Below are 144,179 nucleotides of genomic sequence, written 5' to 3'. Positions count from 1 at the left end.
TTGCTGAAAAATAGGAGACTGTTGGAACTGGAAGGACACGAATTGAGATTTGGATGGCATGGCTATTTGTGGTACGATAAAGCCAAGGTTAACGTAGAATTTAATAATAACGTAAGACGTGCAGTTTTAAGAATATGGAACAAATATTAACCAAGGTTCTGTCAGAAAATACCACTTTGGGTATTGGTCCAGGAGTCTATTTATAGAAGGGAATTGACAAGTATGCCTAAATGGTTGACATATAATGATGTATTACAAATGTCACCAGATGAATATAAGTTAAAATCAAGGGAGGAACTGCTGAAAGATGGTCATACGTGTTTTGGTATGTACAAATTAGGTTTCCTTGTGCACAAGTCATGGAAAGGTTTAAAATAGACAAAAGAATGGTGGGTTGGAGCAATCAAAATCTGAATTTGAAATGACGTTATATCCAAATGATGAACATGTTATCTCAAAGATGTATAAATTGTTATTAAAGTACGAGACGGAGGATGAGCAGGTGAAAGACTGTATGATAAAATGAGCTCAAAACTTTGGATACAACATTTCAATGGAACAGTAGGAGAATATGGGGGGGAAGGTTTGAAATTTACATTATGTTCAAGACTTTTAAAGAGAATTTTTATAAGATGATGTACAGATGGTATATGTCTCCTGTAAAGTTGGCTAAAATGTATAAGAGTCCCTCGGGAAACTGTTGCAAATAGGAAGAGGAGAAGCATTTTATCATCTTTGGTAGACTTGTAAAAAAGCCAAAGCATTCTGGATACAAATACACTCTTGAATTCAAAAAAATTCTCAAGACTAACATACAAATGAAACGGGAGCCTTCCTACTGGGACTAATGGATAAACAGCTGAAAGAGAAGGGGGCAACTTTATTTCTATATACGACAACCTACTACTTCAAGTGAAATATGATCTGATCTGGAATGGGGTGGCTTGAGTGAGGGTTTGGGGGAGATTCACAAGAAGACCCCCTAAAAAGACCCCAGACTCATATCTGAAATAGCCCCAGAAGTATATTCCAGACCCCTGAGCCATGGACATGAAGACCTTGATGTTTGATTCTATGCTCATCAATGTTATACCATTAACTAAGACTCTTGCTAAGTTGTGCAGGACTGTCTTTGAAGAAAGGGGGGAACCCTCAACAGTGGACATTTACATGCGGCTTCTTCGAGTACGCTCAAGGCCAAAGTGCTGGAAGAAAGCTGAGCATGCACCAACAGCCACTAAGAAGGGAAATTGTTTTGAAATCTTGTGGTGTGGCACCTGCTGATAAGAAATGTCCTAACTCCAAGTTGGGCCTGGGAAGTGACAATACTGAGCAACGGGACACCTGGGATATGACACAAGCTCAAAGAAGAGGTCTTCTATGCCAATCCAGATAAGTCACCCAGATGGCAGCCATGTTTTCTACTAGGACCCCAGAAATATAACACGTGAGGTATTGGGGAGGCGGAGACACCTAACTTCTGATTGGTGAATGGGTGGTCTAATCACGTATTCATCCCAATTGTGATTGGGAGATGGTGGTCTCATCACTCATTGACCCCCACCTTTGAGCCAGAACAAGTATATAAAAGCACAGGTAGCAGAGCTGTAAGACAGATTTTTTTTAAAAAAATTCTCTTTAACTTAATCTCAGACTGGGACTTGACGGAGCTGGGTAATTATGGATCTCTACAATTTTAGACTTTGAGAGTCTTTTCCTAAAAGTTGGGACTTAGAGTACCATTAGCCTCTAAGACTTGGGTTTATTTTCTGAAGCTGGAACTTGAAATTATTTCCAAGTCTTAGAAGTTCTCTGACTTCTGCTTTTATTCTTCACATGCCTAGAGGAACTTCAGCATGGAGTAGGGAGGGTTAACTACAATGTTTTAGTATAGCGCAAGGTATAGTTTAGTATAATTTAGCTTTAAACCACAAAGAGTAAACAGAAGCGGATAAGGAGGAGTCATAACAATGCTAGAAGCTCAAGCCATTATCTTATTAGCTAAATTTGGAATACCTGCTTTTGCAATTGCAATTCTTGTACTTGTTAGCCCTCAAACCTGAGGGCTGGACAGGCCGCTCCCTCAGTGTATACTTTGCCAATAAACACACCGGGTTGGAGAATGCAAGTTAAAGTTTATTAGTAAATGTTGCAACATTGGAGCTCCAGCGGGAAATGCAAATTAAGAGCTCCCTGAACAAAGGGATCCTCTGGAATATATAGGCTCTGGTTACATCACTTGTTAGTAACATAATTGGTCAGTGCTCTTATTTTTAATGGACTTTACTGGTCCGTGCTCTGTTAACAAACTAGGTTACATTGCCAATACAAGGTAAGGTGCATACAATTCATACATCACAGCTTACATTCGACACTGATTGGCTGAAAGTTTTTCCTTTGTCTAAGATGCACCTAGAATCCACCATGAAGGAATGCTGGGGGCAGTTCTTAACCTTTCACCTGGAGCATAGACTAATCTCACAGAATGAAATTCCCTTTTACACACATCAAATCCCCCCTTCAAGGTATATATGTTTTTTTTACAAAACAGACTTATATCCCTTGACCATATTTTGCATCTCTAGGAATTTCTTCGCGTCTTCTTTGTTCTTCTGAATTGGGTCCTGGGTAGCTGGTATTGCAAGCAATACACGGTTAGATGAGGTTTAAAGACACTACAACAGATAGGCACACATTGTACTCCACAACAGATCATAAGAAAGATACATATAAAAGCTATAAGGAAGACAAAAAGTTGCTTTAACCATGAGAAATTAGGAAGCCAAGAGGTGAGCCATGAGAAATCAAGTCCTTGATCTTGTGTAATGTGTGACACAATATTGTGTAATTTCCGCACCTTTGACTCTATCAACTGTGAATTGTCAGACAAATTAAAACAACACATCCCTTCGAATTCTTCACACCCATGGTTGTGTCTTAGCAACAAATAATCGATGGCTGCTCGATTTTGCAGGGTTGCAGCTCTTATCTTTTGTATGTCTGCACTTAGAGCTGCAATGGCTTGTGATGTGTAGTTCAGACTTTTTGCCAGGGCATAGGCTACTTTGTTTAACTGCATGCTGTCGGCTACAGCCAAGCCTGGGACGCCCACCAGTGACACGGCCAGAGATACTGTTTCTGCTTTACTCAGTAAATCTATGTTGCTGTCACATGACTCATCCAAAACCACATCCCGCTTTTGGCGATGGAATGGTGTGGTTGGTTGGGGGCGAAGCTGAGGCTTGTTTGGTAGCCATATAGTGAGTCTGCCTATTGTGCAAGGTCCCCCCTTTCAAACAGAAGTGAGATGTATTCACTATCTGCTGAGCAATGTGTACCCACACATTTTGGTGTGATTCAAATTTCTTCATCAGTCCACTTTGTCCAGTTACAGACCACTTTGACAACTATTCTCCTGCTCCCATTAGGCAGAGGAGAACAGTTACTTTCTACATCATTATTGCTTTTTGAACAAGAACTTTAGTCCCTCTATTGGTTCAACTGTCCAATGTTGTCCTGTTTTTGTGCCAGCTTCCGGAGTGGCACTCTTACCCTCTTTTCTTCTGGGCTGAGTGTCTGGAACTGCTTTTATTCTAGTATAATAAATCTATGCTTTTACTCCCTGGACCTTTTTGCTGCATGTGTGGTGAGGATCACTAAGTAAGGCCCTCTCTACTTAGGCTGTAGATGCTCGTCTCTCCATGTTTGGATCAGGACCTCATCTCTAATCTGGAACTTATGGACTGGAGTGTCCAACAGCAAGGGAAGTCACTTGTGGAGATATCTGTGGAGAGAAAACAACACAGCCGAGAGAGAGTGCAAATAACTTTTGACCCACACTACCCTCTTTACATTCATTTGACTCCCATGCACCACCACTGGACTCTGAGGATAGGGTTTTCTATACATTTAATTCAAATGGGCTAACTCCCAATTTAGCTCTAGGGGCAATGTGAACTCTAAATAAAGCAAGGGGTAAAGCTTCTGGCTATTTTAAGTAAGTCTCTTGACAGATTTTTTGCTAACTGTCTTTTCAAGGCTTCTGTCCATCTGGTTAAAGTATCTACAAATACCAACAGGTATTTCAAGTGTCTTTTCTTGGGGACTCCGGAGAAAGTCCACTTGCCACGATTTCATCAGCTAAGAGTCTAGGTCTCCCTGCCCTGGGAGGGGGCTTTGGAGAAACTTTGGGATTGTTAGTACAACAGACAGGCCATCTTCTGTACTATCTGATCGGCAATCTTCTGCATCTTGGGTCTCACTATGACTCTCAGGAGACCTTGGGCCATGGCATCTGCTCTCAGGTGGGTGCTCTGATGGTATTCTTGGATTCACAGGTCTGAGAATTAGCTTTGGCACCAACAGATGTTCTTCTTGGTTAGATCTACTATCTATTTTTCTTTTCCACGGCTCTCAGCTTCTCTGCAAGCTGATTTTCTTTGGTTGTATACTCTGGTGGTTCTTCTGGTAACTTCACTTGGGGCACAAGGGCCAACACTGGGACTTCTTTGGTTCTTCTTTGGGCTGCTTTCTTGCCGCTGCGTCAGCTCTCCGGTTCCCTTTGGTGACCTCACTGTCATCCTTCTGGTGGGCTTTACAATGCACCACTGCTACTTGAGTTGGTTTGGTGACAGCTTCAAGCAAGTTCAAGATTTCTGTCCCATGCTTCACAGGGCTTTTGCTGGCATCTGCTAACTGAAGAGCTCTGGTAAGAGCTATAGGTTCTGCTTTATGTGTAGAGGTGTTGGGAGGCAGAGATTTTGCTTCTATTGTGTCCCACAAAGTGACCACTGCATATCCCGATTTCTGGATTCCATTTTCCATGAAGCTGCTCCCATCAGTATAAAACTCTACATCTGCATTGGGCAGCGGGGCATCTTTGAGATCAGGCCTGCTGGCATAAACACTTTTAATGATCTGGATGCAATCATGTTGCAATCTTTCTTCTTGCTCCACGAGTAGCTGGATTCAGGGTGTTAAGTGGAGATTGGCATTCATGAAGCAGTCTATACAACAGAAACTGCTTTACAATAGCTTTCAGTTCTACTTTGACTGGGGTGGCCCAGCAATCTCTCGATGTAGGTCTTTGTCCCAGCCAGTTGGGTTTTAGAAGGGCCAGGGGCTTTGTTGTGTTCTCACTCGCTGTCTTGCAGCTTCTCTTTGAGTTCCTGCTGGGGCTCTTCGAAGGCTTCTTCTAAGCTGGTGATTTGGCACAGCTCTTCTGCTGGCTTTAACTGTAAATGCATCTGGGCTTTCTAAACTTCTTTTGCTGAAACTTTTTCTTAGCATCAACATAATGGCTTTTTCTGCCTGCAGATGGCGCACTCTCGTTCTCTTCTTTCTCTCTGGGTTTTTTTTTTTCTTACATTCACTCTATTCTTCTCTCTTTCTGCTACTTGGCTACTTCTTCACTCTCTCATCTTCTACCAAAGCGCTCAGCAAGGCTTGAACATCTGGCCTGGGGCTCATAGTTAAGGCTTGCTTCAAGGGCTTAGCACAGCATCCTTTTCTTTGTCTTTTCTTCTTCTCTCTGGCCACAGGGTGGGCTTTCTCTAACTTCTCTTCTCACAGGGTGGGGGGATGTCTTCTCCCCCTTCCTTTCTTCTACACGTTCTGCCATTCTCACATCCTCTTTCTCTTTCTACAATTGCTGCTGCTGGCAATGACTCCTGTCTCTGCACACGTTTATCTTCTTTTCTCTCTTTTGCTTACTCACGATTTGAAAACACTTTGTATGCAACTTCAATTGACTGGCTAACGTTCATCACTTGCGTGCCTTTTGTCTTCACTTCGCACTCTGGGCGCTGGGGGGGTGTAACTTTTCCTCTGCTTTCGGTGATTCCTTGCCTATTGTCTAATTGCTCTTCTAACCCATCCTCTTGGTTAGAGGCACCTGAAGAGGAATCCAGTAAGTGATTTGACCCCCTCTTCTCCCTGCCTCTGTGGTGCTGCATGGTTCACATCAAGCACCTGAGCTGCACATTGAGGGGTGTGTGTGTGTGTGTGTGTCTGCATCACAGGAGCCAAAGGGGGCACCTAGAATACCACATTTCCCCCCTCCTAAGCTGAGGCAAACCTCGTCACCAAAATACCATCACACACGCTATGTAAAACCATCACTTTCCCTCCCCCACACAAGCCACAAGGCATTTGAGCTGATTCATCACGAAACAAAGACATGAAAACACTTACATACACCATTTCATTCCAATTTTTCTTCAAATACAATTTTAACAGAGTGGACAGAGGGACCTTCGATTGGGCAGTTCCTATTATTTTTTCCGACAGGAGGGCAGTGTTGCTCAGCTTTCAGATTTCCTTCTCTGAATTCAGGTACTCTACCTTAGCGTCTACGCTATCTCCTGTTTAAACGCTTTGATTCTTCCTTAATCAACAAAAGGAGAACAGGGAGGCCTTTCCTCTACTTTTCCGTTCTACCTAAGCGTATGTTCTACAGTGAGATCTGTTTACCACTGCCCCTTCACTTTTCCCTTGGGCCCTTTTTAATCCAGAAATAAAAGGAACTTACCCGTTTCAGAAGATCTCTCTCTCTCTGTCTGTCTCTCTCCCATCAGATTTTAGCTTGCTTCTCCAAGCATACACCTTTGAACTCCTCCCCCCAGCTCCCAGAACGCTGGACAGGAGGAATGTGACCCCAGAAAAGTGTTCTGGTGCGCGCTCGTCATTTTTCCTCATCTCCAAGACAACAGGAGCCGTTGGGAGGAAAACCAAGGTTAGGCCTTCTGAGCAGCTTCTCCTGGCTGGCTTCGCCAATTTGTTAGCCCTCAAACCTGAGGGCTGGACAGGCCGCTCCCTCAGTGTATACTTTGCCAATAAACACACCGGGTTGGAGAATGCAAGTTAAAGTTTATTAGTAAATGTTGCAACATTGGAGCTCCAGTGGGAAATGCAAATTAAGAGCTCCCTGAACAAAGGGATCCTCTGGAATATATAGGCTCTGGTTACATCACTTGTTAGTAACATAATTGGTCAGTGCTCTTATCTTTAATGGACTTTACTGGTCCGTGCTCTGTTAACAAACTAGGTTACATTGCCAATACAAGGTAAGGTGCATACAATTCATACATCACAGCTTACATTCGACACTGATTGGCTGAAAGTTTTTCCTTTGTCTAAGATGCACCTAGAATCCACCATGAAGGAATGCTGGGGGCAGTTCTTAACCTTTCACCTGGAGCATAGACTAATCTCACAGAATGAAATTCCCTTTTACACACATCATACTCAGTCTTGTATTTACATTTCATTCTCTTTTCTTGTAACCACAGAAAGAGAGATTGTATACTTCTGTAACCACCATGCCAATTTGTTTAATTTTGCAATTTTTACAATAAACAGATTCTTATTTACAATCATGTCTGTGGTGATGCTTGTCGGCTGGGATTAAATGTTTGTCTGTTTGGCTTAGCACTGGTTACCCACTGGGGTTTTTGGGACCCATTTGGTGTAGGTTCTGAGGTTTAAAAGGACCCAATTTACACTCCCCTGTGTGAGTGCTTTGATGAAATCTAAGTTTGCAGCTCTGACTGAAGCGCTTTCCACTGTCTAGGCATTTATAGGGCTTCTCCCGTGTGTGAATTCTTTGCTGTCACTTAAGATGTGCGCTCTGAGCACAGTTCTTTCCATGCTCTGAGCTCTTATAGGGCTTCTCCCCAGTTTGAATTCTATGAGGCAACTTCAGATGTGTCCTGCAAGCAAAGTTCTTTCCGCATCCTAGGGCTTCTCGCCTATGTGGATGTTTTGATGTGCCCTCGCGGGGACGGGGTGAAGAGTTTCTGGGCCTGGCGGCTTTGCCGAGGATTCGGCTGCATCCTTGGCACCGCACACCTGTTAAGTATATGAAAAGAAATACTTGCTTAGTCATTAAAATTGTGTGTGTATGGCTATCTCAGGGTTAAACAGAGAAAGACTATCTGTGGGCAATTACCTTGAGATAGAGGCTGTTCTGGGAACCTTGCCAAGATTCTAAGTTAGCCTCATCACAGCTGTATGTAATGTAGATAAGAATTGTGTAAGATGTGTATATAGTTTCTCACTTTGTAAAATGGAACTGATCACTGCTTACTAATCACTGCTCTCTGTGTATGCCTCAGTGTGCTGATCTGAACTGATCTGAATTGAACTGCACAGAAGCCTGAAGGAAATAAACCAGCTCTGCTGTGTAAGACCTGCGTGATGTGTGTTTGTTTCTGAGCACAAACAGAGTTCCAGAGAGAGAAAAGTTCTGGCACAATAACCCAACAAAGGTTATGGGCCCAGTCCAGTCCAGGCAAGTCTACGCCAGCCTAACCCAGGCAGAAGAACCAGAACTTGGTGGGAACGGTGCAGTATCAGAACCAGAACCAGGAGTCTGCTAAAACAGAAAACTGTTGATGAAGGAAGACATCAAGCTAAAGCCAGTGCTGCAAAGTGAGGAAAAATCTGTCGGCTGACTCTGAGGAGGACTCTGAGCAGGAGGACGGTGAGATACCAATTCCTAAAGCAGAGGAAATGGCAGGAGCTAATATGTCTGGTTTGCATCAATTGTTAGAAAAGCTGAATGACTCTAACTATGCATTATGGTCTTACAAAATGCAAATGTATCTGATTCAGGCTGAACTGTGGTATGTAGTCACAGAGGATCCACCAGATAGAGCAGATCCACAGAATGCTAAATGGTTTAAGGACGATGCAAAAGCAATGGCAGTTATTGCATTAGCTGTGGAAGACTCTCAAATTTCCTTCATTCAGTTTTTGAATACATCAAAAGAGTGCTGGAATGCGCTACAAGCTGTATATCAAAGAGAAACAGCGGGCAGTAAAATAATTCTAACCCGGAAGCTGTATGGAATGAAGCTGAAACCAGGGGAGTCTATGTCAAACCATTTGAAAAGCATGAGAGAAATCTTCAATCAACTCAGGGCACGAGGGATGGAGTTTACAACTATACACCAAGTCTATGTGATTTTGTCAAGTCTTGATTCATCGTACGACGCGGTTGTCACCATGATGGAAAGTCAAGAGGAGAAAAAATTAACCCTTGAGTATGTAGCTGGAAAACTACTGGAAACCTATGAAAGAAGACAAGCTTCAAAACAACAGAGCTTTAAACATCCTGTGGCTGAATTTCAACAAAGCCATAAATCTTCTGATGTGGTGGCTGCATTAAAGGCAAGGAAATGCTTTAATTGTGGTTCCACAGAACATTTACGGCGGGATTGCAACAAGAAGAAGAAGAAAAAGCAGTCGACAGCAAAGTGGAGAGAAGAAAACAACATGAATGAAGCTGAATCAACAAAGAAGTGTCTTCTAGCAAGAGTCAAAGAGACAATGAATCCTTGGTTTTTGGACTCTGGGGCTTCAATAAGTATGGCAAAAGACAAACTTTCATTTGTAACCTTGGAAACTTCTACTTCAAAGCAAAAGTGTGTTACCCTTGCAAATGGAACAAAAATCCAGATTTGTGGTGTGGGTAATGTATATTTTGATTGTCTGGGAGTTGAACTACAAAGTGTTTTATATGTACCAGAATTAGAAACAAACCTTCTAAGTGTGTTTCAGTTAACAGAAATGGGGTATGAGGTTTGTTTTACTGAAGAAAATTGTACTATAAAACAGGGAAACAAGGTGTGTGTGCAGGGAATAATGAAAGAATCTTTGTATGTGATTAATACTTGTACAGAAAATGAAGTTGTAGCCAGCAAAGTCACAACAAAAACAATAGCCAATTGCAAACCACACCAAGAGTGTATCCATTTAATTCATAAAAGGTTTGGTCATGCTAACTATAAAATAATTTCTAAGATTCCAGAATTGTGTGAAGGGGTGAAAATCAAACCATGTTCTAACTATGTAGAATGTAATGTATGCAGTGAAACCAAGTGTCATAAGTCAAACATTCCAAAACATAGTGAGAGAACAACAAAAAGAATTTTTGAATTAATACATGCAGATCTTGCAGGTCCTTTTGAGACAAGTCAAGGAGGAAACAGATTTTTCTTGTCTATTGTTGATGATTACAGTAGATTTGGATTTGTGTATGTGTTAAAACAGAAGAGTGAAACTTTTGGAAAGTTTAAAGCCTTTGTTAAGTGGAGTAAAAATAGATTTAAAGAACCTATAGCTAATCTAAGAACGGACCGGGGAGGTGAATTTCTTAGCAACCAATTAAAAAAATTCCTCAGTGATGAGGGTATACAACATGACCTTACTGCTCCATATTCACCATTTCAAAATGGAGTTGCAGAAAGGAAAAACAGAACCTTGCAGAACATGTTAAGAGCTCTATTGAAAGAGTCAGGATTGTCTAATCTGTTCTGGGCAGAAGCTTTGTCCACCTCAAATTATTTGTTAAACAGGCTTTACCACTCTGTACATGAAAAAACCCCATATGAAATGTTTTACAAAAGAAAACCTAGAGTGTCACATATAAGGGTTTTTGGAAGTAAATGTTTTGCTCATATTCAGAAAGAAAACAGACCAGGAAAGCTAGCTCAAAGAGGTTTGGAATGTAAACTGTTGGGATATGATACACAAACAAAAGGCTATCGTTTGTGGTCTCCATATCACAAAAGTGTAATTGTGAGCAGAGATGTAGTTTTTCATGAACAAATGCAGGAAACAAAACAGTATGTAAGTTTGCCTGTAGAACAGAAAGCTGTAGAAACAGAAGAAATTCCTGAACAATCTCAGCAAGAGAGGGAGGGGGAAGAAACTGTAGAGGAGGAAACTATGCCTGTAACTATGCCAAGACGATCAGAAAGGGAACGCAAAGCTCCAATTCGTTACTCAGATGAATACCAAAGCAAACAGGTTTCTCATAGAGCTTTACTAATAGCCTATGAACCTACTTCATTTGAGGAAATTCAGGAAATGGAACCTACAGAAGCTCAGGGCTGGCATGAAGCAATGTCAGAGGAAATCAGAGCAATGGAAAAAAATGAAACGTGGGAGCTAGTACCTTTACCTGAAGGTCGTAAAGCCATTACCTGTAAATGGGTATTCAAAGTAAAACAAAATGAGAAAGGACAGGTGGAACGTTACAGAGCAAGATTGGTAGCAAGAGGATTTGCTCAAAAATATCTAATAGATTTTGAAGAAGTTTATGCACCTACAACAAAATACTCAAGTGTAAAACTTTTGTTAAAAATTGCAGCAGAAAAACAATTGAATGTATTTCATTTTGACATCAAAACAGCTTTCTTATATGGAGATTTAACTGAGGAAATTTACATGACTCAACCAAAAGGTTTTGTTAAAAATCCAGGGTTAGTTTGTAAATTGAAAAAATCCATATATGGTTTGAGGCAAGCAGCAAGGTGTTGGAATAAGAAACTGGACAATGTATTGATCAAAATGGGTTTTAAACAAAGCAAAGCTGATCATTGTTTGTACACAAAACAGGATGGTTCAAATGTAGTGTATTTGCTGATTTATGTAGATGATTTGTTACTGGTTTTTAATGAAGAAGAACAGAAAAACACATTTGTAAACCAGCTGCAAAGACATTTTGAGTTAAAAGACCTTGGTTCAGTGAAAAGTTATTTGGGAATGCAAATTTCAAAAGATTCTAACACAGGGTCATTTCTGATTGAACAAAGTGGCAAAATTAAAAAATTGCTGGAAGAACACAGCATGGAGAATTGTAAAATTGTTGCCACTCCTATGGTCACTGATTTTCAAAATCAGACAGACAGTACTGAAATGGAAGACATACAGAAATATCAGAGTGTGATTGGAAGTTTACTTTATCTAGCAAACCTAAGTAGACCAGATATTACATTTGCTGTAAATCTTTTAAGCAGAAAAATGACAAAACCTTCTGTAACTGATTGGACAGCTGTAAAACGTGTATTGAGATATCTAAAAGGTACAATCAATTACAAATTGGAAATATCTACACACAAAGATGGAAATTTCTGTGTTTATGCAGATGCTGACTGGGCTAACGCAATTGATAGAAAGTCTACCAGTGGAGCAGCATTCTTTTACAATCAATCCTTGATTGATTGGTATACAAGAAAACAAAATTGTGTAGCAACCTCTAGTGCAGAAGCAGAATATATCAGCTTATCTCTGGCTTGTAATGAGATTGAGTGGTATAAACAATTATTTGCTGATCTAAGGTTGGAAATTGAGACACCAGTAACCATATTTGAGGATAATCAGGCATGTATTAGTATGGCTACATCTGAAAAGTGTAAACCAAGAACTAAACATGTGGATGTTCGTTATTCTCATGTGAAAGATATAATTCAGAAGGGCTGGATTAAGCTTGAATATTGTCCATCTGAAATGATGTTGGCTGATTTATTCACAAAACCAGTATCAATGGTAAAACACAAAGAGATGCTTTTAAAGCTGGGTCTCAGATTGTAACACAATTTAAACAACATGCGCAAGAGGAGGACTGTTAAGTATATGAAAAGAAATACTTGCTTAGTCATTAAAATTGTGTGTGTATGGCTATCTCAGGGTTAAACAGAGAAAGACTATCTGTGGGCAATTACCTTGAGATAGAGGCTGTTCTGGGAACCTTGCCAAGATTCTAAGTTAGCCTCATCACAGCTGTATGTAATGTAGATAAGAATTGTGTAAGATGTGTATATAGTTTCTCACTTTGTAAAATGGAACTGATCACTGCTTACTGATCACTGCTCTCTGTGTATGCCTCAGTGTGCTGATCTGAACTGATCTGAATTGAACTGCACAGAAGCCTGAAGGAAATAAACCAGCTCTGCTGTGTAAGACCTGCGTGATGTGTGTTTGTTTCTGAGCACAAACAGAGTTCCAGAGAGAGAAAAGTTCTGGCACAATAACCCAACAACACCTGCCCGCTGGCCTCCTGTTGCCGGTGAAAGAGCCACCTCGGCCCACCCGGGTCGGAGAGCTCGGCGGAAGATTTCTAGCCAGCAAACATTTCTAGCCAGCAGATGATAATCCCCTTGTTCCAACATCAACACCATGAGATGAACGCAATGGAGGAATGGCAGAAAACACACCAGGGGTGGGGGGAAGGCACAGAACACAGCAGGTGACTAACCTGCCCTCCTTTGAAGAAACCCCAAATGGCACATAAACAAAGAACTTCCTGATACGTAATTAGTCATTAATATTGCTGTAAATCATATATTCCTGAGCATGTGCACAGAATGCAAGCCATGTTTTGTCCTATTTTTATTTTTAATTATTTGTATCTGCGTAGATACCCAAATACAGACTATAAAAAAAATTAAAAGTGGGGCAGGAATGACCGTGTTCCTCTCCCATCCCATATTTTATTTGTTTGTTTGTTTGTTTTACTTTTCCAGAGGCGCGGGGCTGGAAAATTCACACTTGCCTTCCTTCCCATCCAGATGTCGGGAAGGAGCGCAAATGAGGGTGCCTGGATTTCTGGCTTAACCACCATGGTTAAAGACATGGTTTAAGGTGTCTTCTGAAAGGGCCCAATTTGTATTTCATTTTTAAAAAGACCATAATAGCAGTAATAAGGTTGCATTGTTCTTTCCTTTTCTCCCAAAGGAAGTGATTTTCCATGGGATTACTTCTGGTGGAAACATTTCCCTTCTCCACTGCAAGAGAGATTCAGCCCCATTTTTTCCAGGGCTCCCCCTCTTTGGATTGATCTGGATCTAACTGCAATACCCGGGAAAGGAATAAGCCCATTATTTCATATCCACAGGGGATCAAGATCAAATCAAATACCAACTGTGCCCTTATCTGGACAGAGATAGCCTAGCTACAGTTATCCATGCTCTGAAAACCTCTTGTTGGATTATTGCAGTGCATTATATGTGAGGCTGCCTTTGAAAATGGTCCGGAAACTTCAACTGGTACAAAACAGGGTATCATGGTTACTAACAGGGACAGGCCGACGAGACCACATCATGCCAGTCCTTTTCCACCTTCATTGGCTGCCAGTCCAGGTTCGGGCCTGATTAAAAGTGCTTGTATTAACATTTAAAGCCCTAAACGGCTTGGGGCCAGGCTATCTGAAGGAACGCCTCCTCCAGTATGTACCTGCCCGGACCCTAAGGTCATCCTCAGGGGTCCTTCTCCGTGAGCCCCTGCCAAAGGAAGTGAGGCAGGTGGCTACCAGGAGCAGGGCCTTCTCTGCTATGGCACCCCGGCTGTGGAATGAGCTCCCTAAGGAGGTTCGCTTGGCACCTACATTATATGCTTTTACACGCAAGGTGAAGACCTTGTTATTCTCCCAGCATTTTAACAGTCTATAAATAAATTTTAACTTGGTGTTTTAAATTTGTAATTTTGCATTGCTGCTGTTTTTATGAGGTTGAGCTTTTATATTGTATTTTATATTATGGTTTTATACTGTTGTTTTATACTTGAATGGTTTTAATTTTTGTGAACCGCCCAGAGAGCCCTGGTGGTGTAGAAATGTAATAAATAAATTTTTGTTGTTTATTTGTTCAGTCGTTTCCGTCGACTCTTCGTGACTTCATGGACCAGCCCACGCCAGAGCTTTCTGTCGGCCTTCGCCACCCCCAGCTCCCCCAAGGTCAAGTCTGTCACCTCCAGAATATCATCCATCCGTCTTGCCCTTGGTCGGCCCCTCTTCCTTTTGCCTTCTCCTTTCCCTAGCATCAGCCTCTTCTCCAGGGTATCCTGTCTTCTCATGATGTGGCCAAAGTACTTCAGTTTTGCCTTTAATACCATTCCCTCAAGTGAGCAGTCTGGCTTTATTTCCTGGAGTATAAATATAATTTATTAAGCAAACAAGTATCTCTTCTACCTGAAGAGAGTCTAATCTCTTGGAAACTTCCCTCTAGGCAAAACTATGCAAACTAAGCAAGACAATTGTCCGACCAAGGAGAACAGGAAGCCTTTTCCCAAACGCCTATAACTTCTAAGAGCCTGGTGCGAAGGCAGGTTCTGGCGCAATCCTCATTGGACCGACTTTCTCACATCTCTTCTCGATCCTCCCAGAGTGCAGGACACGGAATAATGGTCTCAAGTTACAGGAATTGTTGTAGATCACAAGCTGAATATGAGCCAACAGTGCGATATTGCTGCAAGAAAGGCAAAAGCTATTTTGGGCTGGGAACAAAGCCCTATGAGGAGAAACTGAAAGAACTGGGCATTTTTAGCCTTTGGAAGTGAAGATTGAGGGGAAGACATGACAGCACTCTTCAAATACTTAAAAGGTTGTCACACAGGGGAAGGGCAGGATCTCTTCTCAATCCTCCCAGAGTGCAAGACATGGAATAACAGGTTCAAGTTACAGGAAGCCAGATTCCAGCTGGACATCAGGAAAAACGTCCTGACTGTTAGAGCAGTATGACAATGGAACCAGTTACCTAGGGAGGTTGTGGGCTCTCCCACACTAGAGACATTCAAGAGGTGACTGGACAACCATCTGTAAGGTATGCTTTAGGATTCCTGCATTGAGCGGGGGGTTGGACTCGATGGCCTTGTAGGCCCCTTCCAACTCTACAATTCTATGCTTCGATTATCCTCAAGGTCTCACCCCTTGGTTCCACCCACAAACCAAATAAACACAGATGTTTTTGGGTAAACAAGTTGTATCGTATTTCAAATAATTACAAGTTTTGTAAATCTGTAACATTAGGAATAAATATTTGATTTTTAAAACAAAGCAAAAAATAATTAAAATGTGTGAACACTAAACAACTGAGCTTCTGGGTGGGGGTGGCCCTTTCCTCTCCCCAACCTCTGGTCCATAGCAAACACGGTTGTGGGGAAGGCTGGGAAGAGAAAGCCGCGGTCAGCTCAGTTTGCCTTTGTGAACGAAACTCCTGTTCATGGCATACAGTTCAGGGGGTGCATTTCTTTTTATTTTATTTGCAATATTTATATACCACTCCCCATTAAAAAATTTGGAGTGGTGAACAAGATAAAAAGAAATAAAAACAAAACAAAAAACGCATTGAAATAGTTCCTTTTTAATAATAAAGAAAAGCAAAATGCGAAGTGGACCATGGCTGGTCATCAAGGGAAGGCGTCCTGGAATGACTGAAGGAATACAAAGTTGGCGCCTGCCTGACCTCCAGAGGCAGGGGATTCCCTAGGAGGGGGGCCACCACGCTGAAGGCTCTGCCCTTGGTGGGCTCCAATCGGAGGATGGGTCCATGTGGAACCACCAGGAGCATGGACAGCTCGACGAAAATGTCCACCCAGTGTGCGGCTGCTATAAAGAATGCAGATTCCATGTTAGGCATGATAAGAAAAGGAATTGTGAATAAAACGGCCAGTATCATACTGCCTTTATGCAAATCAATGGTGTGACCACACTTAGAATACTGTGTACAGTTCTGGTCACCACCCCTAAAAGAGGATATTATAGAGCTGGAAAAAGTGCAATAAAGGGCAACTAAAATGATCAAGGGGCTGGAGCATCTCCCCTATGAGAGAAGGTTACAACAGCTGGGATGGTTCAGCTTGGAAAAAAGGAGGCTAAGAGGAGACATGATAGAGGTGTACAAAATGATGCCTGGTGTGGAGAATGTGGATAGGGAGACTTTTTCTCCCTCTCCCATAATACTACAACCTGGAGTCATCCCATGAAGCTCATTGGTGGGAGATCAAGGACAAATAAAAGGAAGGACTTCTTCACACAGCACAGAAAAATTGTGGAACTCACTACCACAAGATGTATTGATGGCCACCAATTTAGATGGCTTTGGAAGGGGGTTGGATAAATCCCTGGAGGAGAAGACTATCTTACTGGAGGAGAAGGCTACTAGCCCTGATGATTGTGTGCTATCCCCAGTATTGGAGGCAGTAAGCCTGTGTGCACCAGTTGCTGGGGAACACGGAGTAACAGGGTCAAATTAAAGGAAGCCAGATTTCAGCTGGACACCAGGAAAAACGTCCTGACTGTTAGAGCAGTATGACAATGGAACCAGTTACCTAGGGAGGTTGTGGGCTCTCCCACACTAGAGACATTCAAGAGGTGACTGGACAACCATCTGTAAGGTATGCTTTAGGATTCCTGCATTGAGCGGGGGGTTGGACTCGATGGCCTTGTAGGCCCCTTCCAACTCTACAATTCTATGCTTCGATTATCCTCAAGGTCTCACCCCTTGGTTCCACCCACAAACCAAATAAACACAGATGTTTTTGGGTAAACAAGTTGTATCGTATTTCAAATAATTACAAGTTTTGTAAATCTGTAACATTAGGAATAAATATTTGATTTTTTAAAACAAAGCAAAAAATAATTAAAATGTGTGAACACTAAACAACTGAGCAGTACGACAATGGAATCAGTTCCCTAGGGAGGTTGTGGGCTCTCCCACACTAGAGGCCTTCAAGAGGCAGCTGGACAACCATTTGTCCGGGATGCTTTAAGGTGGATTCCTGCATGGAGCGGGGGGTTGGACTCGATCACCTTGCAGGACCCTTCCAACTCTGCTATTCTAAGATTCTATGGGTGCTGTTGCACCATGTCCTGCCTTGTTCATCCCTGGCCAATGGCTAGTTGGCCACTGAGCAAACAGAGTGCTCGACTAGATGGACCCTGGGTCTGATCCAACATGGCACTTCTTATGTTCTTATGCCCTCGGATGACCTCAGATGACTGGGCAGGTTTGTACGGGAGAAGGTGCTCTCTCTCAGGTATCCTGGTTCCAAGTTGTTCAGGGTTTGTACACAAGCACCATAGAATCATAGAATCATAGAATAGCAGAGTTGGAAGGGGCCTACAAGGCCATCGAGTCCAACCCCCTGCTCAATGCAGGAATCCACCCTAAAGCATCCCTGACAGATGCTTGTCCAGCTGCCTCTTGAAGGCCTCTAGTGTGGGAGAGCCCACAACCTCCCTAGGTAACTAGTTCCATTGTCGTACTGCTCTAACAGTCAGGAAGTTTTTCCTGATGTCCAGCTGGAATCTGACTTCCTTTTAAGTATTTGAAGAGTGCTATCATGTCTCCCCTCAATCTTCTCTTCTCCAGGCTAAACATGCCCAGTTCTTTCAGTCTCTCTTCATAGGGCTTTGTTTCTAGACCTCTGATCATCCTCGTTGCCCTCTTCTGAACACGCTCCAGCTTGTCTTCGTCCTTCTTGAATTGTGGAGCCCAGAACTGAACACAATATTCTAGATGAGGCCTAACCAGGGCCGAATAGAGAGGAACCAGTACCTCACGTGATTTGGAAGCTATACTTTTATTAATGCAGCCCAAAATAGCATTTGCCTTTCTTGCAGCCATATCACACTGTTGGCTCATATTCAGCTTGTGATCTACAACAATTCCAAGATCTTTCTCGTTGGTAGTATTGCTGAGCCAAGTGTCCCCCATCTTGTAACTGTGCATTTGGTTTCTATTCCCTAAATGTAGGACTTGGCATTTATCCCTATTAAATTTCATCCTGTTGTTTTCAGCCCAGCACTCCAGCCTATCAAGATCACTTTGAAGTTTGTTTCTGTCTTCCAGGGTATTAGCTATCCTACCCAATTTGGTGTCATCTGCAAATTTGATCAGCATTCCCTGCACCTCCTCATCCAAATCATTAATAAAAATGTTGAAGAGCACTGGGCCCAGGACTGAGCCCTGTGGCACCCCACTCGTTGCCTCTCCCCAGTTTGAGAAGGTTCCATTGATAAGTGCTCTTTGAGTCTGATTCTGTAGCCAACTGTGGATCCACCTAATAGTTGTTCCATCTGGCCCACTTCTAGCTGGTTTGTTAATCAGAATGTCATGTGGTACTGTGTCAAAAGCTTTGCTGAAGTCAAGATATATGACGTCCACAGCATTCCCACAGTCCACAAGGGAGGTTATCCTATCAAAAAATGAGATCAAATTAGTCTGACAGGATTTGTTCCTGACAAATCCATGTTGGCTTCTAGTAATCACTGCATTGATTTCAAGGTGTTTACAGATTGACTTCTTTATAAACCAGAACCTTCAACATTGCCCCGTAGCGAATAGGCAGCCAGTGGAGTTCCCTCAGCAGAGGAGTTACATGCTGGAAAGAGGCAGCTCCAGACAACATCCAAGCTGCAGCATTCTGCACTAGCTGCAGGTTCTGGAGCATCTTAAAGGGCAGCCCCATGTATAGCGCGTTGCAGTAATCCAATCTTGAGGTTACCAATGCCTGTACCACCATGGGTTGTGGGTGCATTTGGGAGTGGGAGTAGGGGGCACTAACAGCTCATGGAGATTGATATTGTGGACAGTAACGTACAGCTCAACCTCCCCTTTCCAAAAGTGGAGAAGCTGTGTAAACCGCCCAGAGACCTTCAATCCAGGACGATACTCTGGGTGATGTTATCAAAATATGAGAGATGGAGCAGAATTAGCAGGGTTGCACTCCCCCTTGTCCCTCTCTCGACAGAGGTCATCCATCAGGGTGACCAAAGCTGATTCAGTCCCGTAACTGGACCGTTTTCAAAGGCTGCCCAATGTATAACGCATTGCAGTAATCCAACTGAGAGGTTGTCAGTGTATGGATCACTGTAGCTGGGCTGCCTCTGTCCAGAAAAGGGTGCAGTTGGCAATTGGGCAGCTGGGGGCATCAGACACCTCGATTGGAGCTGCGCTAACAACAGCGTCAAGCCTGCTGTGGAGACAAGCGATTCAGTCCTCAAAGCGCGATGCAAAAAGGTCACAGTGCGTCTTTGACAGGCAATGAGCCCCATTGGCTAGGGAAGGTGTTAACAGCCCACGGACCACCCAGAAGAGTTCCCCTGGATGGCTAGCCAAGGACACAACAGAGACAGCAAAATAAGCCTTCTTTGCTGCCCACAATGCCACGGAATAGAGATGTTTACATGCTTCACTTCGGGTCTTTCACCATTTGCACGCTAGCTCATGCACAGCCTATTACATCACCCGCAACTCCCTAGAATACCAAGGAGCAGGGCGGGATCTACAGGGCTGGAGAGGGCACTTAAGGGCAATCACATCGATGGTCCTCTGCGTCTCACTGTTCCCCAGTGACTTGAGGGCCTCAGTTGGATCACCAGTTCTCTCCACTGGAGAATCCTCAAGAGCATTCAGAAATCTGTTGGATTCCATCAGTCCAGTGGGGTAGTAATGCCAAGGGTTAAAATCTCACCAGAAAATAATCTGACCATGACAATAGGGTTACTTGGACCCCACCAATCCTCAGGCTGCCCCTCTCACTACTTGGAGCAAAAACAAAATCAAGAGTAGGTCCTGGAGTCCACACTGAAGAGCACTGAAAGAGCTTTTCTCCTGTGTGAACTCTTTGAAGCGATAAAAAGCACTTTCCACATACAATGGATTCATATCGCTTCTCATCTGAATGGAGCATTTCACAAGAGGAAGGTGCAATGTGTGATTGAATTTTATTTATGTATTTATTAAATTGATATACCGCCCAATAGCCGAAGCTCCCAGGGTGGTTTACAAAAGTTAAAAACAGTAAATATTAAAAAGTATACATTTAAAAACAACAGTTGCTTTCCAACCTCTGAGCACTTCTATGGCTTCTGCTTTGTGTGAATTGTTTGATGTTTATTAAGGTGGCTGCTCTGACTAAAGCTCTTTCCGCACTCTAGGCATTTGTAGGGCTCCTCCCCTTTATGAATTCTTTGATGTTGCTTAAGCAGTGTGCTGCTTGCATAGCTTTTTCCTCACTCTAGGCATTTGTAGGGTTTCTCCCCTGTGTGAATTCTTCGATGTTGATTAAGGTGGCTCCTCTGACTGAAGCTCTTTCCGCACTCCAGGCATTCATACGGCTTCTCCCCTGTGTGAGTCCTTTGATGTCTTTTACAATCTGTGCTCTGAGGAAAGCTTTTTCCACACTCTACGCATTTATAGGGCTTCTCCCCTGTGTGATTTCTTTGATGTTGATTATGGGTGTTGCTCTGACTGAATCTCTTTCCACACTCTAGGCATTGATATGGCTTCTCCCCTGTGTGAATTCTTTGATGTTTCTTAAGGTTTGTGCTGTGAGCAAAGGTCTTTCCGCACTCCAGGCATTCATAGGGCTTCTCCCCTGTGTGAATTCTTTGATGTTGATTAAGGTTGCTGCTCTTACCGAAGCTTTTTCAGCACTCTAGGCATTGATAGGGCTTCTCCCCTGTGTGAGTTCTTTGATGCAACTTAAGGTGTGTGCTTTGAGCAAAGCTCTTTCCGCACTCTAGGCATTTGTAGGGCTTCTCCCCTGTGTGAATTCTTTGATGCAGCTTAAGGTGGCTGCTCTGACATAAGCTCTTTCCGCACTCCAGGCATTTGTAGTGCTTCTCCCCTGTGTGAGTTCTTTGATGCAGCTTATGGTGTGTGCTGCAAGCAAAACCTTTTCTGCACTCTAGGCATTCATAGGGCTTTTCGCCTGAGTGAATTCTTCGATGTCGGTTAAGTTCTGAGTTGGAACTGAATTGTTTTTCACACTCCAAGCATTGTAATCTTTTGTCTTCTTTGTGAAACCGCTGAGATTTGTTAAGGTGAATCTTCTGAGTCTTTATATATACTGAGAGCTTTTCCTCGGTGTCTTCCCACCGTGGGCATTCCTATTACTTTGTTCAAAAAGATCTTCACTTTTCTTTTGCTGGTGCCTGCCAGTTTTGTTGCTGATTGTGCAATGACCTGAAAGAATAAAAACAGAAGTCCTCTGCAAAACAGGGAACAAACAAAATAGTTTGCTGATTTGATTAACAGGATAAAAAGTGGAGAAGCAGATCCTTCAAGATAATGATTTATTTATTTATTGCATCTCTAGCCGAAGTTCTCTAGGTGATTCAATCGATGCTCAATCGAACTAACAACTAGATTGGCATACAGCGCTTTCTTTGGTATATAATACCTCTTTCAATGTAGCTCAAACAATAAACAAATAACATAAAATACTGTAAAAACAAAAGGCACTTAAAATCTGCCATTTTGTCCTAGCCGATTATTGAACTCAGGACTGGACAGTGGGAATTCAACCTTAATGGTTCTTTTCAATGTCTCAGGGGCTTTGGAAACCCTCCATCATGGCATCCTCCTAGACCATCTCACTTGGTTGTAATATTGTGTTTTACAGAACTATGTTTCAAAATGAAGTTTGTTTTGCTGTTTGTTGTATCACAAAATGGAAAGCAAACTGTCCAGAGCAGGGTTCATAGAATCATAGAATAATGGAGCCGGAAGGGGGCCTAAGACCATAAAGTCCAACCCCCTGCTCAATGCAGGAATCCACCCTAAAGCATACCCGACAGATACTTGTCCAGCTGCCTCTTGAATGCCCCTAGTGTGGGAGAGCCCACAACCTCCCTAGGTAACTGATTCCACCGTCGCACTGCTCTAACAGTCAGGAAGTTTTTCCTGATGTCCAGCCGGAATCTGGCTTCCTTTAACTTGAGCCCGTTATTCTGTGTCCTGCACTCTGGGAGGATCGAGAAGAGATCCTGGCCCTCCTCTGTGTGACAACCTTTTAAGTATTTGAAGAGTGCTATCATGTCTGTGGACGTAGTGGGGTCTCCCACTAGAGGCCTTCAAGTGGCAGCTGGACAACCATCTGTCAAGCATGCTTTAAGGTGAATTCCAGCATTGAGTGAGAAGTTGGACTTGATGGCCTTATAGGTCCCTTCCAAGTCAAATATGCCATGATTCTGTGACCACACCATGGGCACTACCATGCAAAACAATCACGAAGCAGACCTCAAAAGCATGTGGCACCACCTCACCAGGTGACCTCAAGAACTGAATAGGTCTATAGGGGAGAAGGAAAATTCTCAGTTTTCCAGTTCCCAAGTTCTTTTGGGCTTTAGATACTAGTAACAACCTTGAATTTGGCCAAGCAGCGAACAGGCAATCAGTGCAGTACCTTCAACACAAGGCTTCATGTACGTCACCTGGTGAGCTTTCTCTGCACTAGAGTATCCCAGGAACAAGGCCCAGGCACTGTTGTCCTCAATGACATCTTTACTATGCACTGACATAGAAGGCAAAGAGGGAGCCTTACCCAGAGGGGTCCCATTCCTTACTCAGAGAAGCCAGGATCCCACGTATATGCTCCATTACTTCCTTGTGCTGAGTCCTTTGGCCTGGGTCCAGCAGAGCCCACTCCTCCTCTGAGAAATGCACGGCCACCTCCTCAAAGGTCACCAGATCCTGAAAGAAGAAGAAGAAATGATGTTCTTGTTTCACATTATGTTGCAATCCACGAAGACAATAAAGGTGAGGTGGCTGGAGGTTTCTCCTGCAGGATCCAGAGCTTCATGAGTGACTTTCAAAGCCTTCCGAGCCACCATCTTGGAAAGGAGCAAAGGGAGAGGAGCAGGTTCTTCCGGGATGTGCAGGGAACAGAGGCCCCCAGGACTCCCCTACCTGCCCTGGCTGTGCCGAAACCGCTTCCACTCCACCACCAAGGGAAGGTGGCCTAGAAGGATCCCCCAGGATCAGTTCACTGTCTCTGTGAGTCATTCCACTCCCTGTGAGGAAAGCAAAGAAGGAGGGGAGATAAGTCAACGTTCTTAAGCATTTCCATTTTCATTGTTTTAGTGGAATAAGTGTTTGTCCACATTACTAAAGAACATCTTTTTTGAGCATCTAGAGAAAAAGAGTTTCTCTCCACCTGCAAAATCAAGCTCAAGAAAAACATGAAAGCAGCTCAGACATAATTATGGGAGGGAGACCATGGGGAACTATGTCCCACTAATCCTTACCCAGTGAGGAGGGTCCTCCGTCACCCTCCTGCAAGATCCACCCATCCAGCGGCCTCTGTGTGGTGCCTGACGGAGCCTTCTCCGCCTCGAGGAAATCTGTGGGTGCTTTGGTGAACTTCTCCTGCACCTGGAACAGAGGGAGGACCCAGACAGGGAAGAGGGATTAGGGAAGGAAAGAAATAGGTCAGGTCAAGGCCAAGGGCAGCATTTCCCAATCTCTTTGCATTTCCACTTCTAAAGTTATCTACAATCCAAGCCACACAACAAACTAAGTTGTGTCTTAGTCAGGGGAGCCCATAAGGATGTGTGATTTGGGACTAAGAGATCAACCCTGGCATAAGCAAAGTGCTTCAACACCATCCAAAAAAGAAACAGGAGGAAAGACAGAACTTCCCAGACATTCTCTGATATCCAACATCTTCCACTGTAAACACAGCAGTCTGGTGTCTACAAATGCTATTCATGTCCTGTGGGAAGGACTCTGCCACCGGTTGAAGAAGGATCCCCTCCTTCCCCAGAACTTCCCAATCCCATTCATTTCCCCTATGATCATAAGAACCTAAGAAGAGCCGTTCTGGATCAGAACAAGGGTCCATCTAGTCCAGCATTCTCTCTCCACAGTGGCCCATTAGCTGTTGACCATGAACTCCCAAGCAGGACATTAGTGCAACAGCACCCTCCTGCCCATGTTCCCCAGCAACTGATGCTCAATGTCATACTGCTTAGGATACTGGAAGTAGGATATAGCCATCACGATTAGTAGCCATTGATAGCCTTCTCCTCCAGGAATTTGTCTAACCTCCATGATAAACTATCCAAATGGGTGGCCATCACTACGTCGTGTGGTAAGGAATTGCATATTTTAACAAAACACTGTTAGTTTAACTCTCCTCCCAGGAGGGCCTGCTCTACAAATTCAGAACTAACCTTGTGGGGTGGGACCTTGGAAATGGGGGCATCCCTTCCTTTAAGGTTCTGCAAAACAAGTTGAGGGAAGTATAAAGGACACTGTCCCTTGGAGTTATGAGAATGAAATGCTCTCACCTGCTTTTTGTCTTCCGCCTGGCTCAGGAGGAAGCCTTCTGCCAGGGCCACCGCCTGGGAACTGGTCTCTGCTCCACATTCTCTGACCCATCTCTCCATCTCCGGGGGCAGGACAGTAAGGAACTTCTCTAGCACCACCAGGTCCAGTATCTGAGCTTTCGTTTTCCTTTCTGGCTTCAGCCACTGGCGGCAAAGGTGGTGGAGATGGCTGGAAACTGCTCGGGGCTCTTCAGCCTCCTGGTAGCAGAAGTCCCTGAAGCACTGGCACTCAGTGTCTGTGCCGGTATTGCTCCCAGGCTGGTTCTCCTGATCTCTTCTTTCCCAGTGCTCTGCACTGCTCCCTCCCTGGACGATACAGGAGATGTTTCCTTCCTCAGGGCCAGCAAACTTTTGCTCTTCCATCTTTCCTCTCTTCTCCATTTCTGCTCCCACCAGGCATCAAAAAAGACTCCTTCCTTTGCTCCCAATTTCTCTCTTGAGGCAAAGACTTTCCTTTAGGAATGAAAATGGAGGAGCTGCATGAATTAGATCCAGCTGTGGCCAACTTAATACCCAGGACCTGTCTCAGATTGGTCTCCACAACAGGAATGAGGCTCCTGGTTGAAAAAGAGGTTCTGACTCTGCCCCAATGGGAGAGAGGGAGACAGTATAACCACAGCTGAAGTTATGTGATTAAAAGTTCAATTTGTATGAAAGTTTATTTTAAAACCTAAGCAAGAAAACAGTGAATACTCCTTGAGCTCGTTAACGAAATCAAACATGCCATAAAGGGTGCCTTAAGATATGCATGATTCATAAAGGAAGTAAATGCAAAAGAACATCTCACACGGAAGCAAAATGTGAAACATGTAATGATTACAATGAAATACATGGGTATGCTGTGCAAAATACTCTACAGTTTAACTTTTGGTAGGGCTGTAAGTAAACAATATGAAAACACTACTTGGCCCAACTAGCGGCAGTTGAAGTGTTATTTAGCTCTACTTCAACTTCCACCAGTCCAAACTAGTTTGATGCAATGCTAAAAGTTTTCAATTACGTAACATTAGAGTTGAAACTTTTGCAGAAAAGGAAGGAAAGAGAGCAGGGATGGTGTGGGGTTCAAAGGAAGGTGTAGCTCTCTATCCCTAGGCAGAGATCTGACGAACAGGATGTTGCAGACCCAGAGCAAAGATGGAAGAGACTCCTCTTGTGAACTCAGTTTAGCAGGGTGTTGAAGAACCACATTTCTCAGACAAAAGGTGTTCTGGTGTCATGTTTGCATTGCGTTTTGTTTCCTCTCCCTGTTTTAAACTGTACCAGGATACCTATTCTTTACATTAGAATCATAGAATAGTAGAGTTGGAAGGGGCCTACAAGGCCATCCAGTCCAACCCCCTGTTCAATGCAGAAATCCACCTTAAAGCATCCCTGACAGATGGCTTCCCAACATTTCTAGCCAGCAGATGATAACCGCCTTGTTCCAACATCAACACCATGAGATGAACACAATGGAGGAATGGCAGAAAACACACCAGGGGTGGGGGAAGGCACAGAACACAGCAGGTTACCAACCTGTTCTCCTTTGTAGGGTGACCTTATTAAAAGGAGGACAGGGATCCTGTATCTTTAACAGTTGCATTGAAAAGGGAATTTCAGCAGGTGTCATTTGTATGCATGAAGCACCTGCTGACATTCCCTCTTCATCACAACATTTAAAGCTGCAGGAGCTATACTAGAGTGACCAGGTTTAAAAGAGGGCAGGGCACCTGCAGCTTTAACTGGTGTGATGAAGAGGAAATTTCCCCAGGTTCTCCATATATACGAATGACACCTGCAGAAATTCCCTTTTCTATACAACTGTTAAAGATACAGGATCCCTGTCCTCCTTTTTATATGGTCACCCTACTCCTTTGAAGAAACCCCAAATGGCACATAACGGAAAGGACTTCCTGATACGTAATTAGTCATTAGTATTGCTGTAAATCATATATTCCTGAGCATGTGCATAGAATGCAAGCCATGTTTTGTCCCATTCTTATTTTTTATTATTTGTGTCTGTGGAAATACCCAGATACAGATTATATAAAAAAAATTAAAAGTGGGGGAGGAACAGCCCTGTTCCTCTCCCCTCCCCCATTTTGTTAGTTAGTTTGTTTTACTTTTCCAGAGGTGCGGGGCTGGAAAATTCACACTTGCCTTCCTTCCGGTGCAGATGTCAGGAAGGAATTCAAGTGTGGGTGCCTGGATTTCTGGCTCAACCACCATGGTAAAAGCCATGGTTTAAGATGTCTTCTGAAAGGGCCCAATTGGTATTTAATTTTTAAAAAGAGCATAATAGCAGTAATAAGGTTGCATTGTTCTTTCCTTTTCTACCAAAGGAAGTGATTTTCCGTGGGATTACTTCTGGTGGGAACATTTCCCTTCTCCACTGCAGGAGAGATTTAGCCCCATTTTTTCCAGGGCTCCACCTCGTTGGATTGATCTGGATCTAACTGCAATCCCCAGGAAAGGAATAAGCCCATTAATTCATATCTACAGATGATCAAGATCAAATCATTTTATTGTATTTAACTAATAGCCATTACAAAGAGAACATCTTGATAGACCATGCAGTCACAGAATAACACCATACAATGACCGAAATCAAATTAGTGAATCGCCTGCACAGTCCACTGAAATAGCATTCAGAGTGATTGCGCGGATATGTCTGGCGGCTTTAGCAAACAAAGCTGTTTTCTGTGTAGCATAAGGGTCACAGTCTGAAAAAAAACAGCAATTTTTCACATAGGAACTTTCACCTGGAAGGATGCCAAAATCCACCCCAGGAACCTCTCCCTGGGATTTTCATATAGGTGAAAATACGGTAGAACTTCAAAGTGATCTTGATAGGCTGGAGTGCTGGGCTGAAAACAACAGAATGAAATTGAATAGGGATAAATGCCCAGTTCAACACCTAGGAAAAAGAAACCAAATGAACTGTTGCAAGATGGGGGGATACTTGGCTCAGCAATACTAAAAATGAGAAGGATCTTGGAATTGTTGTAGATCACAAGCTGAATATGAGCCAACAGTGTGATGTGGCTGCAAAAAGACCAAATGCTATTTGGGGCTGCATTACTAGAAGTATAGCATCCAAATCGCATTAGATACTGGTTCCTATCTATTCAGCCCTGGTTAGGCCTCATCTTGAGTATTGTATCCAGTTCTGGGCTCCACAGTTCAAGAAGGACGCAGACAAGCAGGAGCATGTTCAGAGGAGGGCAACCAGGATGATCAGGGGTCTGGAAACAAAGCCCTATGAAGAGAGTCTGAAAGAACTGGGCATGTTTAGCCTTTGGAAGTGAAGATTGAGGGGAAGACATGATAGCACTCTTCAAATATTTAAAAGGTTGTCACACAGAGGAGGGGCAGGATCTCTTCTCGATCTTCCCAGAGTGCAGGACATGGAATAACGGGCTCAAGTGAAAGGAAGCCAGATTCCAGCTGGACATCAGGAAAAACTTCCTTACTGTTAGAGCAGTCCGACAATGGAACCAGTGACCTAGGGAGGTTGTGGGCTCTCCCACACTAGAGGCCTTCAAGAGGCAGCTGGACAACCATCTGTCAGGAATGCTTTAGGATTCCTGCATTGAGTGGGGGGTTGGACTCAAGGGCCTTATAGGCCCTTTCCAGCACTACTATTCTATGATTCTAAATAGTGTGAGATACCCTCTACCTCTCCCATACCACAGATGCAGAACCGTAAGTTTCTTGGAATATGTCTTTATCTGCCATCCATGAGAGCTGTCAACATGGTTTGGAAGCGTAGTTCTGTAAACGAGGTTCTCAAAGAAGCAAAAGTCAGGGTTTGTAGGTATTGAGGTCTTTTCTGATCTGTTTTAAACAGGTAATACCACTGAGAAAAGTTTGAAGCTTTGATTAGATTTAAATCCTGACTGTTATCTATTCCATATACACAGTCTTCTCAATTTGTTTTGGGCTCCCGAAGGGTTAGTGGCCTGACTATGACTTAGTGTGTCATCTGAACACGCTCTACATAAATTTTCCTGTGGATTTAAAGACATAACTAGCACATTCAAGCTCATACAGGGAAGATCAGATTGATCAATGAACACTTTCGAAACTGGTATGTACCGGAAATTGATTGATCCGTCTACCTACCTGTAGGCTGGTTTCCGCTGTGCATAGGTGGGTGCTGAATACCTCTGGGAATAAGAGCAATAATTTTCCCCTTGACCTAGCTGGGGGACTTACGATGCAGCTTTAGAGGACTGTCTAGCTCCCGAAGTGGTGTAAATATCTGGCAGAAGGTTTTTAGAAGTTAGCTACTCTTGGCATGATTTAGCCCAGCCACCCTTCTTCATGTTGTCTCGAGGAAAGTTTGGGGAGGCGGTCTTCTGGCATATCCAGGACCCTCTTTTAGAGGGTCCTGGATATGCCTTCTGAGCCCTGGCTTCTGCAGACACTACACCTGTCTCTGCTCTGAGGAAGGGAGCCGGGGTCCCTGGAGATACTGCCAGCAGTGACCTCAGGAACTTATTTTGATAAACCTCAAACTTCTTCAAAGTCTTATGCCTTACCCCCTCACTCAGAATGTGGTGGGGATGGACTTCTTCTCATAGGCGTGCGTAGCACATTTCATTAGGTGGTTCGGCCAGGGATTTTTTTTTAAGGTAAACATTGATTGAATATAGAGTTATAAAGGACTTTATTTTATTCGTCAAACAAACGAAATAAACGAAAACTGAAGTAAACTGTATTTTTTTAATTAACAAATTATCTGTACTGCACTGTTGTAATTATTTGATTGGGACTGAAGTTAGAAGGGCACTAATTTTACTGTACTTATTGTCTTTAAATATGGTTAAATATCCCACAGTTACCTTGCTATTCTGTTTTTACAGTTCTTTTTCTCCTGTCTTTTCTTCATCCTCTCTTCGTTTTCAGGCTGCATCCTTTGCACATTTACCGCAGAGTAAGTTTGATTGATCTCAGTGGGGCTTACTTCTGAGTAGACGTACATAGGATTGTGCTGCAGCTCTGTTTTAAAGCGACACAAGATACACACATACCATGCTTACCAAAAGAACGGTTTGAAAAAAGGGCGTTGGACACCCTAAAATAAGCAAGGGCAGATAGGAATTGTTTTAGCAAGCATTCTGAAAAAGGTGCTGCTGAATGAACTCTCCTTAGCCAGGAGGTCCTGGGCGGGCATTGCAGTTCTCCCCCCCTTCCCCCTTTCGTTTCTCTTGCTGGAGTCCAGACTGGGGTGGGCGGTGGGGCAGCGATGAGGAGAGAAGGCAGGTAAACGTACACCTTCTCTCTCCCCCCACAAACATTAGAGGAGGGCAGCAGTTCCGAAGGGGGTAGGGCCCCAATCCGCAGCTCCAGGCAATCTTACTCCTTACAGAAACAGCCCCGCTCCTCACCCGGTGGGCCAGCCTGCCTGCCTGGGCGCTTTGCCATCCGCCACCCTCCTCCGCTCCTACACGTACTGCTTCCTGACCCCAGCATGGCTGCTGCTCCCACCTTGTTCAGCTACTGTCCCGAGAGGTCAGGCAGAGCAGCTGGGACTTGTTCATGCACTGGTTATTTCACGGTTGGACTACTGCAACCTTCTTCTCTCTGGCCTTCCTTCTTCTCACATCAGTCCGTTGGTTTCTGTTCACCACTCTGCCGCAAAGATCATCTTCTTGGCTCGCCGCTCCGACCATGTTACTCCGCTTCTGAAATCTCTTCATTGGCTTCCAATTCACTTCAGAATCCAATATAAACTTCTCCTGTTGACCTTCAAAGCTTTTCACGGCCTAGCTCCTTCCTATCTCTCCTCTCTCATCTCACACTATTGCCCCGCTCGTGCTCTTCGCTCCTCTGATGCCATGTTTCTCGCCTGCCCAAGGGCCTCTACTTCCCTTGCTCGGCTTCGTCCATTCTCTTCTGCTGCCCCTTATGCCTGGAACGCTCTTCCAGAACATTTGAGAACTACAAGTTCAACCGCAGCTTTTAAAGCTCAACTAAAAACTTTTCTTTTTCCTAAAGCTTTTAAAACTTGATGTTGTGCAGACTTCTACTGTTACTTTCTACTGTTAGTTTTACCCTACCCTGTGCCTGCTTACCCTACCCTGTACCTGTTTGCATTCTCTTCCCCTCCTTATTGTTTTACTATGATTTTATTAGATTGTAAGCCTATGCGGCAGGGTCTTGCTATTTACTGTTTTACTCTGTACAGCACCATGTACACTGATGGTGCTATATAAATAAATAAATAATAATAATAATAATAATAATAATAATAAAGAGCGAGCGAGTGAGCTAGCTGGGGAGGGGGGCAGCGGCTGAACCAGTGAAAAAAGCCTTCTGGAGGAGGACCGGGGTGCGGAATTTGTCGCTCTTTCCAACAGCTAGCACTGGCCCTGCTACTGCAACATGGCGGCGGCGGATTAGGGTGTTCAACTGAACCCTTTGAACCTGTTGTCCTCACACCAATGCTTCTTCTCCATCCCTGGTACTGATCAGATGCCATCTTTGGTTTTCATCATTAAATGCTCCTTTGTATTCAGGTCAGGCCTTAGTACAATAATGTAGCACTTGGGAAGAAAGATGCAGCCCAGTAATCCAGCACTGGAGGCCAAAGTAGAGAAGACCTGCACGGCTACCATGTGTTTCCCCTTGGTGCTCAGGTAAGTGGGCACAAAGGACACCAAGACACTGCAGAAGACCAGCATGCTGAAGGTGATCAGCTTGGCTTCATTGAAGGACCCAGGCAGCTTCCTGGCTAGGAAAGCCACCGTGAAGCAGATGGCAGCCAGGAAGCCCATGTAGCCCAGGGCAGCATAGAACATGGCGACAGACCCTTCGTTGCATTGCAGGATGATCTGTCCAGGCTGGGAATGCATATCTGAATCAGGGAAGGGAGGAGAGATGCCCAGCCAGATGGTGCAGATGAAAATTTGGACACTGGAACAAGAAATTGCAATGGAATTTGCAAGACTCTTCCCCAGCCATCTGCTCACCCTGTTCCCTGGCTTTGTGGCCAGGAAGGACAACACCACGGTGATCGTTTTGGCCAACAGAGAAGAGACGGCAATTGAGAAGATGATGCTGAAGGCCGTTTGTCGGATTGGGCAAGTGGCTTTGCTTGGATGGCCAATGAACAGGAAGGAGGACAAGAAGGAAAGCAGGAGGGAGACGAGGAGGATGTAGGAGAGGTCCCGGTTGTTGGCTTTGACTACTGGAGTGTCTAGGAATTTAATGAAGATTCCAAACACAAAGCCTGTCGTTAACGACAAGAACAGAGCAAAGAAAGCCAGGATGATCCCCAGAGGATCTTCATAGGAGAGGAAGGTTATAATCTTGGGGACACATTGATCTCGGGCCTCGTTCGGATGCTGATCTTCTGGGCACTTGGTGCAAAGGTCTGCATCTGGAAAGAAGAAGAACAACTTCAGCATCACTAACATTGAGAACCACCTGTCTTCTGTTCCATTTGGAATAATGAGGAGGATGTGGAAGAAGTCAGGAAGCAGCAATGCATCGTAGGGATGGGGACCAGCCAGTGTTTCCTGGTGAAGAGCTGCTTGGTGACCAGAAGGTTTGAACTTCAGCCTTCTTATCATAGAAGCATCTCAGCTAGCAGGGCAAGGAAAGCTGCCTCTGAGAGAAGGATGGAGCTGCTATCAGTTAGAGTAGGGGAGCCAATACTGGGCAGGAGGGATTTGGGGGTGGACTTGGTGTAAGGGCAGCTTCCTCTATTATTCGAATACACAGCGGTAACTGTGTAAAGCCAATACTGTCCCACGTAGTATAAAGCCATTATATGACACGATAAAGCCTTAGGGCCTTCCTAGACCTGCCGGCTTACGCCGGCAGGGAGGTGGGGCCGAGGCGCGCTAACGTTAGCACGCCTCCCCCACGCTTCCAGATGGCGGAGCCGCAGGGAGGACGCAAGCCCTGCGGCGTCCGCCATTTTTGTTTTGTTTAAAGGGGCCGCGGGTGGCCCGAACACTCCGTGAAGGTAAGGGTTTTTTTTTTGTTTTTTTTTAAAACGGGGGGGGGGAAGGATGGGAGGGTGGGTGGCACGGGGGGAGGGCGGGTGCGATCGCGCCGCTCACCGCCCGAGCAAGCAGCCGAGTGGCGCTTGCCCGGGCAATGCCCGGGATGGGGCGGTATTTTGCCCCGGCAAGCGCCGCTCGGCTGCTTGCTCGGGCGGTGAGCGGCGCGATCGCACCAACCCTCCCCCCGTGACACCCACCCTCCCATCCTTTGCCCTCCCCTCTCTTCCCCCCCCCGCCGATGGGCACAGCGCTCCTATGAGCGCTGTGCCAGGTCCGCGGCTTTTCGCGGCTCCTCGCGAGTAAGCGAGGAGCCGCGAAAAGCCGTGGAAGTCGCTAGACGTTCCCCAGCTCCAGCCTCAGGCCGGAGCTGGGGAAAAAGCGCGACATAAGCGACTTAGCTTATGGCGCATTGAAGGAGGCCTCAGCGCGGCCTGCCTCCGGATTCCCCTGTGCGTCATCTGGACGCACAGCAGGGAAACCGGGTCAGAAGGCGCGCTAAGGCCTCGTCTAGTAAGGCCCATAGAATCATAGAATTCTTCTTCAAATACTTCAAAGGTTGTCACACAGAGGAGGGCCAGGATCTCTTCTCGATCCCCCCAGAGTGCAGGACACGGAATAACGGGCTCAAGTTAAAGGAAGCCAGTTTCCAGCTGGACATCAGGAAAAACTTCCTGACTGTTCGAGCACTAAGACAATGGAACCAGTTCCCTAGGGAGGTTGTGGTCTCTCCCACACTAGAGGCCTTCAAGAGGCAGCTGGACAACCATCTGTCAGGGATGCTTTATATTTTTATTTTATTATTTATCATACTTATACCCCGCTCCTCAGCCAAAAAAGGCTCTCAGAGCGGCTTACACTTAAGAAAAAAGACAGTCTTTAGGGTGGATTCCTGCATTGAGCAGGGGGTTGGACTCAATGGACTTATAGGCCCCTTCCAACTCTGCTGTTCTATGATTGGGCATTCTCACTTGTTTGCTCTATTTCCCAAGGAGACACATTTGCCTCCGAGGTCACCCACCTTCCTGAGCGGAGATGGTCCCTTCTGCACATGGAGCACAGTCGTAGCAGCAAGGTGGCTCTCCTTCCTGGACCTCTTTCACATATCCAGGGTGACAGCTCTCAACGCACCGGGAACGAGGCACCGTCTAGCAACAAGGTGAAAGAGAATCAGGGGGAAATTATTAGGAGGCTTTGTGTCTGTGGAAATGAATCACAGAGTTTAGAAAGGGCCTGAGTAGACACAGACGGGTTTGCACAAATTGTAATCAATGGCCCAATTTCCCTGAAACCTCATGGGACTAATGTGATCAAGTGAGATCGGTTTAAAAGAAAAAAGAAAAAGAAAAAGGATGGGATTGAACAAATATGACAGACTTTTTAGTTTCATCAGCATCAATAGAATGGTTAAGCCCACGCTGAAATAGGCATACTGGGGACCATTGAGGTTGGGAAAATACCACCATAAATGGCATAATTTACTGGATTTGTGCCGACTTCTACTTAAATTGCAGCCCGAAAGGCTGTAAACATCTTCAACTTACATAGAAGGAAGTGCTCTATGTCAACAAATGGCGTAAAACACAGCAATTACGGCTGTGGTTCTCCCACAATAAGCTAATGGCAGCCGACTATAGCCTTCCCCGGTGTTTAGAAAGATGGAGGTCCACTGCGGGCTCTGAAAGTCAGAGGTCTTGAGAATCCAGCCCCATTGGAGTTCACAGCGTATTTCCGAAGTATCCCGAACTAGTCAAGAAGACCAACAGGTGTTGAGAGGCCGGAACACTAATCACAAAGCAGGGTGACTTAGTGGAGCTAAACACTCCCCATCCTGTATTGCTCTGGGACAGTGCCTTTGATTGATTTATTTTGATTTCTTTATTTACAATATTTATATACCGCTCCCCATTGGAAATTTCACGATAAAACAAAATAAAAACAGAATAAAACACTTTTAAAACTGTTTTCAAAAGAAGCAAAATGTACAGTGAACTATGGCTGGTCGTTAAGGAAAGGCTTCCTGGAATAGTGACGTTTTCTGAGAGGAATACAAAGTTGGCACCTGCCTGACCTCCAGAGGCAGGGAATTCCATAGGAGGGGGGCCACCACGCTGAAGGCTCTTCCCCTGGTGGACTCCAATTGGAGGATGGAATAAAGGTGTTTTCAGGAGATGCCGAAAGGAGTACAAGGTTGGCGCCTGCCTGACCTCCAGAGGCAGGGAATTCCATAGGAGGGGGGCCACCACGCTGAAGGCTCTTGCCCTGGTGGACTCCAATTGGAGGATGGAATAAAGGTGTTTTCAGGAGATGCCGAAAGGAGTACAAGGTTGGCGCCTGCCTGACCTCCAGAGGCAGGGAATTCTATAGGAGGGGGGCCACCACGCTGAAGGCTCTTCCCCTGGGGGCTCCAATCGGAGGATGGGTCTAAGTGGAACCACTAGGAGCATGCCCTCGGATGACCTCAGTGACCGGGCAGGTTGGTAGGGGAGAGGCTTTAACCAAGGTATCCTGGACCCAAGTTGTTTAGGGCTTTGTACACAAGTACAAGAACCTTCAACCTGGCCCGGTAGCAAATAGGCAGCCAGTGCAGTTCCCTCAGCAGAGGACTTACATGCTGGAAAGGGGCAGCTCCAGACAACAGCCGAGCTGCAGCATTCTGCGCTAGCTCCAGCATCTTACAATGCGATCCTGTTCATGTTTACTCAACAGCAATTCCTACTATGCTTGGAAAGGAAAGGAAAGGAAAGGAACCTCTCGTACAAGCACTGAGTCATTGCAGACTCCTAGAGGGACACCTGCTTTCACTGACATTTTCTTGGCAGGCCTTATAGCGGGGTGGTTTGCCGTTGCCTTCCCCGGCCGTGATTACCTTTCCCCCAGCTAACTGGGTACTCATTTTACTGACCTTGGGAGGATGGAAGGCTGAGTCGACCCGAGCCGGCTGCCTGAGAACCAGCTTCTGCTGGGATCGAACTCAGGCAGTGGGGAGAGTTTCAGCTGCAGAAACTGCTGCTTTACCGCTCTGCGCCACACGAGGCTCTCCTACTATGCTTAAGGGGACTTATTTCCAGGTAAGTGTGCAAAGAATTGCACTAGATGCTTCATGCTCCCATTGGAGGTCCGCCATGCACTATCCTTACAGGCTTTTAAGAAGGCCTTAAAAAGGTTTTATTTTACCATGGCCTTCCCATTAATGAGTCCTGTTTTGCTACTATTGCCTTATTGTCCTTGATGTTTTTATTGTTAGTTTTTACTGTTAGCTTTTATTCTTTTTAACTTATATTTCACTCTCTTTGCATTTATTTCTTTTCATGTTTATACTATTGTTATGCATTCCTGTAAGCCGCCTTGGGAGCACTTCGGCCCAGAAAGGTGGTCAAGAAATGTTTTAAATAAATAAATAAAAATAAATAATCAATATTCTACATATTGAGTTTAACAAATGTCGCAAGCCAATGATATAACACAAATAATTTCCCCAACCTCGTTAAAATGCCTCGGCCACACAATGGCCTAGGGGTGAATGGTAAACTTTACATCAGATGATGCCTGACTCTTTACACTCCCAATTTTCACTCGACCCTTAGAAATATTTGGAAACAGCACCCAATTGACTATATCAAAGTCAGCGTCCAGCTCTGCCTTTTCATCCAGATGCAGTCCGGCCGTGGAAATATTAGAAAGGTGAACTTTTCTCAAGAAAGAGTGAAGCTAGAATGACAGAGGAGAACCAGCATTTAGAAAACATGAAAACATGTTCAGTATCTCGGATGTCCTCACTTTGAGACTATGGCAAGATGTACACTACTGCTCTAGAATGGAATGGACACCTGTTGGGGCCCAGGACACATTCCATATTCCATTTTCAAATGGCTTTCGAAGTGTGCTATCCTGCTTGAAGTAGATCTGGTCTATGAGGTGAGAGAAGGAGTCTTGGAGCATCATCACACAGAGGCAAAATCGCGTTTCTGTACCGTCACTTCTCTGCTCACACTTTTGTCCCTCACTACTTCCTCTTTTGAAAGAGGAAGAAAACAACATGCACGCAGCCCATTCAGTGGGCTGTATTGATCCCGCTGATTTTCCTGCATGCAGCAGGAGATAGTGGAAAGTTGCATCTCAAAAATAATTTGGATTTACCGGGCGGGGGGAAGGGGGGTGTTGTCACACAGAGAAGCCTAGAGGGGCAGGAGACATGCAGGACACAGATGACGTTGAGAATAGGACCTATGAAAATCTGTGAGTGCCCAGTAATGAGAGTGCAATAAAATACTCATCTGATGATGCCCAGAGATGACAACGGCATGTTTTGAAGAAAATGTAAAGGGGGAGGAATAGAATAGAGATGGCCTGAGGTGGCTGAGAAGGACCCTGAAAGAGAGTGCCGGAAGCAAGGTTCTGCCTTTTGCCCAGGTACCAGTCAGTAGTGACGTGACCCCCAAGCTTAAAAGTACAGCTGCCTCTGAGTTCCGGACTGTAAAGCCTGAGGGAGGTCATAGATTATTATCTCCATTTATGGACTTCATCTTCCCTCCATATTATGGCTGAGGGGAGACATGATAGCACTCTTCAAATCCTTAAAAGGTTGTCACACAGAGGAGGGCCAGGATCTCTTCTCGATCCTCCCAGAGTGCAGGACACGGAATAACGGGCTCAAGTTAAAGGAAGACAGATTCCAGCTGGACATCAGGAAAAACTTCCTGACTGTTAGAGCAGTACAGCAACGGAACCAATGGAACCTAGGGAGGTTGTGAGCTCTCCCACACTAGAGGCCTTCAAGAGGCAGCTGGACAGCCATCTGTCAGGGATGCTTTAGGGTGGATTCCTGCATTGAGCAGGGGGTTAGACTTGATGGGGTAGTAGGCCCCTTCCAACTCTACTATTCTATGATTCTATGATTGAGCAGGGGGTTGGACTCGATGTGCTAGTAGGCCCCTTCCAACTCTACTATTCTATGATTCTATGAGAATCTTGCTTTAAATTGTTCATTCATTGGAATGTTTATTTTGCTTCCTCCCAATTTTTTGCCCCCACCCATCCACCCTCTCATATACACACATACTGCTTTTCGGGGAGGAGGGCTCCTGGTAGAATGGAAGCATTGTAACAAATTTGGGGGTAAATGCATTCTCCTTCACCTACTAATGTAGAAACACACCAAACCTTGGTTGAGCCATGCCTGGACATGCCAAGGACCTCTCAAGGGGACAGAGGAGGGTATAGAAGAGGTAGCCTGCGTGTGATTCCTAGCTAGGGATTGGTGAGCTCAGCCAGGGCCTGCCCCAGGAGCTTCCAACAATGCCCCCACCCCTGCTCGAACAGCCTGCTCCAATGACCCAGGCCATGCAAACTCTTGCTGCGTACCAGGCTTTTGTACAATAAACTTTTCTACAGCATCTTCAAGACATCTCTCCCTTTTTGTGTTCATATTGGATGCTCACCTGCCCTGCACTCTCATGCCATAGGAACAGCCATGTGCTCTCAAACATCTTTGGAGATCTTCTCCCTGAATCCTTTGCCCTTGTGGCGATCTTGCAAAAGGAAAAGGAAATACCTGCCAGGGCTGCAGCCTTTGATGGTCCAGCCGGTCTCCACCACTCGTCCTCAGCACTCGCTTGGATTGGGATAAATAGGCAGCGTTTAGGGCCTGAGCCATGGCTTGGACACTGTAGTAAGTACTGAAGCTGTCTTGAGAATGGACTCTTTCAAGTTCCACCTGGGACAGTGCCCTCAATCTCTTTTCCTCTGTGCATCTGGCCCAACTTCTCATGGACAACACATGTTTTGAAAAGTAACAATGAAAGGCTGTCTGCCAAAATAGTATCAGTACGAAGGAAACTGGCTTGTAATACTCATACGTTGTCCTTTTTTTGGTCTTCACTATGAAGGACAAAGAACCATGGAGGAAAAGGAACACATTATAATCAAGAGTTAAGTACACACTGATGTCCTGTAAAGTCGTTGCTATCCAGACTTTCCCTCTGTTATGTTTGTTTTCAAACATTTCTTGTATAGCAAGAATTGGGCCATAGCCATAGTGAGAGTCTGGGTGGTAAACAACTACATTGGCTTGTCTGAACGTAAGAGCCGTTTCCTTCTGGGTCATGATATTTCGTGGTAGTCTTTTTGAGAAGGCAACATAGATCCCACTGTTGCTCATCAGAGAAGTCATGGCATCCATGAATCTCTCTCCATTGTCAGTGTCTGGAGCAAAGAGACCAACCCAAGTCCATCTGAAAAACAGGAGCAATCGGATGATTCCTGAGTACTGGGTTTCTTCCTTTGGGGTTGTCCGGTAGACAAAAGGGAAGTGAGTTTTATCATTAAGACCTTGAGCAGCAAAGCCGTAACTGATCTAGTAAGGAAAAGAGGAGACTGGAATTTTGCATTATTTAATTTTCAGGATAAAGATCAAATGCCTGTTAACTGGAATGGTTCATGTATAACAAAATGCTTGTCACTACATTCAGTATTGGGCATATGTGGAGGAGGAAGCCAAAATATGTGATGGGGGCATTTTGGTGGAGGGTCAGGACACCCATCCAGCCCCACCTAGTCTCAAAATGACAGCATCCCATATGCAGTGTCTTCCTTTTCCCCATAGGAATGAATGCTAACCTTTCACTTTTCAAACTACGGTAGAGCAGTTCACTTAAGGACACCAGGTTGTGCAAAATGCAGTGGCCAGATTGATAACAGGGACCAGAATGTTTGAGCATATAAGACCCACTCTGGTCCACTTGCATTGGCTGCCTGTATGTTTCCGAGCCCGATTCAAGGTGCTGGTTTTGACCTATAAAGCCCTACATGGCTTGGGACCACAATACCTGTTGGCACGCCATTCCTGACATGAACCTACCCAAACACTACGTTCAACAACTAAGGTCCTCCTCCAGATGCCTACTCTGAGTGAAGCTTGGAGGAGGATGGCAACAAGAGAGAAGGCCTTCTCATTATTATTATTATTATTATTATTATTATTATTATTATTATTATTTTATATAGCACCATCTATGTACATGGTGCTGTACAGAGTAAAACAGTAAATAGCAAGACCCTGCCGCATAGGCTTACATTCTATACCATCTCCCTGATGAGGCCCGCCTGGAGCCAACATAGTTATCTTGTCTTGGCACCAGGTCAAGACTTTTCTCTTCTCCCAGACATTTAGCAATATGTGATGAGCCTGGGTCTGGTTTTTTTTTTAGGCTCATAGTTTTTTTAAAAAAGTAGTTATAGAGGTTTTAAATGTATGTGTATATTGTATGTTGTTGTGGTTTTAAGTTTTTGTGTATTGTCTCTTTAAATGACTTAAAGCGTAAACCACCCAGAGAGCTTTGGCTATGGGGTGATATACAAATGCAGTAAACAATGACAACAACAATAACAACAACAACAGAAGTAGTTTGGACGTGCTCCTTTTCTCAAATGAGCCCAGCATAAATGGTTGATTTAGCCCCCCTCTAAACTCTGTTCCAGATACCCTATTTCTTCGATTCTAAGACGTACTTTCCCCCCCATATAAACATCTCTAATAATGGGGTGCGTCTTAGAATCGCGGGTGTGTCTTCGGGTTTTTTTTTCTTCCTGTTGGTGTTACTGAAATTAGTGTGCGTCTTACAATCGATGGCGTCTTACAATCGAAGAAATACGGTACGTTTTTGGAGCCACACAAGAACCTCATTCAGAAACTGAAGCCTGAAGAGGCAACATGAGTTGAAAAAATGCTGTAGGGCCGTGACTTCTGCTCAGCAGTGGGCAACGTTGTGGGTCATGGGGTGCTGCACTGCTCCCACCTACAAACCCGGAGGGGGGGAGGGGCTACACGTCAGTGCTGATATGAACATTGACCATACAGTCAAAATCTCAGAGATCTACTGAGAACAAGGGGAGAAGGCAGCGCCCACCTATTTTTCCAGTAGAATCGGGATGTCCAGAACCCTGCAAACAGCTGTTTGGCACCCCTTGGGAAGCCAGATGGTGGTGATGGCAGCATGACTGGGCAGCAGTATCATGGCAGTGGTCAGCTGGGCTCTGCAAAACCACCCAATGGGGGTGTCATGCGACTCACAGGCAGAGTATTGCCCACCTCCAGCTCCAATTCAACCACAGCCACCTGGCAAGAAGCAGGGATTGCGAGGGTTGGGGAATGGGCCCGTCGGAGCCCATGGGCTCTCAGCAGCTGCCCAACCATGTCAACCCCTGCCCTCCCTCCTATTGTAAAGACCCACCACTGCCACTACTCACCCCAGATGACAAGTTTCCATTGACATAAATACAAAGGACCATTGACCTGAGAGCTGAGCCAAGTCACTGCTCAGTTTCTGTTTCTATGCGTCTGGCCTACTGTCCCCTCTCAATTCATACCTGTGGAATTTTGTAGTTGCTTGACATGGATGAAATAGTCATAGAGAGGTCGGATTCAGCCCCTTCAAGGATGGCCAGTGGGAGACCCTTTCTCCCACAGTTGAAATTTGGAAGACTGTTTGGTCCACCAGCAAGCAGCTGTAGCACGGCGTAGGAAGTCGTTCTTCCCTGGAAATAGGATTTATAGATGTCGTAGCCCAGAGTTATGTTGGGTAAGAGCCTGGGATCCTCATTGATCTCCTGAATGGCAAACATGAAGGACAAGATGTGCCAGAACCTTGGACCTAGCAAACTGGAAAACAAAGGACAAAATGATAACAGATCATAGAATCAGAATCATAGAATCATGACATTCATGACTAGACCATCTCTAAGGAATCATAGAATCATAGAATAGCAGAGTTGGAAGGGGCCTACAAGGCCTTCGAGTCCAACCCCCTGCTCAATGCAGGAATCCACCCTAAAGCATCCCTGACAGATGGCTGCCCAGCTGCCTCTTGAAGGCCTCCAGTGTGGGAGAGCCCACAACCTCCCTCGGTCACTGATTCCATTGTCGTACTGCAAATATCACTCTCTTTCTGAGGCCTTCATCTCCCTCCAACCCTTACATTGACTTTTATTAGACTATGTAAAGGGAAACCTATATCCAACAATCCTACACCGGAGTTCAGAGATCCTCTCATTGTCATCAGAGGCAGTTAGTGCAATGAGTCAAAGGTTCCAATAGTCTTCAATCAAGCCATAACAGTGGGAGAGAAAATGAAAACAAAGTGAAAAACATCCCAGAGAAGAAGGAAGAAGAGGTTATTTTATGTGCCCAAGAATGCCTTTATATATTTATTAGTGACAGGAGCAGATGCCATCAACCCCATGTCTTTTACGCGTCTTTCCTTACTAGCAGGGACCTACACAACACCAGGTGTATCTCCTGTTTTTCTGCAGCGTTTTGCACAAGTCAGTTTGACATGTGACCCCTCAGCCCACAGGCACCATATCTGAAACACCCCCAAAGTTCACCATTCTGCATTCTCTGCGAACTTCATTGTCACATTCTCGGTGAACTTAATGTTCACAGAGATTATGGATTTCCCCCAAATGAAAGCAGGTGCAGCATCACATGGGCTGCTGTTCTTCCTTTGAAATAGGATTTACAGATATTGTGGATCAAGGTGATGTTTGGAATGTATGAGCCTGAGATTCCTATTGATCCCCTGACTGGAAAAGAAGAAACCGCCCGGAGAGCTTTGGCTATGGGGTGGTATATAAATGTAATAAATCAAACATGTGCCAGTATTTCATAATAAGCAAACTGCAAAACAATAAATGAAAGTGAATGTGCCTGGGGGGAAATGTAAGTACCAACTTTGTACCTGAAAAAAAATATATAAGCATCATTACAGGTTGAAACTGTTACTTCAAACTATCGTTGTACCCAGTTGTAAACGAGTTACTGGCCTTTCCCAGCAGAAGGAAAGTTGCTTTGCCTTTCATTTTTCTCCCCGGTGAATGATTCTTCCCACAGTCTCATTGCAATGGTATTGTCAGACATCAATGGGACATAAATCCTGCTGATACCTTTGAGGTGGTCATGTCAGACTAGGACTGGGGAAATGAAAAATGGCAAGATCTCTAAAACATCACCCTTGACCCAAACGTTCATTTTCACAATGGATTTCCTTCTACTTAGTACAGAATGGCTGCAACTCAAATACACCCACCTGAATTTCCTACCTATCAATAGCCAGTTATGCTGGGGATGGAACCAGAAATTGTGTGGGTGACATTCATGACTAGACCATCTCCAAGGAATCATAGAATCATAGAATAGCAGAGTTGAAAGGGGCCTACAAGGCCATCGAGTCCAACCCCCTGCTCAATGCAGGAATCCACCCTAAAGCATCCCTGACAGATGGTTGTCCAGCTGCCTCTTGAATGACTCTAGTGTGGGAGGGACCAGAACCTCCCTGGGTAACTGGTTCCATTGTCATACTGCTCTAACAGTCAGGAAGTTTTTCCTGATATCCAGCTGGAATCTGGCTTCCTTTAACTTGAGCCCGTTATTCTGTGTCCTGCATTCTGGAAGGATCGAGAAGAAATCTTGGCCCTCCTCTGTGTGACAACCTTTTAAGTATTTGAAGAGTGCTATCCTGTCTCCCCTCAATCTTCTCTTCTCCAGGCTAAACATGCCCAGTTCTTTCAGTCTCTCTTCATAGGGCTTTGTTTCCAGACCCCTGATCACCCTGGTTGCCCTCCTCTGAACACGCTCCAGCTTGTCTGCGCCCTTCTTGAATTGTGGACCCCAGAACTGGACCACCCTGGCTCCAACCTGTGTCCAAACACATGGTTTAAAATAGTTCTCACCGGATGGGGACTGGGAAAGCTATGAGTCACGTCCCTCCAAAATATCAAGGGGGGTGGGAATACTGGGAACTGTACACCCAAATGTCTCCCAGGGAATACCACCTGATCAGCTCCTAATTCTCCTTCAAAAGGCACAATGGGGCAAAGGAGGCAGAGTCATTTATCAGGGATGATCATCAAGGGACCAGAAAACATGGGTGACCTCCAGTAAATGGGGACAGTGAGAATGCAAGTTGGGAAGCATGAAACCACCATTACTTACCAATCCATCCTGGTTAAAGGGGCCTCGGAGAACGCGTAAGGTTGGAGATACATGAAATATTGTGAAGACAGCACTCCACTAATGAGGTAGTCTCCTGGCCGGTAGTAATTGGGTGCTCCATCTGGTGTTGAAATCAGATTGAAGGAGCATTCTTCCTCCTGCATCTCACAGGACGCATGAGGCAGCAACAGCAACAGAAGCAGCAGTGTTGACTTCATTTTGGGTCTACCTGCTGCCTCTTCCTCCTCCCTGTTCCTCTCACCATCAAAGCCAGCTAGTCAGAAGAAGGCAAGACAACTCTTGGAAGGCTGCAATGTCTGAACAAAGACGAGGAGTTCTGAGCCAAAGGGGGAGTTCCGTTAAACTGCACAACATGCGCTCCGAGCATGCCCAGGAGCTGTTTTATGCCCTGAGGTCCTCAGGAACGTTGCAAGAGGTTGCCTCATGGTGGCCTTGATTCTGATGGATGAGTCTATTGGTCTCAAGGCAATTCCGAGAAAACAAAAATCTCTTGAGCTTTGGCAAGAATCAGAATTTATCACTATCTTTTGGATAATTATGAGGCAATTGTCACATCTGTAATGTTGGGGAGTCATTCAGTGGTTTGAAGACCAGGTGCAGAGCTGCAGAAAAAACACAAGAGGCCCCTGTTCAGACAACGCCCTAAATCATGCTGCTCAACCACAACATAGTTAAGGGAAGGCATTAAGGTCAATGCATTCCGTTAACCATTTTGTGGTTAAGCGTGTTGTCTGAATGGGGCCAGAGGTGGGTCAGTGAGGGGGAAAGGTGAACTTGGTCTGATGTTTATTCAGAAAACACCAACAAAAAAATTATAACATGTATATCAGGGATGGGGAAGATGATTCCTCCTTGGTATGGTAGGACACCAAGTCCCATCAGCCATTGCCAACACAGCTGGAATCAATAGATGGAATAACATAGGTTGTTGGCTCTCCCACACTAGAGGCCTTCAAGCATCCATCTGTCAGGGATGCTCTAAGGCAGATTTCTGCATTGAGCAGGGGGTTGGACTTGATGGCCTTGTAGGCCCCTTCCAACTCTACTATTCTATGATTCTATGATTCTAACACCTGGAATCCATTTGCAACTGCCAGTGCCCCAATCCTAGGGTAACCATATGAAAAGGAGGACAGGGCTCCTGTATCTTTAACAGTTGCATAGAAAAGAGAATTTCAGCAGGTGTCATTTATATATATGGAGAACCTGGTGAAATTCCCTCTTCATCACAGCAGTTAAAGCTGCAGGAGCTATACTAGAGTGACTAGATTTAAAAGAGGGCAGGGCTCCTGCAGCTTTAACTGTAGTGATGAAGAGGAAAGTTCACCAGGTTCCCCATATATACAAATGACACCTGCTGAAATTCCCTTTTCAATGCAACCGTTAAAGATACAGGAGCCCTGTCCTCCTTTTCATAGGGTCACCCTACCCAATCCCTTACAAGGGTCCACTGCTGATGCGTGTCCTGAACAGCCATATTTTTTGTTCTCATCCAGCGTTCTGAGTAATGTTAAGCAGCCGGATCTCACCACCTTCTAATTTCGCAAAAGGTCCCCCTCATAGCATCCCTGAACCTGACTGGATTGGATAATTTCCTGCCAGTGGTCTCCATTATTCCATTCACGAGCAAGGTGTTTGAACCTGTGTTGGTTTGTCACACCAGGCATTTCTGGATGAAGCAGGAAAACCGCTTATTTTACTTTTTTTATCTTATCTTACGCTATCTTATATCTATATAATCTATATAATGGCCCCAAAACCTTACATCTGACTCTAATGAAACCTTTTGCATTTATTGTTCCTCTAACTGGGATGATTTTCAGCATAGTGAACATTCCATCTGCCATCTTGAAACAAAATGGCAGCAATACAAATGTTCAGACATTCCTTCCCTTTGTGCCATTTGATCGTTTGTTATGAAACTTTTAGAATTTGTACCTCTCTCTGGGAGGATTATAGGCATACTGAAAATTGTGTAGGCCACCTTGAAACAAAATGGTGGCTAATCATTTTTTTTTAACAAATTTACTGCTTCTATTGATGTTGATAATTTCCAATCAAACTTCGGATCATGATTCTGCACTGCAGAAAACAGATTTTTAACATGGCAGAGGTCCAGCACATGGCACAGGAGGTCAGACAGAGGTCAGTTTGCCCATCCTTAAACTTAGGTTGACCATATGAAAAGAAGGACGGGGCTCCTGTATCTTTAACAGTTGTATTGGAAAGGGAATTTCAGCAGGTGTCATTTGTATATATGGAAAACCTGGTGAAATTCCCTCTTCATCACACCAATTAAAGCTGCAGGTGCCCTGCCCTCTTTTAAATCTGGTCACTCTAGTATAGCTCCTGCACCTTTACCTGTTGTGATGAAGAGGTAATTGCACCAGGTTCTCTCTCTATATAAATGACACCTGCTGAGATTACCTTCTCTATGCAACTGTTAAAGATACAGGAGCCCTGTCTTCTTTTTCATATGGTCACCATACCTAAACTTCTTAATTAAGCCTTAGGAAATTTCTCTTCCCAAGGATAATGCATTTGCACAGTTAAAGCTAGTGTGCCAACTGTGCCCATTCCTTCAGACATAGGACTTGGCTATGGTGACACATGCCTTAATTTAGGGTGACCATATGAAAAGGAGGACCGGGCTCCTGTATCTTTAACAGTTGCATAGAAAAGGAAATTTCAGCAGGTGTCATTTGTACATATAGAGAACCTGGTGAAATTTCCTCTTCATCACAACAGTTAAAGCTGCAGGAGCTATACTAGAGTGACCAGATTTAAAAGAGGGCAGGGCTCCTGCAGCTTTAATTGTTGTGATGAAGAGGGAATTTCCCCAGGTTTCCCATATATACAAATGACACCTGCTGAAATTTCCTTTTCAATGCAACTGTTAAAGCAACAGGAGCCCTGTCCTCCTTTTGATATGGTCACCCTACTTAATTAAATTCCATTTGAATTACAATAACGTACTCTAGGTGGGGCTGCCTTTGAAGACTGTTTGGAAACTTCAGCTGGTTCAAAGAGCTGCAGCCACATTGTTGCTGGTTCCAGGGAGCATACAACTCCCCTGTTTAAACAGCTTCACTGGATCCCGGTCTGTTTCCGGGCACAATTCAAGGTACTAGTTATCACCTATAAAGCCCTCTATGGTTTGGGTCCAGGTTACCTGAAAGACCGTATTCTCCCATATGAGCCTGCCCATGCTTTGAGATCTTCCTGGGAGGGATTTCTCTCAGTCCCACCAACATCCTACGCACGCCTGATGGTTACGTGGGAGAGGGCCTTCTTGGTGGCTGCTCCAAGGCTCTGGAACTCCCTTCCCAGCGAGGCTAGGATGGCTCCCTCTGTGCTACACTTTTGGAGGCAGGCAAAAACCTTTCTGATTCTACAGGCTTTTGGAACAATATTGGACCTGTGTTAATGTATTGGGGGAAAAAAAAACCTTTTTAACCTGTTACAGTTTTTAGCATTTTTAACATGTTTTTAATTTTACTGTAGGTTTAATTCTATTTTAACTTTTGTAAAACCACCTTGAGTCCCAGTACTGGGGAAGAGGTGGGAAATAATAATAATAATAACAATAATAACAATAATAATAATAATAATAATAATAATAATAATAGAGAGTCCAGTAGATAATAGCCCCTAGAGTTGTGGGTGCATCATTTGTGTTGTGTATGCCTTCATTCCTTAAACATTTTTCTCTATATTGCCCAATGATGGTCATGGAGGCATCTTCACACCACTTGTTGTGCCAAAAGATGTGGTCGCCTTCCACCGCATGCATCTCAAGTAATGGCGGGCAGCCAGGAAAGAGAAAGGGAGCGAGCCACCGTTTATGAAGAGCACCAGGGAAAGGGAGGTTGTGAATAAACCCATGTCAAGAGAATCACATCTCTCATCAGGAATAGCGCCAGAAGGCGGCAAAATGTGTTATTTGTACTTCTTTGCTACCTTTCCACTGCCGTAAGTTTCAGGGCCAGGGCTTTTTTGAGCCCTAGGCAAGGTGAGCTGCTTTCACCCCCCCCACCATACCCCCTCTCCCCAGGTAGGCGGAGACAGCCCCATTACCTACCTTTCCCTCGCCCAAAGTCCTCCCGGCTTGGCTTCGGCTGGGCAGGACGCTGCAGTGGGGCGGGCGGGCGGGCAGGTGGTGCCATCCGTTCGCCCCACCCCTCAGCATCCCAGCTTGGCTGGGCGAGCCCAGCCGAAGACAAGCCGAGAAGCTGGGGGGAGGGGTGGTCAGACGGCTCCACGTCCTGACGTCCGGCATAGGCCGGATGTCAGAACATAGTGCCGTCCCTTGGCTTTGCCTGGGAGGGCCCAGCTGAAGCCAAGCCGGGATGCTGTGGCAGGGGGCGAACGTGGATCCGTCCGTTTGCCCCGCCCCCAGCATCCCAGCTTATTTATTTATTTATTTATTTATTTATTACATTTTTATACCGCCCAATAGCCGAAGCTCTCTGGGCGGTTCACAAAAATTAAAACCATCATAAAACAATCAACAAGTTAAAAATACAAATACAAAATACAATATAAAAAGCACAACCAGGATAAAACCACGCAGCAAAATTGATATAAGGTTAAAATACAGAGTTAAAACAGTATAATTTAAATTTAAGTTAAAATTAAGTGTTAAAATACTGAGTGAATAAAAAGGTCTTCAGCTGGCGACGAAAGGAGTACAGTGTAGGCGCCAGGCGGACCTCTCTGGGGAGCTCATTCCACAACCGGGGTGCCACAGCGGAGAAAGCCCTTGGCTTTGGCTGGGTGCCGGACATCAGAACGTCACATGGTGGCGTCTGTTTCCCCCCCCCCCACCGCTCAGCGTCCCAGCTTGGCTTTGCCTGGGAGGGCCCAGCTGAAGCCAAGCCGTGATGCTAGGGGAGTGAACGTGGAGCCGTCCATTCACCCCGCCCCCCAGCGTCTCAGCTTGGCTTTGGCTGGGCGAGCTCAGCCGAAGACAAGCCGGGAGCTGGGGGGGGGGGCAGTCAGACGGCTCCACGTTCTAACGTCCGGCGCGCGCCAGAAGTCAGAACGTGGAGCCGTCCGCCCCCCCCCCCAGTGTCCCGGGTTGGCTTCAGCTGCTGGGCGGGCGCCCAGCTGAAGCCAAGCCAGGGACGCTGTGGTGGTGGGGGAGCGGAAGGGCGGTTTTGGAATGGCGTGCCCGGAGGCTGCCCTCACTTGGCCAGAGCGGCTCTGGGAGTGGGAGGGCCCCCTTACCTTGGCGCTCTAGGCGGCCGCCTGACTTGCCTCTATGGCCGCGCCGGCCCTGTTCAGGGCCTTCACTTACATCTATGGAGTCCAGCCATGGCTTCAGATCCCAATTACAGTAAAACTCTTTACAGCAGAATTCTGACACATGGAATTGTCTAAGGCTTATTTTGGGACTTAGAAGCGGATAGAGCTTAGATTCAAACTTTCATGGGAACAAGGAATAGGAGGCCAATAATCAACTTCAGCCTTTGCTTTGACACTGTCCTAAATGTCAGGGCCTTCATTCAACTCGATGGAGTCCAGCCATGTCTTCAGATCCCAAGGGAATTACAGCTGTCATTTTTGCACCAACTTTGCATCAGCTTCTCCTGGCTCCGTTCGAGTAATTATTATCATTGCATGCTGTGCTTGACTCTGATGTTTATGTCTTTGGAGAAATCTTTGGGGAAATCAACTTGAGCTTTCTCAAAGATGAGGATAAATCATTATGATTTTTTGATCATTCTAAGGGGAAGAAACATCAGTTCTGCAACTTTTTGAGCTCTGTGTGGCTCCAAGTGCAGGTGCATGGACATAGGAAAACATGTTTGTGCAAACTCACTGAAGCTGCTCCATATATTCTGTTTAGGGATCAGCAAGTGGACAAATGAGCTTAGCCAGATTTTTATTGTAGAAATACCCTCATGAGAAAAGGCCAAAATACTCTTTTAGGATGTAGTTGTGTACTGAACATTATGTGCATTAATGTGGATCCATTTTGCTAGGGTGACCATATTTTGGAAACCAAAAAGGAGGACAACATGGTCGCCTCCCAAGGGGGCGTGTCCAGTACCAAGGGGGCGTGCCCACCCGAACATAGCCTTGGTCACATGTCTGATTTTACAGCACACATTTAAGACAAATCTGTTCTACATAACATCTTAATGTTAAAATCACTGAAATAAAGAACAAGTGAGAGATTCAATGTATATGAAGTTAACTTCACTCACGCCTACTTTTGTAGGTTTTGCTGTACTTTGAAGCTTTTGCTGTACTCTGTGTGTTACATTCTCCCCTTCCCTCAAATATCTTTTCTGACTCATTGCAAGCTGCTGTTGTTGTTAACAGGGTTTACTACTGCCCCCAGATCTGTTTCAAATTTGGTATGGCTAAAGCTCTATCTAAAGCTATCATGGTGCCAACTTTCAGCTCTTCATCTTTAAAAACGACGATTTTAAAAATAATAATTTTAAAACCTCAATTTTAAAAAAAATTCTAAAAAATCAATGGATGAACGGATCTGTTTCAAATTTGGTGTGGCTAAAGCTCTACCTAAATCATATCATGGTACAAAGTTTCATCTCTTTATCTTTAAAAATGACGATTTTAAAAATAATAATTTTAAAACCTCAATTTTAAAAAAATTCCTAAAAAAATCAATGGATGAATGGATCTGTTTCAAATTTGGTGTGGCTAAAGCTCTACCTAAATACTATCATGGTACAAAGTTTCATCTCTTTAACTTTAAAAATGACAATTTAAAAAATAATAATGTTAAAACTTCAATTTTTAAAAAAATCCTAAAAAATCAATGGATGAACGGATTTGTTTCAAATTTGGTATGACTAAAGCCCTTCCTAATAGCTACCATTGTGCCAAGTTTTATGTCTGTATCTTAAAAAAATGACAGAGTTATAAGCATTTTTGTTAATTCCCATTAGACCTGCTCCCCTCCCCCTCCCGGATTTGTCATCAAAACCCCGGACAATTCCGGGCAAATCCGGTCATATGGTCACCCTACATTTTGCCTCAATAGTGTCTGTTATGACAGGCAGCATTTCCACAGAATCTCACACTCAGATATGACTCTGGACTTGGGTACTATTTCCCAGTTCCTCATTTCCCAGATTATGGAATGAACTGCCAGGAGAGAGGGAGGATCTAAACTACTGCTTTTAAACGGTTTATAACAGTAGTGACAACTGTTGGGGCCCAGGACTCACTCCAGATACAGTTTTCAAACCATTTTCAAAGTGTCATATCCTGCTTGGTGTAGAACTGGACAGATTCGTCAACTTTCCAAATTTTAAGAAAGCTATAAAGACTGATCTCTTCCGGCAGGCCTACCCAGTTGAATTTTATTATTATTATTATTATTATTATTATTATTATTATTATTATTATTATTTATATAGCACCATCAATGTACATGGTGCTGTACAGAGTAAAACAGTAAATAGCAAGACTCTGCCGCATAGGCTTACGATGCCTTTTAATAATTAGTTTTATTATTATTATTTATGCTGCTTTTAATGTATTAGTTTAAAATGTTTTAATCAATTATATGAATTTTATGGCATTTGGATTTGTGTTGTACCCTGCATCAATCCAGAGGGAGAGGCGGGTGTTGTTGTTGTTGTTGTTGTTGTTGTTGTTGTTGTTATTATTATTATTATTATTATTATTATTATTATTAAAAACTTGGAAAGCACACTGAATCAGTAGACCAAAGATGGGCCTCAACCTCACATGGCCTTGCGCCCCAAACCTTGGATTGGGCTATCCCATGTCATATATCTCCATGATCAGGAGACACTCCCTTTCCAAATGACTAGCAATTTCTCCCAATCAAGACAATCATGTTTGTTCAACACAGATGAACATGTTCCGATGATAAATAAAGTGATGGAGACATATACCCCACATATAGGGGACTCAAAGATAAGTGACTGAAAGAACTGGGCATGTTTAGCTTGGAGAAGAGAAGATTGAGGGGAGACATGATAGCACTCTTCAAAGACATAAAAGGTTGTCACACAGCCAGGATCTCTTCTCGATCCTCCCACAGTGCAGGACACGGAATAACGGGCTCAAGTTAAAGGAAGCCAGATTGCGGCTGGACATCAGGAAAAACTTCCTGACTGTTAGAGCAGTACAACAGCGGAACCAGTTACCTAGGGAGGTTGTGGGCTCTCCCACACTGGAGGCCTTCAAGAGGCAGCTGGACAACCATCTGTCAGGGATGCTTTAGGGTGGATTCCTGCATTGAGCAGGGGGTTGGACTCGATGGCCTTGTAGGCCCCTTCCAACTCTGCTATTTTATGATTCTATGATACACCCACAGATCCAGGAGAGCGTCTTGTACGAGATGGTATTGAATTATGTCCAGCCCAAGGTTTTCCCTCCATCCAGGACACTCTGAAGTGTGGCAAATCATGCTAACTATACCCAAAATGGGCATAAAAGAACAAGGAACTGGGGTTCTCCTCCACACAACAAGAGCTTGGCCACCCTAAATCACACACCAACACATCCAGGAGAGGAAACATGGTGCTTCTATAGTCCTAAGCTTGGTTTGGGGTGCAGGGCCATGTCAACTTTAGGTCCTTTTTTGGTTCACTTATTTGGTTTCATTTCAAAGTTTCATACAAATAAAGACTTTAGAACTAGGAAACAACTTCAGCATGGTGGCAGAGATGAGTCTTTCCTAAACCTTCTCCTTTTCTTGACCAACCCCTTGATCATCCGACATGCTAAGTCAATGTTCACATGATACGCTATGCCATAATGTTTAGCTCAAAATGTTTAACTACTGTGGCTTAGCATGTCGTCTGAACAAGGTAATGGATAGCCTTCTCCGCTGGGAATTTATCCAACCCTCTTTTAAAGCCATCCAAATTGTTGGCAATCACCACATCTTGTGGAAGTGAATTCCTCTGACTTTTCATTTTCTATCTTTATGAAGTGGATTGGTGGGAGATTCAGGAGCCTCGTGTGGCGCAGAGCGGTAAAGCAGCAGTTTCTGCATCCTCCCGAGGTCGGTAAAATGAGTACCCAGTTGGCTGGGGGAAAGGTAATAATGGCCGGGGAAGGCAACGGCAAACCACCCCGCTATAAGGCCTGCCAAGAAAACGTCAACAAAAGCTCCAAGAGTCAGTAATGACTCAGTGCTTGCACGAGAGGTTCCTTTCCTTTCCTTTCCTTTCCTTTCCTTCAGGACAGATCAAAGGAAGTCCTTCTTCACACAGCGCTTGGATAAACTATGGAATTCTACCAATTTGAATGACTACCCATAAACTATGGATGACCACCAATTTGGATGGCTTTAAAAGAACAAGAGAAAATCCAAGAGTTACAGTTTAATATATTTATCCAGGATGCACTAACTTTCCAGTCATCACTGAGAGCTTTCAGCCTGATATCCCTTGCCTTTCCTTGATCAAAGTGTTGGAATGTCTAGCATGACTCACAGCAGAGTTGCCTTATATAGAGGAAGTGTGGTTACACAGCATATAGTATTAGAGGCAATAAATCTAAAGCCAATTTAGAAGTTCAAATCAATGTACTTTGTAAGTGCTTTTATACATATCGTCAGAGAAGCCCATCTAACACTGTAAGCACCCCCTAAAGCTGGATGTGTAAGCAAGCAAAATGGCCCTGAAGTTAGAGGAAGCCAGATTCCGGCTGGACATCAGGAAAAACTTACTGACTGTTAGAGCAGTACGACAATGGAATCAGTTACCTAGGGAGGTTGTGGGCTCTCCCACACTAAAGTCATTCAAGAGGCAGCTTGACAACCATCTGTCAGGGATGCTTTAGGGTGGATTCCTGCATTGAGCAGGGGGTTGGACTCGATGGCCTTATAGGCCCCTTCCAACTCTACTATTCGATGATTCGATGATTCTGTGAAAAGCATGAGGTATTGTCATTTGCTTCCTTTCTGAAAAGAGCACATGGTCCTGGTTGCAGAAGCAAAAGAAAGGGAAGGTAGCAGGAAAAAGGAACTGATCAAGCTACAGGACAACAAGGGGGATGAACAAGAGGGGATCTACATAGCGTACTGAAGGCGCACACAAGTGCCTTCAGTGTGACCTGAAAGCGCGTGTGTAGATCCTGCTGGAAGAGGCGGAGGAAGAGGCGGAGGAGGATGCAGCTGGGGAATCTGGCCGCGTCCTTGCTGCCGCCGCCACTCACCTCCCCGCCGGCCTCGTCCCAGCCACAGGGGTGGGGGGCGAGACCCCCTCCCGCCATGGACCAGGCTCCTCCTTCCCTGCCCAGGCCAGCCCCAGCCCCAGCATGTCCTCCGGGCTGATCAGGAGGCCGGCGGAGAAGTGGGTGGCAGCGGCGGCGGCGGCAAGGACGCCTCCTCCTCCGCCTCTTCCAGGGCAGGATCTACACACACGCTTCCAGGTCGCACTGAAAGGCGCTTGCGTGCGCCTTCAGGACGCTGTGTAGATCCCCTCCAAGACAAGTGACTATTGGTGCAACACATTCTCTATCGCCCCCTAGAGTCTGGAAGTATTCGGAGTTGTTCCTATTATCCAACACAAAGCACACACCGTGGAAGTGTGGTCTGGTGTGATCCTAGGGTTGCCTATGCTTAAATATACTTTCAGCGAAGAACGGTTTTTTCCAGCAATGCGCTCGACCCCAAAACATGTATTTTCATATTGAACTCAATCCAATTTTCTGAGGGTGTGTGTTAAAGGGGTGGTATTGCTGACGAAAAGGAGGGGGCGTGCCTTTTCTCCAGCGCCCCATGATGATCACTGGGGAGGACGGGGTGTCCAACTGCGACCAACCAATAGACTGTAAGGAGATCTATTACAAAGGAGATCTGGAGGGGGGGGAACAGCGATTCACCAGTGCGCAGGACAGGAGAAGTGTTCATTTTTGCAAACCGCCCAGAGAGCTTTGGCTATTGGGCGGTATAGAAATGTAATAAATAAATAAATAAATAAATTAAAAAATAAAGATTGCCGAAACATAAGGCTTTAACATGCTCCGGCCGCCAAGGGGGATAAAACGAGGCAAACAAGGTGTGATGGAGCTCCAAGTCTGAGAGGCACAGGTGTCATTTCTGCACCAACTTTTTCAGACTCATTTCAAGATATTATTGTCTTGTGCTGCTCTTAGCGCTGGTGATTATTCTTGTTGGACTCAAGAACAACCTTTGCGGAAATTCCCTTGAGCTTTGGCAAGAACAAGAATAGCTCGCTCTGTTTTTGATAATTATAGAGGGGAAATGGCATCACCTCTGCAACGTCTGAGTCCCCAGGTGACACCAAGCTCAGGTGCGGGGATGATGCAAAACATCATCAATGTCAGAAGCAAAACATTTTATTTATTTATTTAATTTATTTATTTATTACATTTTTATACCGCCCAATAGCCGAAGCTCTCTGGGCGGTTCACAAAAATTAAAACCACAGTAAAACACCCAACAGGTTAAAACACAATTACGAAATACAATATAAAAAGCGCAACCAGGATAAAACCACACAGCAAAGTTGATATAAGATTAAAATACAGAGTTAAAACAGTAAAATTTAAATTTAAGTTAAAATTAAGTGTTAAAATACTGAGTGAATAAAACGGTCTTCAGCTGGCGACGAAAGCAGTACAGTGTAGGCGCCAGGCGGACCTCTCTGGGGAGCTCGTTCCACAACCGGGGTGCCACAGCGGAGAAAGCCCTCCTCCTAGTAGCCACCTGCCTCACTTCCTTTGGCAGGGGCTCACGGAGAAGGGCCCCTGTAGATGATCTTAAGGTCCGGGCAGGTACGTATGGGAGGAGGCGTTCCTTCAGATAACCTGGCCCCAAACCGTTTAGGGCTTTAAATGTCAATACCAGCACTTTGAATTGGGCCCGGACCTGGACTGGCAGCCAATGAAGTTGTAAAAGGACTGGCGTAATGTGATCTCGCCGGCCAGTCCCTGTTAATAACCTTGCTGCCCTGTTTTGCACCAGTTGAAGTTTCCGGACCGTTTTTAAAGGCAGCCCCACGTAGAAACATGTTTCTGCAAACTCACTGAACCCACTCGATATTCTCCTAAGGGATCTGCAAACGGACAATTGAACTTGACTGTGGAACTACCACTGTAAGAAACAAAAGCCAAAAACACTTCTTTAGCACGCAAACGAACATCCACACAACACAGAGTGGTTGTGTACTGTCCGTTATGAAATTTTCTCCTACTGAATCGCAACATTAAGCCAGCTCGCACCGATATTGTCGCTAGCTCCCTAACATCTCAGGCTGAGAATTTCGGGATCTAAAACTTAAATGGCCCTGTACCACAAGTTGAGCGTAGGACCATCCCCTATCAAATATATCTGTGCTTGGGAGTTTGTCCCCTTCAAGAGAAACAATTCCTTAAATCAAAGCCATCATTTCTGTGCAGTAAATAGGCGATGACCGTAGATGACAAACACAAATAAGGAAACGGGAGTATAAAAAACGAACTCCTGCATTCTCTTAGGATAAGTATTACTGGGCCCGTTCAGACATGCTAAGCCATGGTCAGGCCACTAAACCTTTCACAGCAAATGGCTAGTGAGTGGCCCTGTTCAGAAGACACCTTAAACCACGGCTTTAACCACAGTGGCTACGTCAGAAAGCCAGGCCGTTTCCAGAACACACTTTAAACCATGGCTTTAACCACGGTGACACAGAACACCAGTCTTAGGCCATAGCTAGACCTAAGGTTTATCCCTGGATCGTCCAGGGGTCAAACCTGTTCATCTAGGTGACACACGGGGGATCCAGTGCTCAGGCAGGGGCGAACCCTGGATGATCCCAGGATAAACTTTAGGTCTAGCTGTGGCCTTAAAGGAACTGCACTGGCTGCCTATACGCTTCCGATCGGAATTCAAGGTGTTGGTAATGACGTTTAAAGCCCTAAACGGCTTGGGACCTCGATACTTGAGTGAGCGCCTCTCCTTATATATTCCTGCCTGAGACCTTAGGTCTGCTGGAGGAGCCCTTCTCTGCATCCCACCAGTGCAACACATATGCTATGATGGGACAAAGGAGAGGGCTTTCTCTGTGTTGGCCCCCCGACTGTGGAATGCCCTCCCCCTTGGAGGCCTGACTGGCGCCAATGCTGATTTCATTTTGACGCCAAGTAAAATCATGGCTTTTAAACAAAGCCTTTAATGGTTAAATTCATTAAGATGGCACATTGTTTTAACTGTGTTAATTGTTTTAACTGCTTTTAAATGAGATATTGTTTGTTTAATTTGTTTTTAGCTGTGTATATTTATTGTTTTATATTGCATAATTTTATTTGTATCCCGCCCTGAGATCCTAGTGATATAGGGCGGGATACAAATGTTTTAAATATATAAATAAAGCTTTTTGCCTTAGTCACAGTGGGTTAAGGTGTCTTCTGAACACAGCCCAGCTTTCTGCTTAAGCTGTGGTTTAAGGCGTCTTCTGAACAGGGCCATTGTGTTTAAACCATGGTTATGTAGCTACCATGGCTAGAGATGGTTCACATGACACACTAAGCCATAACGTTTAGCTCAAAACGCTTATCCACTGTGGCTTAGCGTGCTGTCTGAACTGGATCAATGAGAGAAAGTAGAATCATAGAATAGCAGAGTCTGAAGGGGCCTACAAGTCCATCAAGTCCAACCCCCTGCTCAATGCAGGAATCCACCCTAAAGCATCCCTGACAGATGGTTTTCCAGCTGCCTCTTGAATGCCTCTATGTAACCCTTGGGTCGGTACCCAGGGCCGGGTTCTCTGTCTAGGGGTTGTTTGCTTTTCCCTTAAGGTTAGCTCAGGCTCAAGCCCCCACCCAGGAAACCTGGGACACCAATTTAGAGATGTCTGAGTAGTAACCTCACTCACACACCTGAGGTATAAGTACTGGTATTTATTCAGTTTGACAACAAGCAACAAAAATAGAACATGGGAGACAACCTTTTGATTAACACATTTCCCTCCCAAGGTCTAGGTAGGCCGATGGAAGCCTGTGTCCTTTAATCTTATTCACAAGCCCAGGAGACAGTGAATGAATAGGGATCCTCCAGGCATGCAATCAGGTGGATGGTAGGTGGCAGCAACCGGAACTGGGGTGCGCTACAAAGAGAGCTGATTCAGCAGCATCAGGAACTGGGGTGCACTGCAAAGAGAGCTGATTCAGCAGCATCAGGAACTGGGGTGCACTGCAAAGAGAACTGATTCAGCAGGCCCAAACCAGGAACCACCTCCAACATTAACCATGTCAAAGTTCAGCTCCTCCTTCTGCAGCCAGAGACTGTTGCATGCACAACACTATATGCAAATGAGCTCCTTCATGTTAGGGCATGTTTTCCCTGCTCCCCCCCCCCCCCCGGGTGGCGTGTACTCATTTCTCTACTGATTTACATCTAGTGTGGGAGAGACCACAACCTCCCTAGGTAACTGGGTCTACTCTTCATAGGGCTCACATAGGGCCTTTTTCTTTATACACCATGGTTAAAGCCATGGTTTAAGGTGTCTTCTGAATGGGGCCTTTCTCTCTCCCTTCCATTTCCATTCTTCGTTCTTAGAATCATAGAATAGTAGGGTTGGAAGGGGCCTATAAGGCCATCCAGTCCAACCCCCTGCTCAATGCAGGAATCCACCCTAAAGCATCCCTGACAGATGGCTGTCGAGCTGCCTCTTGAAGGCCTCCAGTGTGGGAGAGGCCACATTTTATTTATTTATTTATATGGCGCCATCAGTGTACATGGTGCTGTACAGAGTAAAACAATAAAATAGCAAAACCCTGCCACGTAGGCTTACATTCTAATAGAATCATAATAAAACAATAAGAAGGGGAAGAGAATGCACCAAACAGGCACAGGGTAGAGTAAAACGAACAGTATAAAAGTCAGATCAAAATCAAGTTTTAAAAGTTGTAGAAAAAAGAAGAGTTTTTGGCTCCACTGTCGTGCTGCTCTAACCATCAGGAGGTTTTTCCTGATGTCCAGCCGGAATCTGGCTTCCTGTGACTTGAGCCCATTATTCCGTGTCCTGCACTCTGGGAGATTCAAGCTTATCTAAGAAGAATTCACTAAAGGTGGCTACTAGCAGGAGGGCCTTCTCCACTGTGGCACCCCGGCTGTGGAATGAGCTCCCCAGAGAGGTCCACCTGGCGCCTACACTGTACTGCTTTCGTCACCAGCTGAAGACCTTTTAATTCTCTCAGTATTTTAACACTTAATTTTAACTTAAATTTAAATTTTACTATTCTAACTTTGTATTTTAATCTTACATCAATTTTGCTGCGTGGTTTTATCCTGGTTGTGCTTTTTATACTGTGTTTTTTGTATTTGTGCTTTTAACCTGTTGGGTGTTTTAATATGGTTTTAATTTTTGTGAACCGCCCAGAGAGCTTCAGCTATTGGGCGGTATAAAAATGTAATAAATAAATGAACAAATAAAGAAGGGGGAAAATACTTTTTATATGCACCAGAGCTGGTCTCTGTTTTTGCGCCTGGTTCTGGTTTATTTATTTATTTATTGCATTTCCATACCGCTCAATAGCCAGAGCTCTCTGGGTGGTTCACAAAAATTAAAAACATTCAAAGTATAAAACAACAGTATAAAACCATACTATAAAATAGTTAGTTTTACCCTACCCAGTGCCTGTTTACCCTACCCTGTGCCTGTTTGCTTTCTCTTCCCCTCCTTATTGTTTTATTATGGTTTTATTAGAATGTAAGCCTATGCGGCAGGGTCTTGCTATTTACTGTTTTACTCTGTACAGCACCATGTACATTGATGGTGCTATATAAATAAATAAATAAATAAATAAATAATAATAATAATAATAATAAAATACAATATATTTCTGTAAACCGCCCAGAGAGCCCTGGCTATGGGAGCGGTATATAAGTGTAATAAATAATAAATAATAATAATAATGAAAGCTCAACCAGATAAAAACAGCAGCAATGCAAAATTACAAATTTAAAACACTAAGTTAAAATTTATTGATAGACTGTTAAAATGCTGGGAGAATAAAAAGGTCTTCTAAAGGCATATAACGTAGGTGCCAAGCGAACCTCCTTAGGGAGCTCATTCAACAGCCGGGGTGCCACAGCAGAGAAGGCCCTGCTCCTGGTAGCCAACTGCCTCACTTCCTTTGGCAGGTCCTCCCGGAGAAGGACCCCTGAGGATGACCTTAGGGTCCGGGCAGGTACATATGGGAGGAGGCGTTCCTTCAAATAACCTGGCCCCAAGCTGTTTAGGGCTTTAAATGTTAATACCAGCACTTTGAATCGGGCACGGACCTGGACTGGCAGCCAATGAAGCTGGAAAAGGACTGGCGTAATGTGGTTGAAACCCAGAGCGGATTGACAACAACCCACCAGAGATCGGAGCCACTCCATCTGGACCGTCTCTGGCTGAGTTCGGACGACACGCTAATCTAGGGTGACCCTATGAAAAGGAGGACAGGGCTCCTGTATCTTTAACAGTTGTATTGAAAAGGGAATTTCAGCAGGTGTCATTTGTATATATGGGGAACCTGGTGAAATTCCTTCTTCATCACCAGTTAAAACTGCAGGTGCCCTGCCCTCTTTTAAATCTAGTCATTCTAGTATAGCTCCTGCAGCTTTAACTGTTGTGATGAAGAGGGAATTTCACCAGGTTCTCTATATATTCAAATGACACCTGCTGCAATTCCCTTTTCTATGCAACTGTTAAAGATACAGGAGCCCTGTCCTCCTTTTCATAAGGTCACCCTAGCTAATGAACGGTTGTTTCCCATTCTGCTCCTGTTTAAACAAGAGTCGTCCAAACTCAGCCTAAGAGTTAAGGCAAGCGAGAGACGCCGGATCCCAGACCAGAGAGGTGCGGAGGAAGCGGAATCCGAAGCAACAGGAGGCGAAGGAACAGCAAGACCAGAGCCGTCATTTCCTTCCCCGCCCCGACTCCACCCACTCCAAAAGGAGCAGGTGGGAGAGAGCAAGTGCAAAGGGCGTTTGGGAGGGATCCGGAGCGCGATCCGGAGCGGAGAGAGGGAGGACTCAGCCTTGCACCGAAGCAGGCTCTGCGCATCCGTCCCACCCCGCACACTTTGAATGATCTGGTGAGTGCAAAGGACATGTGAGGGTCCCAGGGGGTGGGGTGGGGTGGGGAGGTGGAGTAGACACAGGAAAGAGAGGGATGCAGCTGTGGGGTGTGTGTAAGTCCCCCCCAAGGGGGGCAGGGAGGTGGGGCTGACCCACCTGGGGACCCTCCAGGACACCCATGTCTTACAGCTGCTTTCTTTCCTTCCTCCACGGGAGTGGGTGGGTGGGAGCTTGAGATCCCTCCACCCACTAGAAAGATTCCCCCCTCCCCAAAGGGGGCTGGGAGGTGGGGCTGACCCACCTGGGGACCCTCCAAGACACGCATGTCTTACAGCTGCTTTCATTCCTTCCTCCGCTCTGCTAAACCGGGGGGGGGGGAGCTTGAGATCCCTCCACCCACTAGAAAGATTCCCCCCTCCCCAAAGGGGGCTGGGAGGTGGGGCTGACCCACCTGGGGACCCTCCAGGAGACACATGTCTTAGAACTGCTTTCTTTCCTTCCTCCCCCCCCCCTGCTAATTGGGGGAGGGGCACACCTGACAGCACCTTCCCGGCACAAAATAAAATATTGCAAATGGAATAAAAATAAAAGTCGGAACACTTCTCTTCTGATAGTGGACTTGGGTCCCCTTGCTTAGATTCTGGCTGCAAAGAGGGTGAGGTGTGGAGAGAATGAGGGAGCCCAAATGAGAAGTTACAAGTCCGAACAGAAGGGGGGAAACGAGGCAAAACTAGGGTGCCCATACGAAAAGGAGGACAGGGCTCCTGTATCTTTAACAGTTGTATTGAAAAGGGAATTTCAGCAGGTGTCATTGGTATGCATACAGCACCTGGTGGAATTCCCTCTTTATCACAACAGTTAAAGCTGCAGGAGCCCTGACCTCTTTTAAATCTGGTCACTCCTTGTAGGCCCCTTCCAACTCTTTATGATTCTAAGGCAAGTTGAAAAGTAAAATAAAAAACAAAAAAATTAAAATGGCAGGGAGGAGAGAAATGGGGCTGTTCCCCTCCCCCCTTTTAAAAAATTTATAATCTGTATCTGTAGAGCTCCGCAGATACAGATAATAAAAATAAAAAACGGAGGGTGGGTGGGAAAGAATGGGGCAGCAGAGGAGGACGCGAGAGGGACTGGGTGAACCACGTCTCCTTCGTCTGGCTGCCCATTTCTCCCCACCCACCCCTTTTTAATTTTTATTATCTGTATTTTTATTTATTTATTTATTACATTTTTATACCGCCCAATAGCCGAAGCTGTCTGGGCAGTTCACAAAAATTAAAACCATAATAAAACAACCAACAGGTTAAAAACACCAATACAAAATACAGTATAAAAAGCACAACCAGGATAAAACCACGCAGCAAAATTGATATAAGATTAAAATACAGAGTTAGAAGTGTAAAATTTAAATTTAAGTTAAAATTAAGTGTTAAAATACCGAGAGAATAAAAAGGTCTTCAGCTGGCAACGAAAAGAGTACAGTGTAGGTGCCAGGCGGACCTCTCTGGGGAGCTCGTTCCACAGCCGGCGTGCCACAGCGGAGAAGGCCCTCCTCCTAGTAGCCACCTGCCTCACTTCCTTTGACAGGGGCTCACGGAGTATCTGCGGAGATCTGCAGATATCGATAATAAATTTTTAAAAAAGAGGTTGGGGGGGATAGCCTGTTCCTCTCCTCCCCCACCCACCCGGTTTTTATTTCATTTTTTACTTTTCCAGAGGTGCAGGCTGCCCATGGTGACTAATCAGGGGCAAACATGGGCTTCACTGCTCAAAAAGTCAGGATAACTGCCTGATTTTTTTGGAGCGGAGTTTCCAGGGTTTGCTTCTGGATGGCATAGGATCATAGAATACTAGAGCTGGAAGGGGCCTATAAGGCCATTGAGTCCAACCCCCCGCTCAGTGCAGGAATCTTATCTTCGAACATACCAGACAGATGACTGTCCAGCTGTATCATCATAGAATAGCAGAGTTGGACGGGTCCTATAAGGCCATCGAGTCCAACCCCTCACTCAATGCAGGAATCCACCCTAAAGCATCCCTGGCAGATGGTTGTCCAGCTGCCTCTTGAAGGTCTCCAGTGTGGGAGACCCCACAACCTGCTAGGTAAATGGTTCCATTGTCGTACTGCTCTAATAGTTAGGAAGTTTTTCCTGATGTCCACCTGGAATCTGGCTTCACAATGGCAGCTGCATCATGCAGATGACGTGCTGTGAAGCCACACTGGTGCAAACCCTTTGTGTAGACATGCCCCAGCTGTCAGCCAGGGACCAACAAAGAAGGACACGGTGCAACAACAAATGTTCTCCAGCAACTGGTGTACATAGGCTTACTGCTTCGGATACTGGAGGTAACACATAACCATCAGGGCTAGTAGCCATGGATAGCCTTCTCCTCGGGGAATTTATCCACCCCACCCCTTTTAAAGCCATCCAAATTTTTGGCCATACATAGGGTGACCATATGAAAAGGAGGACAAGGCTCCCATATCTTTAACAGTTGCATCGAAAAGGGAATTTCAGCAGGTGTCATTTGTATATATGGGGAACCGGGTGAAATCCCCTCTTCATCACAACAGTTAAAGCTGCAGGAGCTATACTAGAGTGACCAGATTTAAAAGAGGGCAGGGCTCATGCAGCTTCAACCGTTGTGATGAAGAGGGAATTTCACCAGGTTCTCCATATATACAAATGACACCTGCTGAAATTCCCTTTTCAATACAACTGTTAAAGATACAGGAGCCCGGTCCTCCTTTCCATAGGGTCACTCTAGCCATACATCATAGAATAGCAGAGTTGGAAGGGGCCTACAAGGCCATCGAGAGGCCTACAAGGGGCCTACAAGGCCATCATCACTATATCTGCCCGAGCGCCTTCTCTGTTTTTAGTTCCCTCTGAGTTTTGGTGTTTGTCTGCCGTTCTTGTAGGGAGAAGGCCCGATCACTAATCCCGGAATCATCTTGCAAAGCATCTTTCTGCTTGGGGTATGTAGTACCTGCACACAGTAGCACTTGAGGCCTTTGCAAGACGTGGTCTCCTCCTTGCCCGTAATTCAGCCAGCCCTCGCTTCAAGAAAGAAATTGCCAGCAGAGGAAGATGATGCTTCAGGTCTTGTCGGAGTCCGAGTTGGAGCAGAACATAAAGCTGGGGGAACCAGTCTTTGCGGGGAAAGGCATCCGGACTGGGAGCAACGGGGAATCCTGGGAAGGGAGGGTGCAGAAGATCCTGGGCGAGGAAACCTTCGGTCTGTACGTGCAGCGCCAGCGTTTGAGGGAGTTCTGCTACCAGGAGGCCGAGGGTCTCCGAGAGGTTTGCCGCCGACTCCACCGCCTTTGCCACCAGTGGCTGAAGCCGGAAAAGCACACGAAAGCTCAGATGTTAGATCTGGTGATCTTGGAACATCTGCTGACAGTCATGCCCCCAGAGATGGAGAGCTGGGTCAGAGAATGTGGAGCGGAGACCAGTTCCCAGGCCGTGGCCCTGGCAGAAGGCTTCCTCCTGAGCCAGGCAGAGGACAAGGAGCAGGAAGAGGAGCAGGTGAGAGGTTTGGGGTTTCTTTTACCCTGGTGGTTGCAAGGAGCATATAATGTGACCAATAGTATGCAGAAATCATAGAATCATAGAATAGTAGAGTTGGAAGGTGGCCTACAAGGCCATCGAGTCCAACCCCCTGCTCAATGCAGGAATCCACCCTAAAGCATCCCTGATAGATGGTTGTCCAGTTGCCTCTTGAAGGCCTCTAGTGTGGGAGAGCCCACAACCTCTGTAGGTAACTGATTCCATTGTCGTACTGCTCTAACAGTCAGGAAGTTTTTCCTGATGTCCACAACGGTTGGCCGTTTGCCTGCCCCGTTCCTTTCCTAACGCCTCTCTCCATTCCCTGTCTGGGGTGTCTGCTGCTGTTTCAGGTGGAGAGGTGTCCCGAGGAGGCCGGCCGTTTCCCTGCGACAGAGAAGGGGCTGCTGGATCCCACACAGAGCCTGATCGTCAAACATGACAGAGATGCCACCCCATCACCAGGTAAGGATGATAGTTGCAATGGCTTTTATGCTCCCTTTGAGCTGGGGGTAGAGAAACGTTCATCTCTGGCTCAAGATGTGTTAAATCGTCTACAGCACGTAGAGATGTGAAGGCCCGGGGGAAAAACTGAAACATTCGGGGGGAAATTGTGTTTTTTCTGTTTTTTTCTGAAGCCTCTTTTGGTTTTTTTCCCCAAAAAATGAAGAAAAAATGGATTACGGGATGTTTTATTTTAGTGTGGTGAATAAAGTGTTTAAGACAAGGTGTTCAGACATTTACTTCTCCAAATGATTTCTAAAAACTGTACAGTATCAGATTATTACAATGACTGTGCAACCAAGGACAAGCAAGTCCTAGGTTGCAAACTGAGACTACAACTCTCCAATGCAAAAAGCAAGATGCATTTCTGCCTCTAGGGGGCAGCACTGCCACTGAAGCAGAGACTTAAACTGATAGTGGTTAGCTATAGTTCAGGAAATGGGCCTGATTGAATTTCATGCATATTCATTGAATCTTGGTTCCCCCCTTTTTTACTCAGTTCTTTTTATGGGAATGGGGGCTTCATGTCTTGACACTGTAGGACTAGTGGAGACATAAATAATTTTCTTTGTTACTAATGTTGGTTTCTTCAGTTGCTGTTTTTCAAAATTGTTTTTTGCCTGTTCCTCATAAACTGGCAGAACCAAAGAGGTTCCTAACAGTTCAGGACCTTGTACCTCCATTTGTTACCAAAAAAAGTAAAAAAAGTAAATTAAATTTGTAATAATTGTTTGAATATACTGTACTTTTAATATACCAAATGAAATAATTTTATGCCAAACCAACTTGGATATAATTACATTTTATGTTACTAAAGTAACAAAGTGACTTTCAATCTGTAAAAAGTGCTAATATTGCATTATTTCAACTTTTCCGAAAATTTCCATTCCCCCCCCCCACCAAAAAAATGGGGGGAAAACAGATTTTTTCCCCATGGCTTCAAAATTTCTGGAAATTTTACATCTCTACACTCAAGGGCTTCATACGTTCCATGGTTTATTCTGTTTGTAACATCCCGGTTTCGCTGGTTTGAATCTTACTTGGTGTCTCTTTGGAACTGCTCCTTAAATGGAGTAAAGTCACATCTATAAAACCTTACACAGCTCAGGACCCCAATTCCTTCTGACACGAACCTACCCATACACTACATTCAGAATCTAAGGCCCTCCTCCAGGTGCATCCTCCAAGAGAGGCGAGAAAGGTGGCAACATGGGACAGGGTCTTCTCAGTGGTGGCCCTCTCAATTATGGAATGAACTCCCCAATGAGGCGTCAACATTGCTTTTTGCGGCACCATATGCTGTCTGTGTATGTTCTGTCTGTTTATATGTTTTTATAGAATGTATATTAATGGTTTTTATGGAGTGGTATCATAGAATCATAGAATAGCAGAGTTGGAAGGGGCCTACAAGGCCATCGAGTCCAACCCCCTGCTCTATATAGAGATGATGATTAATAATGTACGACAAGCACAATAAATCTGACTCGGGAATACAGAAGAACACCTTAGCAAAGTGAAATATTTTTAGCTGACAATGGAAAATGAATAAGGAGGGGCCAGTCTAATCAACCTGGACGTGGAGCGTGTGTATTCCATTGACCAGAGGAGCCATCACTGAAAAGGCTCTTAAGAACATAAGAAGAGCCCCGCTGGATCAGACCAAGAGTCCATCTAGTTCAGCACTCCGTTCACACAGTGGCCAACTAGCTGTCGACCAGGGACCAACAAGGCAGGACGTGGTGCAACAGCACCCTCCCACCCATGTTCCCCAGCAACTGATGCACACAGGCTTACTGCCTTGAATACTGGAGATGGCACACAACCATCAGGGCTAGTAGCCATGGATAGCCTTCGCCTCCAGGAATTGATCCAACCCCCTTTTAAAGCCATCCAAATTGGTGTCCATCACTACATCTTGTGGCAGTGAGTTCCATAATTTAACCGTGCGCTGTGTGAAGAAGTCCTTCCTTTTATTTGTCCTGGATCTCCCACCAATCAGCTTCATAGGATAATGACCCCTTTGGGTTCTAGTATTCACTTTAGTTGCCCTTTTCTGTACTTTTTCAGCTCTATAATATCTCTCAGGTCTAAACTCAATAAGTACCCATCGAAAGACTCCACCGGTATTTTTCTTCTGCTGTTCTCTAGAAGGTTCTGGTTAAAAAGTATAAGGAAAACTGGGATAGAATCATAGAATAGCAGAGTTGGAAGGGGCCTACAAGGCCATCGAGTCCAACCCCCTGCTCAATGCAGGAATCCACCTTAAAGCATCCCTGACAGATGGTTTTCCAGCTGCCTCTTGAAGGCCTCTAGTGTGGGAGAGCCCACAACCTCCCTAAGTAACTGGTTCCATTGTCGTACTGCTCTAACAGTCAGGAAGTTTTTCCTGATGTCCAGCTGGAATCTGGCTTCCTTTAACTTGAGCCCGTTATTCCGTGTCCTGCACTCTGGGAGGATCGAGAAGAGATCCTGGCCCTCCTCTGTGTGACAACCTTTTAAGTATTTGAAGAGTAGAAGCGGTGTTTTAAATTAATACAAAATGTGGGAGGAAGCCCTCTCTGCAGCGTGCAGTTCCCAGTCCATTTAGGGCTTTCATACTAAGGACTAGCAACTTGAACAGGGCCAAGCAGTTATCAGGACTAAATATCCTTCCATCTCCTTACAGGTGGTGGAATGTCCCAGGTGCTTCATTCCAGGCCTTCTCCTCTTTGTGATGGAGTGGAAACTGTCGCTGCACAGTTGCCGGATCAGGTAAGAGAAGAATGATTGGGGATCAAAGCAAGAGGCAGCCTGGGGGCCTGTACCCCTCAGAAGAATCTGTCCATTTCCTTTTGACCCCACCCAAACTGCCCACTGGGAAAGCTTTGAACGTGACTTCAAGGGCTTGTCTAAACGGCTTGTTTATCCCAATTTAAATGCGTATATTCACATTTCAGGACACATGACACAGCCATCCATTTGCCGTAGCACCGTGTTTTTAACACAATCATGCGCATCTTCGCATTTGCGATTTACCGTGACTTTTGGATCACGTCCGAGTTTGCACCGCGTTATGGCTATGTATCTTTGGGGGAGCTGAACCGCATTTTGACATGTGGGCGGAGCTTTGAGGGTCGGGCAACGTGATTGGCCGATTTCCCACCTATCGGCTACCTTGTTCCTTCGCGCCGTTTTTAGTTTGAATTCTCTGATTCGGCTGCCTCGTTCCTTCCCCCCAATCCCGGTTTTGTGTTATATGAATCTGCGGAGCTCCGTATATAAAATTTATAGCTTCCATCATCTCTATTCCATAGCATCTAATCTGCATATATGTGCATGTGCACATTTATAACTGCACTATAAAAAAAATTCAGGAAATAAGACGCTGTTGCTGCTGCAGTGTGACGCTCTTTACTTAGATTCATAGAATCATAGAATAGTAGAATTGGAAGGGGTCTATGAGGCCATCGAGTCCAACCCCCTGCTCAATGCAGGAATCTACCCTAAAGCATTCCTGACAGATGGTTGTCCAACTGCCTCTTGAAGGCCTCTAGTGTGGGAGAGCCCACAACCTCACCAAGCAACTGATTCCATTGTCGTACTGCTCTAACAGTCAGGAAGTTTTTCCTGATGTCCAGCTGGAATCTGGCTTCCTGTCACTTGAGCCCGTTATTCCGTGTCCTGCACTCTGGGAGGATCGAGAAGAGATCCTGGCCCTCCTCTGTGTGACAACCCTTTAAGTATTTGAAGAGTGCTATCATGTCTCCCCTCAATCTTCTCTTCCCCAGGCTAAACATGCCCAGTTCTTTCAGTCTCTCCTCCTAGGGCTTTGTTTCCAGACCCCTGATCATCCTCTTTGCCCTCCTCTGAACATGCTCCAGCTTGTCTGTATCCTTCTTGAAGATTCGAATCAATGAAAATCCAGGTTTATATTTAATGAGGAGCAATCCCGTTGTCATATAGATGGGGGCCTTCCACTTCACCTTTACACTCTTTCTGTGATCTGCTAGGAGAAATGTTTCCTGTTCCTCTTCCAGGCTCCGGTGACCTTCGTGGAGGTGGCAGTGCGTTTTACAGAGGAGGAACGGGCGCTGCTGGATCTGGGCCAGAGGGCTCTGCACAGAGAAGTCATGGAGGAGAATTATCGGAATGTGACCTCTCTGGGTAAGGATCCCTGCTTACCTCGTCTGAGAGATATGAATTGCTACAATTTGGGGTTGTTTCAGTGCGTTGTGGCAATGTGAGTGTGGACAGTAGTGACTGATTCATTCAGAACATTTATTCAATTAGAATCACAACCAGGGCTGAATAGAGACTGAGCTCCCCAGGAGGATTTATCTAAGAGAACTTTGTAACACTCATAGGCCCTTTCTACACCTAAGGGTTATCCCAGGAAAATGGAGGGATTGTCCCTGCCTGCTCCTGGGATCCCCTGTGTGTCATTTGCATTCAAAGGGATGATCCCTGGCAAAAAGGCAGGTGTAGAAACGGCTGTAGAGTTGGTTTGGAAACATTAAAATACCACTGTAGCCTTATTTTCAACCCTTCATGTGTTCTAGTGCCTCACATATTTCTCCACCTGGCTTGCAGGGTTGGGGGTGACCCCTTACCTGGTTGCAGTTGCATTAGGTGTTAGCCGGTTTGGGTATTTATGACCCTGTTCAGATGACAGGCTAACCCACGGTGGTTAAGCATTTTGAGCCAAACTTTATGGCTTAGCATGACGTGTGAACCATGGTTAGCTCGTTCCTACCCGCGGTGGCTACATAACCATGGTTTAAGCATGCTTACTAACCACTTACTGCAAAAGGGTTAGCAGCCTAACCACAGCTTAGCATGTTGTCTGAACAGGCCCAGGGTCTTATCTCCTGGCTCCCTTTGAGAGGATGGTTTCAGATGGTTCTTCCCTCTGGGTCGCTACTTTCCTTTCCTGCACTGTGACCACGTTCCTGCAAGATATAGCTTGGCATTGGAAACCTCAAGATTGGATTACTGCAACATGCTCTATGTGGGGCTGCCCTTGAAGCTGCTCTGGAAGCTGGAGCTAGTGCAGAATGCTGCAGCTCGGCTGTTGTCTGGAGTGGCCTGTTTCCAGCATGTAACTCCTCTGCTGAGGGAACTGCACTGGCTGCCTATTCGCTACCGGGCCAGGTTGAAGGTTCTTGTACTTGTGTACAAAGCCCTAAACAACTTGGGACCAAGATACCTGAGAGAGCGCCTTCTCCCCTACCAACCTGCCCGGTCACTGAGGTCATCCGAGGGCCTGCTCCTGGTGGTTCCACCTAGATCCATCCTCCGATTGGAGTCCATCAGGGGCAGAGCCTTCAGCGTGGTGGCCCCCCTCCTGTGGAATTCCCCACCTCTGGAGGTCAGGCAGGCACCAACTTTGTATTCCTTTCGTTATTATTCCAGGAAGCCTTTCCTTAATGACTAGCCACGGTTTACTGTACATTTTGCTTCTTTTAAAACCTGTTTTAAAGTGTTTTATCCTGTTTTTATTGAATTTTATCTTGTACACCGCTCCGAAATTTTGAATGGGGACCGGTATATAAATATTGTAAATAAATACATAAAATAAATAATATTGGCTCTCCTGTTTCCAGGGGAAAACATTCATCCACACACCCTTCCCCTACAGCACACCTGTGAAGTGGGAAGGGGGTTATCCAAACTCCCAGCAGTGTAGGCAGGGACGAAAGCTTACTTTGGGCTGAACACCAACCCAGCAAGGTAGACTGCCACCACCCACCACCGCTCTGTACACTGGCTGAGTTCAAGCAACACGTTTCTCAGCAGTGGTTTTAGAACTCCACGGTGGAGTTTTTACACCACCGTCGAGAAATGTGCTGTCCGGCGGGACGACTCCACGCAACGGTGGAACTTTCTTGGGAAAACACTCCACGCAGAACATCCACACTCTGCAGAGGAGAGTTCCTGCACAACCGTTGTGTGGCATGTTTTGTGCAGGGCTCCATGGAGTTCTCTATTTATTTATTTGTTGCATTTCTATACTGCCCAATAGCCGAAGCTCTCTGGGCGGTTTACAAAATTAAGATAATTCAAAACAAAACAACAGTATAAAACCATAATATAAACTACAGTTTAAAAAGCACAACCAAGATAAAAACAACAGCAATGCAAAAATATAAATTTAAAATACAAATGTAAAACAGTAAAGTTAAAATTAATTTATAGACTGTTAAAATACTGGGTAAATAAAAAGGTCTTCAACTGGCATCTAAAGGCATATAATGTAGGTGCCAAACAAACCTCCTTAGGGAGCTCATTCCACAGCTGGGGTGCCACAGCAGAGAAGGCCCTCTTCCTGGTAGCCACCTGCCTCACTTCCTCATCTGGTGAGGTACTGGTTCCTCTCTATTCGGCCCTGGTTAGGCCTCATCTAGAGTATTTCGTCCAGTTCTGGGCTCCACAATTCAAGAAGGACGCAGACAAGCTGGAGTGTGTTCAGAGGAGGGCAACCAGGATGATCAGGGGTCTGGAAACAAAGCCCTATGAAGAGAAACTGAAAGGACTGGGCATGTTTAGCCTGGAGAAGAGAAGACTGAGGGGAGACATCATAGCACTCTTCAAATACTTAAAAGGTTGTCACACAGAGGAGGGCCAGGATCTCTTCTTTGTCCTACCAGAGTGCAGGACACGGAATAACGGGCTCAAGTTAAAGGAAGCCAGATTCCAGCTGGACATCATGAAAAACTTCCTGACTGTTAGAGCAGTACAACAATGGAACCAGCTACCTAGGGAGGTTGTGGGCTCTCCCACACTAGAGGCCTTCAAGAGGCAGCTGGACAACCATCTGTCAGGGATGCTTTAGGGTGGATTCCTGCACTGAGCAGGGGTTGGACTCAATGGCCTTGTAGGCCCCTTCCAACTCTGCTATTCTATGATCTCTCCCTGCTTACGGGATGCCCCGTACGTTGTGTGAACACACAGGGGCGATCCCAGGGCAATCACCGGGATATCGCCCTGTCTAGCTATAGCCAGAGTCTCTTCTACTCCATGGTTTCAAAGAACAATTAATTGGGTTCTATTCCCTGATCAGAGAATCTGTCCTTTCCTCATGGGTTTTCTCTCTTTATTTTTTCAGATGACTGGAAGAAGAACAAGAAAGAAGGTGAACAGCACAGATGGGAATGTGAAACAAAGCCAAACTGGACAAATACATCCATTGGTTCTGATGGGGCCGGCTCCCATGAAGGTCCAGTGCTACAAGAATGTCACGCAGGGAGCAAAAAGGATACAATCTCTTTCTGTGCAAACATCTCAACTACTAACTCAAGCCTGAGCCCGCATCAACGAGTCCACACCGTAGAGAAGTCCTGTAAATGCTCAGAGTGTGGGAAGAGCTTCCGGTGGAATTCGGAGCTTTGGTCCCATCAAAGAATCCACACCGGGGAAAAACCGTACCAGTGCCCAGATTGTGGCAAATGCTTCAGGGAGAAGAAAAACCTTCAAGGGCATTCTAGAATCCACACGGGGGAGAAACCGTATAAATGCGCTGAGTGCGGAAAGAGCTTTAGATGTAGTTCAGCGCTTTGGTCACACGAAGGAGTCCATAGCGGGGAAAAACCTTATCAGTGCCCAGAGTGTGGAAAGAGCTTCAGGGAGAACAAAAATTTTAGAATGCATTACAAAATCCACACCGAGGACAAACCTTATAAGTGTTCCATTTGTGGAAAGTGCTTCAGGGAGAAGAAAAACCTTACAATCCATTACAGAATCCACACCGGGGATAAGCCTTTTAAATGCTCTACCTGTGGAAAGAGCTTCAGTCACAGCACAAACCTGACCAGGCATCACAGAGTCCACACAGGGGAGAAACCGTACACGTGCTCAGAGTGTGGAAAGTGTTTCAGTGACAACAGAAGCTTGACAAGACACCACAGAGTCCACATGAGGGAAACGCCATATACGCGCTCTGAGTCTGGAAAGAGCTTTGAATACAGTTCAGAACTTTATTCACATGAAAGCATCCTCACAGCGGATAAACCTTATCAATACATGGAAGAAGTTCAGTCGTAGCACACACCTTACAAGCCATCACCAAATCTCCACGCAGGAGAAATGACATACATGCTTAATTTGTGGGAAGAACTTTAGGACATGCTGAAACCTGTGGTCAAATCAGCCAGTCCGCACAGTCAAAGAGTGCACTCAAGGGGGGGAGGAATCATAAATTCAAAATGTCAAAAGCTCTTGCGTAACAGCACAATCCGTAAAATATGTCATAGAATCCACACAGAGGAGAAACCTTAGTAGTAGTAGTAGTAGTATCCCACCTTTTGCCCAATACTGGGCCTCAAGGCAGCCTTACAAAATTTAAAACATATACATTGTAAACCTAGGAAAAGAAATGTATTTTTTTTTAAAAAAATACAATATTAAAACATTAAATGTTTAAAACACACAACAATTTTACAAGACCTTAACATAGATGGAGGACCAGATTATTCTCCAAAGGCCTGCTGGAACAAACAAGTTTTAGCCTGCTTCCGAAAGCCCAGGAGCCAGGCTAGCTTCCCTGAGAAGAGAGTTCCAGAGCACTGGAGCAGCCACCGAGAAGGCCCTCTCCTGCATTCCCACCAAGAGTGCCTGTGAAGATGGTGGGACTGAAAGAAAGGCTTCCCCAGAAGATCTCAAAGCACGGGCAGGCTCATAAGGGAGAATACGGTCTTTCAGATAACCTGGACCCGAGCCATATACATCTTTCTGGCGTGGGAAGAGTTTTCATAGGTTTGGTAACCTTACACAAGATCAGATAATTCCTACAGGAGAGAAACCTTATAAGTACACAGAGAATAGAAAGAGCTTCGGTTACGGCATAAACCAGGGACAACGTTGCAGGATCCACACGTGGGGAAAGCCACTGAAATGTTCAGAGTATGAAAAAAAAGCCAACATTTCAGCCGGCGTTCAAGCTGTACTTCCCATAACAGTATCCACTCTGGAGAGAAACCATATACAAGTTCAAAAGTGTGGGGAAAGTGTCAGAGACATCAAAGAATGCACAAATTAGAGAAGAGGAGAGCATGGAAAGAGCTTCAATGTGTCGTGTTTCTCAAAAACTCCCGCCTTCGTGGGAGACAATAACATGGCCTGCTAAGTAATCCAAAAAGCTTTATTTCAGGAATAAACATCTCTTCGCACCTGAAGAGAGGCTTCCAGTCTGTTTCCGGGCACAATTCAAAGTGCTGGTTATCACCTATAAAGCCCTCTACGGCTCGGGTCCAGGTTATCTGAAAGACCATGTTCCTGACTGTTAGAGCAGTATGACAACGAAATCAGTTACCTAGGGAGGTTGTGGGCTGTTCCACACTAGAGTCAGCTGGACAACCACCTGTCAGGGATGCTTTAGGGTGGATTCCTGCATCGAGCATGGGGTTGGACTCGATGGCCTTACAGGCCCCTTCCAACTCTGCTATTCTATGATTCTATATTCTCCCATATGAGCCTGCCTGTGCTCTGAGATCTTCTGGGGAGGCTTTTCTCTCAGTCCCACCAACATCCCAGGCATGCCTGAAGGGTACGCAGGAGAGGGCCTTCTCGGTGGCTGCTCTAAGGCTCTGGAACTTCCTTCCCAGGCTAGGCTGGCTCCCTCTGTGCTACACTTTCAGAGGCAGGCAAAAACTTTTTTGTTTCAGCAGGCTTTTGGAACTATACTGGACCTGTGTTAATGTATTGGATTCCCCCCCCCCCCTTTTAACCTGTTACACTTTTTAAATTTTTTAACATGTTTTTAATTTTACTGTAGGTTTAATTCTATTTTAACTTTTGTAATTTATATTTATATGTTTTAATTGTACGTGTTTGTGAATCGCCTTGAGTCCCAGTACTGGGGAAAAGGTGGGATATAAATAAATATCATCTTCATCATCATCATCTCTAGGAACTTTCCCCTTAGGCAAAACACTGCAAACTAAGAGAGACAATTGTCCTTTCAAGAAGATGGAAAGTTTTTCCCCAAGACTTGTTAAATTCAGAGAGAGTAATTCTGAGATAGCTTCTGATGAGATGTAAGCCGGGCTGACTTTCCCTCGCCTTCCTTTAGTTCCACCTGTTTTAGTCTGTGGCGTACTCTAGGATCGGTTAACCTCTCTGTGCCCTCCCCTTCAGAAGAATACTGGCTTCGCAGTGATTGTGTATTGTTTGTCCTTGAGAAGATAAGTTCTGGAGAGGGCTGACTGCCAGCTGGTGAAGAGCCCGTGAGAGCTTTCTGCCCCACTGGTACAGGCTGGCCTGTTTCTGGCGCCGACTCCTCTACTTCAGAGTCTGAGTCTGATTGATCACCTGAAACCCTTTCTTCCAACCCAGGGGGAGCAGGGCTAGACACAACACAATGGGACCTAGCAGAATCACACAAGGGAGAAATCCCTACGAATGTGCTGATGGAAATTCCAGTGCAGCAACATTTGAAGGGGCCCACCTTCCCCACCCCTGATCCAGGTATCATTCTAAGATCAAAAGGCCCCTTCCTGAGACCATACTAAAAAGAGGTTCCCAGCCAAGCCTTCCATGAAGGTAGGAGTTTCAGAGAGTTGGTGCTATAATTCACCATAGACTGATCCAGTGGGGAAACCAATCAAGCACTGCTGGAGATGCACTTGAAGAGGGCACGGTCCACAGCGTCTTTTGGTGGTGGCACCCAGACTGTGAAATACACACACACACACACACACACACACACACACACACACACACACACACAGAGGCTCATGGGGTCCCTTTCTTATTGACTACCTGATGAGGTCTGGCAAAGTCTGTGGTCTTTTGACATGCTGACTTCAGAGTTGATTCGCTGACCTGGTTCACACATAACGATAAGCCCCCGAGGGTGAATGGCCTTCTGGGGTTTCTTGTGGCAGCGGCCACCATGAATATTCAGCGGCCACCATAAATATTCAGGGCATGTTAGCATCACACCGTAGGTTGGCGTTATGTGTGAACACAGCAAGGGTGGGTTGTCTGGATGTTGGGAAGCCACCCAGGACCCATAGGCAGTTTTAGGGTTGCAGAGTTACCTGGCAGCTATCTGTTGTAAACCGCCCAGAGAGCTTAGGCTATGGGGCGGTATATATAGGGTGACCATATGACCGGATTTGTCTGAGTTTTTGATGCCAAATCCGGGAGGGGGAGGGGAAATCCGGATTTCCCCCCCAAAGAGCAGCTCTAATGGGAATTAACTTATAACTCTGTCATTTTTTAAGATAAAGACATGAAACTTGGCACAATGGTAGCTCCTAGGAAGGGCTTTAGTCATACCGAATTTGAAACAGATCCGTTCATGCATTGATTTTTTAGGAATTTTTTAAAAATTGAGGTTTTAAAATTATTTTTTAAATAGTATTTTTTTAAAGTTAAAGAGATGAAACTTTGTACCATGATAGGATTTAGGTAGAGCTTTAGCCACACCAAATTTGAAACAGATTCGTTCATCCATTGATTTTTTGGGATTTTTTTAAAAATTGAGGTTTTAAAATTGTTATTTTTAAAATTGTCATTTTTAAAGATACAGAGATGAAACTTTGTACCATGACAGGATTTAGGTAGAGCTTTACCCATACCAAATTTGAAACAGATCTGGGGGCAGTAGCAAACCCTGTTAACAATAACAGCAGCTTGCAATGAGTGAAGATACAGTCAGAAAAGATATTTGAGAGAAGGGGAGAATGTAACACACAGAGTACAGCAAAAGCTTCAAAGTACAGCAAAACCTACAAAAGTAGGAGTGAGTGATGTTAATTTCAGATACATTGAATCTCTCACTTGTTCTTTATTTCAGTGATTTTAACATTAAGATGCTATGAAGAACAGATTTGTCTTAAATGTGTGCTGTAAAATCAGACATGTGACCAAAGCTATGTTCGGGTGGGCACGCCCCCTTGGTACTGGACACGCCCCCTTGGGGGCGACCATGTTGTCCTTTTTGGTTTCCAAAATATGGTCACCCTAGGTATATAAATGTAATAAATAAATATATTAATTAATAAATAAAGCACCTTGCCTTGGAAGGGGATATTAGCACTCAGCCTACTGTTGTTTACGACTTCTGGATCCATTACAGGCTATTTCAAGAGTGGCCTAATAGCTACCTCTTTTAAAATGCCCAGGACTACTCCTCTCAAGGAAGAGTTGATAACTTCCTGGACCCAGCTGGACATCTTATTAGACGTAGTAAGCCATGACGCGGAAGGCTCAAGTTCACAGGTGGTTGACCAGACTTGTCCAAGCAACTTGTCCATCGTCTCAGATGTCGAAAACGGGAGGAAGGAAAGGAACCTCTCGTGCAAGCACTGAGTCACTACTGACTCTTGGAGGGATGCAAGTTTTTGCTGATGTTTTCTTGGCAGGCCTTATAGCGGGGTGGTTTGCCGTTGCCTTCCCTGGCCCTTATTACCTTTCCCCCAGCTAGCTGGGTACTCATTTTACCGACCTTGGGAGGATGGAAGGCTGAGTCAACCCGAGCCGGCTGCCTGAAACCAGCTTCCGCTGGGATCGAACTCAGGCCATGGGAAGAGTTTCAGGAAAACAGAAACTCGTCCAATAAAACTGAACTAGACAGTTCTCTGGACACCTCAGCTAACGCCACTGCATTATTTTTTATTCATTTATTACATTTCTATACTATCCAATAGTTGAAGCTCTCTGGCCAGATCACAGTAATTTAAACAATAAAATAATAATTTAAAAAAATATTTCTTACCCGCCTCTCCATTCTGATTTATTTATTTATTACATTTTATACAGCCCAATAGCCGAAGCTCTCTTTTACCTCATAATGCAACATTTCAAAACCACAGTATAAAAACAGAAAAAATAACCAAATACAACCTAGCTACCATGCAACGCTTTAAAATACAAGGCCATCGTTAACTGGTGTCCAATTCACGATGGGATTTGAATGACTTTATTTTCAAAGTGCCATGCAAAGTTGTCTCAGAGTGACACAAGGGTTTAAGGTAATAATGAACACAGTGAAATGCATATAACACCAAGCATTTTCACTTAGAAAATATTCATAGGATCGTAGAAAAAGGCCATCGAGTCCAACCAGCTGCTGAATGCAGGAATCCACCTTAAAGCATCCCTGACAGATGGTTGTCCAGCTGCCTCTTGAAGGCCTCTGGTGTGGGAGAGCCCACAACCTCCCTAGGTAACTGGTTCCATTGTCGTACTGCTCTAACAGTCAGGAAGTTTTTCCTGATGTCCAGCCAGAATATGGCTTCCTGTAACTTCAGCCCTTTATTCCATGTCCTGCAGTCTGGGAGGATCAAGAAGAGATCCCGACCCTCCTCTGTGTGACAACCTTCCAAGCATTTGAAGAGTACTACCATGTCTCCCCTCCATCTTCTCTTCTCCAGGCTAAACATGCCCAGTTCTTTCAGTCTCTCTTCATAGGGCTTTGTTTCCAGACCCCTGATCATCCTGGTTGCCCTCCTCTGAACACGCTCCAGCTTGTCTGCGTCCTTCTTGAATTGTGGAGCCCAGAACTGGACGCAATACTCTAGATGAGGCCTAACCAGGGCCAAATAGAGAGGAACCAGTACCTCACGTGATTTGGAAGCTATACTTCTACTAATGTAGGGTGACCATATGAAAAGGAGGACAGGGCTCCTGTATCTTTAACAGTTGCATAGAAAAGGGAATTTCAGCAGGTGTCATTTGTATATATGGAGAACCTGGGGAAATTTCCTCTTCATCACAACAGTTAAAGGTGCAGGAGCTATACTAGAGTGACCAGATTTAAAAGAGGGCAGGGCACCTGTAGCTTTAACTGATGTGATGAAGAGGAAATTTCCCCAGGTTCTCCATATATACAAATGACACCTGCTGAAATTTCCTTTTCAATACAACTGTTAAAGATACAGGAGCCCTGTCCTCCTTTCCATAGGGTCACCCTAACTAATGCAGCCCAAAATAGCATTTGCCTTTGTTGCAGCCATATCGTACTGTTGGCTCCTATTCAGCTTGTGATCTACAACAATTCCAAGATCCTTCTTGTTTGTAGTATTTACTTGCAGAACCAAGTATCCCCCATCTTGTAACTGTGCATTTGGTTTCCATTTCCTAGATGTAGAACTTGGCATTTATCCCTATTCTGTGTCCTGCATTCTGGGTGGATCAGGAAGAGATCCTGGCCTTCCTTGTAAAGTCACTGACTTCGTTCTTTATGAATGACAAAAAAAAAGAAGTTATTTTATTTGGAAATGGCATGAAAGCAAGGGCGGATGACAAAGGCCTTAGCTAGACCTAAGGTTTATCCCGGGTCGTCCCTGCCTTCTCTCGGGATCCCCTGTGTGTCATTTACATGAACAGGGATGACCCCGGGATGATCCCAGGATAAACCTTAGGTAGGGTGACCATATGAAAAAGAGGACAGGGCTCCTGTGTCTTTAACAGTTGCATAGAAAAGAGAATTTCATTTGTATATATGGAGAACCTGGTGAAATTCCCTCTTCATCACAACAGTTAAAGTGGAGGAGCTATACCAGAGTGACCAGATTTAAAAGAGGGCAGGGCTCCTGCAGCTTTAACTGTTGTGATGAAAAGGAAATTTCACCAGGTTTTCCATATATACAATTGACCCCTGCTGAAATTCCCTTTTCTATGCAACTGTTAAAGATACAGGAGCCCTGTCCTCCTTTTCATAGGGTCACCCTACCTTAGGTCCAGCTAAAGCCAAAGTAGATAAGGCAGAGTTCCTGATCCCAGGAAGATTTCTAGATACATTCACCTAGGGACAGAGTTGGGAGGGAGCAATATCTACCCTTGGCTCAATTGATTGATTGATTGAACTGCTTAACAGACCAATCACTAAAGTCCTCAGGGTGGATTAATTGCAAGAAACGTGTGCAGGAATCTCTGCAGCTGTTTCGTGGGGAGTCCATCTAAGGGTTAAAGAGAGCGAGTGGGCTGGGTCCTAGAGAGGCCCCTTGAAGAGCCAAGGCTTATTGAATGTGCTCACTTCCTCCTCCCACCCTTGGGAAAGCAGCCTGGGAGGTTTGCATGGTGTTTGCATCTGCAGCCTCTTTTCCCCTGCAAAGGAGCTGGTGGGTGCAAGATGCAAGGGGGTCCCAGGGGGTGGAAGGAGCCCCGCAGGGCAGGAGCAGAGAAGGGAGGGAGCCAAGGGCAGGGCTTAGGGGGTGAGTGGGTGGGTAGAGTGAGAGAGACCCCCCTGCCCTCCCCGAGGACTGACCCACTTGGGGCCCCTCCAGGAGACCCCCGCCTTGCACCTCCTTCCCTCCCCATCATTAGGGGATCCTGGAAGAGAAGGGAAGGTGGGAGGAAAGACCCTGGGTGGGGAGGAGGAACATCCCATCAGTTAGGAAAAAGGCTGTTCTGGTGCCATTTCTGCATTGCATTTTGTTTTGCTTCCTCTCCCCTGTTTTAAACGGAGTTAACAAGTACCTGGGTCCCTATCCTTTACATAAGTCTCATGGGCAGCCTGCTTCTCAGACTCCACAGTGAAAGCTGCCCTCTTTTGCATCTGGTCACACTAGGCAGGGCTCCCGCAGCTTTCGCTCTTGCGATGAACAGGGAATTTCTCCAGGTGCTGCATGCATAACAATGGCACCTGCTGAAATTCCCTTTTCAATACAGCGGTTAAAGATACCTTTGTGCCTAGTTCTGCCCAGTCCAGTTGTGGGCACCACAGTTCAAGAAGGACGCAGACAAGCTGGAGCGTGTGCAGAGGAGGGCAACCAGGATGATCAGGGGTCTGGAAACAAAGCCCTACGAGGACAGACTGAAAGAACTGGGCATGTTTGTTTATTTATTTATTATTTTATTTATTTATTACATTTCTATACCGCCCAATAGCCAGAGCTATTATGTTTAGCCTGGAGAAGAGAAGATTGAGGGGATACATGATAGCACTCTTCAAATACTTTTTGAAGTATTTGAAGAGAGGTCCGCCTGGCGCCTACACTGTACTGCTTTCGTCGCCAGCTGAAGACCTTTTTATTCTCTCAGTATTTTAACACTTAACTTGAAATTTAAATTTTACTGTTCTAGCTCTGTATTTTAATCTTATATCAATTTTGCTGCGTGGTTTTATCCTGGTTGTTATTTTGTAACTGTGCTTTTAACATGTTGGTTGTTTTATTATGGATTTAATTTTTGTGAACCGTCCAGAGAGCTCCGGCTATTGGGTGGTATAAAAATGTTATAAATAAATAAATAAATACTTAAAAGGTTGTCCCACAGGGGAGGGCCAGGATCTCTTCTCAATCTTCCCAGAGTGCAGGATACGGAATAATGGGCTCAAGTTAAAGGAAGCCAGATTCCAGCTGGTCATCAGGAAAAACTTCCTGACTGTTAGAGCAGTATGACAATGGAACCAGTGACCTAGGGAGGTTGTGGGCTCTCCCACACTAGAGGCCTTCAAGAGGCAGCTGGACAACCATCTGTCAGGGATGCTTTAGGGTGGATTCCTGCATTGAGAAGGGGGGTTGGACTCAATGGCCTTCTAGGCCCCTTCCAACGCTACTATTCTGTGATTCTATGATTCTATGATTTCAAAGATACCATTCAAAGTATAGGGACCTAGGGAGGTTGTGGGCTCTCCCACACTAGAGGCCTTCAAGAGGCAGCTGGACAACCATCTGTCAGGGAGGCTTTAGGGTGGATTCCTGCATTGAGCGGGGGGTTGGACTCGATGGCCTTGTAGGCCCCTTCCAACTCTGCTATTCTATGATTCTAGTCCGGAAAGTTCAATAAGAGTCAAGTTGCAGAACAAGAGGCCACTACCAGAAGTAGTTGCAGTGTGTGTACTACTCCTCACGGCTAGCAGCTCCGTGTGTCCGGATTCTTCCTGTATATCCTGATAAGGCCTAAGCGAATATTGGCTGCCTCAAACTATGGGGGAAAAAAGGTCTGTTGACACAGGTTTTTGCCCACTGATCCAAGACCAAATTTCTAGCTGACACCTGAAAATAAATAAAAAGTGCAATCAGAAGGCAAGAAAGGTTAGGGGAGTCTTGAATCAAAAAAAGAGACTGAAGCTTAAGAGAAGTTGATTTTGGTTCTGTTCATTTTCTGTTGTTCTGTTTTGCATTGCTCCAAGTTTTGCTAACAGTTTTTTTTATAGCTATTGATCCTTTTCAGACACAGTTTGCATGTTTCAGTTCTACGCCTTGGATTTTAAGAGGAGTCTCTTCCAACTTTCTTCTGGGTCTGTAACATCCTGTTCTTCAGATCTCTGCCTGGGGATAGAGAGCTATAGCTTCCTTTTAATTCCACGCCATCCCCGCTCTCTTTCCTTCCTTTTCTGCAAAAGTTTAGACTATAATGTTATGTGGCTGAAAGCTTTTAACGTCGCGTTGAACCAGTTTGGATTGGTAGAAGTTTATTCAACTGCTGCTATTTGGGCCTTTCTAACAGGCCTTAAAAAGAGTAAAAGTGTAGTGTATTTTGCATAGTGTATAAATGTATTAAAGCTTCCTGCGTGTCATATGTCATTTCTCCCCACAAGTTTAAAGAGTATTTACGTTTTTCTTGCTTAAAGTTTAAAATAAACTTTCAAACATCTTGAACTTCGAATAGCCTTAAGTCGGCACTGGCTACACACTCTCTTTCTCTCCCATTGGGGCAGCATTAGAACCTCATTTTCAACCATGAGCCTGATTCTTGTGGGACCAAGATTGTAGAGACCCATTTGAGACAGGTCCTGGGTATTAAGTTGGCCACAACTATATCTTATTAACGCAGCTCTTCATTTCAATTCCTACAGGGAAGTCCTTGCCTGAAAAGAGAAATTGGGAGCGAAGGAAGGAGTCTTTTTTGATGCCTGGTGGGAGCAGAGATGGAGAAGAGAGTAAAGGTGAAAGAGGAAAGCTTTATTGGCCCTGAAGCAGGAAACGTCTCCTGCAACAGGGCTCCTGCAGAGCCCTGGGAAAGAAGAGTGCAAGAGAACCAGCCTGGGAGCAACACCAGCTCAGACGCAGAGCTCCAGCACTTCAGGAGGTTCAGCTACAAGGAGGCTGAAGGGCCCCGAGAGGTTTGCAGCCAACTCCACCACCTTTGTTGTCAGTGGCTGAAGCCAGAAAGGAACACGAAAGCTCAGATGCTGGACCTGGTGGTCCTGGAGCAGTTCCTGGCTGTCCTGCCCCCGGAGATGGAGAGCTGGGTCAGAGAGTGTGGTGCGAAGACCAGTTCCCAAGCGGTGGCCCTGGCAGAAGGCTTCCTCCTGAGCCAGGCGGAGGACAAAGAACAGGTGAGAGGATTTCATCCTGATAACTCCAAGGGATGGAAATCTTTATACTCCCCACCAGTGACTCATCTTTTATTGCATGTTCTCTAAGGAAGGGATACCCCAAATTCTAATCCCCCCCTCCCCACAAGAAGAGTTGTGCCTAATGTGTAGGGCAGGCTCTCCTCGGAGGATCTTCTAACACAAATAAGCAATGTGTTCCTAAGATCAGTCCCTGTGCCAAAGAACTGGAGAATGGCCAATGTTACACCAATTTTCAGGGTGGTTGGCTTAACCTCCGTTCCAGGTAAATTGGTTAAAAGAATTATGAAAGATTGAAAAATTGAAGCATAGGGAAGGACGAGCCCTGCTGAAAAAGAATCGACACGGTTTCCACAAAGATAAGTCCTGTCTCACTAAACTTTTAGAGTTCTTTGAGACTGCCAATAAAGATGTAGACAGTGGTAAACCAGTAAACATAGTTTACTTGGACTTCCAAAAGGCTTTTGACAGAGGCCCTCATGAAACGCTCCTGAGCGAATTTAGCAGTCATGGAATAAGAGGAGAGGTCCTCTTATGGATCAGTATCTGGTGAAAGAATTGGAAGCCGGGAGCAGGTATAAATGGTGCATTACCCCAATGGAGGGATATAAACAGTAGGGTCCCACAGGGATCTGTATTGGGACCAATGCTTTTGAACTCATTCATAAAAGATCTGGAATTAGGAGTGAGCAGTGAATGGGCCAAGTTTGCCAATGGCATTTCATTATTTATGGTGGTTAAACCAAAAAAAGGCATTGTGAGGAGCATCAAAAGCATCTCTCCAAACTGGGAGAAAGGGCTTTGAAATGACCAATGTGGTTCAAAGTCAACAATTCTAAAGTGATGCATATCGGGGCAAAAACCTCGAGTATAATCTGATGGCATCTAAACTAGCTGTGACCACCAAGAAAGAGATCTAGGGATTGCTGTGGACAGCTCGATGAAAATGTCCACCCAGTGTGCGGCCACTGTAAAAAAAGGAAAACTTCATATTTGGAATAATTAAGAGAGGAACTGAGACTATAATGGCCAGGTTCACTTAAAGTCTGCTCCAGGTAAATTGGTTGAAAGTATTATTACAGATTAAAAAATTAAAGCATATAGAAGGATGAGCCCTCCTGAAAAAGAATCCGCACGGCTTCCGCAAAGGCAAGTTCTGTCTCACTAAGCTTTTAGAGTTCTTTGAGATTCCAGGAAACACGTAGAGCAGAGCTTTCCAAACTTTTCATGTTGGTGACACACTTTTTAGACATGCATCATTTCGCGACACAGTAATTCAGTTTTACTAGCAAACCGAAGGTTAAACTAACCCCTTATGAGAGATACGGACACATACATAAATTGTAATAACGAAATGTATGGGGACGCAACATTTCTCATGAAAACCTTTTCATTTATATTTTAAAAAATATATGATTTGCAAGATAATAACGTACATTTCCAAGACTTTTCACATTGAGCCAATTTTGTCGAGCTGCGGTCGAGTGGCGGTTGAGACGGTGTTCTATCAAAAAACTGGACCCATGGAATTTCTCGGATGTGTCACTTCTGGTGCAGCCGTGTCACTGGAAGTGATGCCGAATCAGCTGTTTCGACCCGATTATGCATACTACGCATCCCTGACAGATGGTTGTCCAGCTGCCTCTTGAAGGCCTCTAGTGTGGGAGAACCCACAACCTCCCTAGGTAACTGATTCCACCGTCGCACTGCTCTAACAGTCAGGAAGTTTTTCCTGATGTCCAGCCGGAATCTGGCGTTCTGGAACTTGAGCCCATTATTCCGTGTCCTGCACTCTGGGAGGATCGAGAAGAGATCCTGGCCCTCCTCTGTGAGACAACCTTTGAAGTATTTGAAGAGTGCTCTCATGTCTCCCCTCAATCTTCTCTTCTCCAGGCTAAACATGCCCAGTTCTTTCAGTCTCTCTTCATAGGGCTTTGTTTCCAGACCCCTGAGCATCCTGGTTGCCCTCCTCTGAACACGCTCCAGCTTGTCTGCATCCTTCTTGAATTGTGGAGCCCAGAACTGGACACAATACTCTAGATGAGGCCTAACCAGGGCCGAATAGAGAGGAACCAGTACCTCATGTGATTTGGAAGCTATACTTCTATTAATGCAGCCCAAAATAGCATTTGCCTTTCTTGCAGCCATATCGCACTGTTGGCTCCTATTCAGCTTGCGATCTACAACAATTCCAAGGTCCTTCTCGTTTGTAGTATTGCTGAGCCAAGTGTCCCCCATCTTGTAACTGTGCATTTGGTTTCTATTCCCTAAATGTAGAACGTGGCATTTAAGGTAGGGTAGGTCGCTTGGGGAGTAGGTCAACTTTAGAAGGAACCCAGAAAGCAAACAAATTGGAAAACTCAGCCCATGGCCTTGACCTGACCCGTTTCTTTCCTTCCTAATCCCTCTTCTCTCTCTGGGATCCTCCCTCCTGTTCCAGGTGCAGCGGATGTTGGCGAAAGCACCCACAGATTTCCCTGAGGCAGAGGAGGCTCCACCAGGCACCACACAGAGGCCGCTGTTCAGGTGGACCTTCCAGGAGGATGGCAGAGGTCCCAGCTTCCTGGGTAAGGATTAAGGGGATGTCTTTCACCATGGTCTTCCTCTCTCAATTACACCTGAGATGCATGAGCTGCTTTAACCTGAACCTGATTCAGGGGGGAAGGAGAAGAGAAACTCTTTCCTTAGATGCCCCAAAAGAATTTTTGTTTAGCCATGCAGATGAACACAAATTCCACTAAAACAGCAAAAATGGAAATGCTTAAGAGCTATACCTTATCTTCCCACCTTCTTTGCCTTCCTCACAGGGAGTGGAAACACCTGCAGAGAGAGTGAACTGACTCCTAGGCCTTCTTCTCTTTGTGGTGGAGTGGAGACGGTTTCTGCACAGCTAGGGCAGGTAAGGAAGTCCTGGGGGCCTCTGTCCCCTGCACATCTCTTTGGTCCTGGAAGAACCTGCCCCTTTAGCCTTTGCTCCTCTCCAAGATGGCGGCTAGGAAGGCCTTGAAGGTCACTCATGAAGCTCTGGAACCTGCAGGAAATCCTCCAACCACCTCACCTTTATTGTCTTCATGGATTGCAACCTTATGCATAAGGAGAACATGGTCTCTTCTTCTTTCAGGGTCCGGTGACCTTTGAGGAGGTGGCCGTGCATTTCTCGGAGGAGGAGTGGGCTCTGCTGGATCCAGGCCAGAGGACTCTGCACAAGGAAGTCATGGAGGAGAATCGTGGGATCCTGGCCTCTCTGGGTAAGGAATGGGATTCCTCTGGGTAAGGCTCCCTCTTTGCCTTCTTGACAGATCCTGGAAGGTGGGATTTCAGCTCTTCTTTGTTTGTGTCAGTGTGTTGTTGAGGACAACAGTGCCTGGGCCACGTTCCTGGGGTACTTTAGTCCAGAGAAAACTCACCAGGTGATGTACATAAAGCCTTAAAAGTACAGGTAAAACACTCACATCCTCTCCAACCCTTACCTGTTGGTCTTCTTATAGCCTCTCTGAGATGAGGATGCTTGTTTTGACTTTAGAAACAGCAGAATGTCCCTCCAGTTGGGGCTACCCATCTCTAAGAAGCGGCCAAGTCCTATTCTCTTGGCATCTGATCTTCAATTGCCTTATTAATATGAATTTAGAGCAAGGTTTCAAAGCAGCCAATACGGTCCAATGGCAGTGATTCTTCTTGTTCTAAACCACCTCCTTCCACCTTCATTCCTCCCCAGCTGCCTTCCCCTGCAGGTGTTACAAGATCCGGCCATCCATCCTTTGACATTTTTAGGGCTGTTTTGAACCTCTGCATGTTACACTTGTGTTGAAGGGACTCCACTGGCTGCCTCTTTGCTACTGGGCCAAATTTAAGGTTGTGCTTGTATGGGTTTCCCTACCGGCATATACATTCCTTACATGTTTATTATATTTGGAAGGCTCTGCCTCTCCATGTGTTTTTTATCCTGTTAATCAAATCAGCAAACGGTTTGCTTTGTTCCTGTTATGAGGAAGATTCGTTTTTATTCTTTCAGGTGATTGCAGGGAGAGCATGAAAAATGGCGCACACCAGAAAAGGAACACTGAAACTGAAGAGGAGTGGGGAATCAAACCCATTTCTTTGGAAGGGTCAGACATCCGTGAAATCCCAACACCGAGGAAAAGGAATATTCACCATGGGAAGCCCCTCTGGAAAAGCTCTCAGGATATAAAGACTCAGAAGATGCACCGTACCAAGTGTGAGGAGGGTTTCAGCAGCAGCTTAAGCCTTAAACGACATCAAAGCATTCACGCAGGGGAGAAGCCCTATAAATGCTCTGAATGTGGAAAGTGTTTTGCTCGCCCTGGGAATCTTAAAGCACATCAAAATATTCACACAGGTGAAAGGCCCTATAAATGCTCTGAATGTGGAAAGCGTTTCTCTCGCCGTGGGAATCTTAAAGAACATCAAAATATTCACACAGGTGAAAGGCCCTATAAATGCTCTGAATGTGGGAAGCGTTTCTCTCGCCGTGGGAATCTTAAAGAACATCAAAATATTCACACACATGAAAAGCCCTTTAAATGCTCTGAATGTGAAAAGGGCTTCACCAAGCATGAGAATCTTAAAGCCCATCAAAATTCCCACACAGGCAAGAAACCCTTTAAATGCTCTGAATGTGGAAAGGGTTTCACCAAACGTGGGAGTCTTAAAACACATCGAAGTATCCACACAGCCGAAAAGCCCTTTAAATGCTCTGACTGTGGCAAGGGTTTTGCTCAGCGGGTACAACTTAAAGAACATCGAAGTATCCACACAGGTGAGAAGCCCTATAAATGCTCTGAATGTGGAAAGGGATTCAACAAGCGTGAGAATCTTAAAGTACATCAAAATTCCCACACAGGCAAGAAGCCGTTTAAATGCTCTGAATGTGGAAAGGGTCTCAGTAGCAGCGCATGCCTTAAAAACCATCACAGAACGCACACAGGCGAGAAGCCCTATCAATGCTCAGTATGTGGAAAGTGTTTCACTCATAGCATGAGCCTGAAAGTACATCAAAATACCCACACAGGGGTGAAGCCCTATCAATGTTCTGAGTGTGGGAAGTGTTACAGTACTAGCTCAAACCTTAAACAGCATCAAAACATCCACACAGGAGAAAAGCCCTTTCAGTGCTCTGAGTGTGGAAAGAGTTTCAATTACAGCTCAAATCTTAAGCTACATCAAAGAATTCACTCAAGTGAGAAGCCCTATTAATGCTCAGAGCGTGGAAAGAGTTTCACTTGCAACATAAAACAGTCAACACAGTTGAGAAACGCTATGAAGTATAGCTTCCAAATTGCGTGAGGTACTGGTTCTTCGCTATTCGGCCCTGGTTAGGCCTCATCTTGAGTATTGCGTCCAGTTCTGAGCACCACACTTCAAGAAGGATTCAGACAAGCTGGAGGGGGTTCAGAGGAGGGCAACCAGGATGATCAGGGGTCTGGAAACAAAGCCCTATGAGGAGAGACTGAAAGAACTGGGCATGTTTAGCCTGGAGAAGAGAAGATTGAGGGGAGACATGATAGCACTCTTCAAACACTTGAAAGATTGTTACACAGAGGAGGGCCAGGATCTCTTCTCAATCCTCCCAGAGTGCAGGACACGGAATAACGGGCTCTAGTTAAAGGAAGCCAAATTCCGGCTGGACAGCAGAAAAAACTTCCTGACTGTTAGAGCAGTACGACAAATGGAACCAGTTACCTAGGGAGGTTGTGGGCTCTCCCACACTAGAGGCCTTCAAGAGGCACCTGGACAACCACATGTCGGGTATGCTTTGAGGTGGATTCCTGCATTGAGCAGGGGGTTGGACTCGATGGCCTTATAGGCCCCTTTCAACTCTACTATTCTATGATTCCATGAATGCTTGTGATGTTCCACTGTTATATGCTGTTTGGTATGTAAATGCTGTTTAGATTTTGTATGTTCAGGCTGGTTAGTGGGAAATTCTGTTAGGGGAGAGTGAGTGAATGGAATGTTGGAGTGAATGCTGTTTGGCGCTTGGATTTGAGTGTGTGAAATGGATGACAGTTAAACATCAGTTGCTGGAGAGAGTTGGGGTCTGCCTGAAGAGGATAGATTAGTGTAATCTCTTAATGGCTTAATGGCCATTTCTGGACCATTCATGCACATTGTAATACATGTGAAATTTGGTACGGTGGTATTTATTACTGTAGATTAAAATTAGATATAGGGACACCACAGGAAATCGTAACTGCCACCATGCTGGAAAATGGCGCCCAAAATTCAGTTTACGCACAAGAACTCCATTATTTGTAATCTCACAGAAAAGATGTCTCAGTACAAAATTAAAGAGCATAAAGTTTGCTATAAAAACATTATCAATCTTTTCATAGGAGCAACACCATAGGAGATGGATCTGCTGAGCTCCCATGACAGCCAAGGGACTTCTTATGTTGGAAGGATAAATGTTCTCCTCCCATAATGCAATGGACTGAGGACCTAATAACACTATCAACTTTTGAACGGGTGTTATATAGGCACAACTTGCGAGAGGAGAAATACATGGATATTTGGTCTGCTTTTCTTGAAGGTTATGAATAACCCCCCCTTTTTTTATTATTGAATGGTACACGTGATGGAAAAATGACGGTTTTCTTATATATGTAATGTGGTTTTGTTCTGTTCTGTTTTGTTGATATTCACAATAAAAAGGAAGCAAACAAAAAGAGTTGATCACGGGGTACCTGGTCATCTCGAAGGAATAAACTTTGCCTGTCTACGTGAGCCCATTGCCATGATTACAGCTACCTGATCCAAACTAAACAGGACACTGAATGGAGGAGGTTCTGAGAATGCCTCAGATGTTGTTGTTGTTATTATTATTATTATTATGGCCTGGCTTCTCCACTTTTTCAGAGGGGGATTTTAGAACCTCCATTTTTCCAAGTATATAGGGGCTTATTTATTTATTACATTTTTTATCCCGCCCAATAGCCGAAGCTCTCTGGGCGGTTCACAAAAATTAAAACCATGAAAAGCATAATAAAACAACCCACAACCTAAAAACACAAATACAAAATACAATATAAAAAGCACAACCAGGATAAAACCACACAGCAGAAATTGATATTAAAATACGGAATTAAAACAGCAAAGTTTAAATTTAAGTTAAATTAGGTGTAAAAATACTAGGAAAATAAAAAGGTCTTCAGCTGGCGACGTAAGGAATATAGTGTAGGTACCAGGCGAACCTCCTTAGGGAGCTCGTTCCAGAGCTGGGGTGCCACAGCAGAGAAGGCCCTCCTGGTAGCCACCTGCCTCACTTCCTTTGGCAGGGGCTCACGGAGAAACATAATGTCGTATGTAAAACAAACAACGGTCTAAAATCACAAATACAAAATACAGTATAAAAAGCACAACCAGGATAAACCTCTCTGGGGAGCTCATTCCACAGCCGGGGTGCCACAGCAGAGAAGGCCCTCCTCCTAGTAGCCACCTGCCTCACTTCCTTTGGCAGGGGCTCATGGAGAAAGGCCATGAGAAGGACCCCTGTGGATGATCTTAAGGTCCGGGCAGTTATTTGAAGGAGGTGTTCCTTCAAACAAAATTACCTCAGTCACTTTTAATTTCAAAATTAAATTGGAGTGGATTTTGAAATTAAACACTGTCTTCACAGAAGCTAAATGAGGAGGGTTGGGTTTTTTTTACCACTCTTGTAAATTTCCTGGAGTTTTGAGACATTCCTTGATGTTTGTACAATATGAGAAGATCTTGAGTGAATCGCCCTGTCATGGTCACACCTGTAGGAAACTCAATGAAAAAACTTGCTCAACAGTATAAAAACTATAAACTTCATCCCATTCTATCTAGACGCCAGTATAGAAACACAAGATAATCCCTTGTAAATGATTTCTGCAGACCTTGTTACAAGTGGGTATAGAATATTGTAACTGTTTCATATTATTGAAATATATGCACAGGCCTCCCTTGCAATATGCGCTATGAACTATATATATGTAGTAATGAAATTGTTTTCTTCACATGTATGCACAGGCTGTGCTTGCAATGTGCTTTTATAATTGTAATCCAAGTTTATTGTAGAGAAGCCCAAGAGTGGTTTCACCCCCATTTCTTAAGGGCCTGTAACAACACATATCTCAAATACAATGAGACAACACAGAACTAAAATAATTACAATTATAAAAGCACATTGCAAGCACAGCCTGTGCATACATGTGAACAATAAGGACATACGTGTCATGCTGGATCAGACTGAAGGTCCATCTAGTCCAGCATTCTGTTCACATAGTGGCCAAACAGCTGTTGATCAAAGGCCAACAAGCAGGACATGGTGCAATATCACCCTCCCACCCATGTTCCCCAGCAACTGGTGCACACAGGCTTACTGCCTCAAATACTGGAGGTAGCACACAACCATCAGGGCTGGTAGCCATTGATAACCTTCTCTTCTAGGGATTGATCCAACCCCCTTTTAAAGGCAAATTGGTGGCCGTCACTACATCTTGTGGCAGTGAGTTCCATGATGAGGGACTTTGTCAAATAGCCTTTTGAGGAGACAATTTCACCAAATTTCTTCAGGGGGAGGAGAAATTCTCCAACTATTTCTCATAGGTAGATGTTAGAACTGGCAAGAGCTGAAGAGATGTTTTCTTTCTCCCCCCCCCCCCAAATGATTCTGGTGTGGCTGTGTGTGTGCTGTTGCCACTGCCGCTACAAGTGGCAAGAGCATCAACTGAGTTGGAAGCCTGGCCCTCATTTTGCATCTTCCACGGTTCCCCAAATACCTAGCATCAGTCCACAGCATTGAGGAGAGGAAATTCAGCCACCACAAAAGAAGAAAATGTGGAGAAAATTCTGCATCCTCTCCTTTTATTTCTAGGGGTTAAAAAAAGAAAAATCTAAGGATTTTTCTGAGAAACATGCATTCTGAGAAATTTAGGATAATAATAATAATAATATAATAATAATATAATTTTATTTACATTTCTATACCACCCATTAGTCAAAGCTCTATGAGCAGTTTACAGGGTTCAGGGACCCTTTTTAAGGGTCTTCCAAATGTTACATTCCTGAAGGGTGATTGAGGTGATTAAAAATCGTTTTCAATAAATTTCTGCATTTGCATTTTTTTCCTCATAACAGTTTTATTTTTTAAAAAATGCATAAAACAGTGTTGGAAATTTGTTTTTGTGTGTGTGTGTGTTTTTCCCTGTTGCCCTAGTTATAAGTTATATCGTTTGCTGCTATTTAGTGTTAAATAAATATAATAAAAAACAGTTTACAGTATTTCTTCGATTCTAAGACGTACTTTCCCCCCCATATAAACATCTCTAAAAACGGGGTGCGTCTTAGAATCGCGGGTGCGTTTATTATTTCTTAGAATCAAAGCTTTTTTTTCTGTTGGTGGTACTGAAATTAGGGTGCGTCTTACAATCGATGGCGTCTTAGAATCAAAGAAATACGGTATATTTAATATAGTTGTGTGTTCCGGTGTAGGGGGTGGCCTTGAAGAGAACTAAGTTTTTAATGTCTCATTTCTCCTTCAGCACTGATTGAGTCTTCATGTCTTGCCGGCTAAGCAATGGAAGGGCCAAGGGGGCACCGTTATGGGTCTGTGCTTAGGACATCAGCTGGCCTTACTCCGGTCCCTGAGTGGAGCTAAGGCTGTGCCAAAATCCATCCTCCGATTTCCTGAAAAATTCCATTCCCCCATAAAACAGGCTCCCATTTTTCTGCCTCGTTCTCAGGGCATTTTATAATTCGTTTTCAGTGGCCTGGTTCAGACAACAGGCTAAGCCATGCTGCTTAACCACAAAATGGTTAAGGGAATGCATGCATTCCCTTAACCATTTTGTGGTTAAGCAGCATGGCTTAGCGTGTTGTTTGAACCAGGCCAGTGTATGTCAGTTGTGTTTTTGACCTTACCTAGAGGGCACTGTCTGAGTTTTCTCCCTATTACACATCTCGCCATTGCTCTACAGTCTCCCAGGCTGCAGGCAGAAACATTGGGAGGGAGCTTATACTGAGTCAGACCATGGGTACACCTAGCCCAATAGTGTCAACACTGGCTGGCAGGAGTTTTTCCAGCCTTACCTGGAGATGCTGAGGATCTAACCTGGGACTTTCTGCAACTAAAGCAGGTGCTCTAACCACTGAGATACCGTCCTCCCTACGGCTTAGAATCAGAATAGTAGCGTTGGAAGGGGCCTAGAAGGCCATTGAGTCCAACCCCCTACTCAATGCAGGAATCCACCCTAAAGCATCCCTGACAGATGGTTGTCCAGCTGCCTCTTGAAGGCCTCCAGTGTGGGAGAGCCCACAACCTCCCTAGGTCACTGGTTCCATTGTCGCACTGCTCTAACAGTCGGGACGTTTTTCCTGATTTCCAGCTGGAATCTGGCTTCCTGTAAGTTCAGCCCATTATTCCGTGTCCTGCACTTTGGGAGGATTGAGAAGAGATCCTGGTCCTCCTCTGCGTGACAACCTTTCAAGTCTTTCATAGAATCATGGAATAGCAGAGTTGGAAGGGGCCTATAAAGCCATCGAGTCCAACCCCCTGCTCTATGCAGGAATCCACCCTAAAGCATCCCTGACAGATGGTTGTCCAGCTGCCTCTTGAAGGCCTCTAGTGTGGGAAAACCCACAACCTCCCTAGGTCACTGATTCCATTGTCGTACTGCTCTAAAAGTCAGGAAGTTTTTCCTGATGTCCAGCTGGAATCTGGCTTCCAGATGGATATCAGGAAAAAGAATGCTATCATGTCTCCCCTCCATCTTCTCTTCTCCAGGCTAAACATGCCCAGCTCTTTCAGTCACTGTTCATAGGGCTTTGTTTCCAGACCCCTGATCATCCTGGTTGCCCTCCTCTGAACACGCTCCAACTCCTTCCTTTTGCCCCCCCCCCCCCAGCTCACTGCCCTGTCTGTCTCTCCATCCTTTCAAGACTGGGACCCTCTCAAAGTGGCATTTCCAAATGACAAAAACACCCAGTGGATGCAATCCCTGCTCTGATTGATTTTGGTTACTTGCAGGCTCAGTGATGATGGGCTGATTGATTATATATTTCTTATCTGGCAAAAAACTAAAGTGCTCTGGGAGGAAGATGCGTTTGGAGGAATCTCTGCAGCTCTTTCGTGTTGAGTCCATCTAAGGGTTAAAGAGAACGAGTGTGTTGGGGTCCTAGAGAGGCTGGTAAAGAGCAAGGGCTGATTGACAGCGCTCACTTCCTCCCCCCCCCCCTTTGAGAAAGCAGCCTGGGAGGTTTGCAGGGTGTTTGCATTTGCAAGCCTCTCTTCCCTTGCAGAGGAGCAGGTGGGTGCAGAATGCAAGGAGGGGGGTCCCAGGGGGTGGAGGGGTGGGAAATGGGGTGGAAAGAGCCCCCCAGGGCAGGAGCAGAGAAGGGAGGGAGCCAAGGGCAGGTTTGGGGCAGGGGGTGGGAGGGGGGAGAGAGAGAGGGGGACCCCTGCTCACCAATCCGACTGACCCACTTGGAGCCCCTCCAGGAGACCCGTGCATTGCACTGCCTTCCCTCCCCATAATTAAGGAATCCTGGAAGGGAAGGGTGGAGAAAGGGGGGCTGGGAGGGACACAAGAGGAAAGATCCTGGGTGGGGAGGAGGAATATCCCATCACTTAGGGGAAAAAAGTATTCTGGTGAACCACCCAGGGAGCATCTGCTATTGGGCGGCATAAAAATGCAATCAATCAATGGTGCCATTTCTGCATTGCATTTTGTTTCCTCCCCCCCCCCCCCTAATTTAAACTGAGTCGGTACCTATTCTTTCCTTTAGTCTCAATGCCGTTTAAATGAACCTTTTTACTTCATAAGAACTGAGCCTGCTCTTCGCGTCCTAAGAGGGAGTAGAAATCAGTGTTACTGGCATCTCTTTTGGGAGTTCTAGTGCTGGAAACAGAGAAGGGCTTAGAAGGAAGCCATGGAACGGATTTGGGAGAGGAACTCTGGTTCAGAAGCAGACCTGGGTTTTCCCTTGAGGGCAGAAAGTTTTTAATGATGTATATTATGTTCTTAATTCAGTTTTATGTATTTTACATTTGCTGTTGTTACCTGCCTCGATCAGAATGGAGAGGCGGGTAAGAAATTATTATTATTATTATTATTATTATTATTATTATTATGTTGCAATGTGTATTCCAGAGTACTCTGATAAGGCCAAACGTAACATCAGCTGCCTCAAACTATAAAAGAAAAAGTCTGTTGGTTCAGGTTTCTGCCCAGCAATCCAGGACCAAATTTCTAGTTGGCAACTGAAAAGACATAAAGAAAGTTTAGGAGAGTCGGTGAATGAAAAGGAGATTGAAACTTCAAGAGAAGTTAACTTTGGTTCAGCTCATTTTCTATAGTTCTGTTTTGCATAGCTCCATGTTTTGATAACAGTTGTTTTCTTTTTGCTAGTTTGGATCCTTTTGGACCACAGGTTGCATGTTTGAGTTCTACGCCTTGGATTCTGTGAGGAGTCACTTTAAACTTTTCTCTGCGTCTGCAACATCCTGTTCTTCAGATCTGTGCCTGGAATAGGGAGCTCCACCTTCCTTTTAATCCCCCCTTCTTTCCTTTTCTGTAAGAGTTTAGACTACACTGTCATATAGTTGAAAGCTTTTAATGTTCCATTGAACTAGTTTGGATTGGTGGAAGTTTAAGTGGAGCTAATTAACAATTCAACTCTTTTAACATTGTTTTCTAGCGGGCTTTAGCAAGAGTTAAACTGTAGCATATTTTGCACAGTGTACCCACATATTTCTTTGTAATCATTGCATGTTTCGCATTTCACTTTTGTATGATAGAATCATTCTATGATAGAATCATAGAATAGCAGAGTTGGAAGGGGCCTTCAAGGCCATCAAGTCCAACCCCCTGCTCAATGCAGGAATCCACCCTAAAGCATCCCTGACAGATGGTTGTCCAGCTGCCTCTTGAATGCCTCTAGTGTGGGAGAGCCCACAACCTCCCTAGGTAACTGATTCCACCGTTGCACTGCTCTAACAGTTAGAAAGTTTTTCCTGATGTCCAGCCGGAATCTGGCTTCCTTTAACTTGAGCCCATTATTCCGTGTCCTGCACTCTGGGAGGATCGAGAAGAGATCCTGGCCCTCCTCTGTGTGACAACCTTTGAAGTATTTGAAGAGTGCTATCATGTCTCCCCTCAATCTTCTCTTCTCCAGGCTAAATGCCCAGTTCTTTCAGTCTCTCCTCGTAGGGCTTTGTTTCCAGACCCCTGATCATCCTGGATGTTCTTTTGCATTTGTTTTCTTTATAAACCATTCACATCTTAAGGCTTCTCATGTGACATAGCGTTACTCAAGTTTTAAATTAAATTTTCAAACCTATTGAACATTTAACAACCTTAAGACAGCTCTAGTGACACTCTCTCTCTCCCATTCGGGCAGAGTCAGAACACCTTTTTCAACCAGGAGCCTGATTTCTATGGGACCGGGATTGTAGGGACCCATCTGAGACAGGTCCTGTGTGTTAAGTTGGCTACGGCTGTATATAATTAATGTAGTTCTTCACTTGAATTCCTACAGGACAGTCCTTGCCTCAAGAAAGAAGTTGGCAGCGAAGCAAGGAGACCCTTTGAGTCCTGGTGGGAGCAGAGATCGAGAAGAGAATGAAGATGAAAGAGCAGAACTTTGCTGTCTCTGAGGCAGGAAAAGGCCCCTGTATCATCCAGGAAGAGAGCAATGAAGAGCTCTGGGAAAGAAGAGTGCAGGAGAACCAGCCTGAGAGCAACACCAGCTCAGACATAGAGTGCGAGCGCTTCAAGGGGTCCAGCTACCAAGAGGCCGAGGGCCCCCGAGGGGTCTGCAGCCAACTCCACCACCTTTGCTGTCAGTGGCTGAAGCCAGAAAGGAACACGAAAGCTGAGATGCTTGACCTGGTGGTGTTAGAGAAGTTCCTTGCTGTCCTACCCCCAGAGATGGAGAGCTGGGTCAGAGAATGTGGAGCGGAGACCAGTTCCCAGGCGGTGGCCCTGGCAGAAGGTTTCTTCCTGAGCCAGGCAGAGGACAAAGAGCAGGTGAGAGCATTTCATCCTGATAAAGTCCCCACTAGTATCTCACCATTATCACAATATTTTTTGTGCATATCCTCTAAGGAAAGGATACCACAATTTCCAATAGTCCATGCCCTGAAGAATGGTTGTGCTTAATGTAGTGTCACACAGAGGAGGGCCAGGATCTCTTCTCGATCCTCCCAGAGTGCAGGACACGGAATAACAGGCTCAACTTAAAGGAAGCCAGATTCCAGCTGGACATCAGGAAAAACTTCCTGACTGTTAGATCAGTACGACAATGGAATCAGTTCCCTAGGGAGGTCGTGGGCTCTCCCACACTAGAGGCCTTCAAGAGGCAGCTGGACAACCATCTGTCAGGGATGCTTTAGGGTGGATTCCTGCATTGAGCAGGGGGTTGGACTTGATGGCCTTGTAGGCCCCTTCCAACTCTGCTATTCTATGATTCTATAGAGCACACGTTCCTCGGAGGATCTTCTAACACAATGTATTTCTAAGCTAAGCCTCTGTGGCCAAGGACCGGAGAATGACCAACATAACACCAGTTTACAGGGCAGTTTACTTAACGTCTGTTCCGGGTAAATTGGTTGAAATCACTATTAAAGATAAAAAAAAGTTAAGCATAGAGAAGGACAAGCCCCGATGAAAAAGAATCAGCACGGCTTCCTCAAAGTCAAGTCCTGTCTCACTAAGCTTTTAGAGTTCTTTGAGACTGCCAATATACATCTAGAAAGTGTTTATCCACCAAACATTGTTTACTTGGATTTCCAAAAGGCTTTGATAGATTCCCAAATGAAACACTCTTGAGCAAACTTAGCAATCATGGAGTAAGAGGAGAGGTCCTTTTATGAAGATGTTTCTCTTCTCTCAGGCAGTTAACAACATATGCTGAATTTTTAATTGACCCCAGAATAGTTGTTTTCAATCAATATTGTTTTTATGCTTTTGATGGTTTTAAATTTTTGTATATCTGTTTTTAATGTTCATTGTTTTTAACTTTTGTAAACCGCCCAGAGAGCTTCGGCTATGGGGCGGTATATAAATGTAATAAAATAAATAAATCAGTAATTGGTACAAGAGCAGAAAGTAGGAATAAATGGTCAATTCTCCTGATGGAGGGTAGTAAATCATGAGGTCCCACAAGGATCTGTATTGGGACCAATTCTTTTCAACTCATAGAATCCTAGAATAGTAGAGTTGGAAGGGGCCTACAAGGCCATCGAGTCCAACCCCCTGCTCAATGCAGGAATCCACTTAAAGCATCCCTGACAGATGCTTGTCCAGCTGCCTCTTGAAGGCCTCTAGTGTCGGAGAGCCCACAACCTCCCTAGGTAACTGATTCCATTGTCGTACTGCTCTAACAGACTGGAAATTTTTCCTGATGTCCAGCTGGAATCTGGCTTCCTTTAACTTGAGCCCGTTATTCTGTGTCCTGCACTCTGGGAGGATTGAAGATCATTCATAAATCTGGGAGGATCATTCATAAATGATCTGGAATTAGGAGTGAGCAGTGAAGTGGCCAAGATTGCCGACGACACCAAATTATTTAAGGTTGTTAAAACACAAAGGGATTGTGAAGAGCTCCAAAGGGATCTCTCCAAGCTGGGAGAGCGGGGGTCCAAATGGCAGATGCGGTTCAATGGAAGCAAGTGTAAGGTGATGCATGTTGGGGCACAACATCCCAATTTTGAGTATAACCTGATGTGGACAGCTAAAAAAACAACAGTGTAGATCTGGAAAACATAGACAAAGCCAACTAATATGATCAAGGGGGTGCAGTAACTCCTCTATGAGGGAAGGGGTTGTTTAGCTTGGAAAAATGATGAGGAAGGAAGACATGAGAGAGATGTACAGGATAATGCATGGAGTGGAGAATGTGGATAGGGAAACATTTTTCTCCCTCTCTCAAAATACTAGAACCCAGTGGGGTCATTCTATGAAGCTGGTTGGTGGGAGATTCAGGTGTGCTGTGCGGCTTGGATGGTAGATCATCTTTAGAAGGAGCCCGGAATGCAAACTGATTGGGAAATGCTGCCCTTGGCCTTGACCTGAGCTGTTTCTTTCCTTCTCTAATCCCTCTTCTCTGCCTGGAATCCTCCCTCCTGCTCCAGGTGGAGGGGATGTTGGCCAGAGCACCCACAGATTCTCCTCAGGCAGGGAAGGCTCCACCGGGCATCACACAGAGGCCGCTTGCCGGGTGGATCTTGCAGGAGGCGGACGGAGGACCCTCCTCACTGGGTAAGGATTAGTGGGACGTATTTCCCCATGGTCTCCCTCCCTCGATTATGCCTTGAGTTGCATGAGCTGCTTTAATGTTCTCCTTGAGTCTGTTTTTCTTTTTCTTTTGGGGGTGGGGAGAGGAGGAAGACGGACTCTTTTTCTCTAGATACCCCCAAAAAGAATTTTGGTTCAGCAGTGCAGATGAACACTGATTCCACTATAATAACGAAAATGGAAATGCTTAAGAACTATAACCTACCTTCCCACCCTCTTTGCCTTCCTCACAGGAAATGAAAAGACCTGCAGAGAGAGTGAACTGATGCTGGGGGATCCTTCTAGGCCTCCTTCGCTACGTGGTGGAGTGGAAGCAGTTTCTGCGCAGCCAGGGCAGGTAGGGGAGTCCTGGGGGCCTCCGTCCCCTGCACATCTCTTTGGTCCTGGAAGAATTTGCTCCTTTCTCATTGCTCTTGTCCAAAATGGCTGATGGGCAGGCCTTGAATGTCACTCATGAAGCAATAGATCCTGCAAGAAAACCTCCAACCTCCGCACCTTCGTTATCTTCATGGATTGCAACATTATGTGTAATGAGAGAATGGTTTCTTCTTCTTTCAGGATTGGGTGACCTTTGACGAGGTGGCCGTGCATTTCTCGGAGGAGGAGTGGGCTCTGCTGGATCCAGGCCAAAGGACTCTGCATAATGAAGTCATGGAGGAGAATCGTGGGATCTTGGCCTCTCTGGGTAAGGAATGGGATTCCTCTGAGTAAGGCTCCCTCTTTGCCTTCTGTGTGAGTGCATAGTAAGGGTGTCATTGAGGACAACAGTGCATGAGCCATGTTCCAGGGAGAGAAGGCACACTTCTTGGGTGTTGGTTTGACTTTGGAAACAGTGGGATGGATGTCTTTCCAGTTGGTGCTTCCCCTCTCTAAGAAGTGGCCAAGACCTCTGCTCTCGGCATCTGATCTGCAATTGCCTTATTAATATGAATTCAGAGCAAGGTTTAAAAACAGCCAATACAATCCAGGAGCAGATTGATGCTTCTTGTTCCAAAGAGCCTCCTTCCATCTTCATTCCACCCCATCTGCCTTCCCCTGCACAGGAGCTACAAGATCCGGCCATCCATCCTTCGGCGTTTTTAGGGCTGTTTTTGAACCTCTGAATTGTTACACTTGTGTTGAAGGGACTCTACTGGCTGCTCGTTTGCTGCGAGGCCAAATTTAAGGTTGTTGCTAGTATATAAACGCCTAAATTGAGACCTGGTTAGCTGAGAATCTGCCTTCTCCCCTATAGAGCCATCCAGTTCTTGAGGTCATCGGGTGAGGTGGTGCCACGTGCTTTTGAGATTTGCTCTGTAATTGTTTAGAGTGTTGTGCCCATCTGTGCGGAATAATCTATCCCTTGAAGACTAGACATGCACCAACTATTCTGTTTTATGTGCATGTTGAAGGCACATCTGGTCCGGGAGACGTGGTTGTGCCCTCAGTATTTCAGTTTTCAGGATCTCCCTGTTAGACAAGTTCTTTGCCCTTAGGGACGAGATCCAATTCAGCCCCCAAGCACGACTCCACACTTCCAGCGACAGAGGGTTCAAAAGCGCTTTATTGATTATAATCAAGATCTGAGTCTCTTGAAAGGCGAGTAGTCAGACAGAGAAAATGGGAACTCAGCACAGCATTTCAAGCCTGAAAGGGGCTGTGCCCCATAGCAATATTAACCAATCAGAACGTAACACTAGAGCCTTCTTATCTTGTGCAAAACAATCCCTTTGCTCACAGTAAGTTACTGTAAGTTAACTTTCTGCCTGGAACCAGGCTATTGTTTTAGTTAGATAAGACAGATACAAGAAGACACCCTTGAAAACGCCCTCGGGTACGTGACACTTTGCCTGGTGTATAATGGCTACTTCACAGCTTCCTTTAGAAAATGGAGGCACCTATGCTAACATCCCATCCTTCTTTTAATCTTTTTCCTTCAAAATTTTCAACTCTGGCATCTCACCCAACCCTTCTCTGAGTGTTTTGAAGTTGGCTTCCCTAAAGTCCAATGTCCATGTCAACTAAGCTTAGTTTTCAGAGCCTTCACAATCATGGATTTGAAGTCGACATGTTCACTTTCTTTCAAGGTTCCTGCCTCTTTATTTATTTATTTGTTTATTTATTTATTACATTTTTATACCGCCCAATAGCCGAAGCTCTCTGGGCGGTTCACAAAAATTAAAACCATCATAAAACAACCAACAGGTTAAAAGCACAAATACAAAATACAGTATAAAAAGCACAACCAGGATAAAATCATGCAGCAAAATTGATATAAGATTAAAATACAGAGTTAGAATAGTAAAATTTAAATTTAAGTTAAAATTAAGTGTTAAAATACTGAGAGAATAAAAAGGTCTTCAGCTGGCGACGAAAGGAGTACAGTGTAGGCGCCAGACGGACCTCTCTAGGGAGCTCATTCCACAGCTGGGGTGCCACAGCGGAGAAGGCCCTCCTCCTAGTAGCCACCTGCCTCACTTCCTTTGGCAGGGGCTCACGGAGAAGGGCCCCTGTAGATGATCTTAAGGTCCAGGCAGGTACATATGGGAGGAGGCGTTCCTTCAGATAACCTGGCCCCAAACCGTTTAGGGCTTTAAATGTCAACACCAGCACTTTGAATCGGGCCCGGACCTGGACTGGCAGCCAATGAAGCTGGAAAAGGACTGGCGTAATGTGATCTCACCGGCCAGTCCCTGTTAGTAAACGGGCTGCCCTATTTTGTACCAGCTGAAGCTTCCAGACCGTTTTCAAAGGCAGCCCCATGTATAACGCATTGCAGTAATCCAAGCGAGAGGTTATCAGAGCATGGATCACTGTAGCTAGGCTATCTCTGTCCAGATAAGGGTGTAGTTGGTATATCAACCTAAACTGATAAAAGGTGTTCTTTGCCACTGAGTTCACCTGTGCCTCCCAAACTACGGACCTGATCCTTTAGGGAGAGTGCAACCCCGTCCAGGACAGGGCAAACATCACCTTGCCGGACAGATGAACCACCCGCTAACACTTTGATGTTATCTACCTGTTCTTCCCTGTTGGCTATGATTGTTGGTTCTTTCAGCTTTTTAGCCGAGTTAGACTAGCGGAAGACACCAGTATAGCTGAAATTCTCCATTACTACAATGACTTGCCCATGTGAACATTTGATCATCTTTTCCAGGAAAGCATCATCCATCTCTTCTGACTGGCAGGTTGATCTGGACAATAGTGCCGCAACCATAACATCCTTGTTTCTCTCTCCACCTTTACCCAATTGGTTTTGACCCGGCTTCCTTTCTCAGAATCACGGGTTTCCCTACGGGCAGATACATTCCTTACATGTAATAATATTCCCCCTCCTTTCTTGTTTGGTCTGTTCCATTTGAATAAGGTCTACCTTTTGATGGCTTTATTCCAATCCCGAGTCTTATCCCAACAGGTATCAGTGATGCACGTGAGATTGTACCTGCCCACCTCTGCATTGGGATTCCAGGTTCATTCAGTTCTATTGATCAGCAGAGGATATTTAATATATTTGGAAGGTTCTTGTCTCTCATATATATATATATATATTCCTGTTAATCAAATCAACAAACGGTTCACTTTGTTCCTGTTATGACAAGGATTTGTTTTTATTCTTTCAGGTGATCGCAGGGAGAGTGAGAAAAATGGCACACACCAGAGAAGGAGAGCTGAAACTGAAGAGAAGAGGGGAAATAAATCCATTTCTCTTGAAGGGTCAGGCGTCCGTGAAATTCCAACACTTGTAGAACCAAGGAAAAGGAATATTCACCATGGGAAGCCACAGAGGAAAAGCTCTCAGGATATGAAGACTCAGAAGATACACCGTACCAAGGGTCAAAGATTTCATACAGAAGAGAAAAGATTTCAGTGCTTGGAGTGTGAGAAGAAATTTAATTTCCACTCGGAACTTATCTTGCATAAAAGGATTCACTCAGGGGAGAAGCCCTTTAAATGCTCTGAATGTGGAAAGGGTTTCATTCAGAGGGGCAACCTTAGGTTACATCAAAGCATTCACACAGGGGAGAAGCCCTTTAAATGCTCTGCATGTGGGAAGGATTTCAGCAGTAGCTCAACCCTTAAACGGCATCAAATCATCCACACAGGGGAGAAGCCCTATAAATGTTCAGACTGCGGAAGGAGCTTCAATAAGGGAAGCAACCTTAGGTTGCATCAAAACATTCACTTGGGGGAGAAGCCCTTTAAATGCTCTGAATGTGGAAAGGGCCTCAGTAGCAGCACGAGCCTTAAAAACCATCTCAGAATCCACACTGGCGAGAAGACCTATCACTGCTCAGAGTGTGGAAAGAGTTTCAGCCAGAGCATTGATCTCAAAGCACATCGAAATATCCACACCGGGGAGAAGTCCTATAAATGCTCTGAGTGTTGGAAGAGCTTCCTTACCAGGATACAACTCAAGCAACATCAGAGAATTCACTCAGGTGAGAACCTCTACGAATGCCCAGAGTGTGGAAAGAATTTCACCCGCAACACAAATCTTAAGCAGCATCAAAGGATCCACACAGGTGAGAAGCGCTATGAATGCTGTGTATGTGGAAAGCGCTTTCGTTGTAGCAGAGACTGTAACTTGCATAAAAGAATTCACACAGGAGAAAAGCCCTTTCAGTGCTCTGAGTGTGGAAAGGGTTTCTGTTTCAGCTCAGAGCTTAAGATACATCAGAGAATTCACTCAGGTGAGAAGCCCTATAAATGCTCTGAGTGTGGCAAAAGCTTCTATCATAGCAGCCGCCTTAAGGCGCATCAAAGGACTCACACAGGTGAGAAGCCCTTTAAATGCTCAGAATGTGGAAAGGGTTTCAGTAGCAGCAGGAATCTTACAAACCATCACAGAATTCACACAGGCGAGAAGCCCTTTCAATGCTCAATATGTGGGGAAAGTTTCAATCAGAGCAGCCAACTTAAGCTGCATCAAAGAGTTCACTCAGGTGAGAAGCCCTATAAATGCTCTGAGTGTGGCAAAAGCTTCTATCATAGCAGCCGCCTTAAGGCGCATCAAAGGACTCACACAGGTGAGAAGCCCTTTAAATGCTCAGAATGTGGAAAGGGTTTCAGTAGCAGCAGGAATCTTACAAATCATCACAGACTCCACACAGGGGAAAAGCCCTATCAATGCTCAATATGTGGGAAAAGTTTCAATCAGAGCAGCCAACTTAAGTTACATCAAAGAATTCACTCAGGTGAGAAGCCCTATCAATGCTCAGAGTGTGGAAAGGATTTCACTCGGCGCGGGAATCTTAAAGTACATCAAAAGATCCACACAGGGGAGAAGCCCTATAAGTGCTCAGAGTGTGGAAAAAGCTTCTGTCAGAGTAGCCACCTTAAGTTGCATCAAAGGACTCACACGGGCGAGAAGCCCTTTAAATGCTCAGAATGTGGAAAGGGTTTCAGGTACAGCTCGACCCTTAAAGACCATCAGAGACTTCACACAAGGGAAAAGCCCTATCAGTGGTCAGTATGAGGGAAGAGTTTCTCTTAAGTTAAATCATAGAATTCCCACTGGCAGGAAGCCCTATAAATGCTTAGAGCGGAAAGAGGTTTTCTTCCAGTACACATCTTAAGCAACATCAAAGAATTCACTCATAGAAGGCCTCAGGTCAGTCCCAGAATCAGCAGTGACAATGTCCACGTTAACAATGCCTGAGTTTGGGGTCTTGATCATGTCTTCTCCAACTCTTGGGCTTTAAAATAGCTTTTTACAGTTTTTGGTGTTTTTTTTTAAGAACTCAGCCAGCTTTTCATTTCAAAATTAAATTGGAGTGGATTGTGAAATTAAAGACCCTGTCTCCACAGGAGCGAAATAAGGAGTTGGGATTTTTTTTACCATTCCTATAAATGTGGAATTTTGAGACCTTTCCTGATGTTTGCATTATTGAGAAGATCTTGAGTGAATTGCCCTGCAGGAAACTCAAAAGAAAAAAAAACTTCTACAGTATGAAAAACATAGCCTTCATCAAGATGTTTTTAACAGTGTATGCTATGTTTTTAATCAGTATTTTTATGTATTTTATGCTTGCTGTTGTTGTCCGCCTCGATCCAATCGGAGAGGCGGGTAAGAAATAAATTATTATTATTATTATTATTATTATTATTATTATTATTATTATTACATCTAATCGCACTACAGAAACACAAGACAAACTATTGTATATAATTTCTGCAGACATTTCTGGACAACCATCTGTCAGAGATGCTTTAGGGTGGATTCCTGCATTGAGCAGGGGGTTGGACTCGACGGCCTTTTAGGCCCCTTCCAACTCTGCTATTCTATGCTGCTCTGACAATGGAACCTGTGACCTAGGGAGGTTGTGGGCTCTCCCACACTAGAGGCCTTCAAGAGGCAGCTGGACAACCCTCTGTCAGGGATGCTTTAGGGTGGATTCCTGCATTGAGCAGGGGGTTGGACTCGATGGCCTTGTAGGCCCCTTCCAACTCTACTATTCTATGCTGCTCTGACAATGGAATCAGTGACCTAGGGAGGTTGTGGGCTCTCCCACACTAGAGGCCTTCAAGAGGCAGCTGGACAACCCTCTGTCAGGGATGCTTTAGGGTGGATTCCTGCATTGAGCAGGGGGTTGGACTCGATGGCCTTGTAGGCCCCTTCCAACTCTGCCATTCTATGATTCTATGTTACTAGTGAGTATGTAATATTGTAACTTTTATATTATTTAAATATACGCACAAGGCCTTCCTTGCAATATGCCCAATGAACTATTGATATGAAGTAGTGAAATTGTTTTCTTGTTCACATGTAGGCACATGCTTGCAATCTGCCTTTATAATTGTTTTAGTTCTGTGTTGTCTCATTCCTGTATTATACATGTCTTGTTACAGCCCCTTAAAGAAGGCTTAATATAAAGCAAGAGGCCCAAACCTCTTGAGCTTTTCTACAATAAAATTATTTATAGCATCTTGAAATTTGTCTCACTTATTAAGGAATTCCATAGTTGAACTATATGCTGTGTCAAGAAGGACGTCCTTCTGTCTGTCCTGAATCTCCCACCCATCTGCTTCTTGGGATGACCCCGTTGGGTTCAAGAGATTGGGAGAAAAAGAATGTCTCCCTGTCCACATGGAACTTACCACTGACTCAACATGTTTAGGGTTGTGTGATGTTTAACCGTTTATTGTTATAAGTGCTTGAGATGTTATATTGTGTATTGTTACTTATCCAGGATGTAAGTACTGTTTGGACTTCGAATGGTAAGGATGGTAAGTGGTTAATGCTGTTGGGAGGGGGAGTGAGGGATTAGAATGTTGGAGTGAGTGCTGATTGGCTGGTGGATTCAATGTTTAGAGAGCAACTAGCAGTAGGGTGTGAAAGGAGAGAGCCTGGCTGAGTTCGGATGACACACTAATCAATGGTTGTTTCCCATTCTGTTCCTATTACCCACACCCCATTGATTAGTGTGTCGTCCAAACTCAGCCTGTGGGTTTGGCTGCCAAAGGGTTTAGTTCAGAGTAGGAACAACGTGTTTTAGGGGGGAAAGGGATAAGAGGAGATAGGATAGATCAGTAAGTAGAGTAGGCATGGCTTGGGACCACAATACCTGATGGAATGCCTCTCCCGACATGAACCTATCCGTATACTGTGCTCAACATCTAAGGTCCTCCTCCGAGTGCCTACTCCGAGGGAAGCTCGGAGGATGGCAACAAGGGAGAGGGCCTTTTCAGTGGTGGCCCACTAATTATGGAATGATCTCCCCAATGAGGCTCACCTGGCACCAACATTGTTATCTTTTCAGCACCAGGTCAAAACTTTTATCTTCTCCCAGGCATTTAACAGCATTTAACAACGTATGCTAAGTTTGTTTGTTTTTTAATGGGCCCGAGAACTAGGAAACAGAAACGAAATACACAGTTACAAGATGGGGGATACTTGGCTCAGCAATACTACAAACGAGAAGCATCTTAGAATTGTTGTAGATCACAGGCTGAATATGAGCCAACAGTGCAATATGGCTGCAAGAAAGGCAAATGCTATTTTGGGCTGCATTAATAGAATCATAGAATAGCAGAGTTGGAAGGGACCTACAAGGCCATCGAGTCCAACCCCCTGCTCAATGTATGGATCACATTCCAAATCACAGGAGGTACTGGTTCCTTTCTATTCGGCCCTGGTCAGGCTTCATCTAGAATATTGTGTCCAGTTCTGGGCTCCACAATTCAAGAAGGACACAGACAAGCTGGAGCGTGTTCAGAGGAGGGCAACCAGGATGGTCAGGGGTCTGGAAAAAAACCCTATGAAAAGAGACTGAAAGAACTGGGTATGTTTAGCTTGGAGAAGAGAAGATTGAGGGGAGACATAAGGTTGCCACACAGAGGAGGGCCAGAATCTCTTCTTGGTCCTCCCAGAGCATAGGACATGGAATAAAGGGCTCAAGTGACAGGAAGCTAGATTCTGGCTGGACATCAGGAAAAACCTCCTGACTGTTAGAACAGTATGACAATGGAACCAGTTACCTAGGCAGCAGGACAAGCATCTGTCAGGGATGCTTTAGGGTGGATTCCTGCACTTAGCAGGGGGTTGGACTCGATGGCCTTGTAGGCCCCTTCCAACTCTGCTATTCTATGATTCTATGATAGGGTAGTGGTTCCCAATTGGTGGTCCGTGGACCCCAGGGGGTCCGTGGCACCATTCACATATTCACCATTCATTTCTGGAGTCCACTGATGACGAATTCCTACCAGAAGTAAAATATAACATCACTGAGCACCTGCGTGATTTAGCGACTAGCTTCAGAGATTACTTCCCTGCACCTAATCCTGAAAATTCATGGAGAAGGAAGCCTTTTGAATGTGGTGATGTACAACTAACAACTTTCTTTGCGGAAGAGCGAGATGCACTTGTTGACGTGACTTGTGATGGTTCATTGAAATCATTTCTCAAAAAATATAGACTGGATCAATTCTGGGTGAAGGTTTTTCCTGATTAAGAAGTTAGGTGAAAAAGATTTGAAACATCTAGTTCGCTTTTATTCCACATATCTTTGTGAACAAACATTTTCGACATTTTGTTTTATGAAGAACAAGCATAGAAATCGGCTCGATGCTGATCCAGATTTGAGATTAAAAGTAGGAAATATTGAACCGGATGTGGAAGGGATTGTTTGGTACAAAAAGAAGCATGACTTCTCCCATCACATTTAAGTTTAGTAGCTGCTAGAAAAGTAATAATTTGTTCAATTGTAAACTAGACATTAGTAAAATTTAATTCGTCTTTATATTCCTAACTAAATCATTGTCATTTTGTGAGGTAATATCACAAATTTCACAAATTTTATGGTCTGTTTTTTAGTATACCTAAAATCCTTTGCTTATTAGGGGCTAACCCTTAATTCCCCCCCCAAAAAAATGCTTTGCACAGGTAACTACCATAGAGATAACAAAAAAATTCAAAAGTAGGGTGTCCAATGGCTTGGCATTTGAAAAACAAGGGGTCGACAGTACTTAGCTAATTGGGAACCAGTGACCTAGGGAGGTTGTGGGCTCTCCCACACTAGAGGCCTTCAAGAGGCAGCTGGACAACCATCTGTCAGGGATGCTTTAGGGTGGATTCCTGCATTGAGCAGAGGGTTGGACTCGATGGCCTTGTAGGCCCCTTCCAACTCTGCTATTCTATGATTCTATGACAACGTCGTGGCATCAACCAGAGTGAGAAAGGGAAATCCCTGGCCCCTGCGAGGGTGCAAGGAAGAGACCAGTCGATGTGTTATTGTCCTTGCATGGACGACGGAAATTGGAACCAAAAAGAAAATGTGGGGTTGGAGGATATAGAATTTCCCGTAAATTCCATCTTAAAGTGGGAGGAGTAAAGAAGAACAGATAGACTGCGCTGGGTAGAGGACGAATGGGTTGTGAAATTAGCTTAATATTAGTGAATACAAATTGTGAATGCCACCTGGAGGCCAAAGGAGGGGTGAAATGGAGGTCAAAAGGGTAGTGGTATAAGAAAATCAGAAGAGCCCTGATGCTTGATCAGACCAAGGGTCCATCTAGTCCAGCACTCTGTTCACACAGGGGCCAACCAGCCATCAGCCAGGGACCAACAAACAGGACATGGTGCAACAGCACCCTCCCACCCATGTTCCCCAGCAACTGGTACACACAGGCTTATTGCCTCGAATACTGGAGATAGCACTCAACCATCATTATGGTTTTATACTGTTGTTTTATACTTTGAATGGTTTTAATTTTTGTGAACCGCCCAGAGAGCTCCGGCTATTGGGCGGTATAGAAATGTAATAAATAAATAATAAATAAATAAATAAATAAACCACCAGGGCTAGTAGCCATTGATAGCCTTTGCCTCCAGGAATTCATCCAACCCCCTTTTAAAGCTATCCAAATGGGTGGCCATCACTACAACTTGGTTTAGTGAGTATTTAGCATTGATATACACCAGTTCAGCATGACAAAGAGCCCTGGCCGAAACACCTGGAGAGAGGAGGAAGGGCAGACAACAGTTTAAAAAGGTGCCCTGGAGGGGGGGAAAAACATGAGAAAAATGGTATTTAACTAGCGTGACCATCTGAAAAGGAGGACAGGGCTCCTATATCTTTAACAGTTGTATTAGGGTGAGCCTATGAAAAGGAGGACAGGGCCCCTGCATCTTTAACAGTTGTATTAGGGTGACCCTATGAAAAGGAGGACAGGGCTCCTGCATCTTTAACAGTTGTATTAGGGTGACCCTATGAAAAGGAGGGCAGGACTCCTGTATCTTTAACAGTTGTATTAGGGTGACCCTATGAAAAGGAGGGCAGGACTCCTGTATCTTTAACAGTTGTATTAGGGTGACCCTATGAAAAGGAGGACAGGGCTCCTGCATCTTTAACAGTTGTATTAGGGTGACCCTATGAAAAGGAGGACAGGGCTCCTGTATCTTTAACAGTTGTATTAGGGTGACCCTATGAAAAGGAGGGCAGGACTCCTGTATCTTTAACAGTTGTATTGAAAAGGGAATTTCAGCAGGTGTCATTTGTATATATGGAGAACCTGGGGAAATTCCCTCTTCATCACAACAGTTAAAGCTGCAGGTGTCCTGCCCTCTTTTAAAAGTAGTCGTTCTAGTATAGCTCCTTGCAGCTTTAACTATTGTGATGCAGAGGGAATTTCACCAGATTCTCCATATATACAAATGACACCTGCTGAAATTCCATTTTCTATGCAACTGTTAAAGAAACAGGAGCCCTGTCCTCCTTTTCAGATGGTCACCCTACTTTAGTTTTTAAAAAGCTTTCTGCGTTACCATTTCTGAACCCTCTTTGTCTTGGCTTGGGTCCGTGCTAAATCCAGTATTCACAGGACACGGGAAACCGTGCTCAGTCTTTACACCTGAGGTAAGGAAACCGTGTTATGTGGTGGAAGTGGAAGTAAAGGGGTGAAGAGAGCTGGTTGGTTGCTGCGGAGCCAAAAAGGGTCCGAGAATCATGGAACCAGAGAGCAGCTATATGCTGACTTAGGCCCTTTCTACACCTAAGGGCTTTTCCAGGAAAATGGAGGGATCGTCCCTGCCAGGGTCCAGCTGGACATCAGGAAAAACTTCCTGACTGTTAGAGCAGTACGACGATGGAACCAGTGACCTAGGGAGGTTGTGGGCTCTCCTACACTAGAGGCTTTCAAGAGGCAGCTGGACAACCACCAGTCAGGGATGCTTTAGGGTGGATTCCTGCATTGAGCAGGGGGTTGGACTCAATGGCCTTGTAGGCCCCCTCCAACTCTACTATTCTATGATTCTAATGTAAAGAATAGGTATCCTGGTACAGTTTAAAACAGGGAGAGGAAACAAAACGCAATGCAAACATGACACCAGAACACCTTTTGTCTAACAAATGTGGTTCTTCAACACCCTGTTAAACTGAGTTCACAAGAGGAGTCTCTTCCAACTTTGCTCTGGGTCTGCAACATCCTGTTCTTCAGATCTCTGCCTGGGGATAGGGAGCTACACCTTACTTTGAACCCCACACCATCCCTGCTCTCTTTCCTTCCTTTTCTGCAAAAGCTTAAACTATAATGTTACGTAATTAAAAACTTTTAGCATTGCATCCAACTAGTTTGGACTGGTGGAAGTTTAAGTAGAGCTAAATTAGGGTGACCATATTTGGGAAACCAAAAAAGAGGACACCTAGTGTGTGTGTGTGGGGAAGCAGCTTTCTGAGTCCTGCAGAAAGTACATTATTCCCCTGCCACCTTGAAGAACCCGATTGGAGTGGAGGAGGGGAAAGGATTTCATTCTGTACCACCACCATCCACTCCAATTGGGGCCTTTTCTATAATGTCCACGAATGACCCACTTTCCTCTTTAAGACCTCAATTGGAGCTCGGGGTGGGGGAATGATGTGCCTCAAGAAAGCATGTCATTCCCTCCTGCCATGCTAATGGCAGCCTTAAAGGGGAAGGTGTGTCATTCCAGGACATTATTGAAAATTATAGAAAATCCCCCCTGACACCATGGAAAGAACAAAAACCAGGACAAATCCGGGGAAATCCTGACAGTTGGTCACCCTAGAATAACACTTCAACTGCGGCTAGTTGGGCCATGTAGTGTTTTCATATTCTTTTCTTACAGCCCTAGCAAAAGTTAAACTGTAGAGTATTTTGCACAGCGTACACATGTATTTCATTGTAATCATTACATGTTTCACATTTTGCTTCCGTATGAGATATTCTTTTGCATTTACTTCCTTTACGAACCATACATGTCTTAAGGCTCCCTTTATGGCATGTTTGATTTCTTTAATGAGTTGAAAGAGTATTCACTGTTTCTTGCTTAGGTTTTAAAAAAAACTTTCACACAAATTGAACGCTTTATCACATGAATTCAGCTGTGGTTATACTGTCTCTCTCTCTCTCCCATTGGGGCAGAGTCAGAACCTCTTTTTCAACCAGGAGCCTGATTCCTGTGTGACCGGGGTTGTGGAGACCAATCTGAGAGAGGTCCTGGCTATTAAGTGGGCCACAGCTGGATCTAATTCATGCAGCTCTCTGTTTGAATTCCTCAAGGAAAGTCCTTGCCTGAAAAGAGAAATTGGGAGCAAAGGAAGGAGACTTTTTTGATGCCTGGTTTCATTGCAATCATTACATGTTTCACATTTTGCTTCCCTATGAGATGTTCTTTTCCATTTACTTCCTTTATGAACCATGCATATCTTAAGGCTCCCTTTATAGCATGTTTGATTTCTTTAATGAGTTGAAGGAGTACTCACTGTTTTCTTGCTTAGGTTTTAAAATAGGCTGACCATATGAAAAGGAGGACAGGGCTCCTGTATCTTTAACAATTGTATTGAAAAGTGAATTTCAACAGGTATCATTTGTATATATGGAGAACCTGGTGAAATTTCCTCTTCATCACATCAGTTAAAGCTGCAGCTGCCCTGCCCTCTTTTAAATCTGGTCACTCTAGTATAGCTCCTGCACCTTTAACTGTTGTGATGAAAAGGGAATTTCACCAGGTTCTCCATATATACAAATGACACCTGCTGAAATTCCTTTTTCTATGTGACTGTTAAAGATACAGGAGCCCTGTCCTCCTTTTCATATGGTCACCCTATTTAAAATAAACTTTCACACAAATTGAACTTTTAATCACATCAATTCAGCTGTGGTTATACTGTCTCTCTCTCTCTCCCATTGGGGCAGAGTCAGAACCTCTTTTTCAACCTGGAGCCTGATTCCTGTGTGACCAATCTGGAGACCAATCTGAGACAGGTCCTTGGTATTAAGTTGGCCACAGCTGGATCTAATTCATGCAGCTCTCTGTTTGAATTCCTCAAGGAAAGTCCTTGCCTGAAAAGAGAAATTGGGAGCAAAGGAAGGAGTCTTTTTTGATGCCTGGTGGGAGCAGAAATGGAGAAGAGAGGAAAGATGGAGGAGCAAACGTTTGCTGGCCCTGAGGAAGGAAACATCACCGGTATCGTCCAGGAAGGGAGCATTGCAGAGCAGTGGGAAAGAAGAGATCAGGAGAACCAGCCCGGAAGCAACACCGGCACAGACCCTGAGTGCCAGCGCTTCAGGGACTTCTGCTACCAGGAGGCTGAAGGGCCCCGAGAGGTTTGCAGCCGCCTCCACCACCTTTGCCGCCAGTGGCTGAAGCCAGAAAGGAAAACGAAAGCTCAGATGCTGGACCTGACGGTGCTAGAGAAGTTCCTTGCTGACCTGCCCCCGGAGATGGAGAGCTGGGTCAGAGAATGCGGAGCGGAGACCAGTTCCCAGGCGATGGCCCTGGCAGAAGGCTTCCTTCTGAGCCAGGAAGAGGACAACAAGCAGGTGAGAGCATTTCATCCTCATAACTCCAAGGGACAGTGTCCTTTATACTTCCCTCAACTTGTTTTACAGAACCTCAATGGAAGGGATGCCCCAATTTCCAAGGTCCCACCCCACAAGATTAGTTCTGAATTTGTAGAGCAGGCCCTCCTGGGAGGAGAGTTAAACTAACAGTGCTTTGTTAAAATATGCAATTCCTTACCACACGACGTAGTGATGGCCACCCATTTGGATAGTTTATAATGGAGGTTAGACAAATTCCTGGAGGAGAAGGCTATCAATGGCTACTAATCGTGATGGCTATATCCTACTTGCAGTATCCTAAGCAGTATGTCATTGAGCACCAGTTGCTGGGGAACATGGGCAGGAGGGTGCTGTTGCGCTCATGTCATCTTGTGAGTTCATGGTCAACAGCTGATGGGCCACTGTGGAGAGAGAATGCTGGACTAGATGGACCCTTGTTCTGATCCAGAATGGCTCTTCTTAGGTTCTTATGATTACAGGAGAAATGAATGGGTTTTGGAAGTTCTGAGGAAGGAGGGGATCCTTTTTCAACCGGTGGCAGAGTCCTTCCCAAAGGACACGAATAGCATTTGTAGACACCAAATTGCTGTGTTTACAGTGGAAGATGCTGGGTATCGGGGAATGTCTGGGATAGGGTGACCATATGAAGAGGAGGACAGGGCTCCTGTATCTTTAACAGTTGCATAGACAAGGAGATTTCAGCAGGTGTCCTTTGTATATATGGAGAACCTGGTGAAATTCCCTCTTCATCACAACAGTTAAAGGTGCAGGAGCTATACTAGAGGGACCAGATTTAAAAGAGGGGAGGGCACCTGCAGCCTTAGCAGTTGTGATAACAAGGAAATTTCACCAGGTTCTCCATATATACAAATGACACCTGCTGAAATTCCCTTGTCTATGCAACTGTTAAAGACACAGGAGCCCTGCCCTCCTTTTCAACCTAGTCTGGTCACCCTAGTCTGGGAGGTTTTGTCTTTCCTCCTGGCTGGGTTTTGGATGGTGTTCAAGCGCTTTGCTTATGCCAGGGTTAAACTCTTAGCCCCAAATCACACATCCTTACGGGCTCCCCTGACTAAGACACAAACACAGCCTTTGGCCTTCACCTGACCCATTTCTTTCGTTCTCTAATCCCTCTCCTCTGTCTGGGTCCTCCCTCTGTTCCAGGTGCAGGAGAAGTTCACCAAAGCACCCACAGATTTCCTTGAGGCAGAGAAGGCTCTGTCAGGCAACGCACAGGGGCCGCTTGATGGGTGGATCTTGCAAGAGGGTGACGGAGGTCCCTCCTCACTGGGTAAGGATTAGTGGACATATTTCCCCATGGTCTCCCTCTCATAATTATGCCTGAGCTGCTTTCATGATCTTCTTGAGCTTGATTTTGCAGGTGGTGAGAAACTCTTTTTCTCTAGATAACCAAAAAAGTGAAGTTCTTTAGTAATGTGCACAAACACTTATTCCACTAAAACAATGAAAATGGAAATGCTTAAGAACGTTGACTTATCTCCCCTCCTTCTTTGCTTTCCTCACAGGGAGTGGAAGGACCCACAGAGAGAGTGAACTGATCCTGGCGGATCCGTCAAAGCCTCCTTTGCTTGGTGGTGGAGTGGAAGCGGTTTCTGCACAGCCTGGGCAGGTAGGGGAGTCCTGGGGGGCCTCTGTTCCCTGCACATCCTGGAAGAACCTGCTCCTGTCCCTTTGCTGTTTTCCAAGATGGTGGCTAGCTTTAAAAGTCACTCATGAAGCTCTGGATCCTGCAGGAGAAACCTCCAGCCACCTCACCTTTATTGTCTTCGTGGATTGCAACATTATGTGAAAGAAGAACATCATTTCTTCTTCTTTCAGGGTCTGGTGACCTTTGAGGAGGTGGCCGTGCATTTCTCAGAGGAGGAGTGGGCTCTGCTGGATCGAAGCCAAAGGACTCTGCACAAGGAAGTCATGGAGGAGAATCATGTGATCCTGGCCTCTCTGGGTAAGGAATGGGATTCCTCTGGGTAAGGCTCCCTCTTTGCCTTCTTAATATATCCTAGAAGGTGGAATTGCAGCTCTTCTTTGTTTGTGTCAGTGCATAATAAAGATGTCCTTCAGGACAACAGTGCCTGGGCCTTGTTCCTGGTATACTCTAGTGCAGAGAAAGCTCACCAGGTGATGTACATGAAGCCTTGTGTTGAAGGTACTACACTGATTGAATGTTCGCTACTGGGCCAAATTCAAGGTTACTGCTAGTATCTAAAGCCCTAAAGAACTTGGGAACTGCAAAACTGAGAATCTGCCTTCTCCACTATAGAACTATTCAGTTCTTGAGGTCATCTGGTGAGGTGGTGCCACATGCTTTTGAGGTCTGCTTCGTGATTGTTTAGCATGGTAGTACCCATGGTGTGATCACAGAATCATGGCATATTTGACTTGGAAGCGTCCTATAAGGCCATCAAGTCCAACTTCTTGCTCAATGCAGGAATTCACCTTAAAGCATGCTGGACAGACGGTTGTCCAGCTGCACCTTGAAGGCCTCTAGCGTGGGAGAGCCCACTACGTCAACTCTGGGATAATAGAAAAGAGATCTTGGCCTTCCTCTGTGTCCTCATAGAATCATAGAATAGTAGAGTTGGAAGGGGCCTACAAGGCCATCGAGCCCAACCCCCTGCTAAATGCAGAAATCCACCCTAAAGCATACCTGACAGATGGTTGTCCAGCTGCCTCTTGAATGCCTCTAGTGTGGGAGAGCCCACAACCTCCCTAGGTAACTGGTTCCATTTGTCATACTGCTCTAACAGTCAGGAAGTTTTTCCTGACGACCAACTGGAATCTGGCTTCCTGTAACTTGAGCCCGTTATTCCGTGTCCTGCACTGGGAGGATCGAGAAAAGATCCTGGCCCTCCTCTGTGTGACAACCTTTTAAGTCTTTGAAGAGTGCTATCATGTCTCCCTTCACTCTTCTCTTTTCCAGGCTAAACATGCCCACAGTCTCTTCTCATAGGACATGTTTTCCAGCCCCCTGATCACCCATCTTGCTCTCCTCTGAACCTCGTTCAGCTTGTCTGCACCCTTCTAAAATGGCTTCCTTCCTACATTATTGTGAAGACTATTATTAGGTGCTATTAGAACAAATTCAGTCAGACAAATTTTTGTTAGGGACCTCCCGCTTGACCTCCTCTGGCAGGCACTGACAATTCTCGTTTATATGAATGTTGAAGACACATCTGGTCCTGGACACTTGGGGTTGTGCCCTCAGTATTTGAGTATCCTCCTCCTGGGTTGCATGTCCCTCTTTCAATCTCTTCTACATGTCTGTTTTGAGTCTCAGCTTCTCAGAGAGCTCCCAGGGCTCCCCCCAAATGAACACTCCAGCCACCTGGGAGGAGAAAGAATCAGAAGAACTCGCGTTCTTTTCAGACCTCCAGGCGAGGGACCAGATCCCTGCAATGTATGTGTAGGGGAGAGCATGCTCCATCTCCAAACTCCCCCCACCCTTCCCAAAAAGAAAATCCCGAAGTGAACTTCAAAGCATGGGGCCCCTATGCTTGAGGGCCCCCTGGGAAACTGCGCAGCGTGCCCATGTGTTAAGACGGCATTGGCCAGCGGAAGCTGGTTCTCAGGCAGCTGGCTCAGGTTGACTCAGCCTTCCATCCTTCCAAGGTCTGTAAAATGAGTACCCAGCTAGCTGGGGGAAAGGTGGCTGCGACTGGGGAAGGCAATAGCAAACCACCCCGCTACAAAGTCTGCCAAGAAAACGTCAGTGAAAGCATGCGTCCCTCTAGGAGTCAGCAATGACTCAAGTGCTTGCACAAGAGTTTCCTTTCCTAATAGAAGTATAGCTTCCAAATCACGTGAGGTACTGGTTCCTCTCTATTAGGCCCTGGTTGGGCCTCATCTAGAGTATTGCATCCAGTTCTGGGCTCCACATTTCAAGCTGGAGCATCTTCAGAGGAGTGCAACCAGAATGATCAGGGGTCTGGAAACAAAGCCCTATGAAGAGAGACTGAAAGAACTGGGCATGTTTAGCCTGGAGAAGAGAAGATTGAGGGGAGACATGAAAGAACTCTTCAAAGACTTGGAAGGCTGTCACACAGAGGAGGGCCAGGATCTCTTCTCAATCCTCCCAGAGTACAGGACATGGTATAATGGGCTCATGTTACAGGAAGCCAGATTCTGGCTGGACATCAGGAAAAGCTTCCTGACTGTTAGAGCAGTATGACAATGGTACCAGTAACCTAGGGAGGTTGTGGGCTCTCCCACAGTAGAGACCTTCAAGAGGCAGCTGGACAACCATCTGTCAGGGATGATTTAAGGTGGATCCCTGCATTGAGCAGGGGGTTGGACTTGATGGTCTTATAGGCCCCTTCCAGCTCCACTATTCTTTGATTCTATGAACCCTGCTCTGTACAGTTTGCTTTCCATTTTGTGATACTACAAGACAGCAGGACAAACTTCATTTTGAAATATAGGTCTGTAAAACACAATACTACAACCGAATGAGATGGTCTAGGAGGATGCCATGATGGAGGGTTTCCATAGCCCCTGAGATATTCAAAAGAACCATTAGGGTTGAATTGCCACTGTCCAGTCCTGTGTTAAATAATCTGCTAGGACAAAATGGCAGATTTTAAGTGCCTTTTGTTTTTACAGTATTTTATGTTGTTCATTTATTGTTTGAGCAACTTTGAAAGAGGTAAGCACTGTATGTCACTCTAGTTGTGTGTTTGATTGAGCATCGATTGAACCGCCCAGAGAACTTTGGCTATTGGGGGGTATAGAGATGCAATAAATAAATAATCAAAGGCTTTTTAATATATTTGGAAGGATCTGCCTCTCCACTTTTTATCCTTTTAATCAAATCAGCAAACAATTTCGTTTGTTCACTGTTTCGTAGAGGATTTCTGTTTTTATTCTTTCAGGTCATTGCACAATCAGCAACAAAACTGGCAGGCACCAGAAAAAGAAAAGTGAAGGTCTTTTTGAACGAAGTAATAGGAATGCCCACGGTGGGAAGACACAGAGGAAAAGCTCTAAGTATATAAAGACTCAGAAGATTCACCATACCAAATGTCAACGGTTTCATAGAGAAGAGAGAAGATTAAAATGCTTGGAGGGGGAAAATCAATTCAGTTCCAACTCAGAACTTAACCGACATCAAAGAATTCACTCAGGCAAAAAGCCCTATGAATGCCTAGAATGTGGAAAGATCTTTGCTCGCAGCACACACCTTAAGCTGCATCAAAGAACTCACTCAGGGGAGAAGCCCTACAAATGTCTAGAGTGCGGAAAGATCTTTGCTCACAGCACACACCTTAAGCTGCATCAAAGAACTCACACAGGGGAGAAGCCCTATAAATGCCTAGAGTGCGGAAAGAGCTTTGCTCAAAGTACACACCTTAAGCTGCATCAAAGAACTCACACAGGGGAGAAGCCCTATAAATGCATAGATTGCGGAAAAAGCTTTGCTCAAAGCACAAGCCTTAATCTGCATCAAAGAACTCACACTGGTGTGAAGCCCTATAAGTGCTTAGACTGCGGAAAGAGCTTTGCTTGCAGCACACAACTTAAGCTGCATCAAAGAACTCACACAGGGGAGAAGCCCTACAAATGCCTAGAGTGTGGAAAGAGCTTTGCTCGCAACCCAGATTGTAAGAAACATCAAAGAATTCATACAGGGGAGAAGCCCTACAAATGCCTAGAGTGTGGAAAGAGCTATACTTGCAGCACAAACCTTAAGCTACATCAAAGAACTCACACAGGGGAGAAGCCCTATGAATGTGTAGAGTGCGGAAAGTGCTTTGCTTTCAGCTCAGATTGTAAGAAACATCAAAGGACTCACACAGGGGAGAAGCCCTATCAATGCCTAGAGTGCGGAAAGAGCTTTGCTCACAGCACACAATATAAGCAACATCAAACATTTCATACAGGGGAGAAGCCCTACAAATGCCTAGAGTGCGGAAAGTGCTTTGCTTGCAGCTCAAACTGTAAGAAACATCAAAGGACTCACACAGGGGAGAAGCCCTACAAATGCCTAGAGTGCGGAAAGAGTTTCGGTCAGAGTGGCCACCTTAACCAACATCAAAGAATTCACACAGGGGAGAAGCCCTATGAATGCCTGGAGTGCGGAAAGACCTTTGCTTGCTGCACAAACCTTAAGAAACATCAAAGAATTCACACAAAGCAGAAGCCTTAGAAGTGCTCAGAGGTTGGAAAGCAAGTGCTGTTTTTAAATGGATACTGTTGTTTTTATGTTTCTGATGGTTTTAAAATTTTGTATACTTTTAATATTTACTGTTTTTAACTTTTGTAAACCGCCCTGAGAGCTTCGGCTGTGGGGCGGTATATCAATTTAATAAATAAAATTCAATCACAGATTGCACATTCCCACTTGTGAAATGATCCATTCAGATGAGAAGCGATATGAATTCATTGTATGTGGAAAGCGCTTTTTATCGCTTCAAAGAATTCACACAGGAGAAAAGCTCTTTCAGTGCTCCTGAGTGCGGAGTCCAGGACCTACTCTTGATTTTGTTTTTGCTGCAAGTGGTGAGAGGGGCAGCCTGAGGATTGGTGGGGTCTAAGTAACCCCATTGTCACGGTCAGATCATTTTCTGGTGAGCTTTGAACCCTTGGCGTTACTTCCCCACTGGACTGATGGAATCCAACAGATTTCTGAATTCTCTTGGGGATTCTCCAGTGGAGAGAGCTGGTGATCCAACTGAGGCCCTCATGTCGCTGGGGAACAGTAAGACACAGAGGACCATCGATGTGATTGCCCCTGAGTGCCCTCTCCAGCCCGCCCTGTTCCTTGGTATTCTGGGGAGCTCTGCGCGTTTAATAGGCTGTGCAGAAGCTAGCGTGCAAATGGTGTAAGACCCGAAGTTAAGGTGACTGAACACCCCCTAGAGCATGTAATCATCCCTATTCCGTCGCAGTGTGGGCACCAAAGAAGGCTTATTTTGCTGTCTCCGTTGTGTCCTTGGGTTGCCGTCCAGGGGAACTCTTCTGGGTGGTCCGTGGGTTGTTAACACCCTTCCCAGCCAACGGGGCTCATTGCCTGTCAAAGACCCGCTGTGACCTTTTTGCATCACTCTTTGAGTACAGAATCCCTTGTCTAGGCAGCAGGCTTGATGCTGTTGTTAGCGCAGCTCCAGTCGAGGTGTCAGATGCCCCCAGCTGCCCAATTGCCAACTTCGCCCTTATCTGGACAGGGACAGCCCAGCCACAGTGATCTACACTCTGAGAATCTCACGGTTGGATTACTGCAATGCTGCCTCTTTCCAGCATGTAACTCCTCTGTTGAAGGAACTGCACTGGCGGCCTATTCACTACCACAGTTAAGGTTCTTGTACTTGTGTACAAACCCTGAACAACTTGGGACCAGGATCCTTGAGAGAGAGTGTCTTCTCCCCTACCAACCTGCCCAGTCATCTGAGGTCATCCGAGGGCATAAGAATATAAGAAGTGCCATGCTGAATCAGGACCAGGGTCCATCTAGTCAAGCACTCTGTTTGCTCAGTGGCCAACCAGCCATTGGCCAGGGACGAACAAGGCAGGACGTGGTGCAACAGCACCCTCTCACTCATGTTCCCCAGCAACTGTTGCACACAGGCTTACTGCCTCCAATACTAGAGACAGCACACAACCATCCGGGCTAGTAGCCATGGATAGCCTTCTCCTCCAGGAATTTATCCAACCCCCTTTCAAAACCATCTAAATTGGTGGCCAGCAATACATCTTGTGGTAGTGAGTTCCATAATTTAACTGTGCTGTGTGAAGAAGTCCTTGCTTTTATTTGTCCTGGATCTCCCACCAATCAGCTTTGTGGGATGACTCCAGGTTCTAGTATTTTCAGAGAGGGAGAAAAATGTCTCCTTCTCCACATTCAACACACCAGGCATCATTTTGTACACCTCTATCATGTCTCCCCTTAGTCTCCTTTTTTCCAAGCTAAAAAATCCCAGCTGTTGTAACCTTCCCTCCTAGGGGAGATGCTCCAGCCCCTTCATCATTTCAGTTGCCCTTTTCTGCACTTTTTCCAGCTCTATAATATCCTCTTTTAGGGGTGGTGACCAGAACTGTACACAGTGTGGTCAAACCATAGATTTGCATAAAGGCAGTATGATACTGGCTGTTTTGTTCTCAATTCCTTTTCTTATCATGCCTAACATGGAGTTTGCATTCTTTACAGTGGCCGCACACTGGGTGGACCTTTTGCTCGAGCTGTCCATGCTCCTGGTGGTTCCACATGGACCCATCCTCCGGTTGGAGTCCACCAAGGGCAGAGCCTTCAGCGTGGTGGCCCCCCTCCTAGGGAATCCCCTGCCTCTGGAGGTCAGGCAGGCACCAACTTTGTATTCCTTCAGTCATTCCAGGACGCCTTCCTTGATGACCAGCCATGGTCCACTTTGCATTTTGCTTTTCTTTATTATTTTAAAAAAACACCTATTGCAATGCGTTTTTATTGCTTTTATTTTGTTTTATCTTGGTCACCACTCCAAAATTTTGAATGAGGAGAGGTATATAAATATTGCTAATAAAATAAAAAGAAATGCACCCCCTGAACTGTATGCCATGAACAGGAGTTTCGTTCACAAAGGCAAACTGAGCTGACTGCAGCTTTCTCTTCCCAGCCTTCCCCACAACCGTGTTTGCTATGGACCAGAGGTTGGGGAGAGGGAAAGGCCAAGGGTGGAGCCAAGGGGTGTGACTTTGAAGATCATCTAAGCATAGAATAGTAGAGGTGGAAGGCGCCTTCAAGGCCATCAAGTCCAACCCCCCACTTAATGCAGGAATCCTAAAGCATACCTGACAGATGGTTGTCCAGTCACCTCTTGAATGCCTCTAGAGTGGGAGAGACCACATCCTCCCTAGGTAACTGGTTCCATTGTCGTACTGCTCTAACAGTCAGGATATTTTTCCTGATGTCCAGCTGGAATCTGGCTTCCTGTAACTTGAGCCTGTTATTCCGCATCCTGCACTCTGGGAGGATTGAGAAGAGATCCTGGCCCTCCTCTGTGTGACACCCTTTTAAGTATTTGAAGAGTGCTATGATGTCTTCCCCTTAATCTTCACTTCCAAAGGCTAAACATGCCCAGTTCTTTCAGTCTCTCTCCATAGGGCTTTGTTTCCAGACCCCTGATCATCCTGGTTGCCCTGCTCTGAACACGCTCCAGCTTGTCTGCGTCCTTCTTGAAATGCGGTGCCCAGAACTGGATGCAATACTCAAGATGAGGCCTAAACAGGGCCAAATAGAGAGGAACCAGTACCTCACGTGATTTGGAAGCTATACTTCTATTAATGCAGCCCAAAATAGCATTTGGTCTTTTTGCAGGAAAATCACACTGTTGGCTCATATTCAGCTTGTGATCTACAACAATTCCAAGCTCCTTCTCGTTCGTAGTATTGCTGAGCCAAGTATCCCCCATCTTGTAACTGTGCATTTGGTTTCTTTTTCCTAGGTGTTGAACTTGGCATTTATCCCTATAAAATTTCATTCTGTTGTTTTCAGCCCAGCACTCCAGCCTATCAAGATCACTTTGAAGTTCTACCGTATTGTCACCTATATAAAAATCCCAGGGAGGGATTCCTGGGGTGGATTTTGGCATCCTTACAGGGGGAAAGTTCCTATGTGAAAAGTTGCTGGTTTTTTTCAGATTGTGACCTTTGTGCTACACACAAAATAGCTTTGTTTGCTAAAGCCCCCAGACATATCCGCGCAATCACTCTGAATGCTATTTCAGTGGACTGTGCAGGCGATTCACTAATTTTATTTCCGTCATTGTATGGTGTTATTCTGTGACTGCATGGTCTATCAAGATGTTCTCTTTGTAATGGCTATTAGTTAAATACAATAAAATTTATTTATTTATTTATTTATTTATAAATAACATTTCTATACCGCCGAATAGCCGGAGCTCTCTGGGCAGTTCACAAAAATTAAAAACAGTCAAAGTATAAAACAGTATAAAACGTAATATAAATTACAATATAAAAGCTCAACGAGATGAAACCAGAAGCAATGCAAAATTACAAATTTAAAACACCAAGGTCAAATTTATTTATAGACTGTTAAAATGCTGGGAGAATAAAAAGGTCTTCACCTGGCTTCTAAAAGCATATAATGCGAGGGAGACTGGAGCAGGCAGGCACCATCACAGCCTGCTTCAGTTGGAACACCCCCCCCCCCACAGGGCTAACATCTTCACCGTGTGGGGAAGAAGGAGCTGTTGGTTTGCCCCTCCATTGGGAGATGAGAGGACGGAGCAGGGCCTTCCCAGCAGCCTAAGCAGTCTCCTTAATTTCTTTTTATTTTCTCCCTCTTCCCTCCCCATACACTTTTCCTTGTGTGTCATGTCTTTTTTTTTTTTAATGTAAGCCTGAGGGTAGGGACTGTCTTCTTTATTGATACATTGTAAGCCGCTCCGAGAGCCTTTTGGCTGAGGGGCGGGATAAAAATACTCTAAATAAATAAATAAATAAATGAATGAATATAATGTAGGTGCCAAGCGAACCTCCTTAGGGAGCTCATTCCACAGCTGGGGTGCCACAGCAGAGAAGGCCCTCCTCCTGGTAACCACCTGCCTCACTTCCTTTGGCAGGGGGTCGTGGAGAAGGACCCCTGAGGATGACCTTAGGTACATACGGGAGGAGGCGTTCTTTCAGATAACCTGGCCCCAACCATTTAGGGCTTTAAATGTTAATACCAGCACTTTGAATCGGGCCCGGACCTGGACTGGCAGCCAATGAAGCTGGAAAAGGACTGGCGTGATGTGGTCTCATCGACCAGTCCCTGTTAGTAAACGTGCTGCCCTGTTTTGTGCCAGTTGAAGTTTCCGGACCATTTTCAAAGGCAGCCCTACATATAATGCATTGCAGTAATCCAACGAGAGGTTATCAGAGCATGGATAACTGTAGCTAGGGTATCTCTGTCCTGATAAGAGCGCAATTGGTATTTGATTTTATCTTGATCACCTGTGGATATGAATTAATGGGCTTATTCCTTTCCCGGGGACTGCAGGTAGATCCAGATCAATGCAATGAGGTGGAGCCCTGGAAAAAATGGGGCTAAATCTCTCTACAGTGGAGAAGGGAAATGTTTCCACCAGAAGTAGTCCCATGGAATATCACTTCCTTTGAAAGCAAAGGAAAGAACAATGCAACCTTATTACTGCTATTATGGTCTTTTAAAAAATGAAAAACAAATTGGGCCCTTTCAGAAGACACCTTAAACCATGGCTTCAACCCTGGTGGTTAAGCCAGAATTCCAGGCACCCACACTTGCGCTCCTTCCCAATATCTGCACGGGAAGGAAGCCAAGTGTGAATTTTCCATCCCCGCACCTCTGGAAGAGTAAAACAAACAAACAAACAAAGAGAAAAAATAGGGGGGAGGGAAACAGGGCTGTTCCTGCGCTGCTTTTAATTTTTAAAAAAATCTTTATCTGGGTGTCTCTGCAGATACAAATAATTAAAAATAAATACGGGACAAAACATGGCTTGCATTCTACGCTCATGTTCAGGAATATATGAGTTACAGCAATACTAATGACTAATTACGTATCAGGAAGTTCTTTGTGTTATGTGCCATTTGGAGTTTCTTCAAAGGAGGGCAGGTTGGTCATCTGCTGTGTTCTGTGCCTTCCCCCCACCCTTGGTGTGATTTCTGCCATTCTTCCATTTTTAGGGTGACCAAATGAAAAGGAGGACAGGGCTGTGGTATCTTTAACACTTGCATTCAAAAGGGAATTTCAGCAGGTGTCATTTCAGCAGGTTCCCCATATATACAAATTACACCTGCTGAATTCCCCCCTCCCCAATACAACTGTTAAAGAGACAGCAGTCCTGTCCTCCTTTTCATATGGTCACCGTATCCATTGCGTTCATCTCATGGTGTTGATGTTGGAACAAGGGGGTGATCATCTTCTGGCTAGAAATGTTTGGAAGCCATCTGTCAGGGATGCTTTAAGGGGGATTCCTGCATTGAGCAGGGGGTTGGACTCGATGGCCTTGTAGGCCCCTTCCAACTCTACTATTCTATGATTCTAACATAGAGGGCCCTTCCACACGCCGTACTGAAGGCGCATGCATGCTCCCCAAGTACGACCCCAAAACGATAGTGTGCACTACAGCCAGAAGAGACGGAGGAGGAGGTGGCTGGGGAATCCGGGCGTTTCCTTGCCGCCGCCTCCCCGCCGGCCTCCTGCTACCTGGGTAAGAGCAACCCGGGTCAGAGAGCTCAGCTTATAAACTATAATGTTCGTAATTGAAACCTTTTAGCATTGCATCCAACTAGTTTGGACTGGTGGAAGTTTAAGTAGAGCTAAATAACACTTCAACTGCTGCTAGTTGGGCCATGTAGTGTTTTCAAATTCTTTTCTTATAGCCCTAGCAAAAGTTAAACTGTAGAGTATTTTGCACAGCGTACCCATGTATTTCATTGTAATCATTACATGTTTCACGTTTTGTTTCCGTATGATGTGTTCTTTTGCATTTACTTCCTTTATGAACCATGCATATCTTAAGGCTCCCTTTATGGCATGTTTGATTTCTTTAACGAGTTGAAAGAGTATTCATTGTTTTCTTGCTTAGGTTTTAAAATAAACTTTCACACAAATTGAGCTTTTAATCACATAACTTCAGCTATGGTTATACTGTCTCTCTCATTGGGGCAGAGTCAGAACCTCTTTTTCAACCAGGAGCCTCATTCCTGTGTGACCAATCTGGAGACCAATCTGAGAGAGGTCCTGGGTATTAAGTTGGCCACAGCTGGATCTAATTCATGCAGCTCTTGGTTTGAATTCCTAAAGGAAAGTCCTTGCTTCAAGAGAGAAATTGGGAGAAAAGGAAGGAGTCTTTTTTGATGCCAGGTGGGAGCAGAAATGGAGAAGAGAGGAAAGATGGAAGAGCAAAAGTTTGCTGGCCCTGAGGAAGGAAACATCTCCTCTATCGTCCAGGAAGGGAGCAGTGCAGAGCACTGGGAAAGAAGAGATCAGGAGAAGCAGCCCGGAAGCAACACCGGCACAGACACGGAGCGCCAGGGCTTCAGGGACTTCTGCTACCAGGAGGCCGAGGGCCCCCGAGAGGTTTGCAGCCGACTCCACCACCTTTGCCGCCAGTGGCTGAAGCCAGAAAGGAAGACGAAAGCTCAGATGCTGGACCTGGTGGTGCTAGAGAAGTTCCTTGCTGTCCTGCCCCCGGTGGTGGAGAGCTGGGTCAGAGAATGTGGAGCAGAGACCAGTTCCCAGGCGGTGGCCCTGGCAGAAGGCTTCCTCCTGAGCCAGGCAGAGGACCAAGAGCAGGTGAGAGCATTTCATCCTCCTAACTCAAAGGGACAGTGTCCTTTATACTTACCTCAACTTGTTTTGCAGAACCTCAAAGGAAGGGATGCCCCAATTTCCAAGGTCCCACCCCACAAGATTAGTTCTGAATTTGTAGAGCAGGCCCTCCTTGGAGGAGAGTTAAACTAACAGAGCTTTGTTGAAATATGCAATTCCCTACCACCAGACCTAGTGATGGCCACCCATTTGGATAGTTTATAATGGAGGTTAGACAAATTCCTGGAGGAGAAGGCTGTCAATGGCTACTAATCGTGATGGCTATATCTTACTTCCAGTATCCTAAGCAGTGTGTCATTGAGCACCAGTTGCTCAGGAACATGGGCAAGAGGGTACTGTTGCATTCATGTTCTGCTTGTGAGTTCATGGTCAACAGCTGATGGGTCACCGTGGAGAGAGAATGTGGGACGAGATGGACCCTTGTTCAGATCCAGAATGGCTCTTCTTAGGTTGTTATAATCACAGTAGAAATGAATGGGTTTTGTAAGTTCTGTGGAAGGAGGTGGTCCTTCTTCAACCAGTGGCAGAGTCCTTCCCAAAGGACATGAATAGCATTTGTAGACACCAGACTGCTGTGTTTACAGTGGAAGATGCTGGATATCAGGTAACCTCTTCATAGGGTGACCATTTGAAGAGGAAGACAGGGCTCCTGTATCTTTAACAGTTGCCTAGACAAGGGGATTTCAGTAGGTGTCCTTTGTATATATGGAGAACGTGGTGAAATTCCCTCTTCATCATAACAGTTAAAGGTGCAGGAGCTATACTAGAGGGATCAGATTTAAAAGAGGGATTTAAAATAGATTTTAAAACCTGCAGCTTTAACAGTTGTGATAACGAGTAAATTTCAGCAGGTTCTCTACAGATGACACCTGCTGAAATTGCCGTGTCTATGCTACTGTTAAAGATACAGGAGCCCTGTCCTTCTTTTCATATGGTCACCCTAGTCTGGGAGGTTCTGTCTTTCCTCCTGGCTGGTTTTTGGAGGGTGTTCAAGTGCTTTGCTTATACCAGGATTAAACTCTTAGCCCCAAATCACACATCCTTATGGGCTCCCCTGACTAAGACAAAAACGCAGCCTTTGGCCTTGACCTGACCCATTTCTTTCCTTCCGTAATCCGTCTTCGCTGTCTGGGTCCTAACATTGTTCTAGGTGCAGGAGAAGTTCACCAAAGCATCTCCAGATTTCCTTGAGGCAGAGAAGACTCCGTCAGGCACCACACAGAGGCCGCTGGATGGGTGGATCTTGCAAGAGGGTGACCGAGGACCCTCCTCACTGGGTAAGGATTAGTGGGACATATTTCCCCATGGTCTCCCTCCCATAATTATGCCTGAGCTTCTTTCATGGTCTTCTTGAGCTTGATTTTGCAGGTGCAGAGAAACTCTTTTTCTCTAGATACTCAAAAAAGATATGTTTTTTAGTAATGTGGACAAACACTTATTTCACCAAGACAATGAAAATGGAAATGCTTAAATTTTTTGAATTATCTCCCCTCCTTCTTTGCTTTTCTCACAGGGAGTGGAAAGACCCACAGAGAGAGTGAACTGATCCTGGGGGATCCTTCTAGGTCTCCTTCCCTTGGTGGTGGAGTCGAAGCGGATTCTGCACAGCCTGGGCAGGTAGGGGAGTCCTGGGGGCCTCTGTTCCCTGCACATCCTGGAAGAACCTGCTCCTCTCCCTTTGCTCCTTTCCAAGATGGCGGCTAGGAAGATTTTTAAAATCACTCATGAAGCTCTGGATGCTGCAGGAGAAACCTCCCGCCACCTCACCTTTATTGTCTTCATGGATTGCAGCATTATGTGAAAGACGAACATCATTTCTTCTTCTTTCAGGATCTGGTGACCTTTGAGGAGGTGTCTGTTTATTTCTTGGAGGAGGAGTGGGCTCTGCTGGACCCAGGCCAAAGGACTTTGCACAAGGAAGTCATGGAGGAGAATCGTGGGATCCTGGCCTCTATCGGTAAGGATTGGGATTCCTTTTGGTAAGGCTCCCTCTTTGCCTTCTTGACAGATCCTGGAAGGTGGAATTGCTTCTTTGTTTATGTCAGTGCATAATAAAGATGTCTTCTCTTTGCCTTCTATGTCCCTCTTTGCTCCCTCTTTGCCTTCTATGTCAGTGCATAGTAAAGATGTCCTTCAGGACAACAGTGCCTGGGATTTGTTCCTGGGATACTCTAATGCAGAGAAAGCTCACCAGGTGATGTACATGAAGCCTTGTGTTGAAGGTACTGCACTGATTGCCTGTTCGCTACTGGGCCAAATTCAAGGATGTTGCTGGTATCTAAAGCCCTAAAGAACTTGGGAACTGCAAAACTGAGAATCTGCCTTCTCCTCTATAGACCTATTCAGTTCTTGAGGTCATCTGGTGAGGTGCTGCCACATGCTTTTGAGGTCTGCTTCATGATTGTTTAGCATGGTAGTGTCCATGGTGTGGTCACAGAATCATGGCATATTTGACTTGGACCAACCTCTTGCTCAATGTAGGAATTCACCTTAAAGCATGCTTGACAGATGGTTTTCCAGCTGCATCTCGAAGGCCTCTAGTGTGGGAGATCCTACTACGTCCACTCTGGGATAATCAAAAAGAGATCTTGGAATTCCTCTGTGTCCTCATAGAATAGTAGAGTTGGAAAGGGCCTATAGGGCCATCGAGCCCAATCCCCTGTTCAGTGCAGGAATCCACCCTAAAGCATACCTGACAGATGGTTGTCCAGCTGCCTCTTGAATGCCTCTAGTGTGGGAGAGTCCACCACCTCCCAAGGTCACTGGTTCCATTGTCGTACTGCTCTAACAGTCAGGAAGTTTTTCCTGATGTCCAGCCAGAATCTGGCTTTCTGGAACTTGAGCCCATTGTTCAGTGTCCTGCAATCTGGGAGGATCGAGTAGAGATCCTGGCCCTCCTCTGTGTGACAACCTTTCAAGTCTTTGAAGAGTGCTATCATGTCTCCCCTCAATCTTCTCTTCTCCAGGCTAAACATGCCTAGTTCTTTCGGTTTTTCTTCATAGGGCTTTGTTTCCAGACCCCTGATCATCCTGGTTGCCCTCCTCTGAAAATGCTCCAGCTTGTCTGCGTCCTTCTTGAACTGTAGAGCCCAGAACTGGATGCAATGCTCTAGATCAGTGGTTCCCAAACTTTTTCAGGTCACTGCTCCCTTGGCTCCACAAACTCATGCCCAGCGCCCCCCTACCCTACACTATAAAAATCATTATTCAGAATAGTGGTTTTCAACGACCCACCAAGGAAGATAATAACAATAAAATTCAAAATAGTAACAATTAATTGAATACTTTATTCAAAATCCAATTGGTGTGCCCTGCCTTGCTGGCTGCAAACAGAGGCGTTCACTCTCTTTTCCCTCCCTCCCTCGGCAAGCTTGGGGCAGGTGCTTCCCATTTAGAGGAGTTGAAGGACTTTTTTCTGTCTAAACATGCATAAAATTGTGCCTTTAACTTATCGTGTCACACTAGCATGAATACAGGAATCAAATAGGATTTCCTTCTTCAGTGGAACACACTTACTTAGGAGTAAGCACCATTTTGTTATAGGAAAGGATAATGAATTTTAATTAAAAAATTAAAATAATTATCTGCCACCTGATACAGAGTTTTCCTATGGAAAATCTGGCTGGGACTGAAGTTAGAAGGGCACTAATTTTACTGTACTTATTGTCTTTAAATATGGTTAAATTTCCCACAGTTACCTTGCTATTCTATTTCTACAATTCATTTTCTCCTGTCTTTTCTTCACCCTCTCTTCGTTTTCAGGCTGAATCCTATGCACATTTACCTCAGAGTAAGTTCTACTGATCTCAGTGGGGCTTCCTTCAGAGTAGACATACTTAGGATTGTGTTGCAGCTCTGTTTTTAAGGTGACACAAGATACACACATACCATGTTTACCAAAAGAACGCTTGAAAAAAGGGGGTTGGGCACCCTGAAATAAGCAAGGGCAGATAGGAATTGTTTCAGCAAGCATTCTGGGAAAAGGTGCTGCTGAATCTTCTTTAGCCAGGAAGGACCTGGGGAATTGCAATTCTCTCTCCCTCCCCCTTTTCTTTTCTCTCCCAATCCTGTTGTAGTCCAGATTTTTTGCGGGGTGGGAGCACACACACAGACACACAGCATCTCTCTCTCTCTCTCTCTCTCTCTCTCTCTCTCTCTCTCTCCCCAACCCCCTCCCTCCAAGCCCCCCCATCTCTCTCTCTCCCTCCCTCTCTCCCCAACGCCCCCAAGCCTCACAATAGCTGCCGGGCTGATTGTAACAGGAGGGCAGCAGCTCAGAGGGGAGATGGCCCCAATCTGCAACTCCTGACAGGGGAAGGGAGCCTGGTGATACCTTGCAGCAGCACAAGCAGTCCTGCTCCCCACCCAGCCTGCCGGCTGACTGCTGCTCTTGCCAGCTGCTCTGCCGCCCGTCCTCCACATGCTCCTTCCTCTCCGCCTCCACATGCTCCTTCCTCGTGCAGTAACTATTGTGAGAGGTCTGCCAGGGCAGCTTGTAGGAGGGAGCAGCTCTGGCCGAGGGAGGGAGCGAGCGAGCAGGCGGCGGTGGCTCCAGCAGGAAAGAAGCCCTGGGCCCTCCTAGGCAGGAGAAGAGTGAGCACAGCACCTGAATTCGCTGCTGTTTCCTGCTCCTGTGGGCGTTTCCCCCACCCCCTACTTCTGGTGGGGCCACTGTGGGCTTGAGATAGGAGGAGAGAGCGGCTGCGTGAGTGAGAAAGTCCTTCCTGAGCAGGAGCGGTGTGGGGAGAGCAGCTGAATTTGCCGCTCCTTCCTGCTCGGTCTCTGGGTTTTAGGACCTTCTGGAGAGACCACCTCGAGCACTCCCCTGCCGTCCCTTTGCCTCTTAACGCCCCCTATGCAATCCCACCGCCCCCAAGGGGGCAATACCGCCCACTTTGGGAACCACTGCTCTAGATGATGCCTGACCAGGTCCGAATAGAGGGGAACCAGTACCTCACATGATTTGGAAGCTATACTTTTATTAATGCAGCCCAAAATAGCATTTGCCATTCTTGCAGCCGTATCGCACTGTTGGCTCATATTCAGCTTGTGATCTACAAGAATTCCAAGATCCTTCTCGTTTGTGGTATTGCTGAGCCAAGTATCCCCGACCTTGTAACTGTGCATTTGGTTTCTATTTCCTAGTTGTAGAACTTGGCATTTATCCCTATTAAATTTCGTTCTTTTGTTTTCAGCCCAGCACTCCAGCCTATCAGAGGGTTTTTTTTAAAAAATAATTTTTATTTGTTTTCTACACTATATAAACATACAACATTACAATAGTAATAATAATAAAAAAAGAAACATCAAACAACTGCTACATACATATTGAATAAATGTTGAGTACATATATGTTGAATAAGTATTACCTATACATTATCATACTACAACATAATCATTCTTAACATAAAAGTGCACCCCCCACCTCAGGATCTATTCCTGAGTCCAAAATCTGATCTTTTCTTCTGCTGGCGGTTTCCCACTTCCCTTAATAAACACGAATATTAGGAACTGTTTCCAGATTCCTTCAAACTCATTTATTTTAGTTATGCCTTTTCTCCACTTAATATTACATGTCAGTTTATCATTAATGGCTATATCCCATACTTCTTTGTACCATTCTTCAATAGAATATTCCCCTTGAATCTTCCAGTTCCTAGCTACCATCAATCGTGCTGCAACCAGCAAACTCGATATCAGCTCTATAGTTTCTTTTCCACACTTTATATCTTCAAATAGTGACAGCAATGCAATCTTTGGTGTTTGTTCTATTTTCATTCCCACTATTTCTTCAATTTCTGAAAACACCATCATCCATAATCTTTGTACATATTTGCATTGCCACCACATATGTAAATACGTTCCTTTTTCCCCACAACCTCTCCAACAATTTGCTGAATGCTGATCATTTATCTTATTCAATCTAATCGGGGTTAGGTACCACCTCCACAAAATTTTAAAATAGTTCTCCTTTATTCTCACTGATAAACTTCTCAACACTCTTTGTTTCCATAGTCCCTCCCATCTCTGTCGCCCTATTTGCACCTTCAAATCTGACTCCCATACCATTTTCTATCAGAGGGTTTTTAATATATCTGGAAGGAGCTGCCTCTCCACTTTTTATCCTGTTAATCAAATCAGCAAACTATTTCGTATGTTCCCTGTTTCATAGAGGATTTCTGGTTTTATTCTTTTAGGTCATTGCAAGATCAGCAACAAAACTGGCAGGCACCAGAAAAAGAAAAGTGAAGATCTTTTTGAACGAAGTAATAGGAATGCCCACAGTGGGAAGACACAGAAGAAAAGATCTCAGTATATAAAGACTCAGAAGATTCACCTTACTAAAAGTCAGCGGTTTCACAAAGAAGACAAAAGATTAAAATCCTTGGAGGGCGAAAAGCAATTCAGTTCCAACTCAGAACTCAACCGACATCGAAGAATTCACTCAGGCGAAAAGCCCTATGAATGCCTAGAGTGCGGAAAGAAACTTGCTCGCAGGACAAACCTTAAGCTGCATCGAAGAATTCATACAGGGGAGAAACCCTACAAATGCCTAGAGTGCGGAAAGAGCTTTACTTGCAGCAAACAACTAACACTGCATCAAAGAACTCACACAGGGGAGAAGCCCTATAAATGCCTAGAGTGTGGAAAGAGCTTTGCTCACAGCACAGATTGTAAGAAACATCAAAGGACTCACACAGGCGAGAAGCCCTACAAATGCCTAGAGTGCAGAAAGAGCTTCAGTCAGAGCAGCAACCTTTATCAACATCAAAGAATTCACACAGGAGAGAAGCCCTATGACTGCCTGGAGTGCGGAAAGAGTTTCAGTCAGAGGAGCCACCTTAAGAAACATCAAAGAATTCACACAAGGCAGAAGCCATAGAAGTGCTCAGAGGTTGGAAAGCAACTGTTGTTTTTAAATGTATACTTTTTAATCCTGGGAGCTTCAGCTATGGGGCGGTATATAAATTTAATAAATAAATAAATAAAATTCAATCACACATTGCACCTTCCCTCTTGTGAAATGATCCATTTAGATGAGAAGCGATATGAATCCATTGTTTGTCAAAAGCACTTTTTATCGCTTCAAAGAATTCACACAGGAGAAAAGCACTTTCAGTGCTCCTGAGTGTGGAGTCCAGGACCTACTCTTGATTTTGTTTTTGCTCCAAGTGGTGAGAGGGGCAGCCTGAGGATTGGTGGGGTCCAAGTAACCCCATTGTCATGGTCAGATCATTCTCTGGTGAGCTTTGAACCCTTGGCGTTACTTCCCCACTGGACTGATGGAATCCAACAGATTTTTGAATGCTCTTGGGGATTCTCCAGTGGAGAGAGCTGGTGATCCAACTGAGGCCCTCATGTCACTGGGGAACAGTGAGACGCAGAGGACCATCGATGTGATTGCCCCTGAGTGCCCTCTCCAGCCCTGTAGTTCCCGCCCTGCACCTTGGTATTCTGGGGAGCTGCGGGCGATGTAATAGGCTGTGCATGAGCTAGCGTGCAAATGGTAACTGAAGGCAACTGAACATGCCCTAGAGCATGTAGTCGTCCCTATTCCGTGGCATTGTGGGCAGCAAGGAAGGCTTATTTTGCTGTCTCCATTGTGTCCTTGGCTAGCTGTGCAGGGGAACTCTTCTGGGTGGTCCGTGGGCTGTTAACACCCTCCCCAGCCAACGGGGCTCATTGCCTGTCAAAGACCCGCTGTGACCTTTTTGCATCACGCTTTGAGGACAGAATCGCTGGTCTCTGCAGCAGGCTTCACGCTGGTGTTAGTGCAGCTCCAGTCGAGGTGTCTGATGCCCCCAGCTGCCCTATTGCCAACTGCACCCTTATCTGGTCAGGGACAGCCCAGCTACAGTGAGCCATGCTCTAAGAACCTCTCGGTTGGATTACTGCAATGCGTCATACGTTGGGCAGCCTTTGAAAATGGTCCAGTTACGGGACCGAATCGGCTTTGGTCACCCTGATGGAAGACCTTTGTCGAGAAAGCGACAGGGGGAGTGCAACCCTGCTAATTCTGCTCCATCTCTCAACATACTTTGATAACATCAACCAGAGTATCGTCCTGGATCTACGGTCTCTGGACGGTTTACATGGCTTCTCGACTTTAGGAAAGGGCGAGGTTGAGCTGTACGTCACCATCCACGATATCAGTGTCCAGGAGTAGTCAGTGCTACCCCCTCCCACACCCTAATGCACCCACAACCCACGGTGGTACAGGCATTGGTAACCTCAAGATTGGATAATTTATTTACCTATTTATTTTATTTATTAATTAATTACATTTCTATACCGCCCAATAGCTGGAGCTCTCTGGGCGGTTCACAAAAATTAAAAAAATTAAAAGTATAAAACAATAGTATAAAACCATAATATAAAATACAATTTAAAAGCTCAACCAGATAAAAACAGCAGCAATGCAAAATTACAAATTTAAAATACCAAGATAAGATTTATTGATAGACGGTTAAAATGCTGGGAGAATAAAAAGGCCTTCACCTGGCGTCTAAAAGCATATAATGTAGGTGCCAAGCGAACCTCCTTAGGGAGCTCATTCCACAGCCGGGGTGCCACAGCAGATAAGGCTCTCCTCCTGGTAGCCACCTGCCTCACTTTCTTTGGCAGGGGCTCGCGGAGAAGGACCCCTGTGGATGATCTTAAGGTCCAGGCAGGTACATATGGGAGGAGCCTGGCCCCAAGCCATTTAGGGCTTTAAATGTTAATACCAGCACTTTAAATCGGGCCGGACCTGGATTGGCAGCCACTGAAGCTGGACAGGACTGGCATAATTTGGTCTTACTGCAACACGGTATACGTGGGGCTGCCCTTGAAGCTGCTCCGGAACCTGCAGCTAGTGCAGAATGCTGCAGCTCGGCTGTTGTCTGGAGCTGCCTCTTTCCAGCATGTAACTCCTCTGCTGAGGGAACTGCACTGGCTGCCTATTCGCTACTGGGCCAGGTTGAAGGTTCTTGTACTTGTGTACAAATCCTGAACAATTTGGGACCATGATACCTGAGAGAGCGCACCTTCTCCCCTACCAACATGCCCAGTTATCTGAGGTCATCCAAGGGCATAAGAATATAAGAAGTGCCATGCTGGATAAGTCCCAGGGTCCATGTAGTCGAGCACTCTGTTCGCACAGTGGCCAACCAGCCATTGGCCAGGGATAAACAAGGCAGGACATGGTGCAACAGCACCCTCCCACCCATGTTCCCCAGCAACTGGTGCATACAGGCTACTGCCTCGAATACTGGAGACAGCACACAAGCATCAGGGCTAGTAGCCATGGACAGCCGTCTCCTCCTGGAATTTATCCAACCCCCTTCCAAAGCCATCTAAATTGGTGGCCATCAATACATCTTGTGGTAGTAAGTTCCATAATTTAAGTATGTGCTGTGTGAAGAAGTCCTTCCTTTTATTTGTCCTGGATCTCCCACCAATGGGCTTCATGGGATGACTCCGGATTCTAGTATTTTCAGAGATGGAGAAAAATGTCTCCCTATTCACATTCTCCGCTCCATACATAATTTTGTACACCTCTATCATGTCTTCCCTTAGCCTCCTTTTTTCCAAGCTGAACCATCCCAGCTGTTGTAACCTTCCCTCATAGGGGAGATGCTCCAGCCCCTTAATCATTTTAGTTGCCCTTTTCTGCACTTTTTCCAGTTCTATAATATCCTCTTTTAGGGGCGGTGACCAGAACTGTACACAGTACTCTAAGTGTAGTCACACCATTGATTTGCATGAAGGCAGTATGATACTGGCCGTTTTATTCTCAATTCCTTTTCTTATCATGCCTAACATGGAATCTGCATTCTTTATAGCAGCCGCACACTGGGTGGACATTTTCGTCGAGCTGTCCATGCTCCTGGTGGTTCCACATGGACCCATCTTCCAATTGGGGTCCACCAAGGGCAGAGCCTTCAGCGTGGTGGCCCCCCTCCTAGGGAATCCCCTGCCTCTGGAGGTCAGGCAGGCACCAACTTTGTATTCCTTCAGTCATTCCAGGACGCCTTCCCTTGATGACCAGCCATGGTTCACTTTGCATTTTGCTTTTCTGTATTATTATTATTATTATTATTATTATTATTATTATTTTTAAAAACCTATTTCAATGCGTTTTTATTGTTTTTATTTCGTTTTATCTTGTTCACCACTCCAAAATTTTGAATATGGAGAGGTATATAAATATTGCAAATAAAATAAAAAGAAATGCACCCCCTGAACTGTATGCCATGAACAGGAGTTTCGTTCACAAAGGCAAACTGAGCTGACCGCAGCTTTCTCTTCCCAGCCTTCCCCACAACCGTGTTTCCTATGGACCAGAGGTTGGGGAGAGGGAAGGGCCACCCACACCCAGAAGCTTAGTTGTTTAGTGTTTGTGCATTTTTATTATTATTTGCTTTGTTTTAAAAAATCAAATATTTATTCCTAATGTTACAAATTTACAAAACTTGTAATTATTTGAAATGCGATACAACTTGTTTACCCAAAAACATCTGTGTTTATTTGGTTTGTGGGTGGAACCAAGGGGTGAGACCTTGAGGATCATCAAAGCATAGAATAGTAGAGTTGGAAGGGGCCTACAAGGCCATCAAGTCCAACCCCCCACTCAATGCAGGAATCCTAAAGCATACCTGACAGATGGTTGTCCAGTCACTTCTTCAATACCTCTAGTGTGGGAGAGACCACATCCTCCCTAGGTAACTGGTTCCATTGTCATACTGCTCTAACAGTCAGGATGTTTTTCCTGATGTTCAGCTGGAATCTGGCTTCCTGTAACTTGAGCCTGTTATTCCATGTCCTGCACTCTGGGAGTACTGAGAAGAGATCCTGCCCCTCCTCTGTGTGATAACGTTTTAAGAATTTGAAGAGTGCTATCATGTCTCCCCTCAATCTTCACTTCCAAAGGCAAACATGCCCAGTTCTTTTAGTCTCTCTTCATAGGGCTTTGTTTCCAGACCCCTAATCATCCTGGTTGCCCTCCTCTGAACACGCTCCAGCTTGTCTGCGTCCTTCTTGAATTGTGGAGCCCAGAACTGGATGCAATACTCAAGATGAGGCCTAACCAGGGCCGAATAGAGAGGAACCAGTACCTCACGTGATTTGGAAGCTATACTTCTATTAATGCAGCCCAAAATAGCCTTTGCCTTTCTTGCAGCCATATTGCACTGTTGGCTCATATTCAGCTTGTGATCTATAACAATTCCAAGATCTTTCTCGTTTGTAGTATTGCTGAGCCAAGTGTCCCCCATCTTGTTGCTGTGCATTTGGTTTCTTTTTCCTAGGTGTAGAACTGGGCATTTATCCCTATTAAATTTCATTCTGTTGTTTTCAGCCCAGCACTCCAGCCTATCAAGATCACTTTGAAGTTCTACCATATTGTCACCTATATAAAAATCCCAGGAGGGATTCCTGGGGCGGATTTTGGCATCCTTACAGGGGGAAAGTTCCTATGTGAAAAGTTGCAGGGTTTTTTCAGACTGTGACCCTTATGCTACACAGAAAACAGCTTTGTTTGCTAAAGCCGCCAGACATCTCCGCGCAATCACTCTGAATGCTATTTCAGTGGACTGTGCAGGCGATTCACTAACTTGATTTCGGTCATTGTATGGCGTTATTCTGTGACTGCATGGTCTATCAAGATGTTCTCTTTGTAGTGGCTACTAGTTAAACACCATAAAGATTATTTATTTATTTATTTATTAATAACATTTCTATACCACCCAATAACCAGAGCTCTCTGGGCGGTTCACAAAAATTAAAAACATTCAAAGTATAAAAAAAGTATAAAACCATAATGTAAAATACAATATAAAAGCTCAATGAGATAAAAACGGCAGCAATGCAAAATTACAAATTTAAAACACCAAGTTAAAATTTATTTATAGATTGTTAAAATGCTGGGTGAATAAAAAGGTCTTCACCTGGTGTCTAAAAGCATATAACGTAGGTGCCAAGCGAACCTCCTTAGTTGGCTCATTCCACAGCCGGGGTGCCACAGCAGAGAAGGCCCTCCTCCTCGTAGCCACCTGCCTCACTTCCTTTGGCAGGGGGTCTCGGAGAAGGACCCCTGAGGATGACCTTAGGGTCCAGGCAGGTACATACGGGAGGAGGCGTTCCTTCAGATAACCTGGCCCGAAGCCAATGAAGCTGGAAAAGGACTGGCGTGATGTGGTCTCGTCGGTCAGTCCCTGTTAGTAACCGTGCTGCCCTGTTTTGTACCAGCTGAAGCTTCCGGACCGTTTTCAAAGGCAGCCCCACGTATAATGCATTGCAGTAATCCAACGAGAGGTTATCAGAGTATGGATAACTGTAGCTAGGCTATCTCTGTACAGATAAGGGCGCATTTGGTATTTGATTTGATCTTGATCACCTGTGGATATGAATTAATGGACTTATTCCTTTCCCGGGGATTGCAGTTAGATCCAGATCAATCCAACGAGGTGGAACCCTGGTATAAATGGGGCTAAATCTCTCTTGCAGTGGAGAAGGGAAATGTTTCCACCAGAAGTAATCCCATGGAAAATCACTTCCTTTGGTAGAAAAGGAAAGAACAGTGCAACCTTATTACTGCTGTTATGGTCTTTTTAAAAATGAAATACAAGTTGGGCCCTTTCAGAAGACACCTTAAACCGTGTCTTTAACCATGGTGGTTAAGCCAAATACCCAGGCACCCGCACTTGCGCTCCTTCCCGACATCTGAACGGGAAGGAAGCCAAGTGTGAATCTTTCAGCCCCATGCCTCTGGGAAAGTAAAACAAACAAACAGAATGGGGAGGGGAGAGGAACAGGGCCATTCCTCCCCCACTTTTAATTATTTTTATAATCTGTGTCTGGGTATCTCCGCAGATACAAATAATTAAAAATAATTTAAAAAAAATGGAACAAGACATGGCTTGCATTCTATGCACATGCTCAGGAATATATGATTTATAGCAATACTAATGACTAATTACGTATCAGGAAGTTCTTTGTGTTATGTGCCATTTGGGGTTTCTTCAAAGGAGGGCAGGTTGGTCACCTGCTGTGTTCTGTGCCTTCCCCCCACCCCTGGTGTGTTTTCTGCCATTCCTCCATTGCGTTCATTTCACGGTGTTGATATTGGAACAAAGGGGGTTATCATCTGCAGGCTAGAAATGTTGGGAAGCCATCTGTCAGGGATGCTTTAAGGTTGAATCCAGCATTGAGCAGGGGGTTGGACTGGATGGCCTTGTAGGCCCCTTCCAACTCTACTATTCTATGATTCTAATGTAAAGAATAGGTATCCTGGTACAGTTTAAAACAGGGAGAGGAAACAAAACGCAATGCAAACATGACACCAGAACACTTTTTGTCTAAGAAATGTGGTTTTTCAACACCCTGTTAAACTGAGTTCACAAGACGAGTCTCTTCCACCTTTGCTCTGGGTCTGCAACATCCTGTTCTTCAGATCTCTGCCTGGGGATAGGGAGCTACACCTGCCTTTTAACCCACGCCATCCCTGCTCTCTTTCCTTCCTTTTCTGCAAAAGTTTAAACTATAATGTTACGTAATTGAAAGCTTTTAGCATTGCATCCAACTAGTTTGGACTGGTGGAAGTTTAAGTAGAGCTAAATAACACTTCAACTGCGGCTAGTTGGGCCATGTAGTGTTTTCATATTGTTTTCTTACAGCCCTAGCAAAAGTTAAACTGTTGAGTATTTTGCACAGCGTACACATATATTTCATTGCAATCATTACATGTTTCACATTTTGCTTCCCTATGAGATGTTCTTTTGCATTTACTTCCTTTATGAATCATGCATATCTTAAGGCTCCCTTTATGGCATGTTTGATTTCTTTAACGAGTTGAAGGAGTACTCACTGTTTTCTTGCTTAGGTTTTAAAATAAACTTTCACACAAATTGAACTTTTAATCACATGAATTCAGCTGTGGTTATACTGTCTCTCTCTCTCTCCCATTGGGGCAGAGTCAGAACCTCTTTTTCAACCAGGAGCCTGACTCCTCTGTGACCAGGGTTGTGGAGACCAATCTGAGAAAGGTCCTGGCTATTAAGTGGGCCACAGCTGGATCTAATTCATGCAGCTCCTCCATTTTCATTCCTAAAGGAGAGTCTTTGCCTCAGGAGAGAAATTGGGAGCAAAGGAAGGAGTCTTTTTTGATGCCTGGTGGGAGCAGAAATGGAGAAGAGAGGAAAGATGGAAGAGCAAAAGTTTGCTGGCCCTGAGGCAGGAAACATCTCCGGTATCGTCCAGGAAGGGAGCAGTGCAGAGCGCTGCGAAAGAAGAGATCAGGAGAAGCAGCCTGGAAGCAATACCGGCACAGACACTGAGTGCCAGTGCTTCAGGGACTTCTGCTACCAGGAGGCCGAAGGGCCCCGAGAGGTTTGCAGCCGACTCCACCACCTTTGCCACCAGTGGCTGAAGCCAGAAAGGAAAACGAAAGCTCAGATGCTGGACCTGGTGGTGCTAAGAAAGTTCCTTGCTGTCCTGCCCCCGGAGATGGAGAGCTGGGTTAGAGAATGTGGAGCAGAGACCAGTTCCCAGGCGGTGGCCCTGGCAGAAGGCTTCCTCCTGAGCCAGGCAGAGGACAAAGAGCAGGTGAGAGCATTTCCTCCTCATAACTCTAAGGGACAGTGTCCTTTATACTTACCTCAACTTGTTTTGCAGAACCTCAAAGGAAGGGATGCCCCAATTTCCAAGGTCCCACCCCAGAAGATTAGTTCTGAATTTGTAGAGCAGGCCCTCCTTGGAGGAGAGTTAAACTAACAGTGCTTTGTTGAAATATGCAATTCCTTACCACACGACGTAGTGATGGCCACCCATTTGGATAGTTTATCATGGAGGTCAGACAAATTCCTGGAGGAGAAGGCTATCAATGGCTACTAATCGTGATGGCTACATCCTACTTCTAGTATCCTAAGCAGTATGTCATTGAGCACCAGTTTCTGGGGAACATGGGCAGGAGGGTGCTGTTGCGCTCATGTCCTGCTTGTGAGTTCATGGTCAACAGCTGATGGGTCACCGTGGAGAGAGAAGGCGGGACGAGATGGACCCTTGTTCTGATCCAGAATGGCTCTTCATAGGTTCTTATTATCACAGGAGAATTGAATGGGTTTGGGAAGTTCTGCGGAAGGAGGGGATCCTTCTTCAACCGGTGGCAGAGTCCTTCCCACAGGACACGAATAGCATTTGTAGACACCAAACTGCTGTGCTTACAGTGGAAGATGCTGGATATCAGGGAATGTCTGGGATAGGGTGACCATGTGAAAAGGAGGACAGGGCTCCTGTATCTTTAGCAGTTGCATAGACAAGGGGATTTCAGCAGTTGTCCTTTGTATATATGGAGAACCTGGTGAAATTCCCTCTTCATCACAACAGTTAAAGGTGCAGGAGCTATACTAGAGGTACCTGCCCGGACCCTAAGGTCATCCTCAGGGGTTCCTCTCCGCGAGCCCCTGCCAAAAGAAGTGAGGCAGGTGGCTACCAGGAGGAGGGCCTTCTCTGCTGTGGCACCCCGGCTGTGGAATGAGCTCCCTAAGGAGGTTCGCTTGGCACCTACATTATATGCTTTTAGACGCCAGGTGAAGACCTTTTTATTCTCCCAGCATTTTAACAGTCTATAAATAAATTTTAACTTGGTATTTTAAATTTGAAATTTTGCATTGCTGCTGTTTTTATCTGGTTGAGCTTTTATATTGTTTTTTATATTATGGCTTTATACCATTGTTTTATACTTTGAATGGTTTTTATTTTTGTGAACTGACCAGAGAGCTCCGCCTATCGGGCGGTATAGAAATGTAAGTAATAAATAAATAGAGGGACCAGATTTAAAAGAGGGCAGGAGACCTGCAGCTTTAACAGTTGTGATAATGCGGAAATTTCACCAGGTTCTCTATATATACAAATGACCCCTGCTGAAATTCCCTTGTCTATGCTACTGTTAAAGATACAGGAGGCCTGTCCTCCTTTTCATATGGTCACCCTAGTCTTGGAAGTTCTGTCTTTCCTCCTGGCTGGGTTTTCGAGGGTGTTCAAGCACTTTGCTTATGCCAAAGTTAAACTCTTAGCCCCAAATCACCCATCATTATGGGTTCCCCTGACTAAGTCACAACTCAGTTTGTTGTGTGGCTTGGATTGTAGATAACTTTAGAAGGAGCCCTGAAATGCAAAGAGATTGGGAAACGCAGCCGTTGGCCTTCACCTGACCCATTTCTTTCCTTCACTAATCCCGCTTCTCTGTCTGGGTCCTCCCTCTGTTCCAGGTGCAGGAGAAGTTCACCAAAGCACCCACAGATTTCCTCGAGGCGGCGAAGGCTCCATCAGGCACCACACAGAGGCCGCTTGATGGGTGGATCTTGCAGGAGGGTGACGGAGGATCCTCCTCGCTGGGTAAGGATTAGGGGGACATATTTCCCCATGGTCTCCCTCTCATAATTATGCCTGAGCTGCTTTCATGTCCTTCTTGAGCTTGATTTTGCAGGTGGAGAGAAACTCTTTTTCTCTAGATGCTCAAAAAAGATATGTTCTTATTCACTAAAATAATGAAAATGAAAATGCTTAAGAACGTTGACTTATCTCCCCTTGTTCTTTGCTTTCCTCACAGGGAGTGGAAAGATCCACAGAGAGAGTGAACTGATCCTGGGGGATCCTTCTAGGCCTTCTTCACTTGTTGGTGGAGTGGAAGCGGTTTCTGCACAACCAGGGCAGGTAGGGGAGTCCTGGGGGCCTCTGTTCCCTTCACATCCTGGAAGAACCTGCTCCTCTCCCTTTCCTCCTTTCCAAGATGGCGGCTAGGAAGGCTTTGAAAGTCACTCAAGAATCTCTGGATCATGCAGGAGAAACCTCCAGCCGCCTCACCTTTATTGTCTTCATGGATTGCAACGTTATGTGAAAGAAGAACATCATTTCTTCTTCTTTCAGGGTCTGGTGACCTTTGAGGAGGTGTCTGTTCGTTTCTCAGAGGAGGAGTGGGCTCTGCTGGACCCAGGCCAAAGGACTCTGCACAAGGAAGTTATGGAGGAGAATCGTGGCATCCTGGCCTCTCTGGGTAAGGAATGGGATTCCTCTGGGTAAGGCTCCCTCTTTGCCTTCTATGTCAGTGCATAGAAAAGATGTCATTGAGGACAACAGTGCCTGGGCCTTGTTCCTGGGATACTCTAGTGCAGAGAAATCTCACCAGGTGATGTACATGAAGGCTTGTGTTGAAGGTACTACACTGATTGCCTGTTCTCTACTGGGCCATGCTTCTGAGGTCTGCTTCGTGATTGTTTAGCATGGTAGTGCCCATGGTGTGGTCACAGAATCATGGCATATTTGACTTGGAAGGGTCCTATA

General features: G+C 45.2%; 1 protein-coding gene and 1 pseudogene across 1 annotated transcript; both read left to right on the top strand.

Annotated features, from left to right (window-relative positions):
• Window positions 1-60,664: 60,664 nt before the first annotated feature.
• Window positions 60,665-73,034, top strand: LOC134395764 (zinc finger protein 154-like). Its single transcript, XM_063121926.1, has 6 exons — window positions 60,665-60,733; window positions 63,637-64,246; window positions 64,618-64,729; window positions 67,434-67,519; window positions 68,758-68,911; window positions 71,853-73,034. Exons 2-6 carry the CDS (start codon window positions 63,806-63,808, stop codon window positions 72,785-72,787), a joined length of 1,728 nt encoding a protein of 575 aa, XP_062977996.1. The 5' UTR covers window positions 60,665-60,733; window positions 63,637-63,805; the 3' UTR covers window positions 72,788-73,034.
• A 6,704-nt stretch (window positions 73,035-79,738) lies between these two features.
• LOC134395763 (zinc finger protein 420-like) lies at window positions 79,739-120,755 on the top strand (annotated as a pseudogene).
• Window positions 120,756-144,179: the final 23,424 nt, after the last annotated feature.

This window comes from Elgaria multicarinata, chromosome 3 (genome assembly GCF_023053635.1).
Source record: "Elgaria multicarinata webbii isolate HBS135686 ecotype San Diego chromosome 3, rElgMul1.1.pri, whole genome shotgun sequence".
Lineage (NCBI taxonomy): Eukaryota > Metazoa > Chordata > Lepidosauria > Squamata > Anguidae > Elgaria > Elgaria multicarinata.
The sequence above is the reverse complement of the archived record's forward strand: the minus strand, read 5'-3'. Positions and strand labels throughout refer to the sequence as shown.

Coding starts and splice junctions, on each gene's coding strand:
- LOC134395764 (XM_063121926.1), top strand. CDS start 63,806: ATGATGCTTCAGGTCTTGTCGGAGTCCGAGTTGGAGCAGAACATAAAG. Junction 64,730..67,433: donor AGATGCCACCCCATCACCAG/GTAAGGATGATA, acceptor ATCTCCTTACAG/GTGGTGGAATGTCCCAGGTG. Junction 67,520..68,757: donor CTGCACAGTTGCCGGATCAG/GTAAGAGAAGAA, acceptor GTGATCTGCTAG/GAGAAATGTTTCCTGTTCCT.